This window comes from Macadamia integrifolia, chromosome 3 (genome assembly GCF_013358625.1).
Source record: "Macadamia integrifolia cultivar HAES 741 chromosome 3, SCU_Mint_v3, whole genome shotgun sequence".
Classification (NCBI taxonomy): domain Eukaryota; kingdom Viridiplantae; phylum Streptophyta; class Magnoliopsida; order Proteales; family Proteaceae; genus Macadamia; species Macadamia integrifolia.
The window spans coordinates 31,307,798-31,436,972 of record NC_056559.1 but is presented as its reverse complement, the minus strand read 5'-3'; the positions used below and the strand labels follow the sequence as shown (position 1 = coordinate 31,436,972).

Below are 129,175 nucleotides of genomic sequence, written 5' to 3'. Positions count from 1 at the left end.
ATATATATATATATATATATAATTTAAAAATTTTGGTGAATAAGAAATTAAAATTCATTACCAAAGAAGAGAACGAAAATAAAACATGAAACAAGCTCAGCCTTTACAGTTAATTGGGAAAAGGTATAGTTAAGTTTAGTTGAATACTTAGTGGTGGTTACTGTTTTTTAGTAGGAAAAGACATCCAACTCTAAATCAGTTGAAAAGTGAGTGGTGGGATAGCTTAGGGAAGTGATGCGGTTACAAAAAATTAGTGCATTTATATCTGAATCCAATGAATTAGGTTTAGGCATGAAAAGAGATGCAAAACAGGGAAATCAATTGGAGGGTTTTCGTAGGGTTAGATAGTTTTGATTGGCCGGCACTGGATGGTGGGTAGTAAAGGTGCCAAGGTTTTTGGTGGCTGAAATTGATGAGTTAACTGGTGAAGGTCATAGAGCTCAATGAGAATAGAATGAGCGTAGATGGATAAAGAAGGAATGGAAAGGTGGATACCTCTTACTCTTAGCAGCAACCAAGGACTCTAGAAATCAGCAACTGAATTCTAGTAATTAGCAGCAAAAACTAATTGAAGAAGAAGAAATGGGGAGATGCAGCTCTGGCTTTAATTCAATAACTCCATTAAGAAAAACCATTGGCATATCTTTGATATCACGCCCCTTTTATACCTCTCGTTATTTAAAAGAGTAGCGTTAGACTTGAGAAAGCAACTAAAACCAATTCTTAGAGTTTAACTCCGAAACTTCTTCAATCCTTATTTAGAGTCGAATATAAAAATCAGAGAAAGAGAGGTGTAAAGAAACCCTTGAAGATGCGACACCCCATTTTTTAAGGATGTTGGTTACAAACAAAAGTACTGCCTCTGCAATGAAGTAACCAAAATAAGCTCAATAAATTTAAAATGAGTTTCAATCTCCTAAGACTAGAAACTCTAGTTATCTTATTTCATTTTTTTTGAATGCAAAGTCGGTCTCCATTAACTTAACGTGATCATCACAAACAGATCCTTCTTTTCAAATTCTTTTAAATGGGAAAATATCAGAATCTCAGCCTGAAAAGAGCAGAGCATACTGTTTGACATTAAAGTCATTGATTGGGAAATATATTTTTGGGTGGTTGAATAATATGACTTAATAGAGGGTGTACCTTGGTGCAACGGTAAGGTTGCTCTATTGTGACCAAGTGGTCAAGGGTTCAAGTCAGTAAACAGCCTCTTCCCGAAGCGGAGGTAAGGCTGCGTACATTATGACCCTCCCTAGACCCTGTAGTGGCGGGAGCCTTGTGCATTGAGTATGCTTTTTTCTTTATAAAAACTTTTGGAGAAGATGTGACCAGATAGATGATTATGTATTCAACAAATTAATTTTGCTTATGTTATATCTTAAAGGAAGCATATTAACAATGTTTACGAGGAGTTTACACTATTTATTGCTGTAAATATCTTAATAAGATATGTCCAAATGTATGACGGGATTTAAGGTAAATGTTGGGTTTAGAATCCATCAACCCCATTGGGATAAGGCTGAGTTTTTTGTTTTTGTTAATGATGATGATGGGGTTAGATCCACCTAACAATTAGGTTTCAAAACCAGAATCGCAGGCAAGATATAAGAGTTCAGATTTCAAGAGAACTCAACAGAAATAAATCAGATACTCAGATGTGAAATCGAACTGTGAACAGAAAACCAAAAGTAGGAGACATACTAAAATATCCAGTCCATATGATGACCAGAATTGAAGAACTGGCAAAAATTTCAGTTCAGCAAGGAACCTCAAACAGACCACAGAACCAGCATAGGAGAGAAAAATAATAACAACTGATCAGAGCTCTCTGACCTGATTCAAAATCTGATAGTGGGGTAGTTTAAAGAAGGGGAATTACTTCTAAAAATCTCAGCCAAATCTGGAGGACAGATTGGGAGATATGGAGGAGTTTCAATCTGATAAGGAAATTCAAAATAAGATTGGTCTAATATCACTGGGAGATAAAGAAGAAATCAATATTGATAATCAACAACTAGACCAGAAGGCTATAAGTATTCAAAAAGACAAATCCGAAACTGAAATTGAAAGAAGAATATATTCAGGTTAGAAGATGCTCTGACCTGTATTTCAGCAACTAGAAAATAAAGAAGAAATGCAGGAGAATAGAATAGGACAATGGCATCACCACCAGGGATCTTTGTTATAATCATCACTAACCCTGTCTCAAAATCACCACAGCAACTTGAATTTGTACCTGAATCACCACAGAATTCGATGGAGGCAGCATGCTATTCTTTTCATTTAACCTAAAAACATGGCCTCTCTTGGAGCCTTACAGTGTCTTAAACAGAATCTTATAACTTGATTCATATTGGCTCTAGGAATGCCCATCATCTAATAGGAAATAACCCTACTAGAGATCATGTAATAAAAGAAACAAAACATACAGGGATAAGACTCCTAATTGTGGGTAGTAAGAGGAGTACCATTACACTAAAACTCTCATAAAAGAAGGATAGGATATAGTCCTAGGTAGGTGGACCTCTTAAGTTGGTTACTAACCAAACAAATAACTAATTAAAGTCAACATAAAAAATCATAAACACTAAAAAGTTGTCCCATAATAGGAAGTTGGGTCCCCTTAATGTAGAAGTATATATCTGAAATGGGATTGAATACCAAATGTTTTGCTAATATTGGGTGCTTTTTGGAGTATGAGTTTTGCTCATTTTCCTTCTCTGTGCACATGTTTGATGCCTTTCAGTTGTTCTTTTATTTTTCTTAATAAGTAAAATTTTCTTTTGAAGCTCTAAGCTGGCTCGTAAATTTTCATATTTCTTTCTCCCTATTTGCCTCTAGGATGTCCGATGGGGAACAGCAACATTGACAGACGGAGAGAGGCGTCTTCTTGCCAATGCCCTTCTTGACTTCTCAAATGAGCGGTTCATTTTGCTTTCTGAGAGTTGCATTCCGATATTTGATTTCACCACTGTTTATGAATACCTTATTGGCTCAACCAAGAGCTTTGTTGACTCTTATGATGATCCATCCCGCTATGGACGTGGTCGTTACAGCCGCCATATGTATCCTGATATTAAGCTTGCTCAGTGGAGGAAAGGATCCCAGTGGTTTGAAATGAATCGTTCTCTAGCTGTAAGCATAATCTCAGACAGTGACTATTATCCTCTCTTCATCAAATATTGTAAGCCTTCTTGCTACCCTGACGAGCATTATCTGCCGACTTACATAAACATGTTCCATGGAGAATTGAATGCAAACCGGAGTTTGACTTGGGTGGATTGGTCGAGAGGGGGCCCTCATCCTGCTAGCTTTGGAAGGTATGATATTACAGAAGGGTTTATAGAATCTATAAGGAATAACGGAACTTGTTTATACAATTCTAAACACATATCTGTTTGTTACCTCTTCGCGAGGAAGTTTGCTCCTAGTGCATTGATGCCCTTACTTAACATCAGCTCAACAGTAATGAAATTTTGAATTTTGATGTTAAATATCTTATTCTTTTCCAGTTTTATCTTCACCTATTTTCAGTTATCATTCTTCCTACAATGGGTAGAATTCGGGTTCTTCACAGTAAAGAAGATTGTTACCAGGTTGAATTTTGATTTGAAAAGAAACCACCCAAACCTAGAATAACAGAAAAGTAGTTACTTCGGTTATTGATGCAATATTCCCGGATTTGTGTTTTAGATGTGAATTAGCCCAAGGGACTGTACTCTCTACCTGCTCTCACCAGCTGGAGTTTCCCAAACCCTAACTACCCTCTCTAACCGTTACTTAATACTTTTGACACTTGACTTGAAAAGCCAACAGCCAAGCTCAATAAACTAAGCCAACAAAAATTAGGACATTTTCCTATTAACTACCAATAAATATTAAATTATTCCATATCAATTTCATTATTGAGCTCAACTTGCGAATAAAATTAGAATCAAGGGTGCAATGTTTCTATTATTTGGAAGTATTTCTAATTTTGATTTTTTTTTTTTTTTCTCCTTTGTTGAGTCAGAAGTTTTTCTGAATAAAAAAAGAAATTGAAAATCATTTGCAAGACACAGTAACACAAGAATATCAACTTTTACCGAGCCTTAGCTTCATCTAATTTAGAAACCCTATTTTACAAGTCAGCCAGACAAGGTCAAGCTAGGCTCAAATTCCATTGTAAAAAAAAAAAAAAAAATGTCTTTGTTTTTGTTTTTTTTCCTTTTCCTTTGAACAAAGACCATACATCTCAGAATTGGAGAAAAAACAATTTCGTTTACTCTTATCCTTTCTCCCTCTTTTTGTTTTTCATTTGTTAAAGAAACAATGTTGAGTGTAAATTGATCACCATAACTCAAGGGTCTATCACTTACAAGTCCAGAATGGAGGGCAGCTGTTTGTTGATTAACATTTATAAAATTCAGAAGAGGGTTCTTCAAAACCGACTTGATAATATTGAAAATTGATTTCCAAATGATTTTCACAAACTAGGGCAACGTAAGAAAATGAAGGAGAGGAGGTGGGTTTTCAAGTTGAAGATCTATGAAAGAATTAATGGCGCTGTTCAATTGTGGACACCCCAAAAGGGGTTACAAGCTCACAGCGAAAATAGAGTATGATGCCTTCTCCAAGGTATGCCCATCTCTCTGAACCCGGTTAGCTAAGATTCGGCAGCTCTTGGGGAAGTCCAGCATGGGTGATCAAGATGGGTTTATGAGAGACATGAAAGAATTCTTAGAGGCTGCGGAAGCAGAGATTGAGAAGAAGAGGTTGAGACTCTGGAAGAAGAGCAGGCAAGAGTGATGTTTTTTTTTTTTTTTTTTTTTTTTTTTTGATAAGTAGGGAGGGAAGTAGGTAACAGCTAGGAGACTCGAACTCGAGACCTCCTAGTGAGCATGGGTTTTATACACACCACAGCTCACCAACTGCACTAAGCAGTTGTTGTTAGGCAAGAGTGATGTTAGTTGTGAAGAGAACAACACTGTTATACCAATCAAGGGATTTGATTGAATGTTGGGTCAATTTGGGGGTTTTCACATGGTTGGGTAAAACAGTAAATTTACCTTGCCTTTTAAAATATAGTAACTACGTACGCCTTGTCATCACTTAACGATATTCTTCTAATGGAATAGATTTAAGTGTAATTTCATTTACAAAATAAGGGGCCTACTCGATATTATAAGCAAACTAGGGTGATATAAAGCAAAAGGTTTCAAATGAGGGGTGGTACAAGATATTTTTTAATAACTTTTATGATATACTCAATTAGATGTTTGTATTAGTGAAAACCCTAGAAATGCCCATTGTATAACCCCCTCATATGCATACATTTTTTGCAGAAGGCATGCATTTGTTATGAGCAATGTGTATACAAAACCATTGTTGGTATGATACATGAATATAACAACTCATAGTCCAAATTACTCACCATACACCATTTTTTTTTCTCAGTTTAATTGTATGTTAGAATATGAGAAAGAAATATGATGATGGAACTTCAAATGATAAGTGTGAGATATTGGAGGAAATCATAGAATGTATCTGGTAAGTGCATATCCATCATAGACCTTTAAATATAAGGATTAATTTATACTTGAAAAAAAAAAATAATTAGAGGGTAGACAGAAAATGAGAATTCAATTCTCAATATTCAACAATAGTCCAATTTTAGAGCCATGGTTTTAATCATAGCGTTAGCCTGTCCTCAATGTTGCATCGTACATAATTAGGTCTCTAAATGAAGATCGACTAATAATTGATTAAACAGTAACAAAATATAGAAACATAGTTCCATACCAGAACCAGAAATATTAAAATTGCATGAACTCTAATTGCAGTAGGATTTGAGGTTTCAATTAGAAAGTTCAGGTTTTGAGACCCTCACAAGATTCGGAACTAATAGCAGAATAAGGAATTGAAATCAGAATCCATAAATCAATTTTAAACAAGAGATTTGAAGAAATCCAAGCTGAAGTACAAAACTAGAATTAGATGGGATATATGATTTATTTTGTGTTTATGGAGTAGACACTGAAAATAAATAAAAGAAACAATAAAAGGATGACAAAAATCTCAAAAGAAAATGTGAAGAATATCTTCAGATTCGATTTTTTTTTTCCTTTTCCTTTTCCTTTTCCTTCTGGATAGTGAATTTTCTGTAGACGGCTGCTATGTAGGGTGTCTTGTTTTGGGAAGCAATGTATAGAATAAGAAGTATATGTATGAAATGGGGATTGAATACCAAACGTTGTACTAATATTGGGTACTTTTTGGAGTATAAATCCTGTGCGCACATTTGATTCCTTTTAGTTGTTCTTTCATTTTTTTTCTGTTAAGGTAACAATTTTCGTTTTGAAGCTATAAGCTGACTGGTATTTTTCATGATTCTCCTCGACTGTCTCTAGGATATCCAATGGAGAACAGAAATTGAAGATAATGCCAATCTTGATTTCTCAAATTAGCGGTTCATTCTACCTTCTAAGAGTAAATATAATTTCACCAATGTTTATAAATGCCTTTACTGGTTAACCCATAGCTTTGTTGACTCTTAAGATCCATCTCACTATGGATGTGGTCTTTAAAGCTACCATATGTATACTGACATTAATCTCTCTCCAAGTAAATGATCCCAATGGTTTGAAATTAACTGCAATTGCTGTAAGCATAATCTCAGATATCGAGTATTATTCTTTCTTCAGCAAATATTGCAAGCCTTCTTACTACCTTGACGAGCTATTATCTGTCGACTTACATAAGAAAGTTCAATGACAAATGAATGTAAACCAGAGTCTGACTTGGGTGGATTGGTCGAATGAATGCAAGCTGGATTGGTTGAATGAAAATCGGAGTTTGACTTGGGTGAATTGGTCAAGAGTCCCTTGTCCTGTTAGCTGTGAAAGGTATAAGGAGTGTTTATAGAATCCATAAGTAATAAAAGAACAACTTGTTTATAAAATTCCAAGCAAATATTTGTTTTTACCTCTTCACGAAGAAGTTAACTCCCATTGTGTTGGTGCCCCTACTTAGCATCAATATCAGCTCAGCAGTTATGATATTTTGAATTTTCTATGTTATAAAATATTTTTTTTCAGTTTTATTTTGTCCTGTATTCATTTCTGGTTATCACTTCTGGTTATAATTCTTGCCATGATGCCTAGAATTCGGGTTCTTCGTAGTAAAGAAGATCATATCGGATTAACTTTTGATTAGGAAAGAAACCAAACCAAGAAAAATGGAAAAGTTTAGTTTTCCATCAAACCCAGTTGGCCAATTTATAAACTAGTTACTAAGCTGGATACAGTACTTAATGATGTAACATTTCCATCATTAAAATTATGTCATCTTATATGCTGGAGAATACACCATGTTTGATAAGTGAAAAATATAGACATGTGAGACTCTTATTTTTCTGAGTTGGTTATCACCTTGTCTGACCATGCTAACTCAACCTAGACAAAATTAAGTCTGCCATTTTACTCCATATTTTGAATCCTAAGATCATTTCTTACTTTCAATGTGTGATAATTTGGAGAATCCCAGTTGGAGTTTTGGTGGAATAAATAAGGTCAATGTATTGTTGATAGTTATGCTCACTGCAGATTATGAAGATTATCATTCGTACTGTATAGCTCTGCACACAAAGTTTTATTGCATAGCGGGTCAGATGGGACAGAAATTTTACGCACAAGTAGATACCAAAGTTCCCTTTTTCACACGTTAAGTTTCAATTCCACATTAAGTTTCAATCCACAGAGAGTTGGAAGTGGTCAAATAAAACATAAAAATCCAATGCCACCAAGATGGTGCACGAATATTTTGGTTTCCACAGAGTATGAATGCAGAGACATGGAAAAATATAAGACAGAATTTTAGAACTTTAATTAGGCCAAAGGTAACTAATAGGTTTACCTAAACAAGCTTAACTGGTGAGCCAAAAGTACATTCCATGTGCACGTTAGATAGGCCCAAAATTTGTGGAAAGATCTACCCCAAGTTCCTCACAAATCATAATTAGAATTGACCAAGTGCCATGGATTATATGGAGAGATCCATGACAATACATAGGGTATATGAAAAATGTTGAAATGGTCCAATCTCTTTCCCAAACATTCTATCAACCTTTATAAGACATCTGACATTGATTTTGTCAAAATATACAAGAAAAGAAAATTAAATTTTCACAATTTTTTTAATTTAATACATTTTTAATAAAAAAATTAATAATAATTTAAATGTCCAAAAATTCTAATTTTTATCTTAAAATAATCTTTGAAATTTCTCTACGGCCAATCTAGACCATAGCACACATTATGGTTTGGGGCTCATTTTTTTTTTTTTACATGCCACATGTCAAATTTGACAACTCGGTTTTACTTCATCTTCCTGAAGAAATTTTTTCTTTTTTACTTTGCGTTTTGGGGATTAAACTAAGAGCAGAAACAGAATAACAAACTTTGTTATATAAAGCCTTTTGCTGTAAATGTTGAGCTGAAACTTACAAGTCTTCTGTAACTTTTAGAGTTGGAGCTGACCCCTCAATACAGTGTGTTATGTAATGCCTTATGCTGTAAAGCTTACAGTTGAAGCTCAACCCTCAGAAAAGATCTAGTTATTGCAAACTTGGTCATAGGACCCTGGGTTTTGACGATTCCCTAAACCTTGCGAATCTAACATATTTGCAATACTATAACCAAGGCAAGTGATTTTAGAAGGTAGGTTTAGTAAGATGTTACTAGAGACATGCTAATGTAGAAAACCTTTCGCCTTACCATAGTGTCTTCAGTGAATGATATAATTCACACGAGAATCAATGAAAAATTACTGGAAAAGAGTAAAGAGGATGCAACTACAATATGAGATGATGATGGTATATACAATATGCAAAGAATACAAATTTCTATCCTCAACCCCCTCCTGCATTTTCAATGAACTGGAATTATATCGCCTGACCGAACAGTTGAAAGCCGCTTTTTCCTATTCAGCTAGCTTCCAACAAATACAATGAACATTTACAAGCATTTAAAAAAAAAAAAAAAAGAATTAGGGCAACAGCGTCAAAATTGAGAGCCAACAGACAACTAATACACACTGTACATTGGCTGTGATTAGATTCAGCTGTTAAGCTCCGTTAAGCTTTGCTAGAAACTGGTTGAGATTGTATTCCTCTGTGTATTGTGATTGATCCCAAAGCTCCTCTAGTCCACCAAGTATAGCTTTCAACCCCTTCCCACCAACAACTGATTTTGGGTCTCCGTTGAAGTTACCATCTGAGCTCTTTGAAACAGCAGTACCCTGTTGATCCAATGTCCAAAATTTAGGCAAGGCGACAGAGAGAGAATTAGCAGAATGTCTACTGCAGCTGAAGAATTCAATAATAGTCTTCCCCGCACCAAACGGGAGAGATATGCACTTGTGCTTCAAATCCATAAGCATGTTCGGAGACTATATAACGAACTAAAGTGCTTACCAATCATAAAAGAATCGTATACTCACGTTTTAATTATGCCTCTCATCCAAAAGAAACAAAGTAAATTTTTTTTTTTGGCCGGTGTAGATACGTAATTATTTTTTCTTCATTTATTAAAATAGACATAAAATGCCTGTATAAAGTGGTCAATATTACCTTTCTGCTGGTCTGTGCTGATGTGAATAGATCAAGCAACTGATCTGTATTCATTGTTTTCATGCTGGTGTTCTCTGCATTAATAACTGCATTAGCAACTGAAACTTTGAACTTTTGGAGGCCCATAACTTTCTCTTCCAGAGTTCCTCGCATGATAAGACGATGGACATTCACAACTTTGCGCTGACCCAACCTATGTGCTCTGTCCATAGCCTGAATTATACAAAAGAAACAATAAGAATTAAGAAGCGATGTAATGACATCAGATATGACACGTCATTGCCCTGTTGTCATAAATGTCCAATGGTGCATTTACGTAGCCTCGAGTGAATCCCAAATTTGGTAGTTTGCAGAAGATAGAGTGCCTCAACCTTCTTTTCAGCTGAATGAGCATAACTCACATCTTATGTAATTTGGATACTTCTGGTCCAGGTAATTGGTTCTATTTCTAGTTGTTGGGTTTATTTAACAAGTCATCTTACACAGAACTTAATTCATCTTTACTAGCAATAAATTTGCAGTAGGAACAAGTGATGGATAGCCTGGAAGGTGAAGTCAGTCAGAATTGTAAATGAGAACTTCAAATCATAATGTATTTCCAGAAATACCAGTATGTTGAGAGAGTGAAGTGCATTGTCAAATTCTTTGACCTAATCCAATCTAAATTTCTAGATCCCAACATACCCCACAACCTCATTGTGGAGATCTAAATCTTTATATACAAAAGGGTGAAGTGCATGGAAGGTACCTAACATTTGCCAAAACAGTGCCCCCTGCCCACCGTTGCACACTTTTACCCAAATAAGTGCCCACGATCATCCAAACGAGCCTGTGTTAGAAACATTTTACATGAAATGCATTTTTATAAAGTTGCCCCTCACATAGACAGGCCATGGAGTACATTTCCATGTTCCTCAGCATCAAAAGAAGAGCCTGACCACAAGGTTGTGAACCGTATATTCACTCTAGGACCCTTTATTGTTTCAATCTTTCCAATAAATTTGCTCAATTTCAGGGCTAGTGAGTTGAGCTCTTCTAGAGAGGAATTGGGTTTGTCTCATCGATAGACACCTGTTCCTACAACAGCATTCACTCTGGTTGAGACTTGAGACAGCTACTGTGATCTGCTTCTCCAACCTAATGGACAGCCAAAAATCAGAAGAGATGGTTGAATTATGAATGCTTCAATTTCCTCTTTTTGCTGCTGCTGCAAACCCATCTTATAAGTCCCCTGCTTTATTTCTTTTCTAATAACCTCTAATCCAAATTCTATGAAATGTTAAATGGCCCAAATCTTTGCCATTTGCAAAACCATTTCCGTCTGCTCAGCCCCTCCATCAGAACATCACCAACAGCAACACCAACAAACCAAACCTCCACATCAATGAACCATCACCAGTCCCCAATTTCAACTCTCTCTCTCTCTCTCTCTCTCTCTCCACATGATTTTCTCTACATACAGCAGCAGTTTTCCCTCCAACATGCTTTTACTACCATATTTAGTAATGATGCTTCTTAGAAGTAATTTTTATTTTACTTTTCAAATCCAAAGTGAATTTTTATAACAAAATAAGGAATGATATGGAGTTAGTAATATTATCATGTTGGATAATGATTACCAAAGTTTCCATTTTAGGTTTGAAAATTTCACTTCCCTTTCCTTTAATTTACCTTGCAACCAAAAGAAGCGTTTGGGAATCTGAATAAGATTGCAAGAGAGTTAGATATTCATAGGAATAGGGACGAGAACAAGTAAGCAATGTCAAAGGGAACTCAACTGTTCCCCCTCCCATTTTTAACTTTAAATCTTCCCAGATATAGATGCCATCATCGATTTTGAATTCATTGTTATGGTTGACCTCATTGCTGGGAGCCCTTCTGAGTGCTGCCACTTGATTAACAAAGGGAGAAAAGGATGAGGGCAAGAACACAATCAATGACTTGAGATGGTTGAGATCAGTGTCGGCAACTGTCTGGCTCAGCAGATGATCGCAGTTACAGAGGAGATAGTTGATGCCTGAAGATTCATGGAGTGATTGAGGGGAAAAACTGTCATGGACAAAATATTGGAGACTCTGTGTTTCATAATCCATTATTTTCTTTGATGACGAGTTAACAAAGGTGCCAATCTGGGAAATGTTGGATGGCAGGTGCTAATTTGGCAAATGTTAGGGACCTGCTCTGCCAATTTGTCCTACATAAATTCACTATCCCATAACAAGCATTACATCTGCAATTTTAAAATCTGAACGGATTTCAGACTATTTAGGCAGGGAAGTTTGCAGTCTGACAGTCAGCACATCCAATCCAACTGTGATGGTGAATTTTATAAAACATCTTGGCTAAATACATTTGACGGGATTGGTACATTTAAAATACATGTCATGGAGCACAAATATGGACGGATGCCTGCAGGTATGGGTGTAGATAATCAATATTTGAGGCACCATGTTCTAATCATACCTTCTGCGGTTCAATCTAAATTCTTAAGAAACACATTCTACATAAAGCATGCCTACATCCTTCTGCGGTTCAATCCAAATTCCTAAGAAACACATTCTATGTAAAGCATGCTTACATCCTAGAAATCAGTTTTTTGGTTGATCCAAGATTTATCCCAAAATTGTAGGTGCATTTGGATAACATAGATTCCCAGAATTATCCCAAAAGTCAGACCCTCCTTTCTTACTCCAAAATAACACGCCATGAACCTTTTCAGCCAACAAGTATAAGGCAAAGAGAGCCACCTTGTCGAACCCAAACAATTAAAAAAACTTGCTAAACATTGGTAAAAGATTGTTCATAGGTCTCCCACAACCTCAAAGAAAAGAAATAACAAGGGCCAAGTGCCTAAGCCTTCCTGATCCAGATTAGAAACACTATTTCCAATGATTTGGTACTAGAATCAGATATTGCCATAAGAAAAATAACAAACTAGCACAAGTAGGTGCCCCCCTCCCCACCCAAAAAAAAAAAAGATAAAAACTACAAATAATAAAAGGATTGTTGGATGTTTTAATACCTGGAGATCTCTCATTGGATTCCAATCATGCTCCATAAAAACGAGCGTGTCAGCTGATGTCAAGTTTAATCCAAGTCCACCAACTGCAGGCAATGTTGTGTAAGTCACTTTCTAAGTTGAAAGTACTATACAAAAATTCATAGCTTACCATGTGTTGTGAGCAGTAGTACATCAATGGTGGGGTCTGAATTGAAGGCTTTCACGATATCAAAACGTTTTTCTGGTTCAACAGAGCCATCGAGCCTCAAGTATGTGACACTGCGCCCAGAGGGGGGCGGGTTGGGGAGGGGCAGAAGAAGTTAGTACTATTTGATACAAAAGATATATATTCGAAAGTTGCTTATTCTATGATTGCAGAATCAATTAGAGAAACAGAACCCAGCACGAGAGATGAGAATTCTCTACAATCACCAATTAATGTCTACTCCTAAGTTCAAGATAGTCCTATTAAAACATTAACTAAAACCAGGTTGTGATGAGACAAGTTAAAACTTCTTTCATGCCAACAGAAATACTAATGAAATTAAAAATACCCCATGCCTGAGAATGGGTTTCTCTTGAACCAAATTTATGTAGCCAAGTTTGAGAAGACATACAAGATCAGGATTCATATTGATACAGGATTTAGATTGCCATCATCCATGATCCATCACATGTAACCATAATGATGTTTCTCCAATTTTACTAATCATTTCTCAACAATCAATTGTGCATGTGGTATCACTGCATGGATGCTTCAGCAGTTGGAAGTTAGCATCTGAATGTCGTTTGGATGGTTTCCTGGATAAGTGAAACTTTAATGCATTTCTTCTGGCAGATGAATGGTGCATAAAAGAACCTCCATGCTGTTAGAGAAGGAGTGATTGGTGAAGCGTCGGAAGAAAACCAAATGATTCCAGTTTTCTTATGTCAAAATACTTCAAGAAACCTACTTAGTTCAGTTATGAAGGCCAGAAAAATCATGCAATCAAAAGGTACTATGCAAGCCGTCGTGTTTGCAAAGCCTGACTCCAATCTTATCCTCCCCCTAGGGTTATCATATCTGAATCCACCTCAGCCCCAAATCAGTCCAAGTACCCATACCCATTTTTGACACATATCCTCACATAGTTGTCAAGGCATCTTGCCTAGGCATCCAGGCTCTTTCTTTGGGTCAATGTGACGAGTTTACACTAAAAATGTGTATTGTTTGGTTCTTTTATGAGTATGTATATTAGATCCTATAATTTGTTTATTATATATTGATTTTCTAATATTAGGTCATTACTATCATAATTATATCATATTGCATTGATATGATTCTATGTTGCATATAAGCATAATTATATAAAATTATCATTGCTATATTCAGACCTTGGCACAATGCTAAGGCTGTTCCATTGCGACCTAGCGGTCAGGTTCGAGTCGTGAAACAGCCACTCTGTGAAGCAAAGGCAAGGCTGTGAACATTATGACCCTCCCCAGACCCCACAGTGGCCAGAACCTTGTGCATTGGGTACGCCTTTTATATTACATATAGTCGTATGCATGCCTACAGCACCTTGTCGCCTAAGCACCCCTCCAATGACTTGGGTTGCCTAGTTGCAGTGACAACTATGTATTCTCATATCCTAAGCCTTGGTGGAAAGGTGCATCCGACTCCTTGGCAGATATTGGTATCTCATCCCCATACAGGGGTCTAAGTCACATAGATTTTAGGCCAGTACTATTCACAACTAAAAATCAAAAGGTTTCTCTGTTATCCAGGCTAAAGAAAATTCTAGCTCATCCTTAAGCAGTTCATGCCCAATCCATCAACAGTAGATAGAAACAATTACACATACTCTTGCTGGATTAGACCCCAAAATCAAACTGAAATCTGCTTCCCCTCTCTAGAGAATGAATTTGTATTGACATGACCTTTGCAGGTAAGACCATTTGCGACACTGCTAGAAAACTCGCTTTCAAGGCGGTTGTGGTGGAGCAAAATCTCCGTAGATGGACTTCCAACTCCAAGTCTTTCGACAAGATTTGGAATGCCATCTACTCTGAAGTCCCCTCCAAACTCTCTCTTATGCCTGCCCTCTGGTTGTGAGTCTCCCCAGGAATAATCTCATTGTTTCCTCTTGGGGCCTTCCCTCTTCCATCTTGGCTACCCCTCCCCCCACCCCCCCTTCAGGGTTGTAGCATCTCTTTTTGATATTTTGTGATTCTTGCCCTTAGGGGTTGTATATCTCCCCCCCCCCCTTTTTTCCTCATTGGTAATAAATTTCTTATTCAAAAAAAAAAAAAAAAAAAAAAAAAAAAAAAAAAAAAAAAAAAAACTCAAATCCGCTATGTTCCTACAAATGTGTTTTGGTTTGGTGACAGCTTCATTTATAATCCCTTTACTAAGAGAAACAATGCCAACATCTTCAAATTTGATGTGGCCTCAAGTGGCTTATGAAAAACCCCACTTTTTCCCCCTCCATGCCACATGGAATACACGAATGGACATTAACAGATTCATCTGATAGAGGAACTCATGTACCTTACTAGTTCAACTTCAAACAAGAAAGGGAACTGATCAAAAGGAGACTTTAAAATTAAAATAACACCATTTCATTTCCGGAATCTAATGTCACTTCCTATAATTTTCTCACTTTGAAATTGCTATTGAGGCACTTCCCCAGCTTGTTTGGGGCAGAAGCTTCATCGTTGAGTCCTATTACATGGACCAACCCACATCCAATTCCAAGGTGTAAAGTATCAGCATCGGTCAAAATATCAGGAGGGTGATTATATGAGAAGTCTCGAAGGGATGCAAAAAACACTAAATACATGAAAATACGTGAAATCACCATTAATAAGCGATATATAAAGATATATCATGTATAAAAGGAGAACAAAATACTACAAGTCAAGTGCATTCAGATTATTATGTATAAAGGTGGAGGTTCCATACACATTTACACTCATTTTACATATTTTTCCACATATTTTATAATTTGTTCATATTTTTCTTTACCAAAAATAATAAAAAAACTACAATTAAAGAGGATCATGTTATTCATCCTCCAAATATAGATTTCAAACAAATTAACGCCCATTAGCATCATTGTTTCCCCCAAAATACAAAAAAATACAAATACTGCAATTAAGGAGGATGGTAGATCTCAACCCCTTCAATAATATAATTTTTCCAAATCATACATGCATTTTTTCAGAAGAAAATCAAAACTTCAGCAAAATAGATGTTATTTTTTATTTTGGGGAAAGGTAAGGGTTTAGAAACACAAATCATTGCAAAAAAAAACCCAGTTTGATGCAATCATTAATATCTGTGCTCAATTGCCAAAAAAAAAAAAGTTATGAAACCAGGGTTGTTATCCATGTAACGATGGAAGGTGGTGTTTCTGAGAATCACAAGACAAATCTGAAGCCATTCATCTTTACATTTTTTATTCTAAACTGCAAGTTCACTTAGAGTTGGCAGAGTGCACAATAATGTCTAAAGTACTAGTATATATGGATGGACTTACACGGGATGTGTGCCAACACAAAAGGGGGTATTTGATTTTGAATTAGACACTGAAATTTGACATGTGGCTGACTAGACCATGTCTTCTCTATCCAATGGTCGGAATGGACATATCATCAGTCCACAAGTCAGAATAGGGTGAAAGTGGTTGATTTACATAAAAGATCAAATTCTTTATTGACGCCATGAGTATTTAAGGAATCGGTCATTCTATAGTTACTTGCTCCACCCGAAACTCGGAACCTCTTCAAAAACCTTTCCCTTCACTCACATGTTACCTAGTGATATTTGGAAAAATAATAAACCCTTTTACAATCATAATTCTCCTAAAAAACAAGATTTGTGCAAAAAAATTAGCGTTGCAAGAGTAACCTTCAATTGCACAGATCTGATTCCGAATCATAGTTGCCACAGTGTCTAGGTGACCCAAGGTGGTGGAGACACAAGACAACAACAACAAAGAGCCAAGGCGCCCACCTAGGCGACCTAGGAGCATGTACGTTGATGCCTTAACTACGGTTTTGATCCGAGATTGCAGTGAGCTAAACCCCAAAAGTTGTTGAAATCACCAGTATTAAGGTCACTTTTTATGCTTGAACCATTTCCCCAGCTCAGATTTTACGAAAAACCAAGATCGAATGAGTTTTGTAACTATCCGTTTGCTGAAATGAGTTAATGTCTCTCTATTTGCAGGTTATATCATGCATCTTGACCATCTAGAACCGTATCAAGCCAATATCGAACATCGATATTAGTTCAATACTAGTTTTTTTCCTCTACCGTTTCATCTCTGCACTGTGCCATCTTGGTACCTATACGTATCAAATCAGCCCAATATGTATCGCTTCTTAATTCCTAGTCCATATCTGCCACATGGCAGAGTGGTGGCATGCAGGCACGCCATAGATAAACATATAGAACAGAATGATACCATGAGATCTTTTTGCTTTAAAAGAGAACTCCTAAGAACTCTCACATTGTCTTCAGACATCATCATCATTGTCCTCCTCGTCATTATTATTATAATTATAGAAAACTGCCACTTCATAGTCCCATCAAGAGAAACCGCCTTGAAGGTCCACAAAATTCTCCCACGTGGCTGTATGATGTGGTGAATCCAACCACTGGATAGAAAGGGCAACTTCCAGATTGTCCAGCTATCACAATCCAGACTCAAATTCAACCAAATACCTTTCATATATGTCTACGCACTTATGTATTTTCATCCGTCTATATATTGGCATGCACCATCCCATAATCCTCTGGTAGACCTTGATTTTAAAATTTTTTATTTCCGCACTAGGCAAACTCCAAATGGGATGAAACTCGGGCGATGGGTGGGACCCTAGGATGTACCTGTCCACAAAATTTGGCCAAGTATCAACGTGGTAGTTTTTTGGGCTGAGCAGATTTTGATTTATTATTATAATTATATTATTATTATGGCTATTGTTATTAATACTACTACTACTAGTAGAAGGGATATAATTAGCAAATTCTCCACTTCGTTATATGATGTTCCAATTGCAAAAGTTAGAATTTCAATTTACATATCCAATTTCAGTATCAGTTCCTTTAAACAAGCTGACCCCTAATTGAACCCAATGTAAAACTGATGACAGATCCCATCTTGGGCACTACTTTCACCCACCTGCATTATTGTTAAAAATTGAAGAGAAGGATTTCTCTTCTATAGTTTTATATTTTTAAAACAATTTCCATTTTTTACCAACACAATACATGGATGGGTCATCTAGATAGAAAATGCATCGGATAAAGTAACAGTAAATAGATTCACTGGTGTATGCAAAATTTCCACATTCAACAAAAAAATCCCAGCTGCAAATTTATATAATTAATCAAACCATGAATAGAAAGATTTGGTAACAAATAATATTTTGACAGCAATGAGATAAACAAGTGCAACAAATGTATTATACAAGTACCAGAGGATGAATCAGATGTTTTGAGACTAACCTCTTCATATGTGCTTGAAACAAATCTTTTTCAATTATGTCCAGAAGGGCCTGCACAGCATACAATCATCGACCAAGGATATTAATTAAGCCATAAACCTAAACACATTATAACTCCAACCAAGCATATAAGAGAATATTACTTTGTGCTGAGCAAATATCAAAACCCTGTGCTGCCCAACACCAATGGCACCTTCAGAACTTGAAGCATCCACGCCTATTCCACATTCTTCCAGAATTTCTTGGAGAGCAACCAATTTTGGAGAGTGATGCAGTTCATGAAGGTTTGAAATGATGTCATCAATGCCAGGCATGATACTGGATAAAAGGCACATGAGATATTCTGGAATCTTTTCACCAAGAACAAGCAACGGATGACTACAGAGCTTCAGCAGGTATTGAAGTGCCTAGGACATAAACACATCACAAATAACGATGAGAACATTGGGTGGTACATAATTTACGGAACTGATGTTTAATTTGACACAGTACCTGGAAGACATGTGAAGATGCTTTTGGTGAGGGGTTATTTCCTTCTCTAGTATCCTCTGAGTCATTCACGTGAACTAAGGTGGAAATTTCTTTTCTCGCATCTGAACCAGAAAACTGTTCATAAAGTCTTAACTGGACAGGGCTCAGATCACAGTATCTGTCCTGAATGATTTTCTCAGGCAAATCAGACAAAACCTCATCCTTTGTTCGACGGAGGAGGAAGGGCATGACCTAGTTCATAGAAGTTTTAAGTGAGTTCATAATGGACCAGGAGATCCTTTACGTATCAACAAAAGCATGACGTAGTTCATAAAATCAAAATTGGGGTTGAAATAGACCAGGAGTATTTTCATGTACCAACTAGCAAATATGTCAGTAAAGGTTGAACCTGCTTATGTAATGCTTCCATTGCAAGTGCCCCTGCTTCAGCATCCTTGGCAGAACATTTGGGATCCCTAGCTGCTACCAGTGGCTTCCCATAAGTGGCTTGGAACTGAAGGCAATTTGAATCAGCAGTGGCACACGCACATTCCAACGAGGCAAAAAGGAATTAAAGTGAACAGTGCACCCAAAATCCCAAAATCAGTGCCAGTTAAACTGATTAAGCACATAAATTGGATTCACCATCACAAATCATTGATTAAAGATAACCAAAAAAAGGAAAATGAACAATGGACATTCCAAAAGCTTAATTTCTTCACTCATTACGGAGGTAACCATGCCTGATTCTTTTCTTCCCACGGTGTATGTAGGCAATTTCTTTCTTTTTCCCTTTCTTTTGGGTGTTTGGGAAAGACACCAAGCTAGTGCCCATTTTCTCAGTAAGACCACCACCCCGTTTGACTACTTACTTTAGCTTTTTAATGTGAGAAATATCAATGAAGAGATCCTGAATCATGCCGAGGCAGAAGGGGGTGGGACTGGGAGAATGGATCAAAGCAACAGTTAGATGATAACTCTTATATGATGTGAAAAGTCTCCTCCAGTTGCTACTAACTTCAGATATATCGGACTTCAATAACCATCAATTTTGCTGGAAAAATACAGAATTTACAATTACACACTTTTTACTAATCCTAACAAAATGTTTACACCATGCGATTTACTCCAGGATAGAAGACCATCAGGGATCTGAACATAAGAATCCATGGCATTGTTCAGTATATCACCAGTGACCCGTGTGAACTTCTAACCTATCAGAACTCATATTCCTCATGTTTATTTAAATATTATTTATTATGCTCACATTTCCAGGAAGGATGCCAATGACATGTAGATGAATCCACGAGTAAATCAAATACAATTCATAATTGAAAAGAAAACTAGATAAAATATCAAAGTTGTTAAACTCACTTGTCTCTCTGTTCCCAGAAACCCAGGCATTAGAAAGTCAAAAAGTGACCATAACTCCAAGACATTATTCTGAAATACAAGGCAAACCAGTAGTTAGAGTAATTTAAATTTCACACCATCATGACTAAATAATGTCTAATTACAAGGTTAACAACCAACCTGAATTGGTGTTCCACTCAATAAAAGACGGTGCTCAGCTTTAAGCTGCTTCACAGCAGTTGTAATTTTAGACTTGGCATTCTTGATAATATGCCCCTCATCTAAAATACAGTAATTCCAGAGTTGCTGTCTGAGGTAGTCAATATCCTTGCGGACTACGTCATAGGATGTTATGATGACATTATGCTTTTCAAAATGACATCTAAGTGAAATACGCTCTTGAGCAGAACCAACATACTGAAGAGGAGTCATTACAGAAGGATCAATAAATTTCTCTATTTCATATGCCCAATGTCCAACTAGTGTTGATGGGCAAATAATTAGAGACAAAGGGTCCTTCCCATTCTTGGAAGCACGGTGCTCTGCTATATCAGATGCGATGATTGCTGATGCCTGCAGTGTTTTCCCGAGTCCCATATCATCACATAAAATCCCATGGAGCTTGAACCGCCTCAAGAAAGCCAACCAGTTAATACCCTCCTGTTGATACCTATGAACACCAAACACATTTTTTAAGAACCAATGAGCAGACAATAATGAGCCGCTACGATAAAGAAGGGGAGAAATTCAATCAACCAAAAAGAAAATCACTGAAATATTACATTCAAGCTACCGATTTGCGCGACAAATTTCATTTTGGAACCAAACCAAAACAGCCACGGAAACAAACTTTATAACTAAGGCCAAAACATAGTTCTCAGCAATAACATTTTAACCCTTAAAATGAACTTTACTCACATCTTGTATATTGTCCCAGATAATTCAGAATCTGCCTATCAATATCTAGAATTTTGAAGTCTACATAGACCGAAATCACATTATGCAAATACAAGAATAAACGGCAATGCCATTGCAATTCAGTCCTCACACCAAAAATTCCCTGGCGCAACAGTAAATAAAAGAAGGCGCTAAAACCAGCATAAGAATGAATGACAGAAAAATATTGAGATACAAATTTATCACATGGGGAGCTTGCAATTACCTTCTCAATGTCACTTTCAGTTCAGTGGAAAGCTTGTAATCATCAATATTGGAGTTGTCAAGTAGTTGCTCAAGGAACTGTGCATCTTCAGCATTTTTAGATAAATTTTCACTTAACCCAACTGGCGGTGGAATGCCCCTTGCTAATGGAAGAAGAGGTACAAGGGCAGCAAAACTATGCGTGACACTCTGCCTAACAGCATGATTACAATCACTCATACATCTGAGAAGAGGCACTACCAACAAAGGAGCATATGGAACTAGTTCTACTCCCAGGGCTTGAACAAGCAAACTAACAAGTACGCCAGCCCCTTGCCTGGCATGAACAGATGTTGTATCCCCCAACATAGGGATTGTTTTCTCAACCACAACTCCCATCACGCTTAATGTCATCGACTTTGCCATTGAGGTAATACACCTTGCAGCAGCTAATCTTACAGCAACATGGTAATGGCGCACACATGTAAAGATACATTGTAGAAGAGTGAGCAATTTTGGTTTTAATGAATCATCCAGCATAGATGCAATTGAACGTACCACCTGGAGTAAAAGGCAACATAGAGTGTCAGAAATCAGAATATGAAAATAGAAAAATAAAGCTGCAGATAGGAGGAAGTCACATATTGGCAACTAAGTACAACGACACAAATTATGGTGCATTAGGTAAAACTTCGCTTTTTATTTTAAATTTTTGGAATAGGTTTTTTCTTATCTTTCAAAGTTCCAATGATGAACGGTTTTAAAATCCGGACCTATTAGCTGTAACTTGCAGATCATATCTAAACAACTTCCATTGAATTTCATTGTTTGTTTTACAGCATTTGACCAAAATTGCAGGTTTTCCATCAGAAGAAGCACAAGAGAGGGCTATCCATTCATGATTCAAGCACTCAAGAGAACTTAGAGCAATGTAGGAGTTCTAAAACACCAACAATAGAGTATTAAAACTTGGGTCCGCGTAATAAGAAAAGCAGTAACAATTAAAAAAAGGCAGGGCAATAGTGGGAGATCATATGAGGATGGGGGAAATGAAAATCCCAGGGCCCTGGGCATGTCCTATGTAATTGCAAGGTAAAAATATTTCTAGTTTGGGATACCAACCCTACAACCAAGCTGCTTTACAGAAACTATATGAATCAACAACAACAATATCCAAAACCTCATCCCAATTTAATGGGGTCGGCTACATGGAGGTTCCAAGCAAGGAGAAGAGCAAGGATCCATCCAAAAAGATTGACGGGGAGTTATGGCTAGTTATAATAAGTGCCGGCTGTACGGAAAAAGTAAATTCCAAGGAGACTGACACTGAATGCAATAGAATAACATACTTCATATTTTCAATGCCTGGAACAAAGCAACAATGATTTGCAATAAGTTATTCTTTTTCCTACAGCTAGAAGAAAATAATGACCTATCACACCTGTAGTGCCACAACTCAACTATCGCAAGGATAAATAGGTCTTAAAGAGATACCAAAAAAAAATAGTAACTATAACCTGGATATTGTTTATCAAGATCTGTGGATCCTTCACAGAATTGATTGTTTGCATCATATGCTGATCATCTGTAGGAACTAGCCCTTGAGGATTCCCAGGCTTGAGGACTTCAGTAAGGCAATCCCATAATTTAGGAAGCTTATCAAATAGAAAACCACCAAACCTTGAACACAAGTACTTCAATGAAAGTTCCGAGCCGCGCCGGCTTATGAAGCCTTCAACCTTTGACCGGTCTTCCCCTCCAGATAGCAAATGTACCTTTGTCTTCTGCTGACCTGTACCTCTTCCAAAAGATAGCAGATCTTGATCATCAATAATCTCCATGGAATTTATGATTGCAGCTTGGGGTGTCTCGCAAGGATCCATGCACGTCAAGCTGCAAAGGTTCTTAATTAACTTATCATTTGGACCAGGTTTGCGTGCAGTACAATGATAAATAAGCTCAGCAAGTGCTTCAGCTGCCTTCTCTTGCAGTACTTCCTCCTAATGTAAACAGTTTATGATGAACTCAGCATGCCAGAAAACACACACATACTACATATATATATATAAGCAGATAAAAAGAAAGACAAGATAAATATTCGTAAAATTTGGTGCCACAATTTTCTAAATTATTACCTGCTCTTTTTTTATAGAAGCCATCAAAGGCAAAATAATAGGATTAAGTCTGACAGGCAGCTCAGACATCCAGACGACTGCAGCAGCAACTAAGGCTGATACAGTGACATGCAAGTTATTCTGCAGACAATTCCAATTTGCAAAATAAGAGAGTAAATAGAGGCATAAATGAAGAAAGATAACTTCTCATTTAACAAAAATACTACAGAGCACAAAGGCTACAGCAGTTGAAACTTGAAACAGCTGTACAAATATTTCCACATCATTACTATATGCATGTAGAATGCCACTACGACGCACTTTCTTTTTTTTACATCAATAAAAATCATATCCAGAACTCCAAAAAATACAATCAAAATATACCAATTGAAAAAATCAAATGCTCAAAGAGGGGAAAAACGGAGAAGAAACAGAGCCAACAATAAACACCCAAAGAACATCTTCAAACTACAACTAAATATTGTCCGACTATACTGAGCTAGTGAGCTCCTTTCATGCAAGTATACCACACTGAACCCACACAAATGAAGAGACACCCAAGTCACCTGCTCAAGATACAGAAAACAATTGCCAACTAACTATTAAGCGTCCCTGTCATTCAAGCATTACCCTACCAACTAAGGAATGAAAGTAAGCATCGGTTTCTAAACTAAAGGAGAACAAGCAGAACCAAAAGAATGTAGGCAATATCATAGTTCAAAGACCTACCTGAACACATCTTAAATAGCCAGAAGTTGTCAAAAGCCGTTGCTTTGATGCTTCCAAATCATCAAGGATGTGTCTCTCTATAGTTTCCTCCCCAGCTGCTTGGTTACTGGGCACCAAAAGTTTAGATGCAAAATTAATTGCATCATCAACACTTAATGTATCAGGGTTAATTATAGTAGACATCAACATATTCTTGAGCAGTGCAGATGATTCAATAACACGAAGTAACAGACTGGCCTCATTGCGCATCTTGGTGTAAGTTCTTGAAAGCTCAGCATAAGGAAGTGGTGAATCTTTTGTAGGTGATGAAGGATCAGTACATGATAACAAATCCAACAACCATTGCCTAATTTGATCAATGAACCCAGACATAACCCCGTGAATTCCAACTAAACCCCTAGTCTTAATCTCTTTGAACCAAGCAACGAGAAGCATGGAAGCCACCTACAAAATTAGAAAGTTAACCCAACTGTAAGCAAGAAAGAAAATTCTTAGGAACAACAAACAAATATAAAAGGTTTTACCTGTCTCTGGACCCCAGACAAGGAGGTAAGATTGCTCCATAATGGATCAATGACAAACTGTAAAGACTCCTCAGGCAACTTAGAAGCTAGAATACCCAAAGCTGAAGCAGTAACTACGCGTGTATGAGTGACAGACTTCTGACCATCTGCACCAACAATTATCTTAACAAAGTTTGTAGACACATCTCCATTTTTTTCCTGTGAAGAAGCTCCTTTTGCAGAATCAAAGCCAAAGTTTATACTGTGATCATTGTCTAGCTTTGCCGCTCTCATCTTAGCGGCAGCTTTAAAATGACTTTTCCGAGGAAGGGTTACTGGCCAAAACATTTTTGTAGCATCCAATGGTGAACCATACGGAGTTGTTGCAAGTTCTATCCAGGAAGAGAAATATGATCTTGCAGCAGTTTCCAAATCCTGCTCTGGACACTAGAATGAACCAAGATCTTAAGAATAAGAAATAATAAGAAATTATTGTAATGCTTGTGAAAAAGCATGCATGTTTGACAAACAAAAACCTGTAGTAGGAGACTCCAAACCCTCTGAGAACATTGAAGAATTTGTTCATTTGATTCAAGGAGAAGATTCTGAAACACAATCCTAAGTGTATCACCCAAAATAAAAGAAGGCCAAAAGCAACTAGGTTTTGACTCGGAAGAGCTCCTTCTACATCCCGCTTCAAGCAGCCGCTCCTACAAAACAACTTTGTCAGAGATTCAACAATTAAATATGTTTAAATCAACATAGACACGCGCTGTCTTGTGCAAGGTAAATTGCAGCAGAAAGTGCAATTTACAGGTAGATAGGAATATATATATATATATATAGCGAGAGAGACAGATAGATGGATAGATGGACAGACAAAAGGACAATAGAGGAGGAGAAATGACAGAAAAGCATTAACATGTGCATAAAAAACAGAGAAGAAGATAGTAATTATATATTACAAGGAGAGAACCAAAGAATGATGAATTACATGGTAGTTTTAGTTGAAACCAAGTAAATGCATGTTTAGAAACAAGAAGCTGATGACATTTATTAAAAAGAAATTTGTTTACCAAAGTACGTATGGCTGAATGACGAACTGATGTAATGCTATGCCTCATAAACGGCCACAATCTTGGTGCCAGAGTAGATAAAATAAAAGGGTTCTCCTCAGACTTGATTCCTGCCCCATGTTCATCAATCTGAACTAATTCATTAAGATCAAACTCTTCTTTCTCTTCAAGCACACCAAACATCTTAGGAATCATTTCTTCCTGGGAATAGATTTCTGCCAATAAGTTCATGACACTGCAATACAAAAGACAAACATTAAAAGGCCAATTTCTACCTTGGGCATAAATTTAGTGACGAAAGAAACAAGGATTAAAAAAAAAAATCAACTTGTATAATCTTATATGAATTTATCTAAAAATAAATCGGAGAAAGCCCAATTTAAAAAATCCATTATTACAAATGCCAGCAGGTCAAAATCCACATGTTAATCACCCGGTAATTTTCAGAGGGAGAAAACATATAGCAAGAACCTCTCATTGTTGGTATGTTATTAGGATAGATCGCATAACAACCTGGAAGGTAATAAACGAAGCAATAGGAAAAAAACAAGGGAATAGGAAACCAATCAGAGTAAGATGGGAAAATTTTGCTCCTATAACAGAAGTTAGTTGGAGCCAGCTAATGAGCATGTCTAGCATGGGAAAATTGGGATACGTAGTAATTATATTAAGGGAACACAAAGCCTAAAAGGCAGCATGGCCCCTGCGCCCAGGCACAGTGGGAAGAGAAATGACTGCCCAAATCTCATGAAAGGCGGAAACCCACTCTTGTTGATGCTTCTAATGGTGCTCGCATTGGTCCCCGTGCTGGTGCGGGACCATGCTGCCTTTTAGGGATTCATCTCCCTCATATTAAATAATTTAGCACCCAGTTTTTGCCACATGGCAAGCCAGCAAGGAAAATCAAACACACAATGGGAAGAGAAGATCCTGTAATAGTAACATGTAAATTTTTCGGGGCCTAATTCAATCATAGGATCCCATTTTATTGAACCCTTCCCTCAAATTTTTTCAATGGTCCAGAACTGCTCAAAGTTGTGTTTCTCCAGCATCCTTCACAACACGTCAAGGAGTCGGATTGGACTCAAAACTGCAACATACTTAGAGGTGGGGCAACCAGTAACTAAAAATTGGGCCCCACCTGGACTGCCAAGTGGCAGATAACCCCGCTGGTGCTGCACTGCAAGGCAGGCCTGGTTCAGTTCATTTGAATTTTTATTTTTTATAATTATAATGTTATTTTCACTAACATATACTATTGATTAGTTGAAACTTTTTAAAGTGCAATAGAACGCTACCCTGCGGGTGCAAGTACACAACAGTGCAAAGGCCAACGGAAGGGTGCCATAGCATCTTCAACGTGGGGGCAGCATGGTCTTTCCGCACCTTCCGTGTCTTGGTGTAGACACATCCAAGCAGTTGACATTCTTTCTTCCTTTAATAAAATATTTAAAAATTTCAAAGTTAAACAGTAATCTAGTAGGTTAAATTTTTTTATCAATATTATTGTCATTAATTTACACAAAGTATTTAATAGTACATTAACAAATTTTAATTCTTTTACAATTTTTTTTTAAAATTCAAATGTTGCCAAAACTGTTTTTCTATAACCTACATTATCTATTTTTAAGGTAAGAGAACGCTGCCTCTTGGTGCAGATACACACCAGTGGGTGCGCAGGAGCATCTTCAATGCGGGGCAGCAGGGTCTTTTCACAACCGCTGTGCCTAGGTGCAGGTACACTCTAGAGGGTAGCATTCTTTCTTCCTTATTTTTATTACAATATTAGAATATTGCAATATTAAGTGGTAGTTTCTCTTGAAAGTCTTTGTAAAATGAGAGAGAGAGAGAGAGAGAAACAACGGAAATAAGAACATGGTCCATAGTGCTTCCTAATATATACATATATATGGGAAAAAAGATGCCTAAAAGGCAGCATGGCTCCTACACCCAGACACAACGTAGGGCGAAATGACCACCCGTCCCTCCTGCAAGACAGAAATCCCATCCCTCTTGATGCTTTTATGTGCACTCCCATTGGCCTCCATGGTGGCGCATGGGCCACACTGCTTTTTAGGGAACCCTCTGCCTACACACGCACACACAGAGAGGAGAATGTAGGGGAAAGGGGACATTTGGAGAAGTAGACAAGAGACAAAAACATAGGAATGCGGGAGATATGGAGATTAAAATTATATACAAAAGAAAAAATTGGAAAATGTAGGGACTGAAGAGATACTAACATCTAGATGAGGAGGATATATTTAAAGAAGATTTAGGAGAGGAAGGTAACTGTCAGCAGGATTCGGTAGGGATGGATACTGTGCCACATGGAGGAGAGAGAGAGTATAAGACGAAAGAATGCAGTTGTTTTATTTCATAGACTTCAGATGAGTTAAGTAACCACCCAAATTACTTTCAAGGTGTATATCTCTACAAGAAATTTAGCAATTAATATTTCTTGAAGTCATACATGTAACACATCATGCCTCCCTTATCCAAGAAGGATCTTTTGTGGGCGGATATTGTTAGATACTCCTTTCCAATACAGTTGCCTCCCTCTCTCTCTCTCTCTCTCTCTCTCTCTCTCTCTCTCTATATATATATATATATATATATACATAAATCCATTAAAAATTTCATATGTTACTCAATAAAAATCTCAGAAAAATCCCTGCATCACTAATGCCAGAATACATAAATGATCCATCTGATAACATGAAAATTTTGAAAACAAGTTAAGGCATATTCAACTACCTCAGTAAAACACAACATTCATTAGAAATTCAAGGGTGGTAAGCATGAGGACCAATTGGCAATAATATGATAAGGTCTTTATTGAGGTGTATCAAATGATTCTTCAATCCATTCATTGCACTTTTTAACAAAATAAAACAGGCCACCCTCCTATAGTTTACGGCACTTAGGAGAAAATCCTAAATCTAAGTGTCTAGCATTTTATCCCTTTTCAGTTTATCCAAGTCACTTCTCTTAAAAAAAGAAAAGGAAAACAAACTAATTTTCAGTCTTATTTCCATAGCTCCGCAGATATATCACTTGATACACAAAAAATGTGTCAGTTTCACATGGGGAAGAAACAAATCTCAAAGGAATTCATAATGCAATGTTTTGGTCAGAGTTCTATTACCTTCATCAAAGCACCCTAATGTTTGAATTGACCCCGCAAAACAATGTCAATTTAATAATTAAAAGAAAAAAAAAAAAGCAGGAATGGTTGCAGTTGAAAAACAATGACCGCATTCCATCTTCCACGGAAATAGTGGAAAAATAAAAATTTATCCTAGAGGCATGGAGCTACCTCGTTCTTGTTCATCCCCTGGACGAGACCCACTGACTGCCTTGGTGTTCTCACCGAAACCACTAAGTTATAAAACCTCAATGGGATGAGAAGTAACCATAATTACTCACTACTACTAAATTAATAATAACTCATTGTACTATTAATACTTTTGGATTTTAAAGGTTTTATAGATAGGGGTGTCCCCAAGGGCATCTGTAGATGGACCTTGATGCAGTTGCACGATGGACTTAGGAAAAAAAAATCTTTTGATTTGATTTTCTTTTGTTTTAGAAACAATTTCTTTTGTTTTAGAAACAATTTCTTTTTAAATTAGCTAGCTTATAATTTTAGAATAGTTTCCATTTTCTAGTAGTTTCCATTAATTGTTTGATTTTTCCTTTACATTAGTCATGTAATAGAGAAGAACTCAGTTTTGAGATTTTGAAATTACATTGAAGAATTGAATGAGTTTGAGAATTATGTTTTGGTTGGAAACGATGGCTGCCATGGGTGGTTTCCATCTCTCTTTTCTGATCTGTCTCTTTATTTCATCTTCTTCTTTTCCCCTCTGTTCTTCTTTTCCTTCTTTTCCTTCTTTTCCTTCTTCTCGCTAGTTTCCTCTCCCAGCCCCTGTTCTGGGCGATACTCCCAGCCCTAGTGTTGGGGCTCGATCTCTACAAAAACACACCAGACCACCAGTTCACAATTTTTGGGACTCATTCCTATAATAGAAACGACTCACCATACACAGATCCAAGACCAAGTTTGGTCTCTACCGGAAGCTCTGACCAGAAGTTCAAATCTGGTTCTGTACCTGTGATAGACTGAGTTGCAGAACAAATTAGTTCCTGCTGGTGGAGTCTATCACTGCTCTTTGTCACGTGCATCCGATAGGCTTGGGGTTTCGATCCTTGTCCTAAACTTGCAGATCCAGCAACTCTGTGGTGAGGGAGTTCTCTCCTTTGAAGGTTGGTTACCGTTTTGTGTTCTATCGTGAAGAAGAAGAAGAGGATTGGGTTTCTGAAATTACAAGTAAGGACATTTACTTAACTTTACAAATAAACCCCTTATACTGAAAAGTGTGTTCTATTAGTTTCTCCCTACTTTATCAATTACAGAACACCCCCCTCTTTTAATTTTCCTATTTCTGTCATCCTTGTCACTTGTTATAATATCAGTAATGCACATGGTTGTTTCTGAAATTACAAGAATACCCCTCAGCCATTACATTGAGCTTCTTAGTCATTCTTGTGGGCCCTAAGTGATCCAATCCCTGATTTTGGGAACCCGGATCCGCATCAAACCTCCTAGTCGGTCACATTGGAAGGGTGATGGTGGCAATTTCAACCATTGGACATCTAGTTGACATTCTTGACCGACCACATGTTAAATTTCAGGCTCTATATTCAATCACATACCCTCCCAGTCTTGGCTACTTCCCTCGTATTTTCAAGCCATCCATGTATTAGCATGCACCTTCGCAATACTCAATTTTTTGGTAGCAGTCAATTTTTCAAATCTTTATTTTTCCACAAGGCCAACTTTGTTTAAGCAAAAACTTTACATGAGCAGGGGGACCTATAAATCAACCAGTCCACAAGATTTTAGCCCCATCAAAACTGCCATGTCGCCCAACTAGGTGGACAATTCATAGATACCCTACACACAGACTCATCCATTAAGCCTGTTCCCATTTTACCATATCATGAAGTTTCACAGATCATCCATCAAGTGTATGGCAATTATTATCTGATAATTCAAATTTCTAATTAAACAGTACGATCATAAACAGGGATTTATTTCATGGTATCGGCACCGTTATCTCTCACCGCCAAACTGATACCGATACAGATCTGCATCGGATAATTTTGCACCCCAAGATTATGATACCTTTTTTCTACTATTTCGCTCCAAAAAAAAATTTGTACCTCCGATATATCAATTCTTAAATCCATGATCACAAAGGGGTTTTTTAACCAGCAATTAAGGGAAAAAAAAAATGAATTTATAAATACATGCTGCATACTCAGCAACAAAGTGCATCAACAACTATTCCTAAAATAGAAACTAATATGTTATGCTGCTAACTCTACATTGTAGTTTTTTAAAATGGATAAACAAAATACAGTTGCTGCTTGTTCACTCCCCAACACGTTTAGGCCAAGATACCATGGTCCTTGTATACGGAGTCAAACAATTGACTTCCCTGCTCTGATACCATGTTCAATACCATTCCACCTAAATGCTCAAAACTGTTAGGGAAAGGCAGCATCAACGTATACATCAACACAGCTTCCTGCACAACCCAATGAGAAAGACCTTTCTGTACAGCCCAATTCTCGGCCACATGGCAGGTCAAACCGCCCAAATTTTGTGGACAGTAATCCCCAAAGTCCCCTATTCACAAGTCAAGTTTCAGCCTAAAAACTTTGGCCAAATGGTAGAACACTTTGAAAATCCAGGACAACACATGGGAGGGTATATGATTGAATTTGGCTCTGAAACGTGACACTATAGGCCAATCCCAACCAAGCCTTATCCATCCAAGGCCTAGAATCCCCATCATCCTTCCAAGTGGCAAAAAAGTAGGTGTGCCATAGCCCATATGAAAAGGACTTCATATGTTGGCTGTGCAAAAAATCTTTCGCCATTCAAAAAAAAATTGAGATATATATATATATATATATAAAGTTCCAGGTAATTGAGGGCAATAATAAAACCTGAGTGAAAATATGTACCTGCTAGTGGATGGACTTAAGTCATCAAGATCAAGCAAGATATCCCAAAGTAAAATAACAATGGAATGCAGAGTTTCGCCATTTAGAGAAACTATGGCAGCTGCAGCAGGTAGCAGAGCTTCAGCGGCAACTGCCCTAACATCATCATCTGGATCCTCCAGCCCTGCTTTACATGCAGGAAGAACATACCCAAGCAAATCGTGAAGCATTTCCTGTTCAGGAGGGAGAAGGTGGGAGAACAATTTAGCATAAGGCACAGAGCCAGAATTCCATAACGACAAGGGGTGCACATAATGAAGATCAATTAAATTATACATGAACTCATCAATTGAATTATCAGTCGGAGTCAAGGAAGTCAGATCACAAGGGCCACAATTGTAATTACATCCCAATCATCAGAGTAAAATATTTATTAACACAATGCCATCTCCTTCCACACTTTTCTCAAACAAACACATGCATTCCAAGATGCAAAATAAGGTCAAACTGAGTGCACAAAGTCACAAACAGTTGTGAAATTAACCCCCCCCCCAAAAAAAAGGTGAAACATATGAGTAGAAGACAAATCTTACCCGTCGCACAGCAACCAGATACTTGATACCCAAAAGGCTGCCATGGCGTATTTCCCATTCTGGTCTACACTGAAAGAATCAGCAGAACTTTTAAAACATTAAGGCACTGCAATTAAATAACAGTAGTACCACAGGAAAATGGATGAACATATCCACAAAACAGTTACCTGCATTTGCAGCAAGATGTTCAGCGTCTCATGGACTAATGAAGAATGCATGTACTTGAGCACAGCACCGAGTGCTTGTGCACATGTTTCACGCACTGGTGCAACAACCTGGTCAGAAACATAATCACCAAAACTGAAACAAACAAAACAGAACCAGAGTCAATCGAAAGCAAAAAAATATATATATATATATATATTAAAAAATTGGAAGCACAAAAATAGTAAAAAAAAAAAAAAGAATAATATAGATAACTGATTAACATAAGTGGAACGACATTAAATTCTTACGAATTATCAAGCGCCCTCTTTCTATCTAGTCACTGGACTGATAAACAATGATCATCTAAGTATGAAAAGAAGGGGAAAGGCATACCGATCTAATGACAATACACACAAGAAACGAATGGCACAATCTTGAAGGAATCCCAGATTTTTAATCCATGAATGCCTCGTCAGTTTGACCAGTTTCATCAATTTGCAACTTTCAGGGAGATCTTTAAGTATGTTCAATGTTTTCATGGAACTATTATCCTCAACAGAACTATTCTCTGCCATACCACCACCTTCATTCTGCTGAATCTGCTGATATTGAAGCTCGTCAACAAAAGACTCTTGCTCCATCTTAACAAGACCAATGTCAAATCCACCATTTATATGCCCAGGGATGGATCTACATACACCATCTTCAACCTTTACACGAGCATCGAGGTCAATATCCTTGTTCACAGAAGGCATTATGCTGAACTCCTCACAAAATACATCTTCAGACTTTTGTCTTTTTAAGCTCGACTCAGACTCCTCCAATCCCACTTGTATATTCAAATCAATTTCCCGTCCTCTCTTTGTTTTGCTCAAATCAATTTTATCTTCAAAATCAACTGACCACACATTTTTTGAGCACAAGTCGGGCACAGATACCCCAGCAGACGAACCTTGATGTGTTAAAATTTCTCTTAGACCCATGATACTTCCATGGCGCACCTCCCAACCTGAGTATTAGAAAAATAAGTAAATTTTATCAGTAAAAAATACCCTTATTTGATAACAAAACAGAGGAACTACAAAACCAAGATAAATGTAGAAGACACTTACTGGGATCAAACATATCAAGAATAAGTTGTTCAACAAAATTATGGAAAGGCCAGCGCCCATCTCCATCACTCTCAAACCCATCTTCCTCTAGAGGAGCATCCATAAATGCCTGTAGAGGGTGATTCTTTAGACAAAGTTACATTTGATTCAAATGCCATTCAATCAGCCATGTACATAAGATAACAACCTGCCCCCACCACCAAATTAAGGAATAAAAACTGCACAGATATGCAGAGAGACAAACTCCATATGAACAAAAAGAAGGCGAGGAATACATCTATTACCACATATAAGTGCAATACATACCAACTGGCATTACATTACCTCAGTTCAAAATTTCAGTGTTCGAAATCGAAATGGTCAAAATTTTGTGAAATATTTTGATTTCCCTAGACCTCTAAAGGAATCACATGGGGAATTCAAAAGATGCAATATTTCATTTAAATAAGCGAAACAAAGCTATCGACATTCCTTCATATATATATAAAATAATAATAATAACTGAGTCTAAATAGTTGAAATTGGGGAAATGATTTGAAATGGTTGAAATTGAAAATTCATAGAACTCTTCGAATTTATTCAAGAACTTACAATTTTTTGGAGATTGAAACCTCTCCCAAACTAATTCTAAGTTCCCACAACAAAATAGGAAAGAGATTCAAGGATCTTTGCACACATTTGGATTGAAACTTCAAGAAAGAAGCAAGTCCCTAAAACTTGTCACCTTGGTTCAATGTTTTTGCTAGATTGGAGCAATATTTGAATGCTTTTACATGAGCCACATCATACTATAGAAGTATGCCGGAATTTTGCAAGATGGAAACATTTTCACTTCAGTCTTAACCCCAACTTTCTTAAAAACCATTCTCCCAAAACAAAACAAAAAAAAAAAAAATTTAGCCCGAATTGTCTTCTTAACACCCATTTAATTAAAAGTTGACCACATTAGGCTTTGTTTGTTCATGAAAATGCATGGATATTGGTATGAACAACTTATTTGACATCAATATTTCAATTATGTACACAGAAACTAATATAGGTTAAAGGACACAACTCAGTGGCATATGGAACCACACTCCAAAAATCCAGCCTCTTTACCAAATCAAAGCCAAGGCCAGAAATCAAACTATCTATCTCAAGTATTGCTGGATCAACCCCAAGTAAGCAAAAGAAACAGGCCAGTTACATGCTACCTGGCATGAGAAGCATGGAAAGAATCCAGAAGTTCAATTTGATGCACAGGGTCCACCCCACGTCTGTTCAACTTCCTTCTTACCATTATCAGTGTCTACACAATAATATTCTATAGTAATATGCCCCTTGATTGAGATGGAAGGATTGGTAAGGTCACGAGTGTCTTTCTGGAGTTATTCCCAGGGTCATGGCCTGGTAGAGTGGATTCCTACTGGATAATTTGGATCTAGTTTCTAGTTTTTTTTTTCCCTTGTCATTCTCCTTTATTACTACTGTTTCTGTTCTTTTCCTCTTTAATCACATCTGCAAAGGGTCTTCTTTTGGTCATTATTCATTCTGTTTCCCTTGGGCCATAATTTAGGATCTTTTGACGTCCTCAATAAAAGACTATAATAGAATTGTTCCCACAAATGTCTCAAGCAAGGCATCACTGCAGACCCCAAATGTTGTTGGAGTAACAATGAGACTTAAATTCACTATACATCCCCAGTACAGCTACCTGCCCTATCGCATTTTAGAAATTCCCATAGTCTCACAGTTGTTAGTTTTGTCGAAGGGCCAGAACCAGTAACAATCGGATCACCTCAACTTGGCACCTTAGAACTTGGCCCAAGCTCAGATCCAATTAAAACAAATCCCTTCCTTATTCATTATTCCCACCAGTTCTCAGCCCCAATAAAATTGAAGTTCAATTCAAATTTGAATTTTGATCTGGAGCAGAGAGAAGGGCACCACACGTTGCTGGTATCAGGTGAAGGATAAATCCTCCAAAAGATTGATTTAAACCTGGATTATGACCCTCATCATTCCCTACGTAACAATTGGCATCTCAGCAGTGGGAATCATCATGATTCTCATCCTACAATACGTATATTTCCGCTCCAGGCTTAGTATCATCAGGATCGAGGGGCTTCCCTTCTACATATCATTTCCTTCCATGCCATGAAGGACCACCTAGCATCAATACCTTCTAAAACCACCTGTCCTCCCATCTAGAATTAAAAAACTATACTTCTTCAATGTTTAAAATTGAAACTACGAGAGAGTTTCTAAGAACAAATAGCTGGAGTGAAAAGTTTGCAGTACCTTACTAGAACTCAGTGGATCTGCAGATGAGCCCTTTGGTGTCCCTGAATTTTGAGAATATGACACCTCAAAATCCCCATCCTCTGTCCATCCTTTTATTTGATCCTTTGCATTTATTTTTGCTTTTCGTTTCAAGAGATTTAATTCCCTTGCACTTGGCATTTTAGAAATGACACTTGGAACCATATTTGCAACTAGTTGCTGAATACGATTTCCAGATTGTGATGTATAGTATCTCCGGTCCATCCCATTTACATGGAAGTTGTACTTTTCCACAAAAAGATCTTCATCTTTGATCATATCATTGACATCCATGAACTGCTCACACATGTCCAAACCTGCAGATATGAAAAATCATTGTTTAAGAAGCAGTTACATCTGCTAATAGAAGCAGAAAACAGCAGTTGCCACAGTAAATTAAAAAATTAAGCTAGAAAAGAATGCATGATATCATAAATTTATGACAGTTATAGCCAACCAAACTGGTCCTGCTAACCAGCTGGCAGAACCTTCAGATACGGTAGACCACATCAACCACTACACCATCAGATAAAATCAAATTTTTTTTCACTCATCCTCACCCTCATGTAAGCTAATGTCACCAGGGTAGCAGGGTCAGCTGACTGATCTAATAATATATACCAGCATGACACCGCTAACCAACTTCCACTAAACAGAGAAACAAGAAGAAAAATGTAATAGAAACGTATATGAATTTGAAATATTTAATTTAAATTTAAATAAATATAATTTTGCCAATAATTTTTTTCTATGATTTTATCAATTATTGTTTCCTACACTTTCTTTATGAGGATATTTAGTTCAATTAATCCATTCATTTTACTGAAATATTTATTACATTTTTGGTTTGTTCTTTTCAATGTTGTCACAGTATCTAGGCGACCCAAAGCGTTGGAGAGGGCCTGGACGCAAGGCATCACCAACAAGGCTCCTCCACCAAGTTGATCAAGGCAACACCTAAGGCGAACATCTTTTTCGATGGATATTCCACAGATTTTTTTCCCTTTTAACATCCAATTTTGCAAAAGATCGCGAAAGTAATATTAGCGCCAGGATTTGTTAGGGGAGAAATTGTAGGCACACTTTTTTTTCTTAAACACATGTACGTTATGTTTTATATTTAAATCTCTGTAATAACAAGAATAAACATATCTAAATTTCCTCTTGTTACTGCACTATGTAGATGCCCACTACAAGATTTGGTATTAATAATCATCATACCAATAGTTAAGGAATGGGTCCATAATCAGGAACAGGGTCAGGTATAAGTCCTGCTTTCGCAAGTTCCCAGGATGGATCAACTGTAGATGATCCATACCTTCCGCAATTTTTATGCAAAAAGGCACCACCCACTAACTCAAATTTGCAGGAAATAATACATTTTTTTTTCAATTCTCAATTTATATGTTTACTTTATATTTTAATATCATAACAGTTCTTATTCATTTTCATTTTCCAAATAATATAACTCGTATTTATTTCTAGTTCTAAGTTTTATTTTTTATAAGTTCTCTCTGCGTTAGATGGGGGTTCCACTAGTATGAACTATTTAGTAAAATTGAAGCTAAATATTTGTAAAGAGAACAACATAAATAACATGGCATCAGACTTAGGGAGCATCAAAGCATGGCATGGGCTCACCCAAACGACGCCGGAGATTCTGTTTTTGACGGGCTATACGCTCCCCAGGATTCTTGTTACTGTCACCCACAATATCATATTCCTAAACCGAGAGAGATGTAAGTATTTGAAACGCATTGCAATGCACGAACAATCAAAAAGAAAGAGATCAATGCTATCTACTTTGCATAACACTGAATAGCATACAAGCAATCGCAAGATACCATGCAAATAACAAAACTGTGAACTATATCAGCATAAGTTCAAAAGTGTTGATATGCATAATTAAAAGCCTGCTTAAAATGTGAAAACATGTACAGTTACTACAACTCAAATTACAAAGCTATGTGTCACAGTCCAGCCCAACCACCCCAAAAGATGAACCTATTAGAGAGAGGAGACCTTCCTGCTTATAAGCCCAAGACCCTCACAAAGCTGGTCAAACTGGGATTGGGGAGGGAGGAGTTTTGAGTCTCTGACAATCTCCCCCACTCAATCCCTGGCACCCTCGCCAAGGGGGACCCATACCCCTGCATGAGACCCACACTGCAATGCTGTGACATAGTTGTCAAGGCGTTGCTAGGGGCCCACGCTTGCCTTGTCAGTTTTCCCTTTCCTCCAGGCCACACCAACGCCTTGGGTTGCCTAGATGCCGTGACAACTATGATCCCTAAGGCCCTTGCAAGGAGCACCCACAACCCTACTTAGACCGACACTATAGTACCACCAATTCACATGATCACATCCCAATGTCACTAGTTCTGGCTCTAACAGCCCAACCACCCGAAAAGATGCACCTAGTAGGGCGAGAAACCTTCCGCTTATAAGCCCAAGACCTCCCAAAAGTTGGCCAATGTGAGATTGGGGAGGGAGGAATTGTGACATACGGCATCCTTAAACAAAAAATGCAAGAACATAAAACTAATGACTCGCTGATGGAGTATGTGTTCTGCAAAATATTGTGACAAACTGGAGTTACCAAATCAACATTTAAGATAAAGAATACAACCACAGAAAGGGTTTGAAAATATCATTTGGGGCATGGTCTGGCAAAGAGTCAAGACTGTAATGTGATTTGGTACCGACACAATAAAACCCAAGGTCTGCCATTAATAGCAACACTAGACTCATGAAGGGCGCTTGAATATTTCCTCTTTCTTAAATCAGTTGAACCATTTTTTAAGTATGCATTTTAGTTTTTTCTTGCAAAAAGGGAGTCTCTAGCAGCCAGTGGGGAAAGTTAAAAGTACAAAACTTAGTCAAAGAGGAAACAGCATACAAGTATTGAGCAACTCTTCAAAAAACAAGGACCTTATCCATTGAACAGGTCAGATCCACTAAAAGATTACTAGCACCCAAACATAGATTGGGAGATCTATCTTTCAAACATCCACTGATTCCTTCCTTTGCATAAAACCAAACGGATGGCCTAATTGTTCACCAACACGTCAATCAATCTAGACCTCCATCTGAATTAGGGGTTCACTAGAGAAGTCAAATGTGTAATATATCTAATAATACGTGCATATCGCCATGGCCCCTTCTCCATATCCCTCATCCATGCTATGACACAACAAATGTCTCATTCCACGATGCAAAACCCAAAGTTTGAACCCAGAGGCTCAATAAGAAACAAGGTGATATGATACATTAGCATAGTTGTCAAAGCATCACCTAGCAGACAAGGCATTTCTGCTTCCCCTAGGCGTGTTCATGCTATTGTTTTGGTACAAAGACACCTGCCTTGTCCAGGATTGTGACCTAGGTAGAAGCCTGTGTATTCTACAATTTCTTTTTATTTTATTTTATTTTATGTAATAAAATTTTATGCAATTCTAGCTGTTTGAACACAAGTACTTCTTTGTCAGCAATGCTTTCTTCTCTCCTGAACATTGAATTTATCCTTACTTTTTTGGGTGAATAATTCTTCACTTTAGACGCAAAGATTGGAGTCAAATTAAGTTACAGGATTTATCCGTCCATCAAAGAGATTTAAATTCGATTTTGATGTTTTACTAAAGGACACTCCTACGCCCGGCTATGATGTACGGGGGCAGAATGTTGGGCAATTAAGAAGTAGCATATTGATATGCTATCTGTAGCGGAGATGAAAATGTTAACATGGATGTGCAGAAAAACTAGGAAGGATTAGGTAAGGGATGAACATATTCGAGCGGATTTGGGAGTTGCACCAATTCATGATAAGCTTTAGGAAAGTCGTTTGAAATGGTACAGCCATGTTCAACGAAGGCCATTGGATGCACCAATAAGGAGTGATACAATCCATATAGAAGGGTCTAAAAGAGCTAAGGGTAGGCCAAAAATGACCATAGGAGAAATAGTGAGAAAAGACATGCACAACTTAGGCATTGTCCCGGATATGGCCTTGAATAGGGCAGATTGGAGGCTTAAGATCCAGGTAATGGACCCCATCCCTCTACTTCATTATTGGTTTTGATCATATGTTTCCTTTCTCTTTTACTTTTCTTTTTCTTTGTTGGGGCTTGGATCCATGTAACCGACACCATTAAGTTGGGACAAGGCTTTGTTGTTGTTGTTTTTCTTTGACCAATCCTTTGGGTTATGAGTCTTCCATCCATTCCCTTTCTTCTCTTGTCGGTGTCGGCTTTCCTCTATTACTGTCTTGCTTGAGTAATCCACTCTATGCGAATGTCAGTCTAGTCGGTAAGGCATGGTTCGTTCCAAGCTACAGGCAATATTGGCTTAGGCATAACTTTCGCTTGACATCTATGCCAGAGCAAGTCTTCCTTGATTAGTCGCAGAAAAGCACATAGAGCAGTGAAAGGGCTAAGTTGCCCAAGTTGGTTATGATACACTATAATGCATGGAATCATGCATGTGTTCAGAAAAAAAAAAACAAAAAAACAAAACAAAAGAAAGGAAAAAAGGGCAGAAGAGCTGAACTTCTGAAAGTGAAAAGCATTGAGTATGAGGATTGAGGAAATCCTATGGCAACTTCCATCTTTGTTTTGAAACAAATGGAGCCTGCGCTGTATTTTCCATCATTCCATCTTATCAGACCCTAAAACAGTAAAACAATAAAACCTACATAATACACACTATGCACACCTAGGCGACCTAGATGCCTGGTCTTTGGGTTGCCTTATCACCATGACAACTACGTACATAAGAAAAAAATATAATGACTCAACCCGTAACAATCAATACAACCAGAGACGGGCTGATATGGCTAGACACTGTGACACACACAATATGAGCAGCAGCAGACACTGGCACCACCATTGCCTTGCAGCAGTTGCAATTTTTTTTTGTAATTTCCCCCTCCCCTCTCTCCATCTTCTCCTTCTCCTCCCCCCTCGTCTTCTCCCCTTCCTTGTTGACTATGGCTCCGCTTCAGCTCTTCCTCCTCTCCCGACCTCCCTCTCCCGCTTCCTCTCCCCTCTCTGCTTCCCCAACCCTACCCACCGAATCTTCTCTTTTGTTTTGTTTCTCTCTTCACTTCATTCAATTGACCTCTCAACGACGAGAGCGGGAAAGGGGATCATGTAGAAACGCAACCCTAAAACGATGCAGAAAATAATGGAAAAACAAAACAAACAATGCACACAGATTTTACGAGGTTCGGCAAGGTTGCCTACGTCCCCGGTGAGATGAGATCCTGCTTCACTATCAATGAAGAATAGGGTTACAGCGTTCTTCCTCACATCTCTCCGTATTGCTTGCATTACAGAGAAAGAAACCCTCGCTACAAATATATAGCGAAAAAATCCTAATCCGAAAAGTACACAATTGCCCTCAAATAAAAAATTCAAGCGGGGGGCTGCACCCCCCTACACCCCCTGCTATGCAGGGGGCCTCCTGCCCCCCTTGCAATCCCCACGGCCCGCTAACCAGCTAGCGGGACCGCCGTCCTGCCTGTCTAGGTGCTGCACCAGTACTCCATGGATTAAACTGCGACGGAATACAAGACATCATACACCAACAGATCAGAACTCCATCTTCTTTACCAAGTAAAACCCAATTCCCTCACAACCAATCTTTTTGCTTCTGCAAAATTTTTAATATAGCTTTCGGGTTTCTTTGTGTTTGATTCCTGCTTCTTTCTTTGTTTTTTCCCCCCATCGTTTTTCTCTTTGAATTAAAAGGTGGTGGAATTGTTGTTCTTGAAAGATGTTTCTGTCGAAGGATCACCATGCAATGAATTGTGAAGCCCGTCATCGTTCTAGCACCCAAATTCTATTAGCATTCAATATCTCCCTTCTATTATTAATCTTTTGATATTTATTCTTCGTTTCCATAACATGTGTGGTCTCCAAAGACAAAGTGAGTATAACCGGTGAAGTAATAGTTCTAAGTTTACAGGAATCAGTAATGGTGGAGAGACAAAGGAAAATATGGGATTTCAGAGGTAGCATGCTGTGGGGCCTCGTGCAGCTTCAAGGCATCGGATACGGTAGTGTAGGAGAGTGAGAGAGACGACAACGACACTGACAACGGAGGAGGAGGAAAGGGAAGACCGAGAACGAGGGAAGGAGATGGTAATGGTGTAGGAAGCGGAGGCAGAGCAAATAGGGGTGGAGGGAATACCGGATATGGGTTGCATGGATCAGAATTTGCGGGCATCTTGGCTCTCTAAGTTCACACTGTTAAGACAACAGCAATTTGCAAATACTGGCAATGAACCAAATAAAGAATTGTGGATGTTGGGTATACCTGCTCTTTAACACTGATAGAGAGACAGAGAAAGAATCAGTAATAGAGGAGATTCGGAGACAACACAACACAGATTTAGAGAGAGGGATCACATTGTGAGATTACATCATTAGGTCTTCTATCATTGTGCCAAGTCATTATGGGCAAAAAAGTAAGGTTACAAATTCTGTTTGTAACCTTCTTGATAACAAACATATGAACCCATAACTAAAACCCCTTTAAGTGGTAGAATTAATTATAGAGTAATTATCACTCCCCTCCCCTGAACTTTGGGGAAATATCAAGTTCCCCCACGACTTTTTAATTAATTCACTCCCCTCCCCCGAAATCAAAAGATTCTGCCACTCGTTAGTAGCTGTTAGATTTTGCTGTCAAGTGACTAGTAGAATTTTTAAAATTCCCAAAATGCCCTCTAGTGAATCGATTAAAAGGACTTCTCTTCTTCAACAACTCCTTTGTTCCCTAACGCCGCTCATTCTCTTCTTCAAAGACTCCTTTGTTCCCTAATGCCGCTCACCGTCGCCTCTCACCGTCGCCGCTCACAGTTGCGACTCTTCTATTTTACTATCGATGCTCACCGAGAAGCCAGCAACCGAAGCCCATAACTCATCGGAATTTTTAATTTCTGCTTTCTACCAACTTGGTTTTCATGATTGATGATGATTCACTATGTTTCTTGCTGTTGCAGGATCAGTCAAAACCATTTTTTGGTTGGATCCTTCACTTTTTCCCATAACTCATTAATTCTAAAATTAAGAACAGTGAATCAGTGACTGATGTGTGTTGGATACGGTTGTTCAAGTTCTGTAATTAGGGTGAAAAGCAGGGTTCATTACCTTTTTGGAATTCTCCTCAACAAAGAAAGACGCTCTCTAAAACACCAAAAAGGGGAAGAAGAATTAAGTTCAGAAGAATCCAGATATTCGCCCTTCCACTGCTGTCCCTCATGTTCTTCTGTCTCACACTCTCACTCCCCCCACTTAAATACTAGCATCACTGTGGAGTGTGGGCGATAATCTGTTAGAGGAGGAGGATCTCGAGTCTCAAAAGACTCCGATTGACCACTTCAATTGCCATGAGAAAGGAAGAACTACCGGCGTCCGTCGCCGGCAAATTCTCCGTATGCTTCGAGACAAAACCCTTGGTAGCTACATTGGTGGCTGTAACGATGGTCATGGTGATTTGGAATTTCCAGCTCTACTACGACAACTTCCTCCCCACTGCCAGCCGTTTCTCCTCCTCCGCCGTTCCCACCACCACCACCGTATTTCCACCCAATTTCTCCATTAACTCACCGGATGGAAAGAAGAAGCTGTTGTCCGCCGCCCTCAGCACAAAACCCTCCCCACCAAAGGCTGACCCAAACAAGCGTCTCTTTTACTCTTATGGAAACGAGGAAGGAGGCAGCGACAATGAGCAGCGACGGGGAAGGAGGCAGCAATGGTGAAGAAGACTCGTTCAAGAAGACTTCGCTTGGAGCGGTTTTCTTTTCTTATTGGAGGGCAGTTTGGGTATTTACTAGTCACTTAACAGCAAAATCTAACAAGTACTGACGAGTGGTAGAATCTTTTGATTTCGGGGGAGGGGGTGAATTAATTAAAAAGTCGTGGGGGAACTTGAAATTTCACCAAAGTTCAGGGGAGGGGAGTGATAATTCCTCTTAATTATATTTAAGTCCCTCCACTAAATAATACCATACACGAATATATGAGCATAGAAAGAATAACCATCAAAAACCCTAAATTGTTGGAACAACTTATTCAAAGAATCTCAACCATAGATAGGAACACAAACTTTAACAAAAGTTTTGTGCACAACCAAACACAATGCCATTGGATGGAGACAAGCCCCAATCAAAATACTCAAAACTCCCTGTATCTTACAAATTGTCGATGGTAGAGAATCTTTCGTGCAATTATCCCATCCCCTAAAACTTAAGTAAACCATTTTTCAAATTCAATATTAAAAATGATGATTTTAAATGTATTTGGAAACAATTTATAAGACTACCACCAAGTTTGAATTTAGATCCAATAACAGTCTGATAATTCTGTACACCATATTCGGGAAGTGGATTCTTTGTTGAGAATCTCTTCCATTCAAAGATAAACATTATGAATCTAGCACACCAATACATAGTTGGTGTAGGCATCAAACTTTGGTACATCAAATGCACAAGATGCAACTGCAACGGTAAGGACCTCTCACGCATGGGATCAACAACTATCACAAAGAATCTTATTACTTAAACAACAAACTAGGGGTGTCAAAAACGGTCGGTTCCGCTTGGTTTCGGTCTAGGAATGAGGGCAACCAAAACCAATCCACTAAGGAACTTCGGTTTTTGGTTGGTTTCAATTTCGGTCTGGTTTGGTTTCGTTTATTTCGGTTTTTCAATATCTAGTTAATATCGGTTTAGATCGGTCTATTATTGGGCCTGAACCATATTGAAATCTTGCATTCATAACCTATAGTGACGAAAGATTTGGCGTAAACACTCTGAATTTATGATAAAATCATCGTTTATCATTGTAAGGGAAAGATAACTAATATTGAAACCAACGGATAACTAATTACTAAGAAGATAACTAAAATTGAAATCACAAATGAACCTTATCATCCAATCATTCATTTAAAACTAATTTTGTATAGTGACCATAGAGATCAATAGAAGCATTGTTACAATTTCCAATCAATTTCCCTATACCTAACCTTATATTCATTGATTTGTAACAATTCCCTAACAACAAAAAATATTCTCCCTAATATTGTAAAAAATGGATTATCAATTCACCTATTTATAATCTCATAATCACTTATTTTTGTATCGATTTCATTCGGTTTGGTAATTGGTCCACTTTTCAGCTGGTCGCAATATACCTCAGTCCAAAACCAATCCAATAAGGATCGGTTTGGTTCAGTCCAAGTTTTTCCGGTTTTAATCGGTTCGGACTAGGTTTTGACACCCCTACAACTAACAGGAGACTATGCAACATTCTCAAATGATCCTGTTCAAGACACATGAAATATAAACACTCACATTTATATTTTGGAATCACATTCCGCGAATACACAATGTGACAAGCCTATGAACAGAATGCCCCAATTATCTCCCCAGTAATAAAAGGATAGCACAAATATAATTCAAACTCTTTCAATTATGTTTGATGGACACATATATCCAACACAGCCAACCAGGCAAATTCTGTCACCTCACAACATTGTCACAAGTAATGAACTTGGTGCATTTGTTTTTCTAAAAATGACAGCCTTCAAAATAATACAAAGCCAATTTAGAACTCTAATTTATTATATAGCATACAAAGAGTAAATACCCAACAGCAAAGGAACAAAATTAACAATTGGTTGGTCCCGATGCTTATACATTCACAGTTCAAACATGTTGTATTTCATGCCAGCCAATTATACTTCTCAAGCCCCATCTTAAGCCCAATAGTTTCTCAGATAAGCTTACTATTAGCGCCTCAAATTTTTCCAAGTTTCTTTTTTTCCTTTTAAACCTTGCTGTGCCACTTTAAGAACCAATATCTTAATAAGATCAAACAGTACGAGTTCTTGTGAGTGTAACAATTTTCATGCAATTCTCTCCACATGTAAGCCTTAGAAAAAGTGAAAGTGGCCACAGCAACAACTTTTAATTAGAGACATTACAAAACAAATTAGGAAATCAAATAGAACTCATTTCACATATAATTTTTCATTGGGTAACATAACTAATTCTTAGTAAACACGCTAACATAAGCTGGCAGATTTTATTAACAATTTTGTTGACTACAAAATGTTGAGAATATTTTCAACACTACATACCCTTCAATATCATAGCAGGAAAAAATAAAATATTACTTAGAATCCAGAATCCTAGTAAGAATTCTCAGGGAAAGGAACTCCAGAAACTAGTGTTGTGAGCCACGTGAAAATCAGTGTACTGACATAAAACTGAAGTAACAAACAATTTTCCACAAAGGAAAAGTATAGCTTAAGTGGGAAACATGCTTGAGTACAATGACAAGATAAAATATGCACCTACTCTACTGGAGATTCTATACAATAAGTTGAAAACATTAGTACAGATAAATGATCAACTATAGACACCCATAGAACACTTAATAATACAGATGAAGCAGTATAAGACCACCGATAATTCTTGTCCTGCCTGCCCTTCATTTCATTTGGCACTAAGTTTTACCTATCGGGGGGGGGGGGGGGGGGAGGTGAAATGGCACAGGCAAAATAAAGTTCAAAAATCTCAGAAGGTATCAAGTACCCCAGTACCTGGCCTCCAGATGCTAACAAAGCACCAAATTCCAACACCTTGCTGATGTCATAACTGTAAAAAAACAAAGAAAACAAAGTGATTAAAAAACAACGGATGGCACTTAAATTATATAGCAAAAAAAGTCAGCAATCAAAAAACCCCTACAGAAGCAAATAAACATAAAGTAGGAAGGAAAACACAGATAATCAGTACAACCAAATTTGAAAACTACAGGCACCTTCTAAAAGAGGTCCCTGCCACAAATTTGGGGTGAAAGTTTGGCCATGCCATAATTAGATCATCAACAACAGCGGAAATTCCAACGTCTGACATCTCCGTTTCAACACATGCAAATAGATCTGTCATAGTTGCATGTTTCACATTCTCTGCTATAGCCCCAATAGCATGAGCTGCTGCAACCCTTGTATCCCAATTCTTGCTACGAAGACACTGAGACACCTAACATCCACAAAACGAAGTGGATTAAAAATAAGTTGCAAGATGGCAAAACTTCAACTGAATGTGTAACAAAAGACGAGAATAGCAAATATGAGAATTAACTTGTGTACAAACTTTATAGGGTAATTCAGTAAAAGCTGGTTAATAAAAGTTAGCAGCTCCATTTAATGAAGTTAATGATCCTTAGGAACCTTTCAACCTAATAATTGTAACAACTTATTCTCCTAATCAGTAACACAATAAAAATCAAAAGAGAAGAAAAAATCAACAGAATTGCTAGATGTGAAACATCACAAGGAGAACATACAATGGGCTTTATGACATATTGTAATTTCTTTGATAACCAATCTAGGTATGATATTTAAAATCCTGTGCATAATACTCATAGTGCCAGTTACATGCATAGTTCAAAAACTCGGCGAGATCCGAAAAGGCAAGTTGTTCACACAGACGAGGTAGAAAAACTGCAATATCTCGAGCGAGATTTCGAGAACTCGGTCCAATAACTCGTCTCGAACCATTTCGGTTCATCTCAGTCCATTTTTGGACCAAATATGGCTTTAATAGGCCATGTTTCGACTGGACCTGGCGAGATTTTTTGCCTAGTTTCGCCTCTTTTTTCCTCTAGCTCCCATTTTTCAAAGAAAATCAACAAAAAAACTGTGGGACATCTATTCTTTGGTTGGGATCTTCACTCTATGTTCACTTGATATGTTGTTACTTGTTATGTTACATTGTTACTTGTTAGTTGTTACTTGAATGTATGCGATTCATCAATCAGCAATAGGAATTAGAAATTATGGATTTTATATATTCTAATGATTAAGTTGTGTCAAAATGGTGATTGTGGAAGGTGGATTGATGAATATATCATACTAGATGAAGTGTTCGAAGACTCGCCGCATACTTACATAGGATACATTATCAAAGTACCATTTTGAGTTTGTTTTTTGTAAATCTGATGTTTCCATTGTGTTTAGAATGGCTAAAATAGGGTAAATACATTGTTTCAAGGCCTACAAAGGCCATATGCCCACAGAGATCTACCAGCGAGTTGACCGCCCGAAAAATACAAGGTTTCGGCGAGATGTCGCCAGATCTTGTTTTTCTGGGATAGTGAGATGGCTGGCGAGATCGAGTTTTAAAACATTGGTTACATGCTCATGCTAAAGCTCAAGGTTCACAGATATCCTCTTTGCCCATCTCTATTTCCTTTTTTTTCTATGAAATTCTATCCAACAACAAAACAGAAGAGGCAAAACCTTAAATTGTTAAATCCTTAAAATTTCATATAATTTAAAGATTGCCTAAAGTATTAAAACCATTTTCTGCTATGCTAATATACACAAAATACATTAATACAATCATGCATCAATAGTATGGGTGCTACTCTGGTTATGCATAACAGCAACAAGTTCAACAAAAAATCAAATTTGCAAGTGCCAAAAACCAAACAATTAGAAAAATCATTGAGCTAATCATGATTAAACATGATATAAAGAGGAAGACAGAAAAAATAAAAAACACACAAAATTGAAAACTGGATCAGCTAGTTACCTTCCTTAGCAGAGAGTTCAAATCTTGGGGATGTGCCCTTGCAATATCCCCGATCTGACGCGCAGCTGCAAATCTTGTTGCTTGGGTTGAACCAGCTTAATTTTGGTTAAGAAACACTCAGCAAGACATAATTAACAGGAAAATATATGCTGACACCATATTCAGCCATGCTTTCCTGAATGTCAAATCATTTTAGTCAAAAAATCCAATGCCAATTTATATGAGGTTAGGCATACAATGATATTGGGGCACCAAAGAAGGATACTGTCCAATAGAGTGAGCAAACGATGAAGACGAGACGACTGTTGAGCCATAACGCCTCTGAATATGCGTCCTCTCTCATTCGAACACGTTGCAAAAGTGAGTTTATCTTTCCAGAATCGAAGTCAAATCAGAGTCCTTGAAAAACTAAACCATGGCCTAATTGTTTAGATATATACCACATCTGTCCTTGGATTGCTTTTAAACACATGTCATATGGGTCACACACTTAGAAATCATCTGCAGCACAACAAACACAAAGTAAGTATGTCTTTATGGTCAAGTACTCAACAAGCCTACATGATTTGTTCAAAACTGACTAAGGGTGCCATATGAACTGGCTAATAATTTTAACATGTAGAGATTGGAGAACACATACAAATAAGAATATATCAAAATAGTGGATTAAAATACGCATAGTGAGATAATAAAACTTTAAGCAAAGATAGTGAAGATTAATGTGAAAGCTTGCAGCCCATGCATGCCCATCAACAAATTAGGTAACAGACCTTCAGAGATTCAAAACTTGATTGAGCAAAAACACATGAAATTCAATCAAGCCAGTAAATTTGATTCAAGTAAAAATCAATTATACTGGTCAAGGGATCAGCTCAGTCCAGATCTATCTTGTTGCAGGTCAGTCTTAAAGATATACAAATATCATCAATGTTCTAAGGACTTCATACTCCACAATTCTCAAAGGGAGATCATCCCTTACCACTAAAGTCAAACCATCTCACGCACAATATTGGGGTGAACCTTCAAATCCCTCAAACTCACCTTCCCACCAAATGATTGCATAAACATCTGGCTTATGCTCTTGTTGTGACATTTAGGACACCTCTTCATGTGATTGTTTAAGCTGGTGGTCCGATTTTTTATGGGGCCAACCATGAAGAACTGATCACACTCAGTGTATTCAGCCTTAGGCTTTCATCTGGAAATTTTTTTCGATCCACCATTTTGAACCAATTTTTTGACAAACACGGTAACATGACATAAGAATTAGCCCTTTTATTACTCTGGGCAACAAGGTCAACATAATTCTGACTCTCTATCTGTAAGTTAACAGAAGGATGAGAAGATTCATGCAGTACAGAAGTATCAACAGAGGGTTGTGGTACCAAAGTTCCATGATTTGACTCACCCATCTCAGTTACAGCCCATCTTATTTTAGCAGTGTAACAAATAATATAATATTTGAAACATCTACAAATCCAAATTGATGAAACAAATTTAAGCAAGGCCAACATCGTATTGATGCATCATAACATAACTTCTTAATACATCAAAATCAAGTCCTAAGAAAAAGTGTAAACAAAAGCATTATTTATCATTTGTTACAGCATTTGGATCATTCCACATATAATAAATGCAAGAGGTATTAATTTCAATTTTGATTGGATCAAAATATGAAGATGTGATGACAAAATGGCAATTAAAAATAAAGAAGTTAATTTAAATTTCTCTTTCAAAGTGCCACCTTGGCTGTGATGATACACAATGCATATAAGAATTTTTTCCATTTCTCACTAGCACTATTGTATGATGAGTTCTCAAAATTGTTTTATGCTTGACTGGGTCTTCACCATTTGTCACCATCTTATCCGTTAGAGTCTTATCCTAATACAAGCTTGCCTCCTTGAAATTCTAGGATCAATGTCAATGTAATGGAATGAGGAGATGTTCCCATTGTTAGTTATTATTGAAGCTTTTTGGATGTATGATAACATATACATGCGCTCAACTAGGATACTTTGAAGTAAACAGAAAAAAAAAAAAAAAGATCGTGATACTTCACTATGTACTAATTGGATAACCCTAGGTTGTTCCTATGGCTTAAACTAGGTTTATGCAGGCACCACTAACTTTTTTTTAGGTTGGCTTACTGTTAACAAAGAATTAAGTCAGATCTACCTACTTAAACCTTGCCACTAAACTGTTCTTTGGTTTCTCAGTTTCAGATTCTGCTACTGTCAGTAAGTTCTGCTATTGATTACTTGTTTAGGTATTTCCATAGTACTCTTTTGGATTCACATTCCTCTAATCAACATCAGATATGTTTTGCTTTTAGTTGCGGTTCTGCTGCTACCTAGATAAGTTTATCGCAGAAGCCCACCAATAAAATTCACTCAAAATCAATTTCAATAGAAGTTCTCTCCCATAAATTTATAATATAACTGAGCATAATAAGAAAAGGTTTCAAATTTTTATAGGTTTGCAAAGATACCTCTCAATTGCTTGTTTAAATCCTCTCCAATTTATCTCGCTTAAAACCAATCACAAATGAATGCCTAGGAAATTAATCACAAGCGAATGCTTTTACCCGAATTCTAGAAAAAGGAACTCAAATTCTTTTTGGGTTGTTTTGCCGTTGTTGAGTTTTTTTTCCATGGTCTTGTTGACCTGGTTAAACTGGATTTTTATAGCCCAGTCTAGTCTTTGATTTGACATCACAATAGCAATAGCTTTAATCAGTTTAGAGGGCAATTGACTGAAGAAACAGCCAGGGGATATAATATGAATGATTGTAAAGTTTTGCTGAAAGCAATTCCAGCTTCCCTGTATTGAATACAGAATTTCTCAAAGCTGCTTTCTGCAAATGAAATTAACAGATATTCAGTCTACAAATTTTAAAAAATAAATAATAAATAAACCTAAAAAAAAAAACAACAACAACACGAGGATAAAAATGGCCCAATGAAGGTACATGCTCGATCAGAGATCTGATACACCTAGATGGGGGGGGAGACACGAACCGAGTCTTGCAAGGTTCGCTACTCTGGACTATGGTACCCTCTTCCCACATCACAAGAAGGTGAACATGTAAAAGGGGAATGATAGGAAGTTGCGACCTAGATCAAGGTGTAGGACCCACAAACAATGTCCCTCCTTTGCAAGAGAGAGACTAAACTAACTCCAAACTGATGGCAGGTTTTCTTAAATCACTCGGCAATGTCAAGTTATGCTTCAGGAAGGTGCTAGGCACCCCCAAAATACCCGGCCAAAATTGATGTATACTTGTTTGTTTATACGTATTATGCACTTAATTAATCTAATTTGAAAGGTTAACTTATTATTGTTAAGGTTTACGAACCTAATTGAACTAGTTAGAATTATTGTCTTAATCCTAATTACTAACCCTATATTAGGTACTTAACGTGGATTATGACTCCTAGTTAACCTAGTTAATGCATTTCACCCAATTTAAAACCCCTAATTCTTACTTTCTAAGCCCAAGGTCCTAAGGACAACTTGCAAATTAATCAAAGCACCTAATCTAAGTTTGATACAATGAAAATAAACAGTCTTCAGATAAAGGACAATAAGTGCAAGAGTTTAATTCAACAACTAAGAACAAATGCATACATAATGAACACCATGCTCCTGTTCTAAAATTATCTGACCAGCATACAGCTGTAAAATCACAAAATCAGAAGGGACACCACCAGTGATACCAAAAAGGAAAAAAGGAAACAAGTCCTCAAAGAACTAAGAAATATGAAGACTTTAACCATCGTCAAAGTGGACTCAAGGGAAATGAGGAATTTAAACATCATCAAAGCGAAAAAAGAACAGCATCACAATAGAAGGCCACAGCAGCTCCAAATTATGGAAATGCCTGAATGAAGAGTTACCAGCAAATAGATGAATCATCTTGAATCGTAAAATGCAGATCACTTACTGCGGTAAGCTTTCCGCCAAAGGCTCCGAATCCTCGATAGTGCAACTGAAAAATAATGACACAGCGATCAAAAGAGAAGTTGAAAAAAATATAGACATCCAATAAATTAAAAAATATATATATATACAGAGAGGGGGGGGGGATGTCTCACTGCTCTATTTCTCTATGCCTCCATGATAGGCAACCACGGAGAAAAAGAACGATTGGAGCCTGCGATCGCTGAGGTCAAGGAAGAAAGACAATCACAGCGGCACTCCCTTTGGGCTTTAGAGATCTCCGATTGCGAAGGCTCAGAGAAGACTGAAGAGGGAGGAGAAGCACAAACTTTTAGAACTCTGATCGCTGAGGGTCAGAACTCGGGGAAGAGAGACGAGAAGGGTAGCCACAGCCTTTAGGTTTTCGCTTCGGAGAGGAAATCAGGAAAAATAAAAAAAATTAAAACTTGATTACATGTACATGGGTTAACCGACATTGAATCGAACCGGGGGGAAATCTTTCTTTTAAAACCGAAATCGAATTGATTCTTCTCTGGTTCGGTTCGGCCTGGTTTCGATTTCGATTTTATTATTTCAATATCAATCAAAAAATTAACGAGGTTCAAGTACAAAATAAGCCTTAAAAAAAAAATGAAAATAAATACGGTGGTGGGTCCAGCTATATCCCAATAGAGGTTTGGAAGAATGTAGGAATCTATGAACTATCATGGTTAACTGGGTTATCTAATAAGATTTTGAGCATGGTGAAAATATCGAATGAATGGAGGATAAGAATTGTGGTACTAATTTTTATAAATAGACATGATATTAAAAGTTGTAATAACTAAACTCATAAGTCATCTCATGAACTTGTTGGAACAAGTAATTGAAACTCACCTCAGACAAGAACTAATATTTTGGATGATCAACTTAGTTTTATAGTAGGGATATAAACCACAAAAGGTATTTGTTTTTTATGAGACTAATGGAAATAATTAAAGCATATAATTAAGAAAAATCTTTGTATGGTATTTATTGATTTAGAAAAAGCTTACTATATAGTTCTTAGAGAGTTAGTTTAACAAATTTTAGAGAAGAAATTTAAAATAACCAAATAAATATACAAACATTACTAAAGATATATATATATATATATAATAATATAGTGACTGCCATAAGAACTGTGAGGGATCAAGGTATGGAATTTCAAATAACAGTTGGATTACGTCAAGGTTTAGATCTAAGTGTATTTGTTTGAACTAATCATGGATTAGTTGATTGGAGACATCTGGGATTGCATATTTTTTTATATGTTTTTGGCAGATGATATTATTTGGTGGATAAAACAAATGCTAAGATAAAATTCAAAGTTGGGTTTTATGGAGAATAACATTGGAATCATGAGATATTAAGATAAGTATAATAAAAAAAAAACAAATAATATGATATGTAACTTTAGTAGCAATATGATTGATTGTGTGGTGGTGAAAATTAGTGGCGGAGAGTTATCATAAAGTAATAAGTTTATATACCTAAGTTCAATCATAAATAAAAAAGGATAAATAAAGGATGATATTTTGCAACTAATTAGAGTAGGATACGTAAATCAAATGGAATGGTGCCTTCGGAGTGTTATGTGATCGATGTATATCTTTAAATTTCAAAGGGAAATTTTATAGAACAGTTATATAATCAGCAATGACGTATGGGGCTTAATGTGTTTGAAATAAGGATGTTACGATAAATGAGTGGTAATACTAAAAAAAAAAAAAGGGTAAATGGATAGTTATGTCTTCGATGTACGGTAAGTTAGTGGACATCACCAAATGGAGACATATGAGGGGTATCATACATGAAGGATATGATGATCATTTCATTAGGAAGAGAGAGATAGACATGGTGAGTGCTAGCTTACAATAAACCAGAGGCATACCCAACCTTTTTCCAATAATTAGAGCAAACATGAAAGTTGCTCCTACTTATGATAAGTTGTAAGAAATTCATCTAAGGGGGCATAGACATGTGTAGCGGATGCCTTTGAATGACCTGGTATAGAGAAGCAGTTTAATTTAAATCGAAGATCCTAAAAGAGATATAGATAGGCATAAAATAACTATAAGATAAGTGGTGAAGAAAAACATGTATAACTTAGAACCCGAATCTTGATTCTTATATGGCTTCGAATATAATTGCTTGGAAAAATAAGATCCATGCAATCAAATGTATCGAATGAAAGAATGGCAACAGGACATCATCAAAAAGTGTTCTACATCTGGACATCATCAAAAAGTGTTCTACGTCGGTGCAGAAGAAAAAATTTCAACTTGTAATCTTTTATCATTCCTAAATGTAATCGGTTCTTATAGCTATTAGATCCTAAAGACCCATCAAGTCACCCAACGTTGACTAAAAAATTGACCTTTAGAAATTGAGGGCTTGACTTATGACTATAGGGAAAAAATTATATGAAATTGGTGTATTAGAGGTGGCTTTGTGGCCAAACATCGTGGTGGTCAAGAAGATTGCCTGGCCAAAGCAGACATTAACCACCGGTCGATCGGATTGGTGAGGCGGTTAACCACCAACTAGTAGCTAGATGAAGTTTCCCACATAAATTGTTGGCTGGCTCAAGAAAATGGTCAACCACATGGAATCAACCACTTCCCAAATACTCCAACAGTTGTACTTCAATGACTAGTTCCTTCAAGGGTTCAACCGGTCATCTCATGTGGTCGACCAACTTTGTTCCAAAAAGATTGGGAGCTCCAACAACTATATTTTTTAAATATCGGATATTTTATAACCGGATACGGATACATCTAAACAAATATGGATGTCGATCGAATTCAAATTTTCAACTATCCGTTAGTAATTTGAATTTTTCTACCCCCAATGAACATAATTGACTCTTAATCCATATTTTTAAGTTGTTTCAACTCTTTTCCTCATTTTCTAGAACCTATTTAAATTTCAAGAACCCTCAAAATCATTAATTGATTATTTAATCGGATTGGATAAATATTTTTCTAATAATTTGAATTTTAATGCGGATACCCTCTAACTGGATACAGATACCCCTAAACAAATACGAATACGAATACGAATTCGAATTTCGACTATCCATTTACATCCCTGTCCACAACGGTTTTAATACTTATATAAGGGTTTATAGCTTATTGAGTATCAAACTACCAATGTTCTTTAACTTGCACAGTTTGGCCATTGAGCCTTATTGTAAACTCTTCATTAGAAGAGTTCGTGGGAGATAGGATGCCTCCAAAGGGTAGTCATGAGAGTGATTGTAAATGTGTGATTCCTAGTAAGGAAATTCAATAAAGAAGTTTAATTGGTTCGGTAGATACCTCATTTTGTCACCTCAAATGCTACTCTGAAAACAATGAATATCCCGGGTTGAAATCGTCTGCAATTCCGATCTCGTACAATTCCATGCAATACCACCTTCAGGCGGTGACACGTGTATTGATACCAATACAATGGTTTAGATTTGGTACAACTAATAAAACATTAAATCAGTGAAAAGATATTTAAATAAGATCTGGACCATTGCATTGGTATCAATACACGTGTCACCCCCTGAAGGTGGTATTTCACGGAATTGCAGACAATTTTTTTCCGAATATCCCTGGAGGCTAAGTGACCTCATAACTATGGATTTTGGGGTTTTTCCACATTCATTGACATGTTTACAAATCTACAATTCGCTCATGCAAAATGACCAAAATGCCCATGAAAAAAATATATAATAAGAATTAAATATAAATCCCCAAATATTTCCAATGTTAAAAGAATAAATTATTGTCATCCCTGAATTTGGTATGAAATTGAGCTCAACTACCCCTTCATTGAGATGAGATTTCGTTTTTGTCAAGTGGGACACATAAGGGATGCAATTCCAGTTGTTTAGTTGTCTAGTACTATTTTTCATAACAAATTAAAGGACGCAAAACAAGGAGTAAGATGACTATATTTTCAGTTTCAGCAGGTAATAAACGCAACAGAATTCCAGCAGAGGATCTTCTCTTCTGAGTGGCTATTTTGCTTACTTGTGCTTGAACTGCAGTTTACCAGATCTGAAAGATATAATCTATTTGTATATTCTGGTATCAGGTTAGAGTTTCAGATTTGTGATCTGTTAATTTCTCTCTAATATCAGATTCTTTTACAAGATGGTATCAAAGGAATTAAAAAAAACAATGATATTGTGGATGGAGGGAGAAAGAGCCAACACAAGTTTCAAGTCGAGAGCCTTCTTTTAGCCATCATCTACCACATGCAAGTCAACATCTCACACTCCAACTCATGAAGCATTGCAATCTCTATCTTCAGTTAAGTATGGTAGTACCAATGTTCTAGGCTTGTGGCTCATGGTGTTGCCACCAAGATAGGCTTTATAGGCTATGCATGCTTAAACTCTATAGTACCTGCTGAATCATGGGTGAGTTTTTTCTTTGTTCACAACAACTAACAGGGCTATAAACAAGGATCTTATCATCAGTCCCTGTATAACTTCAAGATGGAAATCAAATGGTTCATCAATGTCATCTCTTCAGAATAAAAACAACAAAGCTATAACTAATATCCTGCACCAAGCAGGTCACGTAAAGCAACTCACCTTTAAACATAGAATGTATCGTTTTCTTATGATTTTGCAATGGCTAAAGGAAGAAAACAAATGTATCATCAAGCTACATGCACTTCCTCAAAGTATCTTCCAAGTTCCAGGACCATGACCAATATTTATCATGCATTTCAACTATATTGAGCTCAAAATGCAGAAGGCAGTGGAAAAAAGTTCATTATCTTCACAACAACCTCAAAATGCACAAATTTGAACAGAAAACATTAAGCGAACCAGGAAAAATGAGAAGGCGAGAAAACAGAAAATAAACCCAAAGAAATGCTACCATCAATCACAAGTAGCCTGTACGAATAATTGGAAGGTTGTTTTGGATAACTATAGTGTCTAGAGAAGGTTATGCAAGTTCCTACTTGGAACGAGGAAACTTAGCAGGGGAAAAAGATTTCTAAATTTATTGATATAAATATATAATTCTGTGTTATGTTGCATATCCCTTCCAACAAGGACAGGAAGGGGGTGGGGGATCAACTCAATCCATTGGACAGGAAAAGAGATCGATACATGGGATGTGTCTAGTTGGATATAACATTCTGAACTTTCTAATACCAATAGCGAGAGTGCAGCTAACACAAAAACTTGCTAATAAAGTAACTGATATTTTTGCAGAAAACTATGGAAAAGGAAAATCTAAGCTCACATTTCAATATCTAGAAATGCTACCATTTTCTGTTATGCTATTGGTCCTTTCTTTTACCTTAAAATTTCTTACTTTACAGCCTTTTACATCCAATGGGATTGAACTTTCACATTCCTAGGATGACAAAAATCAATGGTGGTACTCAACAATAATCTATCCAAGTTTTTTCCCCCATTTGATCATACTAGCCCTACATTATTTGGTATCAAAGCCAAGGAGGGATGTTAGACAAGATCAATGGTTGCTGAAACTTCCCCTTGAATGATGACCTGCAAGTTTGATTCGAGTTCTCTACCCAAACTTGTGGCCTTTTATTTTCAAGGTGGGGAGAATGGATATAGAACAATGGTGGTATTGAAGAATAATCTATCCAAGTTATTTCCCCCATTGATCATCCTTAATCGAGGAACATACCTTCCAGAATATATTCCAGATTTGGTGGGTCTCCATCAGCTCTATTTAGGGAAAGTATTTCATCGAGTTTACTGATTTGAAGGAAGATGTTTCTAGACTTGTCCCAGCTGTGTAGAGATCTGGTGGACTCTAGAAGATCCCCAAGTCAGCTCACATTAAGGAGATAATTCAGGACGGAAGTTAAGGGGTTAATTTAGGAATATTTTCTTCATTGCCATAAAGACTAAGGCTGTGTTTGATAGCTTAGAAAAGAAAAGAAACCCGTACAAGAAAAAAACAGTACAAATTCTTGTATGGCTATCTCTTCTGAAAAGTTCTCTACGTTTGGCGTGCACATTCACGATGGAAGATTCCGTGATTTAAATTTAAATTCATCTTAAAGTTTGCAAATTTTCTGTCACTGGCAAAATAATAATCTCCCCCGAACCATGAGAAAACTTCAATCCGGACAAGAAAACTCCACGGTTCATCCCACGCTCAGGGCGAAGATGCTGTTGTCTCCACTTCTCTTCCGTCAACCACAGCCTAGCAAGTGACAGGTTCGTCCCATGAGCAAGTATTTCAATTCTCTATCTCTCTCGCCCACTCTGATTTTTCTCCCTCCTCTGATGCTTCGGCATAAGTGAAGTACCGCTTCTCTCCCGATTTGTGATCATACCTGAAAGGCTAAAACCACTTTGAATAAAGTATCCAAAGATTTCTGGTCGTGGGAAAGGTGGTTAGGGGGAGAGAGGGGATCGGGGCACACGAATGGTGGAGATCTGATGGTGTCAGAGAGCAGAAATCAAACCAGGTTCGTGAAGAGGTAGTGGAAGAATAAGGAAGCTGGTGGGTCTGGGCAATATCTGCAGTTCTGTGGGAGCCTTGCGCTAGACAGAAGCATAGGCAGTGGGACTGAAGTATCCCCTCTCTCCCTCTCTCTGGTGGAGAGTCTAGACACTGCATCTGAAAATTCTACCTTTTTCATCCTATCTGCTGTTTCTACCAAAACAAAAAATCCTATCTTCTGGCAATAACACAGTGGGCAGCGATGCCACATGCTGTTCAACTCGGTGGAAGGAAACCTCAAATGCCACATGGTATTCAAATCCTGTTATGAATGGCAGGTTCTCTCTCTCTCTCTCCCCCCCCCCTCCCTCGAAGGAACACTCAAATATGTTCTCTTTTTTTATAAATTTTATATACTTTTTTTGTTCGAAATTTATTTTATATTATCATCAGTTTTAAAAGATGTTGGCAGCAAACGGTTCCTGCAACTGAACCTATAGAAGGTTCGTATTGGGATTGCGGGCGTTCCAGAGTCGTCCAGACTCAAGAGAATGTTTCTAACTTCTAATCAGGAGACGTGAGCACTCATCTTGCTTAGATCGCTCCAAGGACTTTAGTGATGCAGGGATTGAAAAAAAGATAAAGACAAAAGATGGTAACTCATAGACAAGGGGAAATGTATTATGTTGTCGTAATCCGTTGTCTCTGTTGTTCAACATACTAGAAACATGATCTATTGTCTCTGTTGATGTTCAACATACCAGAAACATGATCTATTGTCTCCGTTGATGTTCAATATACTAGAAACGTGATCTGTTATCTCTGTTGATGTTAAACATACCAAAGATGTGATCACTACACTATGAAATGAAGTACAGAACTTGAAGGAAGTACATTACTTCAAAAGAAAATACTAATCTAAAAGAAGGAAAAGAAAAAAAAAAAAAAAAAAAAAAAAAAAAACAAAAAAAAACAAAATGAAAGATAGACTTGATGTCTGAATTTGTTTGATCTGTTGATGATGATCTTTCTTCTTCCACCATAGTCCATTTTATAGTTTTTGTTTTGAAAGATCCTACTCTTTTGGCAGTTTCGTAACTGTAGGAACCCATTTGTCATGTCCTTAGTGGAATAGTTATTGGAATTACACTCCCTTAATTGATTGTAACTACTTTTAACCATTTAAGCTATGTGTTTATAACTTCCTTGGAACATACGAATTATGTTGATTGACAATCGGTCAAGCAAACCGAAAAGACAAAATCAGTTACCTAACCGAAAAAAGTCGCAATCGGTAAGCTAACTGTAAAATGTTACAATCAGTCAGCTGACCGTAGTTAGAAATGGTCAATTCATAATACAAACTCCTCATTGTCGGTCAAGCTGACCGAAATTTTACTTAGAACTAACTCATGTTTGTATGAATTCTATTTCCAGGACCTTTTCGTAAACCGATCAGTCCTTTAATATAGGTTCTTTATCATCTGATTGGTTAATTGCCTTGTGTATTGACTGTGAACCATACGGTTCATAGAATTTCCAGATTATGGTGCCAACAAAAGAAAATTTTGTTTCCATTTTAATGACAACCAAACATTATGATTTTTTTTTTTTGTTTTCTCTTCATTTCTTTTCTATTCTAGTTCTTTCTTCTTCTTCTCTTTTCTCTTCTTTTCTAGGCTACCAAACACAGCCTAAAGAGGAAGTACCTACCTATATTCGGTGGGCCCATGACAGCTTGCGTGGAATTCTTTGAGTCCAAGACAGTTGCTGCCTTGCGTGGAGTTTTAGAAGTTTACGATTTGAACTTTCATTTAATTAGTTAATCAGTTGTCTCTAATTTCAGATTACGATTAGGAATTCTACTTTAATCGGGAATTTTGTTTTGAGATATTTCTAGAAGAACCTAGGAGTAATCGATCGGATTTATAAATAATGAAATAGGTTGATAACCAGCCAAGTCGGATTTGAAAGAAAAGAAACACAGTTTTGTGCTTTGCTCTGTGAGATGCCATTGGTGAGAGACCAAACAAATGGTGAAAGGCCGTGGGTGAGAGACCCAAGTCTGACAGAGACTACCCTACCTTCTTCTATATTCTTTTCTTTTCAGTTTCTATTATTGTTCAGTGAGTTTATTTGCAACTGAGAGAGAATCAAGGGCTTGGTATTACTGCTGGAAGTTGCTGTTGGGCCTTAGAAAACTCCCCTATCGCTGCTCCATCGAGGTGTTGCCTGAAGTCTTCAAGTTCAGATCCTGTGGCTCCCTAATATTGGAGGTTTCTGCAGAGAACTTTGGGGATCTGTAACTCCTGGCCAAGCCATCCATCCCAGTCCAGTTGGGTGTCACTGTTAAGTTCCCATTGCTGGAAACTGGTTTGTAATGCACTCTTGATATTTTGGAAAAATCTGTTGTGGAAGTAGTGTTCTAATTGGCTAATTGGGGACTGGTTCTACATTATAGGGGAAGCATATAAATAGAAGTACTATTGACAGCTAGGTTATACACTCTATGAGGCAAATATTCTCTGGTACTAGTAGTAAAAATGAAACCATGACAGCCCAAGAGGCAGCCTACAGGCCAATACAACAGGAGAATGAGGAATTAACTACAACCTAAAACAAGAAAACAGATCAAAACAACTCCTCCACCATTTGAATATTAAGGACTTTCACAAAGAGTAGACAAATTATTACATTTAGAATCTAAATTAACAGCCAACCAGAAAAAAATAACAGAAAATCAATTCCGTAATAAATGGTGAATAAAACTTGAAGCTCCAACAGAACATTCTGTACACTTCTGTACTTGCAAATCAAATCATAAAGCAATATCGAGCCAGATAGAAGCACTTCAAACAACATAAGTGATGTCACAAAAGAAAAAAATAAAAAACAAAAACAAGAACAAAAAAACTTCAGACAAAATAGGCATAAGTTGTGAAAAATGATAAACCATTCAATAAGAGAACATCAGGAGAACAAATATGGTATTCTAAAAGATCATGTTAAGCAGGATCAATGAATTAACATCTATAACTAAGCATCTTTGAAAATATGGATGTGTCCAAATCATGCACCCGACTCAAAGAATGACCATATCCACCAGACCAGACAGATGTGGCAACACTCATTACCTACCGCCAGACTCTTACAATTAATCACTCCTAGGAGAAAACTCCTCAAATAATTATACCATCTTAAATTGACACTGAACCTCAAGACTTTCTTTTTTATCGTCCAACTGGACACAGTATCAAATATTAAGATGCATCTGTTTTGCTCAACTAAAAATTAAGGGGGACACAAGGGCATCCACTCGATTTGTCAGACTCTAAAGCCAGTTGCTACCTGTCCTGCCATAGTAGGCACTGGCGAAGATGGCGGCATATCTGCAACATTTTGGGGCACTGGGGATGATGGCGGCAAACCTGCTACAGTTCTAGTAGGTGATGATATTCGCGGCATACCAAACTGGTCAGTACCAGTTCTAGGAGCTGATGAATATGGCATATTACCACCAACAGGTCCTAACCTCATTTCAAATATTTTATCAATCTCATCTTTTCTCCCTTCTTTACTGAAAGTTTCAGATATAAAATCACTGAGGGTAGGAGGACCAACAATTCCATTTCTCATCATCTGACTCAGCAAATCTCTACTCTTGTCTAGTTTACCCTCCTTGCATAGAGCTGTAATCACACTCTCGTAATGTGTTGGGGCTGGCTTCACTTCTCTCCTCTCCCCCATTTTGCCCAGAATCTCTGCAGCCTCTTCAACCTTACCCTTTTTAACCAACTCATCAAATACCTTGTTGCAATATACTCCATTGTATCTCAAACCTGATTCAACCACCATTTTATTGAAAAAATAGACAACATCATCCATCCTCTCTTCTTTCAAATATGTATCAATGAAAATCCTGTAAGTATTGTTATCCAGCATAACAGACTTCGTGGACATTTCTGCAAACAGCTTCTCTGCCTCCGAAACCAATCCATGTTCACAGAACCTGCTCATGATGTTATTGTAACCAGCCGCATCCATGGCATAAGGCTTTGACTTTGGCTGCGTTCCCACCTTCTTAAAAACCTCAATAGCCTCCGAGAAATTCCCCAATCGGAAACACTCGTTCACCATAATATTAAACGTATCAGAGTTGACAGCTTGGAGAGTCGGTGGGGTGTGGTTGTCCAACATTTGGCGGAAAAGCGCCGAGGCCTCCACCCCCTTCTCATACTTGAGAAGTACCTCCAAAAGGGTATTGCAAGTGGCAGGACTCATCTTGAATTGACGATCAAGAAGGTTGCGGTAAGACTCCATGGCTTCAGCATCCTTCCCCTGATTCCAGTACCAGTCCATGAACGTCGCATGGATAACACCATCATAGACAAGGCAACGTTCTCGGAGTTCGTCCAAGAGCTCGTTTGCCCTCTCTAGGTTGCCCAGATTGAGGAACCCAGAAATAAGAACGTTGTAAACCAAAGAGTCTGCACCATGGCCCTTGTTAAGCATCTCACGTAGGAGATCCATGGCATCAGAAATGCGACCAGCATCAACCAAACCCTTTGTGAGATGCCGGTAAGTCACAGGAGAAGGGCTAAACGGGGCGTTAGCGAGGATGTGGTGGTAAATTTCGATTCCAGTATCGACACGGCCAGCATCACAGTGTGTATTGATGAGGACGTTGTAAGAGACGACGTTGGGAACAATGTTCGACTGCTTGAAGAAAAAAGTGAAGAGAGCAATAGCATCGTCGTAGCGGCCAGCACGGTACATAGAAGCCATGATAGCATTGCAGGTGAAGACTGTGGGACGGGTGTTGGAGAAGACGGCATGGCGAGCGGTGGCAGAAGCGCCGTCGAGATCGCCAGCCCGGATGAGACCTTGGACTGTGTTATGAAGGTTAAGGCGAGGGCCGACGAGGGCCGATGTGGAGTCAGGGAGGCGAGGGGCGTTGGGGTCAGGGCGAGGGCGTGGGGCGCTAGGATCGCGACGGAGGGCGTGAAGTGGGGGTTCGATGCGCAGGCGGCGCTTGCGGCGGCGCCGCTCGGCTGCGGCCTCTTCGGCCGATGAGAAAGCGAAGGCGCGTGCGGAGATGAGATTGTGATTCAGCTGCTGGTGGTTGCGGTGGAGAATAGAATCGTTGGAAGCGGTGATAGTGGGAATAGAGTTGGTCGTCGGAGAAAGAGGAGATGATCGTCGGAGGGATCTGAGGATGACACGGTACAGAGTCATGATTTAACTGATAACTGATATTGATTCACAAGCTGTTCTACAGAGAGAGAGAGAAGCTCGGAGAGAGACCCCCCTACCCTGTAAGAACCAGGAACCCTGAAGCCTGTGAGAGTCTAAAACCCTCAGCGAGAGAGAGAAACACTTGTTTGGCTTTTGATGGGTATAGCGAGGACTGTGGAGTAGGGTGCGAGCCGTGGACCCAAGATGTCCCAGTAAATGTAAATGTGTGAAAATTGTCCGCGGCCGCTAGTGAGCATATGGTGACCGAGAGTCCTTAGGATACGTGCCTAAATGCTCTCAGTCATCTGATACTCACAAATGCTCTCAGTCATCTGATACTCACCGCATCTCATTGTTTGTTGCAGAAGATATGTATAAATACCGTAAATCTTAGCGTTACATTTCCTTCTGATAGGAATTTAAATTAATAGTGTGTGGTTATTAGGGTTGTCAAAAATTGACCTGCACTGCTTGGTCATAAAAGAGTACGACAATAACAATTTCATCCTTAACCCCAATTTAATGGGGTCGACTATATGTATCCAATCAAAACATAATAGAAAAAAAAAATCCAAACAACAAAGATGTAAGGACGAGAGATGAGAGTACGAAGGGAAGCGGCACAACTCAACAAGTCCAAAGAATCAAAGCTACATGGAGTTGCTTACATGAATCCTAGAGTACCAAAAAAAAAAAAAAAATGGGAAAAGGCAACAGCATGCCCAACCTGTGTCTCTCTCTTCTTCCACTTTAGAAATGACCTCCATGCCCCTCCCCATATTTTTCTCTAATTGGTTGAGCCACTAGCTCCAGGACAGCTAGCAGTGTGCCCAACCTCCTCCCAAAAAACGGTTAATTGTCCCCATAAGAAAAGGTTTACCATGTTTACGAACAGACCTATGTTGTGTTTGGTATGTATCAATGGGATAGATTTTGTGTTTACAACACATTCTAAAGTGATAAAATAGAGAAGAAACAGGATTTAGAATACGTTCTAAACCCAGAATCTATTCCAATAATGCATACCAAACACAGCCTAAGTTTACTTAACAGAGTTATTTACATTATTAGTTCACTGCTCATTACTCATTACAAGGATATGCATGAGTATTGCAAGGCATTGATGACAAAAAATACAACTATCATATATACAACAGGATGAAAATATCAAGAGACTCAGAGAAAAGCATACATATTGATAACCCGTAAAAACAATAGTCCAAATCCTAGGTTCTCAGTAAAACAGAAGATGAGTGAAAGTTGAAAAGAGCTTATAAATATACACTAAAATCTTCTACGATTAGTCAGTTGTTGGTATGGATCAATCCAACATTTGTCGTCCTCAACCGCTTTTCTCCATCTACTCTTGAAGGTCTGCAATTCAATGTTAGATCGCCACCTCACCTGCATAAAGTTATTAGTAAGGCCTCGTAACGATAGAGTAGCATGCAGAACAGATATGATGAAGCCCTAAAATATCATGGATGAAAAATGTCTGATCATGAATTCATGATCAGCTGGTTATGAGTAGGCATCAGCACCCACTCAACCTTGCAAACCTGCTTGGATGTCAAAAAACTGAACATAACAACAGCAGCTTTCACAATTTAACAGTTGTCTGACATATGCATAACAGTTATGCAATATGCAAACTTTCAGATTATTACTACTCAATAAAAGAAAATGAAAATGAAAAACAGTAGGTGAAGTGCAGAGTTCCACATCATCAGCCTACATAATACTTCACCAAGGTAATATTTTTCTGATATAAGAGATCTGTTACTTACTGCAGATCTATTATTCTTCATTACGTGGGACTCCTCCGATGGTGCCTGCATGTCCAAAAATAGTAAATCTCAGTAAATTAACATAAAACATGGAGCCAAATGGCAATTTCAGAAACAATACTAGCATCCTAATTCAAAACCTGCCTATCCTGAAGGGCAAACCCAGGGTTCCCATTATAGCAATATGTAACTGAACCAAGTTTGAGAAGCAGCAAATTTATAAGTCAAAAGATACTAATTAATCTGACTAGCTAATTTGTCACTCTCCTACATGTCTGCCTTTCTGACCTTTCTGCTCTTCTTACTCGAGCCCAGCTTTAAAATTTCAATCCCAATGGATATAACAAGACATGAAGTTCAATGAAGAAATGTCAAGTAAAAGTTCACTGGTCAAAAGACCGTCTATTAATTTGTAACATTCTCGAAGTTCTACCTCAATGCTTCTTACAAGTCTAATCAGGCTGCTAAAGTTCAATCTCAATAAAAAAGAAAATCAAAATGAAAGCCTAAATGAAACATGGCTAGGACTTCAGAAAGAAAAAAACCAGTAAATAACAACTATGTGTGAAACATCGCTAGGACTTCAGAAAGAAAAAAAGAACTTAAAAAGTCAAGTTAGTACAAAATGAGGGAAAAAACCAAAAAATAACAACAATGTATGACGTTAAGTAAAGATTTAAGATCCTAAGATTAAAATAAGTGATGCCTTTGCAAGAATATATATAATCGAGGAGCTATTTCCTATAAGACCCACTTCATTTAGACAACATATATTTTTGCCTGAAACAAATAATACAATTTTACCGCTATACTTTTCTTTTAAGACAAATAAAACCATTTATTGCAACATCAAAGTTTGGAAAGATGAGCATTTAGCTTAGGCCTCGGATCTTGTATGGCTTCGAATAGAGCTGCTGATTGGAGAGCAAGAATCCATGTGGCCAACCCTATTTACTTGGGATAAGGATATGTTGTTGTTATTGTTTTAAAACTTCAAAGACTGTTATCCTATATCTTCCATAATTTCCAAACAAATCCCCATTATCATTTCATCTTTCTGCTTCCATGGCTATTTTATTTAATATCTTTTGCTGATAACTATCTCAAAACTACCAAATAGGTTCACCACTCTACTTTAATCAAGGTGTTTTCTGATGAGGCATTACATGGATGGTGTATTGGTGTTAAAAGTACGGCCTGGATTTTTAATTCAGCTCCAAGGACTTTGTAAGGCCAGTCCCTGAGGCCAAGGTGTGACACAAAACAGATGGAAAAACAAGCGGGACCCCATAGTAAATTGTTCTAACTAAGAAATTGCCATGACAAAGATATGCATGGTTAGATGACATCTAAAATGTCTGATCCTCAACCTTTCATCTGGTGCCATTTCAATTGCTTTTTTTTTTTTTCACCATCCATACAAACCATTAGGAAATGAATAGTTAAATCATCCTAACATGCTGTTTTTGGCATAAGCACATGCTCAGATTGGAACCATCAACTTATATGTACTTTGTAGTTGATATGTAGTACCTCTTTTTTTCTTTTCTTTTTTCATGAAAAGTTACCGTGATCTAACCTTACAAGCAGGTCTTCGGGGCTGGCATGACACTATTCTAATCCCGACTATAAACTAGAGAGTGAACGTTGTAAAGTTGGTGCTCTATCCCTTGTTCGACAAGATACCTCAAGCGCATGTTTTTCGGACTTTGATATTGACCTGACAGCCAAGATAGAAGCTCAGAAGCATTCAGGTAAGAGGGAAGCAGGCTATAAGTGGATGAATTTACACCTGGAACTGTTCCGGCAGCTCATGTTGGGAAGATGAGAAATGTGTTTTTTCTCGGAGGGGGGTGAGTAAGGGTGGATACTAGAACCATTTGAAGCGAAATAAAGTTTCCAAAGCTTTCCAAGACGAGTGATTCCATCCAATAAAAGAGGTGGTCTGTTTACCCATGTTTTGGTAAACCTGGTCATGGATGTTTTCGACATAGGGATTGAAAGAGCTTTCCGCCATACAGATAATAGGTCGAGGAAAAAGCTAAATTAGAGCAGAATGATGCTCTCTTTCCTAAAAATTCTACACACCATTATTTCCACTTCCAAACAGACAAAAAGTTAAACAGACTCAGAAATTTAAGAACTCAAATCAAACTACATTAGTCACCTTGGGGCACTGCAAGAAGCAGTTCAGGGCTGATCTTTCCAATCAAAGTTCCAAAAAATTGCAAATAAATTCCTAACTGTCAGCATATCCATTTAAATCTGTCTGAGATATCATCTTATGAGGCAAGATAATGCATGAAAAATGTTACCCTCTCTTCATACATTACACCAAGTGTAAATTTGTGTAAGATATCATCAAATGTTACCTTGTCTTCATATGTTACCCCAAGTGTAGGTAGTCCCAAGTGAACGATGAATTCTGAGTCAACCACCCCAACATTTTTGGTTCTATCACCCTGCCAAACATTGTGTCAGATATCATCTAACGAGGCAAACGGATGTTAAAACAAAGAATTTCCAGGGATTGAGAAGTTGCCTGAGCACAATAACCAAGCTGCATATCGAGGCCCCATGCATGTATCAAGTCATTCTGAATAGAATTTAAAGAAAAAATCACCAAAGAGTCAAATAAAAGAACACAAGGTATCATATAATTTTGGAAGCAAAATTAAAGATAGGTAGTGATGCAGATTGATTAGAGATGGATCTGTTGTTACAGAGAAAACCAGCAACAAAATAGCCATATTTCAGAGCCTACAGTAGCAGCAAAGAAAGGGAGCAAATAGGCTACCGGTTGGAAGAGAAAGGAAGGACAATGGGGAGAAAGAAGAGAAGTATAAGAAAGATCATAGGAGAGAGAGAGAGAAAAGAGAGGCACCAACCCCCACAAAATTAAATTAAACCCTAATTCATTTCCATAATCAAATACAATCATTTTATAATGCTGAAAATAGAAATAAAAACTGAACTCTAAAACTGCCATTGTGGGTTGAGTTGGCACAACTTGGCAGTCCTTTACTGACTCAAAAACTGACCCTTAATTCCTCCCATCAACCAGCTGCTTTGGGAGGTTTCTATGTTCTCTTAAACACCAAGTAACAACCTATTCAGATAAGGTGATTTCCTCTCTAGTGCAAGCTAACAAAAGGAGACTCCTTTATTAACTCAAATACTAAATAACAAAAGGAATAGAAGTCCTAAAATGAAAGGAAACTACAACCAATCGACCCACCAATGTGGGTGACCTAATTTCACCACGAAACTGAATTAAGACAAAATATGAAGCTTCAATGTTGCATATGCATACTGTATTGAAACTTGTGGGGAAGAATGAACTCATGATGTGGAATAGCTTTCACTTCAGTAGCGTTTGTCACTACCTGATCCACAAGCTCACTTTTGGCTTAAAGGACAGACCTTTAACTGTAAGCAGTGAAGTTTCAATAGAACCAGAAATATTCTCTATAATTTCTGGCTTTTCTACCTCCCTAGGCTTAGGAATTTCTGCAATTCTTCCTCCTTCAACTCCTCCTGTAGCTGCACTGTGGGCGTCACTTCAATCAGCTTCAAAGAGTTATCTTGTTGTAATCCTTTCAAGACAATAGTTTGTTAAAGATGAGAGAGATTTAGTGTACATGAGTTTCCTTCACAACCAATGGAAGTCTTCCATTCTTCCATCCATGATCGACTATGATGAATTGTTTGAAAAATGGAAATACATCACATTAAGCACCATAAAAGTATGAAGAAACTTGAAAACTCGACGAAAACATCACCATTGGATTCAATAATAATCTCATCTGTTTTGGACAACATCTCCACCACAGACTACAAAACGAAATTCTCACTTCGTTTGTCATCCATGAACAGAGAAGAAATCATTCCATTGGGCAGGCGAACTCTGGTCTTGAAAACATATCCATGGTCAGGTTTGGCTTTGATACCAATTTATGCAACCCTGGGTTCCAAAACCCTAATTTGAGTCGCTATGAGCCCACAAGAATGATAAATAACTCAAGTTAAGGTTATAATGGCAATCTTGTAAATAGTATGAAACCCAGGACCTTAAAAGATTAATAACCTATTCAGACAAGGTGACCTCCTCTCTTGTGCAGATCTAAAAAATGAGTGTCCTTGATTGACTCAAATACTAAATAACAAGAGGAATAAAAGTCCTAAAATGAAAAGGAATTACACCCAATCAACCTGCCCATGTGGGTGTCCAAATCTGACCATGAACTAAATTAAGACAACAAAAATAAAATATGGATGGATTTATAAAATCCCTAATCCATACCACAACTTACAATGAAAGTACAATAAATAAGCTGAAAATAAACTCCTAAATACTACTCCACAACCTAAACTGCTGACTGGACAGATCAGAGAAGATTCTTCACTGAACCTAGATGGTGCAGGACAGGCTTGGGATATACAATACAAATCCAAGGGTTGAGAGAAATTTGGGTTTGGGAAGGTCCACTAATACAAAATTCACAATATACATGCAGAAAATCAATTCTAACAGCATCAATAAATGATAAAAATTTCCAAATACACGTGCAGAAAATTCATTCCAAGGATTCATGGAAATGTAATAAAGGATACATGATAGGTCAGTACCTTCCTTCGCTGTCCCGTGAGTTGGAGTGTTTGTGATCAACTGCTAAGTTTCTACCAAACACCAAAAAATATGCCCTCAGTACCTCCTCGCTGTTGATTGACGAATCCTTATATTGTTTGGGGTTGCAATTTAAGACAAAAGTGGGAAAAAACTGGGACTGGCTTGAAAATTGGTGTGAATCAAGTTTAGGCTAGTGGGGAAAGATTTCCTGAAGTTCTAAGTCAAAAGATGGTAAAATAGGTTTGGGAATCCGCATGAAACCACAAACTAGTGCTATTCTAGCCCAAAGAGAAAAGGAATAGGGGAGAAGAATTAGGGATGAGAAAGGGGGTTGGCTTCACACCAACTAGGTCTCCACTCCAAGGTCTGCAGGGAATCACTTATGTTGCAGAGACTAGGAGAAAATCCCACAAGTTCCAACCTATTTTCCTTGCCTTCAATCCTAGTATATGTTGGGTCCCGATTGACACTGAGAGGGGGGGGGGTGAATCAGTGTGCCAAATATTTTTTCATTTTTCAGCTGTACCCCTGATGTAGCAATCACTATTTGCACTTCAATAGCACAGTCTACTGATGCTGCCCAGAGCTGCTATCTATACTACTGACCATTCTTATTGTTGCACGGAATTTACTCACATAACATGTATTGCTGCCCAGAGCTGTCTCATAAACCTCATACGGTAATCACTGTCACATACATACACAGTCGTATGCACATCCACACTGCACCACCAAGTGGTCAGGTCTACCAGATGTACACACCCATTCTGTAGCCAAGCACTCCAATCCACAATACAAATACGAGCATACACATCCACAACACAAGAAATACGTGCTTCGGCCAATTGCCTACATGCACGGAGTAATGCTCACTGTCGGGCTCAATATTTACTCAATACCAATTATGACTGCACCCACAGCCAAGGGAACAGATTCCCAGTTTCCACCAATGACATACAATGGCTAGGTCTTCACCCTAGTTTTCTCATAATGATATGAGAGGCCGCACCCACGGCAAATAGGTTTAGGTAATTGTAACTACCAAGGAACACACAACCCTTGTGTCCAGCACCCACTAAACACCAAAAAAAATAAAGTTGGGCTTATAACAATGCCCTATAGTGAAGCACTCGTACATGCAAATTTCCCCCCAAATAGACTACAACTATCACTTAGGCATTTTATCAAACATCTTGCCTACAATGATTTATAATAATGGAAATTTGGCAAAAGTGAGGTTACCTTGGCAAGGAGTAACCGTCAGAGATGCAATAATATCGATCTCTACTTGATGAGGACCATAATCACGTTGTCTCGGTGCTGCCAATGCTTCAACCCCGGTTGGCACTTGGGTTTCTTGAAGCAACTCGCAAGAACCAAATTCTAGGTTCTTCTTCTTCTTCTTTATTTTCTCCTTGTCTTTACTTTCATGGAGCAACAATGGCATTCACATTCACATTCACACACACACTCCTCTCTCTCTCTCTCTCTCTACTTCTCCTCTTCTAGTCTTCCTTAAGCTTTAATGGGGAAATAGTATTCTCAACAAGAACCATCAAACTCCATTAATTGGATTTGAGAAAATCTCTCTTGAGAGGCATTCAAGACACACACAAAGAGAGGAAAAAACTTATTCTCTATTTCCCTCTTCTTCTCTTCTCTTCCATTTTCTTTTTCTTTCTCTTGACAACAACCAATAGAGCTTACTACCTTGGTTTCCAGCAGCTTCCTAAGCCTCTAATGGGGGCTATGGATGAAGTGCAAGAGGATGGAAGTCTTTTATTCAAACCCTTAGCCTTCCATGAGCTTCAAGTCATTTTTCCGACCACCTCAGCAACCCCTCTGCCTGATTTCTTTCCTCTGGTGTGTAGAGCTCGGAGAGATGAAGAATCTCCAACTTGAATCACCCAAATCCGAGTTAAAATGAGGGAGATATGACCATTTGAATTTGAAGCAATGAGATAGCCTGAAATAGAATCTTCGTAGGGGTGGCATAGGCTACATTGGCGGCGCGCGCAACAGGGGCGAAATCTGACTGTAGATCTCATATAAAAGATCTTATAATCTAAGCCTTCCGATTAAACCAACGGACAATAGATCCAAACCATTAGATTTGAATCTCGATGACGTCATCATGACGTAGGCGCTGCCATCGTCAGAAGTGTTGTCGACCACAGATTGGCTACATCAGCGTATATTCCGGATCTATGTCGGCTTAACCCATAAAGGAGAATCATTTATAGACCATTAGATCTGGATCTATAAGATCTACTTGATCCAGATCTAAGGGATTGGAATCTAAGCTTCGGTGATGATGCACATGCGACATACACTAGTCAATGCAATATGATGTAGTGCTAGACCATCATATCTAAAACACTCCACCAATGAGAAGCCTCGGATAAGCATCTTCAACGCAAGCTCTTGTACGAACCGTCAGATCGGAATCTGACCAACGTGGCTCAATCTGAGCCGTGTATTAAGGATCCCTCTGATTCTCTCATGTACACATAAGCCCCTGCTTTTATAAACTTTAATGCCAAAAAACCCTTATCAACTCAGACCTTTAAAACTTGAAATTACACAAAAGCCCCTGGAATTTCAAAATTAAAATTCAGAAAATCCACCCAACACCGAGAGCACCTATAGATTTTCTAGTTCGGATTTTCGAACCGGCTTCATGGAAACACTTATTAACTTTTTCATACGATATCCGATCGAGATGAAACGAAGTGCGTTGGAACCGTAACTGGACGCTCTACAACTTTTCAGAAGACTTAATCATCTGACTCAACCATGTAAAAAAGACCAAAATGCCCCTATACCTTTCCAATGACGCAACTTTCTCATACGGAATCGGAACTGATGAAATCAGAGCCGTTGGAAAGATTGGATTTTTGTTGTATTGTTACATGGAGAACACTTCCTTTAAAAAAGTCATCTTCAATACCGTAACTGCCCTCGACTGCCACAAATGCCGTAACTTCTTCATACGGTATTAGAATGAGACGAAATCAAATGCACTGGACTAGGTAAATTACAATCTATCTTTTTCATGAAGAACCAATCTTCCAAAAATGTCATTTTTAATACCGAAAATGCCCCCGAGCACAAATAGGCCAATTTTTCTAGTTTTGACCCAGAAACCCGCACCACCTATTAATGATGTATTAAACCACTCCATGCATACCAAGCAGCTCTGTTATCTCATCGGTGACACTAGACACTGCCATGTCATCATTTTCATCCACGTCACCCAAACTGGCCACGTCATCACCGCCACGTGGCCGGGTTGCCAACAAGGACAACCATAAAACAACAGTATACAGTATTGTAAAACCCAAATAAAAAATAAAAAAAAGAGAAATAGCTCCCTAATGATTACTCTTCGAGCAATAACTACTCTCTAATAGCTACCCCTCCAGCAACAACTCCTTAATAACTACTACACTTAGCATTACAACATCAGTACATAACAGTTTGACACCAAATAAAATAAAATATGACAAAACAAAACAAACTACACAAAGTAAACAAAAATATGCATCCACACAAATTATTAAGGGACATCTAGCCACAATGAAATGATGTGTGGATGTGTATGTCTACGTCTCCTCTGATATGTTCTAAATCCCTGATCGATGTCCTCATCACTAGACAATTTAAGTGACCAATTTATACCCTATTGAACCAGGGTTGAACTAGAAAACTGGTTCACAAGTGATTCGAACCAACTGAAACCAAACCAGTCCTGCATTAGGAACACAAGATGAGAATTTATTATATGTAGAGACAAATGCAAAGAAATCGCTACCTCTAGTAAAATTTCATTATGCTACAATTGTCTAACAAATAAAACAAAAAAAAGTACAAAATTAAATCAAACTCTCTAGATTTTACAGGGATGAAGTTCGAAGCTTCCTACTTCCTCTTATCCTAGTCCGGTCTATTATTATATAACCAATCCATTCCATAACATTATTATCGAATACCTGGATCATATACCATGCGCAACGCCAAGCTGCTCTTGAGAAGACAGGTGCCATCATTTCTACCCACCTGCATCATAGCTTATGTTTTTTTTATATGGATATAATAACAAGGTTTTCGGGGGTCAGAAAAATGAAAGAACCCAAAAGAAGAAAATAATTGATAGAAACAAAAAATCAAGGGCATGTGGCTCGTGATCTACACCCTGTGCATGGAGGAGCTGTACTGTTATCGCCACACCTCTTCCCTCTACCTTTTGACTTGTAAATCCTTCTGTTGATGCAAGACCGGATGATCAAAATCAATAATAGTCTATAACTAAAAATAGAAACCACCTTATACAAGCATTTCTCCAACTAAATCCAAATTATAGATTATTACAAAGTGTAATTTATAGTTTGCTCATCATATATTGTGCTAAATTTTCCAGACAGAGCATCAACAGTTATGGAATACATGCAGGAGGGCATGCCAACAAATATGCATCACCAAGGAAATCTCTCAATCCAAGAACCAACCTCACAATATAATTTTAGTCAATAAAATTCCACAGTTTCTTTTCATGGGATTTCGCAAGATGCTGTTGATTATCTGAAGGAATGCTTAGATCAGATGGTAACAACCATCTAGTCAGATTGATTTTTGGCTCACAATGTGCCCTGCTTTGAACCCACAGAGTAAGGACTTTATCTGCAGCATTCACTCCATACGTTGTAGTTTCTACTTAAAAAGACTAGATCATAGCTTTACTAATCAATTTCATTTGCCTTGGAAAGAAAGTATGATAACCTGTGCACTTTCGATCTCCTCCCACGCACAGTAATTTGATGATGCACCTCTGACTTGGTGGGATCTAGTGCTGGCTGTGAAATTTCCAGTCCTTCATGTTTGATGATTGATAGATAGCTGCCAGAGATTCAATATGTCACACAGTATCAGGTGAAAGAAATGACCATCTCATGAGCTTTATTAAACTAAAATAGGCATGCCTTCTAAGGATAAGGCTGAAATTGAGAGAGAAAGAGTTCATGAGTCAGTCTTGAGCCTAGCCTTTGTTGACTATTGAAGAGGCTTAGGCCTGAAGCCTTCCCTGATGAAAGTATTTCAGACCTGGATTACTTCATGGGACAGCTCATGTACATCCCGCAGACCTAAATCTAAACTGAAATACATTAAAATAATATATTTTCCAACCATATTAGATCAATTGAGATAAACCTGTCATTTTCAAAGCAAAGAAAAACCAGGATCAGATAAACCTAGTTTATAAGGAACTTCCACCAACAGCTGGGTCTGATCCGTGTTGGAAGTTATTTCAGGGAAAGAACAGAGATTTTGTGGCAATTCCCAGTCAAAGAAACAGATTGTATTCAATGATTCTTATTTTCACGTGCCAAAATAATGTTTCCAGAAGGGCTAAGTAGGCTTCTCCTAGTTTCTTTGGGAAGATTTGTTATGAAGATAAGCTTAAATGGCACCAAGGCAGTAATTTCTATGGAATTACAAAATTGATCCTTAAGATATATTACAGATCATACAGACCGTCCAGGGTGAAAATTTTCTAGTCCAAGGTCCTCATCCCAGACAAAAATATAATCGTATTCAGCAACTATATCTGGATGCAAGAACCGCTTCGCAAACCACCTGCAAAATCATAAAATGCAACTATAACCCAGAGATTACCAAGCTGCAAACATATATATCTAAAAAACTGTAGTTTCAATATTAAATAAACGGCTTTCAATGGATCATACAGTACCATTTAGTTTGATTAATTGCAGAAACATGTATAGCTTGATCACCCCATTCAAATTCTCGCCATTCATCCACCACACCATCATAATGAAACAGCATCAAAACAAAATTACTTGAGAGAAACTGCAACATGAGAAAGGAAAATTAATGAATAGATGAGCAGAGAAGTATTATAAACAAATGAGCACAGAGGTTTGAGTGTCACCTTCTTAACCATTTGATTTACATTATCTTTTTGATTTATTCCAACTGCTATGGCCAACAAGTTCATTGACCGTTTTGCACTCTTCTGATTTAAAAGTTTGTCAACAAATAAACATCATTAGATATGGGCAAAAACCATAGCATAAAGCAAGACAGCATACATATCTCAGTGGCCAATTATAAAAAGTTTACGAAGGGATAATCTAAATGTATGAAGGTTGATAAAGTTTTTAAAGTTCATGAATTGCCACATGGCAGGTAATGGTAGACATAAGTGGGTCCATGTTACAGAAGATCCATCACCCATCTCAGCAGCCAGCTTTCAGAGAAATATGAGTCTGCCCAAGGGGTCCAAACATGATTCAAATTTGCAAAAATTTTCAAAATGACAACGAATCTCCATTATGTAATATTAGAGGTCAGTGGCACTTTTGTAATTCTCTACAAATTTGGACACATTTTTTACCCATCTGCATGCCCATTTCAAGCTGAAATCTGACCAGTAAGATGGATGGAGACCTTATAATGTGGACTCATCCAATATCTTTCCAATTGCCACCTCGTGACCTGTGAACTCCAAAAGTTTACCAATCTCCATTTACATTAGCAAGATCCATTCTGGAAATGTTGATTTTTGCTTTGAAAGGGAAGCTGGGGCACTATTATCTGATTATCTCACATTAGCAGCATTCTTGTAACAATCCCCCCTCCCAAAAAAAAAAATCCTGGAATTCAAAATAAAAACACTTCGATGGCAAAGAGAATTTGGTGCATGAAAATTCTCCATGTGGTAAAGATGATACGGAGCTGCAATAACTATAGAGGCATAAAACTAATGAATCATAATATAAAATTATGGGAGAGGGTTATTGAAACCCACCTAAGACAAGAAACTACTATACAGAGAACCAATTTGGTTTTATGCCAGGAAGATCCATGACAAAAGCTATTTACTTAAGAGACTCATGGAAATATTTAGAAATTGCAAGAAGGACCTCCATATGGTTTTTATTGACTTAAAAAAAATCTTATGATAGAGCCCCTAGGTAACTAATCTGGCAAGTATTAGAGAAGAGAAGTGTTTCAAGTAAATATGTGGACATAATTAAAGATATGTACGAAGGTGTGATGACTAGTGCAAGAATTGTGGGGTGTTAAGGTAGTTAATTCTCAATTTTTATTGGGTTACATCAAGGATCAACTTTAAGCCTTTATTTTTTTGTGCTTATCATGGATGATTTAACCAAAGACATTCAAGAGTAGATTCCTTGATGTATGCTTTTATTGATGATATTGTTTTAGTGGATGAGACAAAAACAGGGATTAATGCCAAGTTGGAGTTATAAAGATCAAACTTGGAATTGTTTCAAGACAACTAGAACAATGACAGAGTATATGTCATGTAATTTTAGTTACGCCAGGATGGATAATGTGGTGGTGAAATAGATGAGAGGGAGATTTTGCAAAGTGACTATTTTAGGTATCTGGGATCAATCATAAATAAAGAAGGTGATATAGAGGATGGTGTTTCATAGAGAATTAAAATAGGATGGACGAAGTGCAAAGGTGCATCAGCAATGTTGTGTGATCAATGTATTCCTTTAAAACTTAAAGGAATATTTTATAGGATAATCATATGACCAGTTATGATGTATGGTGCGGAATGCTAGGGAATTAAGAAACATCATGTGGATAAACACAATGTAGTGGAGATGAGGATGTTGAGATGGATGTGTGGCAAAACTAGGAAGGATAAAGTAAGGAATGATCATATTAGAATTGATTGGGGAGTAGCTCCAATAGATGATAAGCTACAAGAACATCGTTTGAGAGGGCATAACCATTTCAACGGAGGCCTTTGGATGCTTCAATATGGAGGAGTGATTTGATTCGGATTAAACGAACTAAAAGAGCTAGGGCATACCAAAAATGACCCTAGAAGAAGTGGTGTGGAAAGACATGAATAGCTTAGGCCTTGTATCAAGTATAACCTCGAATAGAGTTGTGGATCCATGTAGTCGACCCTATTTAGTTGGAATAAGACTGAATTGTTGTTGTTGTTATTTTTGTATTGTATGAATGAGCTTTACTACTTCCTGTTAATATTCTTTATGATTCTCATGGTCCATCGTGAATTTGTTGGTATATATGTGTTATAATCACACAGATAGTTATTGAGATATCAGGTTCATCATGGCCACCGGTGAGTGTAACCCTGGCAAACAGCCTTGCAGCAAGCCTCATCCTATGAAAAGTGTATGATCTCTAGGAAACTTTCTCCTCTCTCCTGAGCTCCAAGAATGGTTCAGGTTCTATATACCCACATTTTGTTGGGTGGGAATCCTATTTTGTACATTGGTTCTAGGGTTAGGTCTAATCCACCCTCTTCCTCAATGTTCTTGGTCATGTTCTTCTGATCATGTCATCAAAAGCATTCTTGAGGGCAGTGAAAGGTCCTGAAGTTCCAAGGAATTTCCGAGAAGGGGGGAGGGGGGGGGGGGGAGGATGAATTACTTGGGACTCTCTACTCCTGGTCCATGTAGTATGTTTAGTGCCAAATGAATGTTCTCCTCCTTTTTACAGGTAATGAAATCATGTGGTGGACACTGTTCTTCAGAAGCGTCTCATTCCTAGTTACAGGTTTTACAGCAGAGATTGAAAGAGGAAAAAGAGTTTCTCCTTTTGATCCTGCATTTCTATGGGATTTTATTTTACGAAGTATTTAGGAGTTGTTGCAGTTGGGCTTTTGCCCTATCCCTAAGGTTTTACCCATTTCTTCAAGTAAAAAAAATTTAGGGCATGCTGAGGATCTTGAACTCAGGGTTCAGGAATACCAACTATTAAAAACTCCACTTGATTGATTTTCATATATTGGTTCATTACTTTAATTTTTAAACCCTTACAAATTTTTCCAGTGTATGTTTAGGAAGTTTTTTAAATTTGAGGACATTACATCCAAGACACCTTAGGAAATTTAATGTCAAGCATTTCAGGCACATCCCAACCCACCAAAAGGGAAATCCCTATGCACCCATCTCACATCTTGTGAAGAACAGTACTCAAGCTGATTAAAGGAGATGGGAGGAAATACGGTACTTCAGCAATTGTAAAATTTACCCGGACTTGACAATAAGTGATGAGCAAGGATATTGAAAATTTCTATGTCAAGAAAATGAAAATCATATGCTTTATGGATACCTTTTTCATTGATGAGCCCCATAATGGCTGAATTTCCAAGTTAGACAGCTTAGAAATAATACCCATAGGTAATACTTCACTTCCAAAGGGCTTGCATTGATACTAAAACAGATGAGAAACATAGGTATTAACAAAATATTCCATGTAAGTTCATAGACCAGAACAGGAAGAATAAACAACATCTCTAAGAAGGATGAACCTTGCATGCATTTGACTTTGTATTCTTCTGCATGTTATCAACCATTACCCATCTTGCAAAACTCTGCAAAGTGGCCTAACAGTTAATCACTACATGGTATATGCATTCCATTGAATTACAGAGCGTTTAAAAAAAAAAAAAGTATATGATTGTACGAACACTACCACATACACAAGATCTAAATTCATACAAGTTTAATGAAGTCCAGAAGAAAATAAGTAATATTCTGAAAAACCTTGATTGCCAACCAATGCTATAAAACCTATAGGCCAATTTCCAGTTATGGATCAGGTCATGATTCAAGCTGGGTTCAACCTAACCTAAACATACCAAATCTCAGCCCACTTAATGCATATTGTTTGGAGTAGATCATAGGAAACTCACATTTATAAGATCAATATAAGCAAAACAAACTCAGAAAGGTGCCAAAACTGTTAAATAATTGCAACTTCTGATGAAATCAGTCAAATTTGTATTGAGCCGTATCAGTAATTATCAACTGATACCATATGATACTAACAATTACTGTATGTGACATGTACCATATGATAACGTACTGGTAAATATCGGCTTGACGGATTATATAGTATGATACTTAAATCCTTGCCAGGGTTACAACCAGGAAATGTTTAGAAAATCATTCAAATAATTCCACAGACATGAATCATATGAAGATTTATAGCATGCAACAAGTCAACTCAGATTCAACCCTAGACGGAAGTTAAAAATTCCATGCAATCATAATATGTTGATCTTAGACTTTCCTTTGATGGAGCTCTTTTTCGGAAATCTAAGGCTATCAACAAGGGTGTAGGTCTTTGCATAGGCATTATGATCTTTGCATGGGCATCATCTCCAAATAAGGTTCTCATTTTGGGGTTAGAAAAGTAAAGGGAACAAAAATTTCCTTTGATTTTTAAACACAAGATCCAGCATCGACTACATGTTCTCTAATGGGATAAGAAACTTTGCAACCAGAGAACCAAACACATGAACATACAGATAAAAAGAGAAATCAAGTAGTCTCAACTGCATAGAGATATGAAGAAATAATGAGATACAAACACACAGATATCTCTGGGTAGGTAGAAATAATGAGTACTTCTTTGTAAGCTGTGGTTATAAATGCACCGCCAGTGAAAAAAGCTACACATATCAATGCTGCACCAAGGAGGAGACTGCAAAGGAGGCATGATCTGCTCTTGGGATCTGCTGGTAGTGAAACTGAAACCTGAGAGGGAAACATAGTAAAAGAAAATAAATGAAAATGTGCAAAATATAAAAGTGACAGATCATTTTAAATTTCAGTTGAAAGTGTAGCCTATTTTCATGGTTTTTATCTCAATACTACATATATGAATGAAAACATGCAAACTATCAGGCTCCATTTGGTTGAAAGGGAAATTGAAGGGAAGGTAAGTGAAGTTTTCGTACTTAAAAAAGAAACATTTGTAATCTTTACCCAATGTGACTATATCATTAATTTCAAATTATGCCATACTTGGTTATTAAATTTCACTTTACTTTGCATCCAAAACCCTTTGTTATAATATATAAAATGTGTCATTAACTCATTACTAAATATGGTAAAAAAAGGGAAGTAGTTTATACAATCACATGGATCACATGGAGTAATGATTATACAAGTTTAGTTTTCAAGTACGTAAATTTCAATTCCCTTCCCCTTAAATATCTTTTGCAACCAAACATAGCCTAAAAAAAAGATGACATAAATGACACAAAATTGAATAATAGAATAATGCTCCATTTGTTTCAACAGAAATTTTTGAAAATCAATATTTAGTTATGAAAAGTCATCATGTGTTTCTTTTCCACTCATCTTTGTTTACAGTCGTACATGACAAGAGAGCATATTTTGACTTCGTTGACCAGCTAAATGGTCCCAATCATATGATGAGGTGGTGTCCTCCATGGGTGTCAAATTAATAATTGAACAAGACACCACCAAATTTTTTTTTTTGTAAACAACATCCAAAAAATTAAATTGGAGTTCTTTCTCCAAATTTTGGTATTGTTTACAGTAAAATATTTTCTAATCTTATTTTACCAATATAATTTTCTTCTGCTTTTTGAAAAATGCCTTAAAAACTTTTTAAATGCAACAGGAGCCTGAGTAATATTTTGCAATATGCCTTTGTCCCATGAAAAGTCAAAAGCCTATAATATAAATATTACGTGACTTCTGAATTTCTGTGAAATTCAACCAGTCAATGTAGCGATAAATTTAGTTTTAGTGAACCATAAAAAAGCAAAATTTTGTCAAAATTGGTGAAATTCTACAAAAATTTAAATATCCAATGAATAGGATTGCCAGTTAGTTCCCTTTTTTTTTTTTACCTAGTATTATATTTAACAAAAACTGTTTTTTTTCTACTCTATGCTTGATGAAAGCAGATATCATTGCAACCAATATTTTACTAAAACCTGTCGGCCAAAGAGTTTTTTTTTTTTTTTTTTTTTTTTTTTTTTTTTTTTGAGATATATATGATTAGAAGCTTACCCATTAGAGCCGGGTTATCTGTAAGTTGATATTTACAAACGAATCAACCAAGTAAACCATCGAATTAGGTAACTCCGTCTACAAAGTACTGCCTTTAAATCTCACACTTAGGGACTTTCTTTCTACATGATAAATGGAAGCAACAACTACACCCACAGTGCTTTGACGGGCACCTGCCCTGTGCTGCTTACATGCAGCCCTATACATTCGTTCAGATAAATTGGAAACCAGTTGTCTCACCGAACACCCTTCTACTGTGCTACTTGTTAGCACCACATGGAGACTTACATGCACTGATATTATTAGTAATCGTTCTTTTATATACATTGAGAAGAACTCTGTTATACCAAACGGTCTCCCTTCGACAAAATAAAATCCGAAATTGCTGTAATCAGAACAGCCCAAGTTGAATTCCTTTACTTTCCATTCCAAATGTATACTTTAAAAATATGCGTGAAATGAATGCACAAATAAACCAATTTAAGTATAGAAAGACATGAACCAAAACTACTTCATTGCAAACACCTCCACACAAATAAACAAAGAGACTGACTCTCACAGAAAGGGAAAGAGAGATAAAGGGCTTACCCAGTTCAATATTTTCATCTTCCCACGAAACACAGAAACGTAAACAGACAAGTATAACGGTTGCTCTGCAACAAAACCAGAGAAGACGAAAATGAGGAGACGATATAAAAAAAAGGGCCAACAGGTAAACCAATGGTTAGAAAGAGAAATGGGGGAAGATCATCATCATCATCTGACAGTGGAAGAACTTTGAAGTTTCAAATTCAAGACATTACATTAAAGTAACAATGGTCGGCCAGTAACGATCAATGAGACAAACAAAACAAACATAAAAAGAAGGAAATTAAAAACCCAGATAGAATAAATTAAGAGAGAAAATCTTGTAAAGAAACCAGATACCACCTCGTTGCTTCAATCACGCGTTTCGGATAATTCCAAGTTGTCTTCAGAAGTTACAACCTACTATTTGTACTTCGAGAGTTCGAACTTGAAGTTGAACACCACCCTCCCGAGTTGTGTTTGATTGTCTGGGGTTAGAGAGAGAAAGAGAATGATTTGTCTGTCGGATCGTTTCTTTCCATTTTAATATGGCGGACTACACGGGACTTAAGAGTATCGTCCCAACGTGGACTCGACGTAATGATAAATGGCTAAATGCAGTGCCTACGGAGAGTCGCTTTTGCCATGGCCAGGTTGTTATCCACACTAAAGTGGGGCCCGTTTATATATCTGTGTGGGCCCACTTAGAAGGTCGAATGATGACCGGGACCTATCAACCAAGTTGGACCCAATTAAAAAAACAAAAACAAAAAATAGACCGGATCTCGTCCATTGGATCCATTAGCCTTACGCTTCTATGGACTTTTAGTCTAAATTTTCCTATGGGGTTAACATATGAATTAAATTATCACTTTCTATTGGGTTTTGATTAATCGGGTTTTTCACGCTTGTAATCAATGACCAACCCAAATTATAAACCTATTAGAATTCGGGTTTTGGTCCTAAATTGCATTAATCAATTTTGTAACCAATCTGGTCCGACCATAAATCAAATTGAAACATATATGAACCGAGTCATTGACACCCCTACACCAACTAATCTATGTCTCATGAAAGGATAAAAATCTAAACTTCCATGCCTGAAAGTTATGCACCCAAAAGGATAGCAACTTTATAACATTTCCAAGCTTTTTCTTTCTTTGATTGAGGACCTTAAAGTTGATGATGCACTTTGGAATGAATTCCCATAGGTGGAGCACCACAACTTTTTTCGTGCTCATTTGTATCTTATGTAGATATAAGTGGGTAGTTTTTTTCTCCGTCATATCATCTTTGTATGTTTCAATTTTGAAGAGTAAGAAGATATCACCTTGTTTGGACTTTGGATTGTCACTTGTCTTATTTTCTCCTTGTATTAATTAGATAACCTACACCTGCATTCTTTAAAGTTAAAGTGGTAAGTCTCCTACGCACTCACTTTTTCAATTCATATGGCCTACTCATAAATTCATCTTTATCAAAAAATAAACAAATAATGAGAGAGTTACCCATTAATTCATAATACATAAAACAATATGAGCTCGAGTGAAATCTTCACCTTTGTTTTTTTATGTTTTATATTTGGAGAAACAAATCCTTCTCTCTTTACTTGTACGTGACTTTCCGTCATGGGAGTATAGAGTAGATAAAAAAGAGACAATGCCCTCTTTATTGTGTGTTCTCATATTAGATCGTGGCGTGATGACGTTTTATCCATCAAGAGAAGAAGGGAATATATTACAATATTTCCCATATTTTATCATGACAATTTTTTTTTATATGAAAATATTGTATCTTTATGAATCTTCATGACTTTATTTCTTAATGTTTGTTTGGCTATGCACATACACACACCAAAAGAAAAGAAAAAAAAAAAAAAAAAAACTATATCATTGGCTAGATAAAATATTTTGTGATCCCGTTATTGGTAATAATTGGATTTTTTACATGAATTCTGTCTCATTGTTTTTCCTTTTCGCGTTTAGAGGTTTTTTCTATATTACATTTTATATGTGTGTTTTTTTTTTTTTTTTTCAGTTGGATTGATTTGTTTCAATGTATTATTATTGGGAGGAATAGGCATACTATTCATGTGGGAATTTCAAAGAGGAGAAGAGAGAGATAGACATAACAAGTGCTTAATTACAGTATACAGGTGGTGTGTCTAGCCTTTTCCCATTATTACTTTATATATATATTTAGTTATTGTTATGTATCTCCGTGTGGAAAAATGTTTTTTTCTTTAAAATATAATATGTTGAGGTATTTTCATTTTTATTAAAATGCATATATTTATTAAATGAAATCAGCTGTATAGAAACTCGGTCCACTAAAAAAAAAAAAAAATTGTACAAGGAAAGTGGGTTGTTGATGCTACCAAGCATGAGACATAACAAATTGTACATTTATAAATTCCATCTAAAAATTTGTCTCACACCCAAATATGGTACATAGGAAGCTTCATTAAAGATGCACATCATTTGTTAAGTAGTAGAATTTCCCTTGTTTGGAAATATTTGTTGCATGGTCTTTAGGGAGAGGTTTTCTCCTGAATGTCAGTGTTGGAAAGAATCTGCACATCACACCGATGATGGTCCATAACTGCATATAATAGTATCATTTACATGGGATTTATAAGGTCTAAGATAAGAAAGAAAATAACAAAGATCTTCATGTGAGAGAAAATATTACTTTAGTGTTGTGAGAAAAAAAAATTTCCATGACTTTTTATGAAGGAGAGAATGTTGGCCAGTTACATGGCCCCTGTGCATTGATTTGCAGTATGGTATAATGGTCATTTGCTAACACTATAAGGCCAAGTAAAAGTCCAAGATTAGATCGCAAGTTTGACCTTCTCAACACTCCATCTTATATAATATGCTAAGAGAAATTATAATAGTATGTATTAAGCGTGGTCCATGTTTTGTCCCTTCTCTTAGCATCTCAATGGGCCCTTATGTGCATTACCAGAGGAAGAAAATGCCTTGTTTGGCCCTCATATTTATTGCAAGAATTTTTTGGCTGATTTCTAACTGGTTTTGACCATACCCGGTTCAAAGTATGGACCAAACCTGTGACAGAATTTATCCAACCCGGTTCAGTATGGTTTAAAAGTTTAAACCCCATAGTTTGGTGCTTAGACTGCCACGCCTAACCTAAGTAGTAAGGACTAAAGATACCATTTTACTGGTAAAGGAGGGTTATCAAGTCTTTTCAGCTGCAACATCGTTATGAAACCGAAAGTCGAGGGCGCCAGATAAGAAGGTGCGCATATAATAAAAGACCATCATCGCATCCCTGCGCAAGTTAGGGTTTGTCAGCTGATTAGTCACTAGCCTGCGCTTTTCACCTTTTTTTTGCTGCTTCCGCCATTAATCTATCTTCAGAGGTAATATCTCTCTCTCTCTCTCTCTCTCTCTCTCTCTCTCTCTCCAATCCACCTTTTTTTTTTCGTCAATAAGTAAGATGAATTTTTTGTTTGAGTTTATTATTTTACATTGTTACAGATTCCACAAATGGGAAAATGGATCGGTTCTTGTAATTCTGGTAAGTACTTTTCGACCATTTCACAGACCCATTTGGATTTTGTAATTGTCTGTAATGGAAACTTAAAGCTTTTTGAATGATTCGAAAATGTGGTATTTTTCAGTGATCGTTTTTGTCCCATTCAGACGGTGAACATGACCATTTCTTTGGTTGGGCATCACTATAAGCACTAATAAGTAATGAGAGACATGTTCAGGCCAACTTAGAAAATTGTGATCTTTGTGCATACCTTGAGATTCTGGGTTCAATTCAAACTATTTACACCAATAATTTTCGAACTACGAATTTCTTATTTAGCTATTGGTTATTGCAAATTGTTATACAATAGATATTTTATAAGCAGAGAGAAAGTAGGGAGTTTAGTGAAATGGAAGGGTTGTAATTTTGACAGAAGAAGGAAAAGAAATTATCATATTGCTGCATTCACGTTGTGTGTTGTTGAGTTTTCAAAACCATGCTATCTTGCATTTCATGTTTGTCAGTTTATGGAAAGACCATTAATATCCTTTAGGACCTGAAGGGTTCATAATTGGCTGGCCTATTTGCTTCTGAAATTACAGCATTGTTACTGGAATTAAATATTCAGTTATAAGAGTATGCAAGTAAACTGGTTACGTATTCTTTGCTCCGAAGGTGTTGCAGTTGAATTATTTTATCCCCAGATGCTCCATTAAGCTTGCTTGGTTTCTTATAGTTGATGTGAGATGATAGAAATCAGGAGAGGGGTTACCAGGATGAAAGTTTTTTGAAAACTTAAACTAATTTAAGAAGAAATACAAAATATGAGATGCCTGATACTAGTAATGCAGTACATGGATGCTCCATCTCCCAATCCATGCCATGGCAAAGGTGTCTTTGACAAGTCATTTACTTTCTGAATGTGGTTCATCGTAGGGAGTTGATTCCTCCTTGCGCACTGTTACTGTATCTTATGTCAGCGGAAAATGTTTTAGCTAGGCTATATGGGTTGTGAGATAAAGTGTTGTCAGTAAGGAACTATTATCACCTTTTTTATAACAACACAACAACCCAGCTTTATCCCAACTTAATTGGGTTGGCTACATGGATCATTTTTCTCTAATTAGCTCTATTTAGAGCCATACTTGTTACTTTTAAGCTATGCATGTTTTTTTCTCACCATTTTTCCTAGTGTCATTTTAGGCCTATCCCAGGCTCTTTTAGATCCTTTGACCTGAATCAAATTCTCAGTTCATACTGGTGCACTCAAGGGCATCTGTTACACATGCCAATGCCACCTCAAACGGTTTTCGCAACTTAGCTATCAGGGCTATTCCTATACAACAACATTTTTACTCAGCCTTATCCCAACTTAATGGAGTCGGCTACATGGACCCGTGCAAAAACAAAATAGAAAAAATGAAAGTAAAAGGAAAGAAGCACAACACCAGCAAGTCAGGAGAAACTTAGCTATATGGGGTCGGCTACATGGATCCTTGCCCTCCGAACGGATCTATCTGAGGTTATACTTGGGACAAGACCTAGGCTTTTAGGCCTACCCGTAGCTTTTTTGGCTCCTTCAATCGAAACTAGATCACTTCTCCTTAATGGAACATCCCCAGGCCTTTGTTGAACGAGGTCATACCACCTCAAACTACTTTCTCGGAGCTTGTCATTGATCGGGGCAACTCCCAAATCATCTCTAATTCGTTTATTCCTTCTATCCTTCATTGTTTTTCCTCACATCCATCTTAACATCTTCATATTTGCCACACATAGCTTATCTATATCACTATATGACACTTCTTAATTGCCCAACATTTTTCCCTCTATATCATAGACGATCGTACAACAGTCCTATAAAATTTTCCTTTAAACTATGAAGGAATACTTTGGTCACACAACACTCCTGTCGCACCTTTCCACTTCGTCCATCCCCTTCAATTCTATGTGAAACATCGTCCTTTGTCATCTTCTTTATATAGTTGACCCTAGATATCAAAAGTAGTCACTTTGCGGTATCCCTATCTCTTGAATTTTCACCATATTGTTATCCATCATATTGTGACTAAAGTTACACATCATATACTCTGTCTTCGATCTATAATCTTAAAACATCTTGTTTCAAGGTTGATCTCTATAGCTCCAACTTAGCGTTAATCCCTGCTTTTGTCTCATCTACTAAAACGATATCATCGGAAAAGTGCATACACCACGGGACGGAGTCTTGAATGCTCTTGATTAAATCATCCATGATAAGCTCAAATAAATGTGGACTTAAGGCTGATCTCTGATGTAACCCACTCGTAATTGGGAATACATTGTCTTGATCTCTCATAGATCTCACACTAGTCACCATGCCCTCATACATATCTTTAATTATATCCACATATTTACTTGACAACCTTCTCTTCACAAGAACATGCCAGATTAATTCTCTTGGGACTCTGTCGTAGGCTTTTTCTTGGTCAATAAATACCATATTGAGATCCTTCTTACAGGCTCTATATCTTGTCATGAGCCTCCTCAATAGGTAAATAGCTTCTGTCCTGGATCTATCTAGCATAAAACCAAATTGGTTCTCCGAGATATGAGTATCTCTTCTTAGACGGGCTTTAATAACCTTATCCCATACATAGTATGACTTATTAGTTTTATGCATCTGTAGTTATTGCAATTCCTCTCATTTTAGATAAGATAGCTTTTTCCCTTATTTTGTGTTTAGATTAATATAGAGGTCCTCAAATCCTTATATTTCTTCGCCCTAGCTATTCCCACAATCTTCTTAGCTTCGTTCTGGTAGCAATGTACTACTTCTTATCTGGCAGCATTATACCTTATATCGGGGCTATTCCTATATTTGCTTCAATTTGTTCATTCTTTATTTTACCTTTTCTAGTTTTACCACTCATCCATCTCAACTTCCTCATTTCAACTTCACTAAGTCTTTATTTTTTTTTGGGTAAAACTTCACGAAGTTTTTTTTTTATATGTTGTTTCTTCACTGCCCTACATTCAGCTCCATCCATCATTGGGGGCTGTGTAACTGTCCTAGAAAATTTTACTTTGAGTTTTAAATGAATACGTAAGCCACACAACACTCCCGATGGACCCTCTACTTCACCCACCTTACTCAAATTCTTTGTGCAACGTCATCATTTATTTATACTTCTTTATTTATTATTAAACCTAAGTAACTAAACTTTTCACTTTCTTGTGTCTCTATCATGAATTCTCACCACCCTGCTTTCAATCCTATTGTTACTAAAGTTGCACGTCATATACTTTGGCTTTGTTTTACTCATCTTAAAACCTTTTAATTCCATGGTTGATCTCCATAAATTCCAATTTTCATTTATCCCTGCTTATGGGTTAGAGTTTCTTGCAGATATATCCGTAAGAAACATATTCAAATAGATACAAATCACACTTTGAGTTGCCCAAATTTGCACTACCCATTGATGATGAGATCAAGGATGTTGTAGAGGACAAATAAACTATCACTTGCAAGGGAGGTGGTTACCATTCCTTTCTTGTCAAGTGGAAAGGCAATCTGACCACAAGTGGATACATGCCAATGATTTCCAGAGGTTCAACCTGTATTTGTACGAGCGTTACATGTCCATTATGTATTTTTCAGGGACAAATGGTTTCAAGCCAGGGAAAGTTGATGCAGATCAAAGATACTCCTGGAAGTACCAACGCAGGAGGAACCAGGCCAAGTCTAAAAACAGGTCTTCAGTTCCACTTTGAACCTGTCCTGGTTCAACTGAACCAAGTTCTGGTTCAGGCCAAGCCTTGCGGCTTGGTTGTTAACTAGTTCACTCAAAACCAGATCTTGGGGCATTGAACTAGGACTTTATTTCAGTATTTTATTTTTAGTAAGTGTCCTGTAAAGGCTGGAATGTTCCTTATAAATTCCAGGCTTGTTATAAGTCTGTTTAGATAGAGTTGTACTCTGTCGTGGACACTCCTATTCCAGCTTGCACAAGAGGGGTGTTTCCTATTGGCTGCTGGATATCCTGAGGGCAGTATGATAGAACCTATTCAGTTTCTCTATAATCCTCTGCCACAATTTATGAGTTGAATGAAATTGGCTTTGCCTCCATTGTTTTGTGCAATTCAGAATAGCTTGCTGTGAGATGCAGTGACACCTGTCGTCAGATGCTAAGATAAGGCCAGTGGGATTCCAGTCTAAGACCAAGTGAGAAGGTTGATTCATACTTTCTATTTTCCAGCTTCTTCTTCTTATTATCATCCATCCAACCAGGTCAGTATCTATGGATTTCTATTCCTTCCTGTGCATATCTTATTTGGTTAATCTGGTTGTTTGATTTGAACTTCTGATTAGTTCTGCATTCTCTTGAAACATATCTGAAATTCTGCTACTGTTTTGATCTTAAAAATATTCGATCTTTTGCTGTTTTCTGAGAACCCTTCTTCAACTAGGATTTTCTGATATCTTGAGTTCTGAAAATGATTTTCACAATGTGTCTTCAAATCAGTCCATCAGTTTCTGGTCTTAAACTATAGCTGTTTTCAAGTTCTGATTTCAGTAATCTGCTCTGCTGCTTTAACTGAGTTTCTACAACAACAACAACGACTACAACTCAACCCTATCCCAACTAAAGGGGGTCAGCTACATGGATCCTTTTTCTCCAATCAGCTCTATTCAGAGCCATTCTTGTTACTAGTCTTAAGCTGTGCATATCTTGTTCAGAGCCATTCTTGTTAGTATTCTTGTTACTAGTCTTAAGGTATATGCAGCATACTAAATAATATTAGAAAAGAGGGGAAATAAAAAGTAACACTTGAGAGCCTTGGTCGCGCTTAGGCACCCCTCACTGCCTTGGGTCACCTTGGTGCCTTGACAACTTTGGTCTGTACTCTTTTTGACCTAGTTTTATTATATCTTGGACATAATTTTCTGATGCTGCTATTTTTTCATTTTTTTATCCCAGTGGAAGCAAGTGCTATATTATATGCTTTGTATTCTTGTTGATATTTTTGTTTTATTTATTTTCTCCAGCAGCAGTTCACTTTTTTCTTCAAACACAACTATGCCGCTTAGTATAATTAAAGAATGGAATCTGTAGAAGTAAAAACCTTAGTTATGAATTTAATTTAATATGGCAAAATAACTCAGTGTAAAATCATGAAGCAGCTCAGTGAAATGGTACTGCAGAACTTACATGGAGTGCTTCTTAGAAATACATGAAGTACAAACGAAACTGGACAAGTATGCTTCTGGTATTTTAAGGAACTGTAGATTCTGCAAAACTTAATGTACGCAGAGGGCGGACCTCCACTCAATGATAAGGTTGCTCCATTGTGACCTTGTGGTTGCGGGTTCGAATCAGGAAAGAGCCTCTTTATGAAGCGGGGGTAAGGCTGTGTCCACTATGGCCCTCTCCAGACCTCATAGTGGCATGAGGCTTGTGTACTTGGTACGCCCTTTTTTTTTAACAGATTCTGTTCACAACACAAATTTTGGTTTAATTATCCTCTAGGGGTTTGGTCTTGCTCTGATTTACAGCAGTAGACTATTTACTATTTACCATTAATGTAGTTACCAGTTTTCATCAGCTGTCTGTTGTAAAAATGATTTGATTTGCTTTCAGAATGGTTCATCCAGAGAAGAGATAATGAAGGAACAATTTGACCATTTTCCTTAAGATGACACTTGAGAGCAGTTGTGCATTTAATAAACTTCCTGATCCCTGAAGCTAAGTGCTATATTTTTACTGCTGTTAGCTGACAGTTAGACTTCTCATCCTGTTATGAAGTTAATTAACCATATTTGAAATCCATCATGTACCTGGTGGTAGGCGATCACCGTTAATTGTACATGTAATATGGTCATGATGTTCAATCATGCTTCTTTAGTCACCTTTCTTTTTCTCTTCAAATGAATAATGATTTTGTTGGAGGAGATATTTATGCACTTAACATTGGCCTTCTTTGGTTAAAAGGATGAACCCAACAACACCCCCCCCCCAAAAAAAGGAAAAAAGAAAAAGAAAAAGAAAAAAGGGTCCACAAAAAGTGTGCAACAGTTGTCATCAGTAATTTAGATTGGGAGCCTCGTGCACTAGGTTGCTCTTTTATTGATGTCCATACAAAATGTTTCAGTAAGAAACTAACCATGAATTGCTGCTTTCTTTCCTAGCTTGGCTGGCAATTGGGTTCATGTCTTGCCAACATGGCCCTTTAATTGGAATGAAAATGACTTCTGTTTCTCTTGGTTATTTGATATTTTTCTTTTTCCTGTTATACAGGATTGAGTTTTTTAGTTGATCTAATTATTGAAATATGGGACACAGGGTCTTATATCTTACCCCAAATTTGATATAAGGAAAAGAAGCAATGTCTGAAGAGGAAAGGCAACTGATAGAGGCTTATGATGATCATTCAGAACAGAGATCCTTGTCATTGGATGATACAAGCAGCACTGAGGAATCACCAGGAGAAACCAGGCTGTTACTAGAAAATCCCAATGATGCAATTCCATACATTGGCCAACGATTTGGAAGTCATGATGCTGCATATGAGTTCTATACCGAGTTTGCAAAGCGTTGTGGTTTCTCAATCCGTCGCCATCGAACAGAGGGAAAAGATGGGGTTGGCAAGGGACTTGCAAGACGATATTTTGTCTGCCATCGGGCTGGCAACACGCCAGTGAAGGCTTCAAATGAGAGTAAACCCCAAAGAAACCGTAAGTCATCAAGATGTGGGTGCCAAGCTTATTTGCGGATCAGCAAGAGCATGGACTTGGGGGTCCCTGAATGGCGTGTCACAGGATTCTCAAATCACCACAATCATGAGCTCTTGGAGCCCAACCAAGTCCGTTTCTTGCCTGCATACCGTACCATATCAGAGGCTGACAAGGACCGCATATTTATGTTTGCCAAAACTGGCATCTCTGTGCAGCAAATGATGAGGCTTATGGAGCTTGAGAAGTGTGTGGAGCCTGGGTACTTGCCATTCACTGAGAAGGATGTTAGGAATCTACTTCAGTCATTCAGAAAAGTCAATCAGGAAGATGGAAGCATTGACCTCTTAAGAATGTGCAAAAACATCAAGGACAAGGACCCCAACTTCAGATATGAATATACCATTGATGCAAACAACAGGTTAGAGAACATTGCTTGGTCCTATGCTTCATCCATCCAGTCATATGATATCTTTGGTGATGCGGTGGTGTTCGATACAACGCATCGCTTGACTGCCTTTGACATGCCACTTGGGATCTGGGTTGGCATGAATAACTATGGCATGCCTTGCTTCTTCGGCTGTGGGCTCCTGCGAGAGGAAAATATGCGATCCTTCTCATGGGCATTGAAGGTAAAAGACTCAAGAATATATACCCTGGCTGAGGTTCATCATCCTCAATAGAAGCAAACAAGCCACATTGAAGGTTGGTTCACTGACTCAATGATCTAGACTGTACCAGTTGGTCAACCTTGATGGGGCATGGCTTAATCTAGAGTTAGAAATTCTAGAGGATTATACAATTGGATTGCTGCCTCTGATTTACAAACTTCTTGATCTGGACCATTCAATTGGTTGGTTACCTTATTATTGGGGCTTCACCAAATCACAATAATTATTTCATTTTTTAGGGTTAGACTCAACTGGATGATGATTCAATTTATGTATTTTAGTGTCAAATAGATCCATAAAATCATCAAATCGACTATGATTTGAGTCCTTTCTTTATTCTTCCTTCAAAAAAAAAAAAAAAAAAAAAAACCTTTTTTACTCAATACTCAAGTTGGATAATTCTGCTGGGAAGCATAATGTAGGCAGTGTGGGGGATGCCAAGTTTGATGGCCTAGAATTAAGTAGCAAGTCTAATTTTGGGCCATGCACCTATTAAGGGAGGGGCCAACTGATCGGTGTGGTTTATTGATATGGCTTGTTGAACTTATCTATTATATATGTGTTAAAAGAAGCTCATTAACTCTCTCCCCCCCCCCCCCCCCTTTTAGTTTCCTTTTTTTTTTGGCCTGACTCTATAATAGTAATGTATGTTGGCTTTATGAATATGATAGGCATTTTTAGGGTTCATGAATGGGAAGGCTCCACAAACGATCCTGACCGACCAAAATATGTGTCTCAAAGAAGTGATAGCGATTGAAATGCCAAGTACTAAACATGCACTTTGCATTTGGCTTATTGTGGCAAAGTTTCCATCTTGGTTCAATGCTGTTCTCGGAGAAAGATATAATGAATGGAAGAATGAGTTCTATCGGCTTTATAATCTGGAGACGATAGAGGAATTTGAATTGGGGTGGAGAGACATGGTCAATTCATTCGGGTTACACACCAATAGGCACATTTCTAATTTATTTGCTTTACGAACACTTTGGGCACTACCCTACTTGAGAAGCCATTTCTTTGCAGGAATGACTGCAGCCAACCAGTCGAAATCTATCAATGCCTTTATCCAACGGTTCTTAAGCGCACAAACTCGGCTAGCACACTTTGTGGAACAAGTATGTGATCTCTCTCTCTCTCTCTCTCTCTCTCTCTGTGTATCTGCTTGTCTGTCTTGTCTGTGTGTGTGTGTATCTCAAAGCACTACAAGATAAACCACTCTCCCTTCCCCTCCGTTCGGCCAAAACCTCCCACCACTCAAAGAGGGGTGGGGGGGGGGGGGGGGGAAACGTTGTGACAGATTCCTTTGATTTAGTCGACCAAACTAACCAGAGATACCTTGGGATCATTCCAAACTTAGATTGTAGTTTTTGAGGCATATGTGAATTGGCCCCCGAATCCTACTCCCAAGACAAGAACTGTGTTTTCCTAGACCTTTTTTGGTTCATGACCTGATCACAGGTTTAGAAGTTAACATGAGGTCACAGGTTTAGAAGTTAACATGAGGTCAACTGATGTAACCATAGAATACCCCAAGTAAAAAAAATCTGTACTTCCAACTACACGAGGGGTTGATGTTTTAGTCAAATTCTATGTTGGTTGTTCCCTCTTGACAGTACACAACAAAACAAGTATATAAAGCCACATTCCCTCCCCTCTTTAGTAGTGGCTACATCCACACTTTCCTCCTTGATAGTACAAAAATTGTTCCCCACCCCCAAAGAGAAGAATGAGAAAAGCCCTCATTCTTAGAGTTCGACTCAAATTTTAAAACTTGGAATTGGGTACAGGATTGGTCTCCATCTCTTTTGATTTGATTCTGACTTGAACCATCCTGGGATTGGCCATACTAGGTCAGAATTGACTGGAGAGCTCGTCTCTCCCCCTCCCCAAAGCCCACTCCTTTTTCCTGCTTGGGTACAAGCCTTCCAAGTAAATGTAAAAAATCTGGTTACAAAACCTACATAAAATGGGGAAACCAAGCTTTGCTCTTCGACTGACTTTTTTCTGTTGCCTTTTTCGGGTTAAAAAAGGTGGCCGTCGCCGTTGACTTCAAAGATCAAGCAGGTGAACAACAAACAATGCAGCAGAATCTTCAGAACATTTGCCTGAAAACAGGAGCCCCCATGGAATCACATGCAGCTGCAGTACTTACACCATATGCTTTCTGTAAGCTCCAGGAACAACTTGTCTTGGCTGCACACTATGCTTCCTTTCAAATGGATGATGGTTGTTTCCTTGTGAGACACCACACAAAGTTGGAGGGAGGACGCAAAATAATTTGGGTTCCACGGGAAGGCATTATTACTTGTAGCTGCCATCAGTTTGAGTTCTCAGGGATTCTATGCCGGCATGCCCTTCGGGTCCTCTCAACTGGAAACTGTTTCCAGATCCCAGAGCAGTATTTACGACTTCGGTGGCGTCGGATTAACACATCACCTACAAAACTTCTCCAGATTACTCCAAGTGATCATGCAGAACGCGTTCAGGCCTTGCAGTCTATGGTATCAACTCTTGTTACAGAATCTACCAAGACAAAGGAACGGTTGGATCTTGCAACTGAGGAAGTTTCCATCCTTCTGTCTCGCATAAAGGAGCAGCCGGTTTTGACACAAGGGTTAAGAGCCAGTTTATTGTAAATGGTGGTAGCTAGGGAGGGAGCTGATCAAGGATCTAGTCATTGTTGGATAACATTTTATTCATTTTATATGCAATCATAATTACACATTTAACTTAATCCATGTGTCTATCTATATGTACATAAACATTTATGTGAAAGGTTTAGTACTTGAGTATCAAAAGTGACAGGGATTCTACCCCACCAAAAAAAAAATGTGACAGGGATTTTCTTACCAAAAAAAAAAAAGGGGGGGGGATTTTGGATTGCATTATCATAGGCATTTTACATGCAATGTGGTGCTTTTGTTTAAACAATTAGCTCGCCTAGTTATGCAGAAAGGGTAAAACTAACACACCTGTTCAGCTATATTTCTCTCACATATTGCCCTTCTTTATGCATGGATGTATTTAACATAATGGATCTGATGGGTCTAAGACATAGTTCAAAAACTCACCGCAAAATTCAAGATTAAAGTAAAAATCAGTTCCATCCTGTAGTTCATTCTAACCAAATCAACATTAGTACTCCACTGAAAAGCTAAATCAAGTTTTGATAACTACGGATTACAAATTTGCAAACAGTTGGACATTCATGGTTAAGTTTACAATCCACATTAAATATGCAACTGTCTCTCAAACCCATCAATAGTAGTTGTTCCATATGTAACTTCACCCCAAGTTCTTATTTTGATAACAAAGATATAACTCAATATCAAGTTCTTAATTTGAGAACAAAGACATGTTTAGAAATCCTAAAAGGTACACACTCAAATGCATTCTAACCCTTTTTAGATGTTCACTTGTCAAGGTTTTAAACAGGATTTTGTGTTGTGTTTTGCTAAGATGTGAACAAGATTGCGTCTCAACAGAAAAGTGCACTCTAGGATTAACCAGATTCAGCTAAACATTCTCAGAAGATTCAGTAAAGAAGATTGATAATCTCAAAAATCCTAGGAGCTCATCAATGACTTTTAGAAGAAAAAAAAGGAAATAAAAAGAACAGAAACGAAAAGGAAAGAAAGGGAAGTCCTGGAGGCAGGGAAGTTTGATCAGATTTATAGCTGGAAAGCGACCAGGTTACTCAACATAACCCTCATAAGCTGTCAGCTTTGTATCAGTTGCAGGGGCCCATAAATGTATTCAATTTGCTGCTTATCAAAAGATCTGACTTTCATAAGCTGCACTTGCTTATAAACAAGCTCCTTTGATCTAATAATAAAAGGATAAATTTCACTGAAACTGATAGAAGGACCAGGGGAAAAAAACTGTCTTTTGAACAGAACCATTAAATTGTAGTTTGATCTATTTTCATGAACCAGTCAATAATAAAAAGGGCAATCTTTTCTCCTCAAAGAAGAAGATACATAAACAAGAGGAAGATGAAAATTATGATATTGCTTTATGATATTGCTTTCTTTTCTCCTGCTTTATCATACAGCTGCTGAAGCAAATCTACAAATGAAACCAAAATTTATCAGGCTTGATTCTTGGAACAACCATTAATCATATCTTTAAAACCTAGAGAACATGTAAGATCAAGATCCATGTTCATTCAATTCAAACCATAACTCATTTTTTGCAATAAGAACAACTATGAACCATCATCATCAAAGGAGAAGAAAAGATTACAAAAGAAGAGAGAAATTCTTGTTCATCTTTCCTCAAGAATCCGACACAAGTTTAGGGCAATCCACCCCGTTACCGCACTGAGGGCACTCTTCAAAATTGTACAGGGGGAAGGAAGCCGATATGGGTCCAACATAGAAATACAAATTTCCATCTCCTACGGTCACCTCATTGATGCCCAACCATAAGAACAAGATCTTCACGCTCACACCTTTCAATTCACTCAAATAACCAAACCCAACTCGCCCTGAGATCTTCCTGCTGTAATGCAGAGTATACCCTCCTTGAACATTAAACCTGCAGTCTCGACCCAGATAAACTTCGAATCTGTTATCTTCATGAAGCACATATCCAGTAGCTCCTTCTGGGAGAATCCCTTTTGGGAAATTGAATTTCTCAAGCATTTCATATACCGTTGATTCTGTCTTATACTTCAACTCTGAAACTTGGGTTTCATTGTGTTGGGTTTGTGCAGAGATCACAGATAACCAAGCTATGAGGCAAAACCCTATAAGAGATTCAAGGAAAGACATGGTTTGGAGATGGGTTTTTTGTTTTGAGCAGATTGAGATGGTGGGTTTAATCGAAAAACAAGCGTGGAATCTAGTTTGAATCAGGACTTTAGGGGCTTATCGTCTTCAAAGGTTGACTAATAGTTGGTTAATGTTTGTCCACAGTTTCCACTCTATAAACAAATTCTGCAGAAGATTCTCTGATTCTGTCTCTCAAAACTTTACTGGAAAAGAAAAAAAATTAAAAACAAAATTAAATAACAAAAATTCCATACATAAATTGGTTAGGTTGAATGGTTGTTAACTTGTTATCATCATTTTGAGTGAGTTATGATTCAGGGCAACTAGCATATGGGGTAATCTGAAGTGACTACTGATATAAACCCACCTACATCACTCTCATAGAGATGCAATGGTTGGATGGGAATCCTACTCTTATGATAGATTTTGTAGTAAAAAGAGATACCAAATCAGTGACAAAAGTAAAAATATGTGATCATTAGAATTCAACATTTCCTTTTCAATGTTTCAGTGGAGGACACAGGTTTAGTTACTTTCCCAAGGAAGGAACTATATCTATATTGCCCTGATCAGTTGTATCTGTTTGTTTTTCTAGTCTTTTTTTTTTTTTCTAGTTGTACTAATGGGCATCTGTCTGTTCATGTCTGTTGGCTTCTCTTTTCTGTAGGTTGATGTACAATTTGTCATGTATATGTTCATATCTTGTTATTTTCCTTCATTACCCTCTATTTCAATTTTGTTTGTGGGGACATGATTAATGAATCTATTTTAAGTTAGGGATAATATTGTCTGTGTGGACTCTCTCACAATCTGTCTCTTATTCCATGTGAAATGAATTATATATTAGTAGTTGAAAAAGACAGACTGTGTGGAATGCTGGTGGAGACTGTACTCCCCAACAAAGGACAATCTCCCAATAAGTTATTAGAAGTCACCGTGTGATGGCAATGTGCTATGTCCATTGTTGTCATAAAAGGGATGATTAAACTATTAGGTATTTTAAATATTTTGATAATTGAGGAATCTTTTGAATAGATCACATGTCAAATTAATTTGGTATCTATTTTAATCATATGGTTCATCATGTATATATAGCTTTTCTCAGATCCTTCATTTTTAAGTATCTATTGTCAAACTCTCTTTGCAAAAAACGATTTTTTTTAATAAATATTTTGGAAGTATTTTCTTGATAGTTGATAATGTTAAATCAATTATATCAACCAATAATAGATAATGATAAATTTGAAGGTCAACACTATCATGCAGAATAAAGAGCTAGAAATTGGGCACCTCACCTCTATGAGTAGTTTTTTTCTGTTGGTAAACTCCTCTATAAATAGTAATGAGTATGATATAATATATTCATAGTTTTTATCAATGGGTTTAGCAGGTTTACCTTGAAAACCCTAAACCGAGCCCGTTACAAGTCAGCTGTCTTCTTAACAAAAAGAAAAGTCAACTGTCTATTTTTTTTTAAAATGAAATCTACATTCATTGTTTAAAAAAGCGGAATAGAATTGGTCAAATTAGCTGATTCGGATTAAAATTGATCATGATTGATCTTGATTTTGAAAATTCTAATCCAACGAATTATAGGGTTTTCTCACCCAATCATTGAGTTTCTAAATCAAAAGGACTGACTCTAGGGTTTTTGAGATCAACATTGGCTGATTCCAATCCAATGGCATTGGCCAATCTGATTCCTGGTTCCGATTTCATAATCTATCATTTTTCTGGGGGGGTAAAACCCTATCTGTAGCATGTCTTGTTTGCCTAAACTTAATCTGATTAAATTCATATCCACTTATTGAGTCATGTTGAATATTGCCATCTCAGTTACATGAATCTTCCACATTTATCAATTTATCTGTGATTGATAAGAACTAGAAGAAAATATCTCCCACCCAAAATGCAAGAGTGAAACATTGTGGCACTTTGATACAACAAACTTAGGAAAAAACTACCCTGGTGTCCCCACTTAATAAGACAATTCACAAAACCTCCAATTTTGAAAACAATTGACTAAAAATTTAAAGAGAATAATAAAACAGTCCATCTCCAATTTCCTTTCCTAATTTTTGTTCTTTCCATTTGAGGTTCTTCCTTTGCTCATTAGAATTCAGACTTTGTAACCAGCATCTGCACATATGAATATCAGTTTAATGATTTGTGAAGGTTTTGAAATTGAAAAGTTGATAATTAAGAACAGTAAAAATAATAATTAAAAAGGGATATGTAGGTGATAATTTTGGCTCTCTTGAGAGTCATAATTAAGGTTTTCTGAAAAAGGGAAACCAGTCAATTATTTGTTACAATTAGGGAGACTGCTGTAAGTTTACCTTAAAATTAATATAAATTTTCGTAATTTTTTTTTAACATAAATCACTCTTGAACATATGCTCTCTCATATCATATCCGAAATGTAAATAAATAATAGGGTAAATTAAAATTGGGGTGCCTAAAGTTTAGACAAACTTTGTTTGAGGTACCTCATATTTGATTTATTGTATCTGAAGTACCTTTTGTCTTATAAATGTTATGTTTTAGATACTTCATGGACCTCTTAATAGCCTTAAAGAGTTTAAAAATTTTCTAACCCCAATTCCTTCTTAAAATTTTGCATTACTACGCTGTCTTAAGCCATATAATAAGTTTTTTTTCAAGAGTGGATTGGTGGACACCTTGGGTCACAGTTCAAAGAATTGATGACATGAAGTGGCATGGACCAACCTCAATCTCAGTTAACCCCGATTTTAAAATCCATTTGGGATTGGTCATGAATGTAGTTAGATATTTCTCTGTAATCATTTTCCACTTAATTCAATCAGTAAAATATGAAAAAAAAATAAAAAAAATCAATGATATCCACGAAGTAGTGCAGCTAGTTCTAGAAGACTTTGAAAGTAATTCCTTTTTAAATATTTGCTTCTTCTTAATTTTAATTTCTAGGGTTTTAGCTCATTCCGATCAATTTCAATTTTTGATGGAGGCCAATGCCATGCCTGAATCTATGTTTTTAGACATTTTTCTTAGGGCCTCGACAATTGACAGTTGAATTCCCATTAAAAAAAATCTGTTGACTATCAAATTGTTAATAAGGGAAGATGTCTACTGAGTGTCAGGATAGGATGAAACCTCCCATCCAGACCAATGGAAGCAGGAGAGAAAATGTCTCACAATACGTATTATCAAGAGGCGTTACATGTCAAAGAGGAGAGAAAGTTTCATGTAAAACAAAAAAGGTGTGAGAAGATGCATGATACTAGGAGCATGATCATCATTTTCCCTAATAAGAGTTTACTCTACACCCTCGTAGCCACAGCTTGACAGTTCTTGAGTTAGAAAAAAAGGCAAAAGTTTTTCTTCACCACTAGTAATGTGACATTCGATAACACAAAAATCCTCTATGGGGAAGTAGTGAATGGTGGTAAAAATCTAACGGTTGAGGTGCATGTAAAGGTCCTCTCAACCGTTAGATTCTTAGTCACTCATCGTTCACCACAGAGGATTTAAATCCCATATGATAAAAGATTCTTAGTTCAAACTAACACTCTTTATTGACTAAGTCAAAACTACGCTCTTATATGACAATCTGATGGTATTAATGCCCATGATGAAGTCAGTCCACTTTACCATCCGCCAAAAAGAAATCACTCCCTATAAGAGCTTTCATCGAATCAGACGCCGACATCTTGAAAGTTACACACTGCATGTGAGTCATGCCAAGGCCCCCTTCACCACCAAAAATGGCTAAATTTTTTGAAAAGAAAGCAATACCGCCAACGGCTATAATTCTGATACAGCTTCGAAGCTGCTAACTAATAGCGGTGGCAGTTTTCGGTCTTTCGATACAGTCGATTAATCTAAATTATTAAATTGATATACTCATAGCCTCCCACAATCCCATCCAGAACATACTAATTAGCAAATACAAACCCAACCAACCCCCCCTAGTAGCGGCTACTTACCAAGTCCATTTTGCTATTTTGATTGTAAAATTGATGGGCCTATGTCAAGATTCTCAACTAATCACATATTATAAGGGAAAAAAAAAAAAAAAAAAGAAAAGAAAAGAAAAGAAAGAAAGAAAGAAAGAAAGAAAGAAAGAAAGAAAGAAAGAAAGACTAATTTGATTAAATCAGACTCTAAAATTAGATACCTGATTAATGTAGACAATGCCTTTTTTATCCAACGATTGAAATAGACTTATCACCTATTCATGTGACAGAATAGTTGCGTTATGGCATTTGAAAAAATAAACAGATCTTTGTGAATAATAATTTGGTCACTATATTAATCGTTTCAAAATTTTTTAACATGAATTCCTCTGTGGCGCAATAAGACATTCTGGCACGTACCCAATAGCCAAAAACTCTCAGACACAGAGCCCAAAGTGATTACAAGCAGCCCAAGGCATTTCTAGGCTTTAGATGCGCGTTAGACGTCCTATTGTGCCACTTAGGATCCAAGTCCATATTCATAGTGCCTAGATACCGACGTTGACTAAGCGCTCTATTGATTTGGCTTGGGTTCAAATCCTCCCGTCATCTTTCCACTATGTGTCAAACAATTTCATACCTCACCCCGACACCACCACCCCCCACCCCCCCACCCCCACCCCCAACCCAACCCACCAACCCCACCCAAAAAAAAAAAAAAAAAAAGGACGTTTATGCACCCTCACACACCTCACACACTTTATGATAATCTCTCTTCCTTGGTATATGAGTCCTCTTGCAAATTAAGCACCTCTTGTGCTGTTGCGCACCCATCAGCTTGACTGGGGAGATTCCATGCTTTCTACATTAACATCAATACATGTCGATCATTAGAGATTTGGATTGAATTGGAATTTGACAAAAATTGCTTCATTTGGGATCAGTTTGGGATCAACCACTAAATCGGATTTTATTTAAAAAAAGAAAATCAAAAGTAAACCTAAGTTGTCTAGAGCCAGCCCCTTTATCTCCCTCTTCATGTTGATCTTTCACAGTAAAAAAGGACGTGTCCCCAGTGTCTTCAAATAAGAAAATAAAGAAGGAAATATACTAAAGTAAATCGAACACCATATTTAACTTGGAAAACCTTTCAAAGTGAAGGAAAAAACACACGGGGTAATTCCGAGAGCAATCTACTAAAGTAAAGTAAGGATTTACAATGTTACACAATAAGATTGAGAAAGAACAATAAACACGTAAAGATTTTACCAGATTACCTCACACATCAAGATAATACTAAACCACCTCTAAAAGCCCCTAATAATCTCTACGAAATCTTGGAAAAGCCAACCAAATTAGGCAAACTACACTTTGGTTACCTGACTGAACAAGACTTGGGATGATAAACAACTTCAAGAACAACTCAAATGAGAGAGCAAACCTTTTTGCAGACAATTCTACATTTCTTCTTCAACAATTTCAAAAACTACTCTTTTTAACTTCACAAGCAAAGCTAAAATTATTTCAATGCTCAAACCTTGTTACTTTCTCTCTTCTCAGATAAAACCCACCCACTAAGACACTTCTTAGGTGCCGTTTGATAACACTTCTATTCCTGGAGAGTGGTTCTTTTACAGAAGTGTTCTTTTTCGATTCCATGCTGTGAAGACACTCTGGCGGAACAGAAACAGCGTTTGGTAAAACTATTTCAGAAATGGCTTTAGAACAGGAAAAGAACAGAAACAGCGTTTGACAAACACTTCTATTCCTGGAGAGTACAATAATGAAAATTCACTTTTGAACAAAGAAATCAAAAATTACAAACATGCTATTATGGTCAAATTTAACTTAAATAAGGAAATAATTTGTTTATGAAATTATCTTTTAAAATACTATTACTTAAAGGAAATAATAAAATTCAAAAGAAAAGACAAAAAGAGAGAGACCATGAGTCTTTTAGAAGGTGTATCACATGGCACACTTGCCTACTCTACCCAGAAAAGATCTGATTTCCTTCTACTAAATTATAATGATCTTATTGTAGAAGCACTAGCGATCAAACTTCAGAATCAATCTCATAGCTCAATGTTCACTCCCTTCCTGAAATGTTTGAGGTGGGGGTCCTCATAATCAGCAATCAAATAACTCTTTTCCCCCCTATCAATTATTGTGAAGAGATGGTATTAATAACAATGCCTCGACATAAAATTCTGGGATCTTCTTCAAAGTCGATGCATCATTAACCTGTCATTTATGCTCCAAAATAGCTTGAAATGTTATTCCAAATATTTTATGGCTTGATTTCTGGGGGAGAAAAGTAGTTCAAAGTGGAGACCTTAATTTACATAAAGGTGTGGACACCACAAAATGATTTCTGTATAACAAGAAGTTTCTTAGTAAAAAAGATTACCATGTAAACATGGTAGGGCACAAGGATAAGTGAGGGGATCTTAAGAAATGTACTTTTGCTTTTATGATCTTTTTAAAAGTATTAACAACTCTGTGCCTATCGTTTTCCTATTCCTGTGTTCCCATTTATGCTCTAAATACATCAATCACATGTTTGAACACACAAGCTTTTCTAACAATCTAAAGTCATCTATTAACTCATATGTCTCTAGAGCAAAGAGAGAGGGCAGCGGCGAAGGAGAGAGAGGGCAGCGGCGACCGAGAGAGACGGCAGCGGCGAAGGAGAGAGAGGGCAGCGGCGACCGAGAGAGAGGGCAGCGGCGAAGGAGAGAGAGGGCAGCGGCGACCGAGAGAGAGGGCAGCGGCGAAGGAGAGAGAGGGCAGCGGCGAAAGAGAGAGAGGGCAGCGGCAAAGGAGATAGAGGGCAGCGGCGACCGAGAGAGAGGGCAGCGGTGACCGAGAGAGTGAAAACCTGCAATAGGTTTTCCTTAGGACTTGGGGATTTTTAATCGTGAGATGGAGAAAAGGGATTGGGGGTTTTGAATAGTTGTGTTCTTTTAAGTTTCTAAAAGAATAGAGAAGCAACTTTTTGGTACTCTTGCAATGTGTTCTTTATTCATTCTTTTTCATTGGTTCATTCCGGGGGAATACAAAAATGAACCGGACGTGCCAAACATATTTCTGTTCTATTTGCATTCCCGCAGAATAGAAGAACACCAGAAACATTCTCCCAGACTGTTATCAAACGGCACCTTAAAATAACTCTTTAAAATCTACAACCCGATAAGAGATAATGGATGCCAACATGTTTGTACTTTGAGCTCACATGAGTTTGGATCCAATTTAGTCCACCACCCAATAAAATTCCACATGGAACTGGACCAACATGGCTCAAAACCCGACACTATGGTTTTAAGTATTGGTATCGTATTGGCCATATCATATAGGTATCGGATGAGTCCGATCCAGATTGGTCACCCATATCGTTTTAAGGGTAAGAAAGTAAAAAAAATGTTGTTTTTCTAAAAACCCTGGCAAAAGTGATCGATATTGACCGATCTTCTCTGATACCGATACCTATCTAGATCAGTGTCAACGGAGACCGATACCAATACCAATACCAAGAACTAAATCCTTGCCCGACACCAAGAACCCATGGAAAATCACTCACTGATGGACACCCAAAAAAGCCATTGAGCGGCCTCCTATCATTCTGTGTGGACAAGGATTGAACTCACTTGCCTCCGCTTCAGATAGGTGGGAATCGGATCAGCCTCGGCCAATTCCGATCTGACCCTGATATTTAAAACCCTTGGCCTGCCCGTGCCCATTTGATGATTGGAACCCTAGCCCTACTCTAGCTCAAACCGCTCTGAATCGGATGAACCAACCCGATTGCCAACCCTACCGATTATGGAAAAGAGAGAGCCATTTAATAGGAGTCTTCTAGGCCGTTGGATTATAGGAGATCAAACGGTCAAAAGTTTACCAAAATAAGACCGTTGGGAGAGAAACGTTTTTCAAAAAGGTTAAAGAGGCCGCTCTCTCAACTTCGATTTCGACTCAACAGCATATCTATATCCTCAAGTAGAAAAACAGAGAAAGGAGAAGAAAGAAGACAAGAAAATAGTGGAAGAGAGAAAGTGAGAAGGAGAAGATCAGAGAGGAGAGATCGATCGCTTTTCTCTTTCGAGGTGGCGACGATTAGCCCAGAAGAGGAGACTCTGAGCGGAAGGATCCATTTGTTATTTTCGTCTTTGTTTTCGACCCTTGGAGGAGTTTTTGCGCAGATTCCAGACTCACAGATGGCAACAAGGCCTATCGTTCAACAGAAACCGAGAGGTATTACTACTTCTTTCTTAGATCTTGTTCGTTTTCCACATTTTATTTGGTGGGTTTTCTTACTATTAATCTATATGTGGATTTTTTTGGATGAGATCTTCTTGAACCCTTTCTTAGTTTTTTGGATCTTGAATTGGGTTTTTTATAGTTTTTACTCTTGTTGTTGCTTTGGATGCTTTTTTCCTCCATTCTTTAGTTATATCCATTTCTTTTTCTCTGAAAGTTCTCCGTATGAGGTGTTGATGGTTTGAAATTTCTGATTATCATCGATTGACACGGATCGGTCTTTAAGGAAGTTTCTTCTTCTTCAAACGAATCAATTTCCTTTCGGTTTGTTCTGATCTTCGGGGTTTATTTTACTCTTGGAAGTTTTGGTTTGTGTGTTTTCTTGGATGATCTAACTTGGTGTTATTTCTTATCTTGGGATTTTTTCTTCTCTTTCCCTTCTTTAGCATGAATTTCTTATGGAAATTTGCAGGCGCAGCAGTTGCTGGGTTAGGGAAGCAGAAGAACGCCGCTGCAGATGGAAAGAACCGGCGAGCACTTGAAGATGTTAGCAACTTGGGGGTTACAAATAAGGGTCTGGAAGGGAAGCCTCTTCAACAGATAACTCGCCCTGTGACAAGGGGTTTCTGTGCACAATTACTTGCTAATGCACAAGCAGCCGCACAGAATGATAAGGTATGATTAGAAATAATTGTTCATTAGCAGTTAAATCATGACACAAATATGTGAGATTCATCTATATAATTTGGGGGTTTTTTGATTTTACAGAAGCCAACTACAGAAATTGTTGATGGGGTTGTGATTATTGATGCCGACGTTGCAAAGCGAGGTGGTGCAGCAAAGGCAGCTCAAAAGAAAGTAACTGTGAAGCCAGTACCTGATACAGTAATCGAGATTAGCCCTGATACAGAGGAGGAGAGCAAACCGAAAAAGCTTGCAAACAGGAGAAAGTCAAGGGAAGGGTCATCAGGGAAGAAAGTGAAGACTCTTACAGCAACCCTCACTGCTAGGAGCAAGGTTTGTTTCATTTGAAAAACCTTAACACTGTTCATTGACTAACAGTTTTCCATTAGAACACATTGAGAGAGAAATTATTTGTCTGATTTCGTTTGATCCACAACAGGCTGCTTGTGGGCTAACTGGTAAACCCAAGGAGCCAATTGTTGACATTGATGCAGCAGATGTCAATGATCAGTTAGCAATTGTTGAGTATGTTGAAGACATTTACCAGTTTTACAAGCTCACTGAGGTATGTTACTTGCTTCTCTGTCTCTCATCTCCACCCCCACCCTCACCCTCAAATTTTTTTGTTATCTATGATCATCACATACATCTGTGGGTGTTTTATAGCATGAAAGTCGAGTTCAGGACTACATGGTGTCACAGCCTGACATAGATGAAAGGATGAGGGAGATTCTTGCAGATTGGTTAATAGAAGTTCATCACAAGTTTGAATTGATGCCTGAAACACTCTTTCTTACCCTCTATATTGTGGACCGATTCCTATCCTTGAAGACTGTCCCAAGGAAGGAGTTGCAGCTGCTTGGCATAGGAGCCATGCTCATATCGAGCAAATATGAAGAGATTTGGGCTCCAGAGGTATATTTTAGTTTTTGAATCAATCTCTTTGTTTAGCATATGTTCCTGGTGACTTACCTGTAATCTGAGATGGTGGGTACTTGTGATTTTGCAGGTCAGTGATTTTATTCTCATTTCAGATAAGGCTTACACTCGAGAACAGGTATTGGGGATGGAGAAGGCAATCTTGGGCAGGCTTGAATGGAGCTTGACAGTTCCTACACCTTATGTCTTCCTAGTCCGTTTCATCAAGGCTGCTGGGTCTGATCAGGAGGTAATAAATCTTCACATTTCCCTCTGCTTACAGGTGTTTCTACACCAATTTTCTATAGGAGAGGATGTTCATTAACTGTTATTTTTTGAAAATAGATGGAAAACATGGCCTTCTTTCTGGCTGAGCTTGGTCTGATGCGCTATGCAACCATCATGTATTGTCCATCCATGGTAGCAGCTTCAGCTGTCTATGCTGCTAGATGCACAATGAACAAGACCCCCCTGTGGAATGAAACACTTAAATTGCATACTGGTTATACAGAATCACAGCTTATGTAAAAATTCTTCTTCTTGACTCTTTCTCCTTTTTCTAAAACTGTTTATTTATGTGTCTTCACAGAATATTAATGTATTTGAATTCTTCTCTGTGGCAGGGATTGTGCAAAACTATTGGTTAGCTTCCATTCATCGGCGGCAGAGAGCAAGCTGAAAGGGGTTTACAAGAAGTATTCAAGTCCAGAACGCAGAGCTGTAGCTCTGCTTCCTCCAGCCAAGAATCTAACAATATGTACCTCCCTCTCCAAAATGTCCCTTCTGTAAAAAATCAGTGTCCATTTTGTAACTGCTATCACAACCATCTCTAGTTGTGATTTGCTCCTGAATTCTTGTGAGACATCATATCTGAAGTAATTCTATTATTGCTCATTCTCAATTGCTCTAGTGATGCATCCATATGTCCAGTGAAATGCAAAGTTCTCTGTTGGTATCTGTAATAGCTAAGTGGAAGGGAATAGAGGCCCCTCATCTGCACCACACAGCATTTGGATAGGCTTGGGCAAAATGGATTGCTTTATCGACTGTTCCCCCACCTGAGAATGATACAGAGAGAGAAAACCAAATTCAAGATGGACTGAATTTGACACTAAAATGCAAATGCAGCATAGCTCTCACCCCTGGCCTGGCAGGAAGCACCAAGAGAGCTTTCCAGTTAAAAGATTAATAGTTTAAATTAATCACCCCTCTCTTTCAAATAAAAAATGGACCTCATCTGTCCTATCTCACATAAAATCCAGTCTTAGTATTTAAAGCATGCATGAATAGGGTTTTTTAATCATCCAAACCCAAAAGATGATCTGTGTTTTGTTCTTTCAGACCCTCTCGCTTCATAATCATTCAGGAACCTGATTGATGGAGGCAATCATAATTATAAAAATGGAGAAGAGACACAATGGGAAAAAAATTTCATATCTCTCAAGACACAATGGGAGAAAATTTCACTGCTGCCTACTGCAACCCCATATTAACAGCCAATGGAATGGAAAATACCCACCTTGATTGAATTTTTCCACGAATTTTTCCACCCTGAGATTCCATTCCCCTGACTGGTACCAGGGGTTGCAGTTACTTGCCTGGCTGCAACCCCCAGGTAGCAGCCAAGTTTCTTTCAACACAATAGGTGCAAAAAGATAGTGTCACACCCTCATGAAAGCTGGAGGTAGAATTCTCTTGCCCTTTTCTTTAATAACACTCTTTAAATATCTAGTCTCCATTTCTATGCAAGTGTAAAAAGCTCTACATAAGTAGAAGCCCAGATCAGTGCTCCACATTGAATGTTTCACGCATGGTTTCATGATGATGATACAAGCTCTTAGAGGGGGGAAAATATTCTCTCCTACTTATTTGGGCACCCAATTAGTGATCCAATAGGTAGGGTGAGACTTGGGGATATACACCCAATTGGGTGCGCAATAAGTTGGAGAGGAGTCGAATCCGAGATATGAATACTCCAACTACGCTAGGACTAGGGCAATGTTTGGTAGCCAAGAGAAGAAAAGAAAAGAAAAGAAAAGAAAAAAAAAGAGAAGAAAAAAAAAAAGAATCTAGAAAAGAAAAAGAAAAGAAAAGAAAAGAAATTGTGAGAATATAAAAAGAGTATGTATGTTTGGTTAACAAGAGAAGAAAAAAAAAATTCAAAAAATTTTGAATTTTACGAGACAGATAGACATATAGGAAATCATTGTGTAATCATTCATTTTTTGTTTTATGTTTTCTTGTGTTTTTGGCAAGATATTTTTTGGGGGAGCAAAAAAAAATATCACAATTCTCAAGAGGAATTTTGAATTTGAAAAGGAGAATCTTTTTTGGGTGAAGACATATAAAGTACAAAGAAAAATTCTTAACCCAAAGAAAAAAGTACAAAATGTGCACTTTATTTCTTTTCTTGGCTACCAAACACAGCCTAGGAGTTTTTTTCGCTTGAAAATTTGGATTGATGACGTATGATTCCGGTTCGGTTTCGAATCTGGGTGAACCCGACCCCTTGCTATCCCTATTAAATAGCATTTTATCATGCTAAGCTATCTTGGTTTCGCAAAATTTTCGTCCTCCTTTCGAACGAAATATCAGAGCTGTGTCTCTTTCCTCTCTCGGAGGAAAAGTAGTTTAAAGAAAGGAGAGATCGAAGGAAGATCTCAGACATGGATGCCCTAGATTCCGTCGTCGATCCATTGAGGGAGTTCGCTAAGGATAGTGTTCGCCTCGTCAAGCGTTGCCACAAGCCCGATCGGAAAGGTAAAATTCCCGTTCCTGATTTCTTCTTCGATTGCCCCTTCCCCATTTTTGTGTCGTTCTTTTGTAGATTTGTTGTTTATATGTTCGTTTTTTGACTGGATCTTGGGATTGGGTTACGATTTTCTGGAAATTTTCATTGTTGGATGTAGAATTCACGAAGGTCGCGTTTCGTACGGCTGTCGGCTTCGTTGTGATGGGATTCGTTGGGTTCTTCGTAAAGCTAATCTTCATCCCCATCAACAACATCATAGTCGGATCTGTTTAGGTATGAATTAAGCTATCTCTTTTCCTTTTCTTAGGGTTTTTATTTGTGTTTTATTTATTTTTATAATTCTATATCTTTTGCACTGAGAAGCAAATGAATTGCAATTTAAATTACCACGTCTGTAGTTGTAGCTATGTAGAAACTAATATTGGTGTTGAAGAACCATTAGGGACAGATCGGAAAGTTGATGACTTTGCAAGTTCTTTTTTTTTCATATTTTTTTTTAATTTATTTATGAAATTGATTCGTGGTTGAAAATAAGGATGTTTTTTTCTACTTGCAAATTAAGAGGTATTAGTGGCTTTCTAGCCACCTAACCACCTGATATCAGAAAACCTTGAGAAAATCCAGTACCGCAGGTAATGAACAGTAACCAGATTTGGAGAAGTATCAATAACTTGATAAAGACTGATCTGATTTGTCCACAACCCTGATCGAGTGGTCTATTAGGAAGGGGAAATAGCTCAGCAAGCTTTGATTAAAATATGATGATCAGATTTTAAGATATGGAGTTGTCCTGTTGTCCTACTTCAACTAGGAAACTTGAAACCCTGATAAATTGAGATATTGATGCACAGGTTTTAGGGCCAAAAAATATTTTAGATGATGATTAAGCAGGATACAACAACCAGAATAATTTAAATAAGATTTGATGTTCAGAAACTCAGATTTTGAAAAGTTGTCTTGAAGTAGGATTCTGAAAATCGACGGAGAAACTGAACAAAGACAGAAGTCGATTTTATCAAGTAGTCAAGACAATCAATGGCAGTTTTCAGCTGGTTAATCAAGGCTTTTCTCAACAACCTGGGCTAGAATTAACAGAAACTTAGAACTGAAACTGAATAACAGAATTTAGAAATCGCACTATTGCAGGGTGATAAAGTTCAGAATTTTGACCTGTTATGCATTGGAGAATAGTGAATGGAGTTAGAGAAGATAAATCAATTCAAGAACTCAGCTTGGAAGGGCCTTTAACATTTAATTTGAACTGTCCTTGTATGCAATTTCAAGGAGTTTGAGTCACCTTCAAGTTCGTGGTGAACCAGAACCAGCACTGAACTGGTTCGACTTCAGGAGAAATTTCTTTCTTGTACAATCACCTTTTTAGATTGAAATTCTATGCATGGGTTCTGAGCACCATATTCTCTTTAGATCAATTAATGGTAATCCTAAAGGTCACACACTGAGACAATAACATGTCCTGCAAACAGAGGTTGGCAGAAAGAAGGAAACCAGATTCAGTTGCAGATTGTGATTTCACAGCAAGGATGATATTAAAGGCCAATGGACTGGAGTTCAAGTCGCCCTGAGCAGACTCCCAAAAAATCAGGTTCAAAGGAATAGAATCCAACGATTTCTATTAGTTCATGCCCAGCCAAAGGATATCGCAGGTAGCAGAAAATAAGAACAGAAACGTTAAAGAAAAAGAAGAAACGGAAGGAACACACCTGAGAAGGAGAATGCAGATCTGTTTTGAGTTTGGAGAATGAGAGGGAAGATAAGGAAAGCACTAAGCCAAAGATTGCCCAATAGCAACACACAACATAGTAATACTATTCCATTCCAGCTGTATATCTCGGTTAATATTTTTCATATACAAGGAAAACAAAGAAAGAAAAAGGTTTCCTAATCAATCACTAAAACTGAAACAAACTCCCAACTATATAACCATTCGACCACTAACACTAAGGGAAATAGAAAAGTAAATGTTAAATTACAAGAATAACTCAAAAAATAAAAAAAAATTCCTATCTAAAACCAACACCGCAGGGCCAGAAAAGAACCAGAAAACTGGCCTAACATGAACTGCGGGCTATTGTTATGGTCTGGTCTTCTTCCTACGATGGTACAGGAGCCTATACTTGGATTCTGCATTTCCTGGTCATGTGCAGTTGAGGAGCATGTGTAGGCTATTGAACTAGAATTTCATAAAATTATGATAAGAATATTTCTGTTAGTTGGATCATGGATGAGTTGTCTGAACTGTAATTCATATACAAGTATGTGAATAATATGTATGAAAAATATATTACATCTAGAACTAGAATGTGAGTATTTCTTCACACCCTTGGGTCCAAAACAAGAGAGATATTTTTACCCCTTCTCCCATAAATTCATTTGTAATTTTTGTTGTATGGAAATTTACTAACTAGGAGTTAGACCCTGTCGGGGCCTTTAAGGATGATATGCATTTTTACTTGCTTTTCTTTCTTTTTTTTTTTGGTTAGAAAATTTTCATGATCAATGTTTATGTGAATGGTTGACATGGTTTAGATTCTGTATTCAGTGATGCATCAGTGCACTCTAAAGCTTTTATATACCTCTCACAAGAGTTTTAGAAGCTTTTCTCTCAGCTATTATTTACCATGGGGATTCATACATCAGCAAAGAATGGCATGCACATTTTACCCGTTTTCTTTTTCTCAATAAGTCGAATTTTGGGGGTCTTTAACCCTTGTTGAGGAAAGTAATTTTAATTTTAAAGCTGGGATTACAAGGAGAAATAATGACTGGTTTCTGCAATTTTACTGGCTGCTGCCATTTTGGAAATCTTGACTTGTGGGTCCAATGAGGTGCTTTATAAGTTTGGAGATTGGAGTATGGGGTCTTTATTCTACACATAATTTGGGGAATGAATTTGGAGTCTCTGTCAGTGTGTCACTATAGATTAGAACAACTTTGAGCATAATGAAGCACCTGAGTGCATCTTGGAAAAGAAATATTCTCTTAAATCTTAAGAAAATTTAATGTCATGGATCATTGAGCGTATAATGGAGTAATCTTTCCAGCGGTATCAAAATCAGGTTTTGGAACACTTTTGACGAATAAAAGTCTCAAAAATTGTATTTGGTATTTTTGCCTTTCTTTTGTGGTGTTCCCCCTTCAATTTGCACAATATTGGATACGAATGTTCCCATGCATTGCTGATCATTGTTACTTCTACTTAAGTGATGTTAACAGCGACATACCCTCAATGAAATGAATTTGTTTTGCTTAAGTTTCAACCGTTTTGAGGTTGATGCCTTGCTTTCTGGACAGGTGGAACACCTAGCATTATGTGTGTAACCATCTTATAAAACACTTATCATGGTTGCTAGCTATGCATCACTATATATCTCTCAACCTGTCTTCATTTGCAGTAAAGTCTGTTGGTCTTGGAATGGAAACTGATTCACTGCGTATGTTTCATTTGAAACTGCAGGTAATATGGAGTTGCAGGGAGTATCCCATCAACATGGATAATTATGGAGGGAAAGGAAGCTGAACACTTTAGGAACTTGTTCTATGTATGCATCTCATTTGCTTAGGTAGATAGAGTTTTTTGAGTTTAGTGGATTAGAGTTTGGTTTCTTTTAAGCTTGATTTTTTTGTTCTTAATGAAGATCTGCAACCTCGCGTAGGTTTGGCCCACTCGTTTTTGCAACTGTTTTAATCGTTTGGGTTTTGCAGCCTGCTTTAAGTTTGCTCAGATGTAACTTTATTCAATTAGCTAGCAGCGGTTACTTGATGCAACTTTGGTTCGCCACTTACTGGGCCAGCGCAGTTTGTCGACTGCGAGTCCAGCTGAGACCTCTTAGCAAATGTGATAAAACCAAACCGAGATCGCTGAGCCTTTTGCAGCCTCGGCATTGAGCACTGAGCAGTTGAAGTCTATAGCTGTTTTTTTTTTTTTTTTTTTAAATCCCTTGGGCGCTAGTCTAAGTAGCCACCGTTAGGCTAAGAAAGAAAAAGAAAACGACATCAATCAAATGATCGTAAGGGGAAAAGTTGTGCAAGCATAAAAAGAAGACTTTTTCCATTAAATAAAGAAAAAATACCAAATGAACACTTATATTCTTTTGTAATGATAGAACAAATATTCCTTAACTAAAAAAAAATTTTAAATATTCACCAAAGTTCTAGTGTTATAAATTTCAGTTTTCTCGTGCGTGATAAGGTAAGTCAATTGTTTGAACAAAAGAACAATTTTGATGGAAAGTTGGAGCCTAAATTTAACCGAAAAAGGACTTTAGATGAAAAAGAAAAAGGGGACGAATTGGTGCTTACATTCACAACCACAACCAGGTTATGCGAAATCTCTGAATCACTCCTAACTTTAGTTACATCACATGCTTCATCTTTTGCTTGCTTGCTTCAGACCATGAAAAAGGTTTCTGGAATCTGTCTCAATATTTTTTCATGTCATTACATAGTGTGCACAAATTAAAACAAAATCCCCCCCACCCCCCAAAAGAGATTACCAGAAACCCAACTTGAGACGTTACAAGCATTGCTTAGAGGTATTGTGCAAGTTAAAATGGGGAAATCAACAAAAGAGAGGGTGAGGGTAACACAGTATAGAGGCATGTTTTCTAATGGGGGATCACTTTTAGTTAAATTTAAATTAACAATGGTGGAAAAGTTGTAGAAACCGAACTATTAGGCTCCGTTTGGTATCGTTTCTGTTCCAGAAACTCCGTTTCGTGTCAAAAACGGAAATTTCAGTTTCTGTGTCAAAACGCCGTTTTTAAACGATTTATGACTGTTTGGTGAATCTGTTTCTAGAACAGTTTCAGAACTAAGAAACGACAGTTATGCCGTTTGGTAATGCTTGTTTCAGAAACGATTTTTTTTTCTCTTTTCTTTTCTTTTAAGTCAATAATTACAGAAATAACATCTACACAGATGTAGTTTTCATTTCTAGAGACATAATTAAATGTTTCATATTCATATAACTAGAGTTACAGAGTGTTTCTTCAGAAGCCACTATTGAGCTTTCAAGACTTGAAATTAGCTCATCATTTAATCTACAATGGCAGAGGAAATGAAGGGAAGCAAAAAAAGAAATTACAAACAAATTAACATTTCCAAATATTAGATGAGAGATGTGAGTTATTCCAGTGGTTATATCTTCTTTTTGCCTGTTACCCTGCTCTTTAAGGTTTGTTTTCTTGGATCTAATAGAATTTTCTAAAAAAAAAAAAAAAAAACAAGAGTACTTATCTCAAAATTGGAAATTTCATTGACCTCATAAAATTAGCAAGAAAAATATCTCCCCCACCGATTAAAACCCCACTTTCAAAAACCTAGGCCACATAACACTTCACTGTACAGAGCATAACAGAGCATCAAAATGGTTTATTACTTATGCTAACAGAGCATCAAAATGGAACCTGCAACGGCGGAAAAGAGAATCAAAAGGGTAGCCGATTACCGAAGGCGGAAAACTGCAACGGCGGATGAATCAAAGAACCTGCAACTGTGGAAAAATCCTTCTCAGTAAAATCTCAGAACCTACAACTGGGGAAAACTCAGAACCTGCAATTGCGGAAAACTCATAACCTCACTGTCGCCGCTATTTTTCTCCAAGGTTTGATTGAATCTTGAAGGGGAATGTGGAGAGACATAGAGTGAGGGTAGGGTTTTGATCGTATCTTGAAGGGGAATGTGGAGAGAAGAGTGAGGGTAGGGATTTTGATCGTGGGAGAGAAACCCGCCTTAGATGAAGATTCGCCGGTAACGATCGTTGGTTGTGGCCGAAGTTAAACGTGATCGGCGACGGAGAAGCTGAAGGAGGCAGCCGTAGGGTTCCAATTCTAAGAAGAGAAGAAGAAGGAGAATGGAGAAGAAGAAATCGCCGTCCTCTAGTAGCAGGCGTTGCGTTGCTTTATCGGGAACGAAAGTTGAGAGAGAAGAAGAGAGAAGTTCAGGAGTTACCTGCAGAAACTCCAACTGCTCCAGCCGTTCTCTGATAGCTACGGGAACGATGGTTTCTAATTTGGGGATTTTGGAACGAAACTGTATTGACGGAACTCCATTTTGGAGTTCCGACTTTTGGGCATTATTTCGTTTTTTTCTCAATTTTCGTTTCAAAAAAACCGAAACATATCATAACATTGCCAAACGGTTTTTTGCGTTTTTTTGTTCCAATAGAACCAAAAAACGATAGAAACGTTTTTTTAGAACGATACCAAACGGGCCCTTAATATCTTGGATTAAATAATAAGCGAATTGGGTTTGACCTTAGAGTGAAGTACTTGATTTCTGAGATTCCAAGTTAAATAAATACAGAATTAGTGGAGGGAATGAACAATTCTATTATTGGGTTGAAAGTAATTTCTCCTATCTGATATCATTTTCCATTACAAAAATGAACGGATAAACATGATTATTCAGTAAGGTCATGGTTGGCACTTGGCATTCTATAAAATATTTAACCTGAACTCTCATTTAAGAACTTAAAATTCCATAAAAGGAAATCCTACTAATAAGGCCAACTCCCACCCCACCCCCCCACCCCAAAAAAAAAAATCCTGATTCAAAGGAGGAAAGATAAGATGACCTACATGCCATCACCAAAGTGCTCATTGAAGTTCTCCATAATGCTCTCACCAAAATGCATAATCGCTCCATTCAATCTATAGATTCCGGAAAGTATAAGAATCGTTAAATATAAAAAATAAATAAATAACTCAAATATGATCAGGAAATGCTTCACACTATATAAAATCTTCATCAGCTTTCAAAAACAACAAATCTCATGAATTATATTAGCAATTCTTTTTTTCTTCTCTTTTGCCCTTCGAAATCAATCACAGGTCCTCACCCTCTGTTGCCCATCGATCCCCTCCTCTATGTCTACTTTTCGGTTTCGGTTGGCTCATATTTTGTTGGTCTCGTTTGTTTTCGATTTATATCGATTCTACAAAACCCAACTCGAAACCAAACCAATAAAAGGTTCGGTTTGATTCATTCCAGATTGATGCAATAACTGTCCCCCGCCTCAAATCTACGTGCTTTCAAAGGTGACAGGCAGAGAGGGCAAAACCTTATATGAAATACTCGCATATAAACTATAGGACTCACTTGTTCCCTGAAACAACGGTCGAGCTTAATTTTCAGGTCTGTACACTCTCCAAAGAATTTTCCAACAGGATGGTCAGCTTAATTTTCAGGTCTGTACACTCTCCAAAGAATTTTCCAACAGGATGGTCAACATGACACTTTTGGAACAGTTCAATAATCTACAAAAAGGAAACACAGAGAAACAACCAATGGTAAATGAATCCCTTCACTTTTAATCATTTCATTTGTGAGAACAATGTCTCAACAATCAGATAGGATCATTAAAACAATTAACAGATTGTTCTGCGTTTAGAAATATAGGAAAAATCATTCAGAAAATTTGAATCCCGAGTCACAAGAAAATCATTAGCAAATACGAACATATTGTAAAACAACAAAATGAATATAGTCTATTGTCATGAGAGAAAGCAAGAAGCTAAACTTACTTCAGCACACATTGGGTGCCTGTGTAATGTCAAAGGAGGATGCATTTTCAGGGAGCAACTGGGACCTTAGTACACCGCAAGACCAAAATAAGCAGCCATGTTTAAGCATTTGCATTTAAAACTCAACAAGTATTCAAGCATGCTAATTAACATAAAGGGGATGGGGGAAGAGATTAAAAGGAGATTATCAGTTAAAATAATCAGCTGAAATAGGCAACCATTGGGGTGGATTGCACAGAGGAAGCGAGGATTTGAGCCTTTTGTTTGTCTACAGCATCCAAGGATACCTCTTAACCCTCAGAATCCATTGCATGAGTACAGAATGTAACAGCATATTGCTGTCGCTCAATGCCTAGTGACTAAACCTACTTGTCCACATAAGGGAGCAATGGTTTGAGCTCTAAATCCTTACAGAATACCATATACCAACTGGACCTGAATATACATGGATATTCAAGAGCTGGATTCCTCATTGAATATTGCTCAAAGTCTAGTCTTGCCAGAATTCAGAATGTAGGGGTTGGTGCAGAAATTGATATTAAAAAATGAGTCGTCAGAAAACTCAACCATGCCATAAGAGTAAGCTGTAATAAATTAATAAGTTGTGCAATTTTGATACTTTATCTCACCTGTTAGGGAGGGGAACCATAGCATTCTTAAGTTCACAGATGCTCCTAAGACCTAACATTGGCAAAATTCCCTCTTCCCGAAAGAGGTAAGATTATATTGGTTCAGAAGATCGACAAATTCATCCAACATGTTTTCAAACCGCACGGTCTCTAAACCCTAAAATTTTAAGGTTATTTGATCCAATAGTCAAGGAGAAAACCAAGCCAACTGACAAGCGACAGAAAGATGGCCCAGGCCATGGACCTTGGCATTTTGCACACACAAAAATTTTGAGTCAAGGTGTATCTTGTTGATCATTAAATAGACAACCTGGGGTTTGTGATTGGATAGTCAATGTATCTCAGGATTCAGAAGTTATTTTAATTAGCTCCCTCTATTTCTGATACTGAATCATTCACTCAGCAGATAAAAAAAAAATAAAAAATTACAGGAACCCTTTATAAAAGTATAAAACATCATTAAGTGTTAATTCTTGACCTGTTATGTGAACCAAGCTCACTTTCTCCAGGTTCAGGTTTGCATATTACCATTCCATAATTAGACCCTCCCTGTTCAGGAGACACTGAGACTAAGCTGAAGCTTACTTGACCCAACCTGGATAATTACAGAATGATCAATCCAATCTGCTGGATTTTCCTGGGTTCAGACTAGCACAACTCAAGGAGATTAAACATAGCACCTGCATTTGGGTTAAAAGAATTTTCTCATTGAGTTGGGAGCCCAGTTGCCCTACTCTGTATACCTAGAAAGAAAGCAAGAATCTATTTGACAAACAGTAAGCATAAGAAGTCCCAATCCACTACCCCATTCATTTTGTTTGACCTTACAGGGGCTATGAATAAGCATAAGAAGTCCCAACCCACTACTCCATTCATTTTGTTTGACCTCACAGGGCCTATGAATCCCTGGATGCTCCCCTCCCCTTCTTTTTGTTTCTTCTTTTACTTCGACCAGCTAAATCAAACATATCTAAGTTGGTCCCCCTGGGCGGGCAATTCCAAACAGACAACAAAAAATTCCCAGCTACGAGTCTTGAAGTTTCTCTGATGCACATAAAATCATAGAAATAACAAACCATTGAAATGGTCATCTAATGATGTGAAGTCTTCTAACATTGAAGAAATGCCATAGTTAGTTTTCCTTTGAATATTTCCTCCAACCAGGGAAGAAAGGGAACAATGCTTGGTTGGAAGAAACACAGAAAGGATAATTTAGCACGAAACCAGATTAGCAACCGCAGGAAAGATCTGACCTGAGATTAGAGATAAAGCAACTGAGACCATTAAATTGTTCACCATAATCAACTAAGGTTGTCTTCAACCACACAAAAAAGCCCCATTCTCTAATAATCGAAACCATAAACTATTCAATTAACTGTTAAATCTGATCAATACATTTATAGGATTTGAGAAACTGTTACGCGTGAATGAAAGAAGAAGAATTTTTTTTTTCTGAACTCTGACTAGGATCAGAGAAAGGAAAAGAAGAGAAATCTAACCTAGACGTAGCCCAGTCCTGCCTGTACAAACTCCCAATTATCTGTTCAACAAATTTTTCGTATCGTCCCTGTGTCCAGGCAATAGGGGAACACAATAGGCGATAGTATGCTGGAAACAATGTAGTAGCACAAGAACACCGGAAGCCAGGAGCAAATTTTGATGGAAAAATGGCATTTGTGTACCCAAGATAATGAAGTATTCCACATGCACTCTCTGCTGGGAGTTCTCACATCTTGAAACATTGTCTAGGCAAAAGGTTTTACAATGAACAAACCGCACAATTCGTATTAGGAGGCAAAAAAACTGATTCAACAGATTACAATCCAATCATTGATTTCTACTCATCTGTTGAATCAGAAAGGCCAGAAGCAAGAACAAATAAACATAAGAGGAGTTTTCTTAACCTTTAAAATAAATAAATTTACATTGCAAACGCTGAGAACCTCACAGTGACGATTAGGGTAGCATTTAATTCAAATTGAACGCAACTGAATTAAGAATTAATCAAGAAGCTACAGGTAGAGGAAGTAAACCTGAAGATGAAGATTGAAGAAAAGCTACAAGCCGAGAAAATCAAGATTTGAAGGTCTTCATCCTCTATAGTTAGTAGAACCTCTGAGAAATGAGAATGGAGTTCTTGTTTTCTTACTCAATGTCATGCTGACAGCCCTGACACATTCCCCTGTGATTACGACAGGCCCTGCTCCCTATTCCTTCCTTCCGTCTCGCCTCCGGACCAATCGCCATCACCATCACCATCACCATCACCATATCTTGCCTCTGCAATCTGCCCTGACTCGCACCCAACCATCGCCTTGCTCCTTGGCAGCTTCCTTCGTCGCGATTCGCGAAGATCCTTCCTCGCCTCCGCCTCCACCAGAGACGATACTTCACCTACAATCATCCCTCCAACTTTACTTTATGGAGTGGGGCCCCAAACCATACACGTCATCATTCGCTTCGACAACCGATCGATGGCTCCCTCAAACTCATTCTCCTATCGGGCCAACCCTCAACCCGGCCCAGACTGAACCAAGTCATTCATTCGGTCCGACCGGCCAAGCTGAACTTTTGAGTTTTGACTGGGTTGAAATCGTCTGCAATGATGATTTTTTTCCGTTTTGACGAGCCATATTAGCTGGATAAACCGGATGGAACTATTTGCAAGAAGTCCATCAGGCAACCCTTTTGAATATTACCAAAAAAAAAAAAAAAAGGCAACCCTTTTGAACCACTTGCTCGCGCGGGAATTTAACCGACTACCATTTCAAAATTACCGTTACAGAGTTACAGCTAGCAATGTGGATTGAAGATCAAATAGATTTTGCCTTCTCTCTCTCTCGCAAGAACTCGTTAGTTTCCTTTCTGGGTTAATTTGCCGCGTGATAATTAACTGAAGCAAGATGACCGTTAGAGGTAGCATAGTAGCATGTGGATTGGAGATCAACTAAAAATCTAAATAAAAATCTGAATGGATCAAAGAAATCCATACGAGCATAGGATTAGTAACTTTACTAACCTGAGTTAGCTTCAATTAGTTTCCTTTTCTGATTACCTTCTCTACTTTTTTTTTCTTTTTCTATAAATACACTCATTGGGTCCATTCCTTCCCAATTGAATCATTCGTTCTCTCTTCTTCAGTGAGAATTTCAGGGTTTTTCTGATAAGCAGTGTTTTGTGTTGTGTTGGAGAGTTCAAGATGGGTGTGAAGAGAAAGAGAGTAGAAAGAGGAAAAGAAGAAGAGGATGATCTATTGAAACTGAAGCTGTGGAGTGATACATGGGATGTGAAGAAGAAGCTGAACAAGAGTGACCTTGATCATCACCTGAGAAGAGTTATACTGCCAGGTGATCAGGTGAGGAAAAATGTTCTCCCATTCCTTTCTCAATCCGAACTACAGGAAGTGGAAGGGAAGAATGAAGGACTGATGGTGCCTGTGGATGACTTAAACACTGGAACTTACTATTGGTTGAGTTTCAAGAAGTGGGAAAGCAACGGTTCCTACAGACTTGGGCAGCGCTGGATTAGCGACTTCGTGGAAAAGAGAAAACTTCACAAGGACGATGTGTTCGGCATGTCTTGGAATCAATTCACCAGGGGTTTCTGTTTTTCAGTCATTAAGAGAAGTCCGGCTTATCCTCCGCCGGATCCTTCTCTCTGCAAATTTGCACGCAAACACCTTCGTCTCAGCCCACCTACACCTGATTTGTTCATGGATGCATTGGAGAGCTGCCCAAGTAAAAACTAAAAAAAGAAGCAGAATTGGGTGCGGTGGTTGCTGTCAGAAATACATAAGAAACTGATGATCATGGATTTCTTTCCATTTTTTGCTTTCTTTTGTAATTCTGTTTTTCATATACAGATTATTCATTGATCGATTTTGGGTAAACATAAAGAAATGGAATATGATTTAGTTTCTTGAAAGATTTCTTGTAATTACATACATGTGTCTGAATTTCTCACTTAACATATTCTGCCATTCAACTAGCAGGTTTTCTTTACCTGCATGTTCACATTAATGTGAAGAGAAAAGGAGGCATCTAAAAGTCCTATCGCAATCTAGTTCTACAAAGGAAAAAAGGTTGAACTTCTGTCAGTACAGTACAAGAAGGTCACTGACCCCACAATGCGAATTTTTAATATGATATTTACAAGTAAAATCCAGGATCTGAATATAGATACATCAACTCCCCTTAAAAAAGAAAGAATATGATCGTAATGGCAACAATAAAATTAAGTGGCAATTTTGTGTTTCTTTTTCTGATTAAACAAATGTTAATTAATGTAGCAGTTTGAGATCCTGATTGTAAGCATTTTGAGCCTCCTGCAGGCCAATTAACATATCAATTAAATAATAAAAGAAATAACAACTAAAATAGATAAACAACCCCTTCCATACGTAGAGTGTTTAGAAAGAGGACCAAAACTAACTCAAAACTAACCTCATCTCCTCCAATCTGAGTCCCACTAACTACTTGATTAAAATGCTAATTTTGTGTATACCCTTTCGACACAAAATTTGGGCCTCATAATCGAGCCCATTACAAATGAAACACTTAAAATAAAAGCCCATAGTATACACTATCAAGCCATTACAAACAAAAACACTTAAAACAAAAGCCCATAGATTTCACTTCTTTCTTTTTCCTTTTTTTGGTTTTATTAGGGTTTCACTTCTTGATCATTAATTTTTAGGTAGCAGATTTAATTTCCTATCTAAGATTGAAGGAATAGCTCACCTTGTCAACACTCTACTAAAAGGGAAAAAAAAAGCTCATCTTGTCCCCATGGCATTGTTTCTTGGAGGCCAAACTTTGTGCACATAAATTTTCATTATCCATGTTCTAATCAATGAATTAATTTGTAGGGCTTTTATCATTTAATAGTGAGGGTGGCACATCGATAAGGTTGCTCATTGCAACCTAGTGGTCACATGCTCGTGTCAAAAAAAAAAAAAATCTCTTCATGAAATGGGGATACATTATGAAATACCACAATCTCCACAATGGCAGAGCCTCGTGCATTGGGTACTACACACTTTTTTATTGAATGATTAATGTGTCAATATAATTACTATAAAATTAACTGAATGTCACTATTTGGTGAGTTAATGAATATATAGGACTATGAGAGGGAATTATTGATTTCGATCCCATGTTTAACAAGGTGGGACAAATGATAGACACCTTTGCCTTCCCCCATTTAGCTTAGAGGGTAAAGAACACCCACCATTCCTTCCTAAGTCAAGGTGGGCATGACGGGTAAGCATTGACAATCTCCTTCAGCCTAGGCTTGGTCCACGTGTTCATGGAGTAGCCATGACTTCTTTAATAAGTACAATTTACCTCCAATGAGGAGAGGGGGGAAAAAGGCACAATTTACCTGTTGTTTAAGCTTGATGGGTTGTACTTCCAATTGCATTTTCCTCTATATTCGTTTATCTTGTATAAGTTAGCTTACTTGAGAGTGAGTGGACCTCGGCGCAATGGTAAGGTTGCTCCATTGCGAACCAATTATCGTCGATTCTAATCGAAACCAACCTCTCCGTGAAACAAGAGTAAGACTGTGTACATTATGACCCTCCCCAGACCTTGCAGTGGTAAGAGTCCCATGCATTGGATACGTCCTTTTTAAGTAGGCTCACTCAAGCTCTATCTGGTTGTCTATAATGGGAAGAAAAATAAAATCAGTTTTGCAGGTGTGAGATTGGCTGAGGGAGATTAAGGGTGAACGGAGAGATATGGGCAAGGAGGGGGAGGAGGATGTATAAAGCAGGGGGGAGGGGGTGGGGGTAATGATGGGGCGGAGGTGAGCTTTCGAATTAGAGCCGCGGAGGAGAAAAGAGGGAACTAGGGGTATTTTAGGAATTCTAAATTATTAGCGAGAAAGAGTAGAGGGAGTTTGATTTTTCGGGGAAAGAGAAAAAGAGGTTGGAGAAGAGAGTTTGAGGGAAAGTTACTGCAATGAGAGTAATTTACCCATTATGTACGATCTTTTGCATTTATATTTTCTTCTTATTAACAATGGTCATTGCATTATGAAGAAAAAGGGAAACAAATGCTCTAGTAGCACAGGGCAGCGAATTGATACCTCCACTGCGGTAATACCCTAAAAACCCAACCCTATTGATGCCCATATGCACCCCTTCATTGGCCCTTGCACTGACGCAAGAACCCCATGACCAAGGGACGGTCTTTTCAGCAAAGAAAAAATTTGTTTTAAACAAATGACTACGAAACCAGGAAGTGTTCTTTCCTTCAAAGAAAAAAATAAAATAAAAGCACACATTACCCGTTGTTTAAGCTTGATGGATTGTCTTTCCAATTGCATTTTCCTTTTACATTCATTTATCTAGTTTAAGCTTGATGGATTTTCCTTCCAATTCTTACTGTACGTGCGCACATAGTGAGAATTGGATTTTCAAAATCCAAGGGTTGTGAAAATCAATAACAATTGGATTTTGAAAATGTACAAGTGACGCACATAGTGAGAATTGGACAAGAGTTGGGCGAAATTGGAGAGGAGCCTTGCTTATCTTGGTTTATCAAAGAGAAATTTGTCTTTCATATTTCATAATATCAAGATCGAGAAAGAATAAGATGGCCAAAACTCGACTTAGATATTCCCCTGTTCTCCTGAATTGATTTCCTTCGACCTTATTAATCAATGTGACTTTTGATGTTTGAATACATGTACATAAAATAATAATCACAGTTTTGAAGTAGTCTCTTATTATAACTACACAAATGTAGTACTTATTCTTGGCTTTACTCGGCAGTTTCCCTCCTGTGAGCTTGTAGCCTCTCCTTCAGCTTCTTACTCTGCTCAAAGTTCTCCTTTCTCTTTAAGGCTTTCTGTGAAAGAAATGAACATCCAACCTTTAAACCCTAAGAAGGAGCTATAAGAAGCAGCAGACAAATACTTCCCTATTCTGCAGTTGGTCTTCCTTTCCATTTTGAGCAATATCCCAAATTCTTACTATTTTGACCCCTTGTTTACCAAAATTCATTAATAGATGTCAAATAAATAGTGAAGGGCAAAAATGGAGAGGAAGACTGTTTAATGCAATAATTGTCCCTCTCCTCAAATCTATGTGCTTTTCAAAAGGTGACAGGCAGAGGGGGCAAAAGCTTATATGAAAGACTCCCATATAAACAGTAGGACTCACTTCTTCCCTGAAACAACGGTCGAGCTTAATTTTCAGGTCTGTACACTCTCCAAAGAGTTTTCCATCAGGATGGTCAACATGACACTTTTGGAACAGTTCAATAATCTACAAAAAGGAAACACAGAGAAACAACCAATGGTAAATGAATCCCTTCACTTTTAATCATTTGATTTGTGAGAACAATGTCTCAACAATCAGATAGGATCATTAAAACAATTAACAGATTGTTCTGCGTTTAGAAATATAGGAAAAATCATTCAGAAAATATGAATCCCGAGTCACAAGAAAATCATTAGCAAATACGAACATATTGTAAAACAACAAAATGAATATAGTCTATTGTCATGAGAGAAAGCAAGAAGCTAAACTTACTTCAGCACACATTGGGTGCCTGTGTAATGTCAAAGGAGGATTCATTTTCAGGGAGCAACTGGGACCTTAGTACACCGCAAGACCAAAATAAGCAGCCATGTTTAAGCCTTTGCATTTAAAACTCAACAAGTATTCAAGCATGCTAATTAACATAGAGGGGATGGGGGAAGAGATTAAAAGGAGATTATCAGTTAAAATAATCAGCTGAAATAGGCAACCATTGGGGTGGATTGCACAGAGGAAGTGAGGATTTGAGCCTTTTGTTTGTCGACAGCATCCAAGGATACCTCTTAACCCTGAGAATCCATTGCATGAGTACAGAATGTAACAGCATATTGCTGTCGCTCAATGCCTAGTGACTAAACCTACTTGTCCACATAAGGGAGCAATGGTTTGAGCTCTAAACCCTTACAGAATACCATAGACCAACTGAACCTGAATATACATGGATATTCAAGAGCTGGATTCCTCATTGAATATTGCTCAAAGTCTAGTCTTGCCAGAATTCAGAATGTAGGGGTTGGTGCAGAAATTGATATTAAAAAATGAGTCGTCAGAAAACTCAACCATGTGTCTAAGAGTAAGCTGTATTAATGTGCAATTTTGATAGTTTATCTCACCTGTTAGGGAGGAACCATAACACTCTTAAGTTCACAGATGCTCCTAAGACCCAACATTGGCAAAATTCCCTCTTCCCGAAAGAGGTAAGATTATTTTGGTTCAGAAGATTGACAAATTCATCCAACATGTTTTAAAACTGCATGGTCTCTAAACCCTAAAATTTTAAGCTTATTTGATCCAAGAATAGTTAAGAAGAAAACCAAGCAACTAACAAGCGACAGCAAGATGGCCCAGGCCATGGACCTTGGCATTTTGGAAACACATAAATTTTGAGTCATGGTGTATCTTGTTGATCATTAAATAGACAACCTGGGGTTTGTGATTGGATTGTCAATTTGTCTCAGGATTCAGAAGTTATTTTAATTAGCTCCCTCTATTTCTGATACTGAATCATTCACTCAGCAAATAAAATAAATAAATAAATAAATAAGTTACAGGAACCCTTTATAAAAGTATAAAGTGTATAAAACATCATTAAGTGTTAATTCTTGACCTGTTATGTCAACCAAGCTCACTTTCTCCAGGTTCAGGTTTGCATATTACCATTCCACAATTAGACCCTCCCTGTTCAGGAGACACTGAGACTAAGCTGAAGCTTACTTGACCCAACCTGGATAATTACAGAATGATCAATCCAATCTGCTGGATTCTCCTGGATCCAGACTTGCACAACTCAAGGAGATTAAACACAGTACCTGCATTTGGGTTAAAAGAATTTTCTCATTGAGTTGGGAGCCCAGTTGCCCCACTCTGTATATCTAGAAAGAAAGCAAGAATCTATTTCACAAACAGTAAGCATAAGAAGTCCCAACCCACTAACCCATTCATTTTGTTTGACCTTACTGGGGCTCTGAATTCCTGGATGCTTCCCTCCCCTTCTTTTTGTTTCTTTTATACTTCGACCAGTTAATTCAAACATATCTAGGTTGGACCCCCCTCCCGGGAGGCAATTCCAAACAGACAAAATAAAAAATTTCAGTGACTCTTTAAATTTCTCTGATGCCGTAAAATCATAGGAACGACAAACCATTGAAATGGTCATCTAATGATGTGAAGTCTTCTAACTTTGAAGACATGGCATAGTTAGTTTTCCTATGAATATTTCCTCCAATCGGTGAAGATCTGCCCTGAGATTAGAGATAAAGCAACTGAGACAATTAAATTATTCACCATAATCAACTATGGTTGTCTTCAACCACACAAAGAACCCCATTCTCTAATAACCAAAACCATAAACCATTCCATTTAACTGATAAATATGATTAATACATATATAGGATTGGAGAAAACTGTTCTATATCTATCTCTTAAATAAATTTTGGACTCCAATCAGGAAACTAAAACTAGATCCAGCCTACTACTGCACTTAATAGCAAACATCCTACGTGTGAATGAAAGAGGGGGAAAAAAAAGGAATTTCTGAACACTGACTTAGATCAGAGAAAGGAAAAGAAGAGAAACCTAACCAAGACGTAGCCCACTCCTGCCTGTGCAAACTCGGAATTATCTGTTCAACAAAATTTTCGTACATTCCTGTGTCCAGGCATTAGGGGAACACAATAGGCAGTAGTATGCTGGATACAATATAGTAGCACAAGAACACCGGAAGCCAGGAGCAAATTTGGATGGAAAAATGGCATTTGTCTACCCAAGATAATGAAGTATTCCACAGGCACTCTCTGCTGGGAGTTCTCTCAACTTGAAACATTGTCCAGGCAAAAGGTTTTATAATATCCAAGCCACACAATTCGTATTATCATCAATAAAGATAGGAGGCATAAAAAACTGATTCAACATATTACAATCCAATCTTTGATTTTTACTCATCTGTTGAATCAGAAAGGCCAGAAGCAAGATTAAATAAACATAAGAG

The 129,175-nt window shown here is 37.6% G+C and overlaps 10 protein-coding genes and 1 long non-coding RNA gene across 26 annotated transcripts in view; 5 read left to right on the top strand and 6 right to left on the bottom strand.

Moving 5' to 3' along the window:
* LOC122072658 (glycosyltransferase BC10-like) overlaps nt 1-3,514 on the top strand; it is a 13,623-nt gene extending 10,109 nt beyond the window's left edge. The window contains exon 2 of the mRNA XM_042637034.1: nt 2,845-3,514. Within this exon, the coding sequence (XP_042492968.1) occupies nt 2,845-3,483 (639 nt within the window). The 3' untranslated portion in view covers nt 3,484-3,514. The remainder of the gene's footprint in view (nt 1-2,844) is intronic.
* Nucleotides 3,515-8,805: 5,291 nt separating this feature from the next.
* On the bottom strand, nt 8,806-52,637 carry LOC122072927 (TATA-binding protein-associated factor BTAF1). 2 transcript variants are annotated; one of them, XM_042637367.1, is made up of 30 exons: nt 52,369-52,637; nt 52,171-52,262; nt 48,537-48,772; nt 48,272-48,366; nt 46,494-46,714; nt 46,273-46,327; nt 37,306-37,387; nt 35,644-35,981; nt 33,364-33,472; nt 32,645-33,260; nt 32,272-32,404; nt 32,105-32,173; nt 31,533-31,744; nt 25,494-25,728; nt 24,954-25,127; nt 24,439-24,864; nt 23,915-24,358; nt 23,207-23,326; nt 22,589-23,071; nt 21,094-21,632; nt 20,112-20,601; nt 19,953-20,021; nt 18,988-19,092; nt 18,600-18,830; nt 18,251-18,514; nt 18,109-18,158; nt 12,781-12,890; nt 12,633-12,715; nt 9,611-9,823; nt 8,806-9,279 (listed from the first exon to the last, which is right to left on the bottom strand). In XM_042637367.1, exons 3-30 carry the CDS (start codon nt 48,583-48,585, stop codon nt 9,106-9,108), a joined length of 6,189 nt encoding a protein of 2,062 aa, XP_042493301.1. In that variant the 5' UTR covers nt 48,586-48,772; nt 52,171-52,262; nt 52,369-52,637; the 3' UTR covers nt 8,806-9,105. The 2 variants fall into 2 exon arrangements, with proteins under 2 accessions (XP_042493301.1, XP_042493300.1); XM_042637366.1 differs by having other exon boundaries at nt 52,218-52,262.
* Nucleotides 52,638-61,656: 9,019 nt separating this feature from the next.
* LOC122074749 (pentatricopeptide repeat-containing protein At1g10270-like) lies at nt 61,657-64,092 on the bottom strand. Its single transcript, XM_042639704.1, has one exon. The coding sequence runs from the start codon at nt 63,904-63,906 to the stop codon at nt 61,996-61,998; it is 1,911 nt and encodes a 636-aa protein (XP_042495638.1). The 5' UTR covers nt 63,907-64,092; the 3' UTR covers nt 61,657-61,995.
* An 896-nt stretch (nt 64,093-64,988) lies between these two features.
* LOC122073006 lies at nt 64,989-83,324 on the bottom strand. 5 transcript variants are annotated; one of them, XM_042637481.1, is made up of 15 exons: nt 83,121-83,322; nt 82,779-82,843; nt 80,772-80,900; nt 79,670-79,732; nt 79,471-79,572; nt 76,274-76,354; nt 76,073-76,191; nt 75,856-75,957; nt 75,103-75,219; nt 74,518-74,586; nt 74,316-74,382; nt 68,236-68,289; nt 68,066-68,155; nt 65,694-65,738; nt 64,989-65,310 (listed from the first exon to the last, which is right to left on the bottom strand). In XM_042637481.1, exons 2-15 carry the CDS (start codon nt 82,794-82,796, stop codon nt 65,191-65,193), a joined length of 1,176 nt encoding a protein of 391 aa, XP_042493415.1. In that variant the 5' UTR covers nt 82,797-82,843; nt 83,121-83,322; the 3' UTR covers nt 64,989-65,190. The 5 variants fall into 5 exon arrangements, with proteins under 5 accessions (XP_042493415.1, XP_042493413.1, XP_042493412.1 ...); XM_042637479.1 differs by having other exon boundaries at nt 76,274-76,357; nt 83,111-83,321; XM_042637478.1 differs by having other exon boundaries at nt 76,274-76,357; nt 83,121-83,320.
* Nucleotides 83,325-86,000: 2,676 nt separating this feature from the next.
* On the top strand, nt 86,001-96,442 carry LOC122073887 (protein FAR1-RELATED SEQUENCE 11-like). 8 transcript variants are annotated; one of them, XM_042638571.1, is made up of 8 exons: nt 86,001-86,145; nt 86,264-86,303; nt 89,902-89,995; nt 90,388-90,531; nt 91,426-91,708; nt 92,585-93,605; nt 94,316-94,759; nt 95,675-96,442. In XM_042638571.1, exons 6-8 carry the CDS (start codon nt 92,628-92,630, stop codon nt 96,278-96,280), a joined length of 2,028 nt encoding a protein of 675 aa, XP_042494505.1. In that variant the 5' UTR covers nt 86,001-86,145; nt 86,264-86,303; nt 89,902-89,995; nt 90,388-90,531; nt 91,426-91,708; nt 92,585-92,627; the 3' UTR covers nt 96,281-96,442. The 8 variants fall into 8 exon arrangements, with proteins under 8 accessions (XP_042494505.1, XP_042494508.1, XP_042494509.1 ...); XM_042638574.1 differs by lacking the exon at nt 91,426-91,708; XM_042638572.1 differs by lacking the exon at nt 86,001-86,145 and having other exon boundaries at nt 86,169-86,303.
* Nucleotides 96,443-97,921: 1,479 nt separating this feature from the next.
* LOC122074358 lies at nt 97,922-98,419 on the bottom strand. The gene has a single exon (XM_042639182.1). It carries the CDS (start codon nt 98,417-98,419, stop codon nt 97,922-97,924), a length of 498 nt encoding a protein of 165 aa, XP_042495116.1.
* Nucleotides 98,420-106,332: 7,913 nt separating this feature from the next.
* On the top strand, nt 106,333-109,117 carry LOC122072965 (G2/mitotic-specific cyclin S13-7-like). 3 transcript variants are annotated; one of them, XM_042637410.1, is made up of 8 exons: nt 106,333-106,608; nt 107,087-107,289; nt 107,383-107,631; nt 107,738-107,863; nt 107,965-108,213; nt 108,308-108,466; nt 108,562-108,740; nt 108,840-109,117. In XM_042637410.1, exons 1-8 carry the CDS (start codon nt 106,572-106,574, stop codon nt 109,003-109,005), a joined length of 1,368 nt encoding a protein of 455 aa, XP_042493344.1. In that variant the 5' UTR covers nt 106,333-106,571; the 3' UTR covers nt 109,006-109,117. The 3 variants fall into 3 exon arrangements, with proteins under 3 accessions (XP_042493344.1, XP_042493345.1, XP_042493346.1); XM_042637411.1 differs by having other exon boundaries at nt 107,061-107,289; XM_042637412.1 differs by lacking the exon at nt 108,562-108,740 and having other exon boundaries at nt 108,840-109,006.
* A 1,637-nt stretch (nt 109,118-110,754) lies between these two features.
* Nucleotides 110,755-114,754, top strand: LOC122073064 (protein transport protein Sec61 subunit gamma). The gene is made up of 3 exons (XM_042637571.1): nt 110,755-110,976; nt 111,126-111,241; nt 114,444-114,754. Exons 1-2 carry the CDS (start codon nt 110,883-110,885, stop codon nt 111,239-111,241), a joined length of 210 nt encoding a protein of 69 aa, XP_042493505.1. The 5' UTR covers nt 110,755-110,882; the 3' UTR covers nt 114,444-114,754.
* A 3,336-nt stretch (nt 114,755-118,090) lies between these two features.
* Nucleotides 118,091-121,530, bottom strand: LOC122073696. Its single transcript, XR_006138863.1, has 3 exons — nt 121,175-121,530; nt 118,513-120,986; nt 118,091-118,245 (listed from the first exon to the last, which is right to left on the bottom strand). It is a non-coding gene; the product is annotated as an uncharacterized LOC122073696 (long non-coding RNA).
* Nucleotides 121,531-122,340: 810 nt separating this feature from the next.
* Nucleotides 122,341-123,029, top strand: LOC122074357 (B3 domain-containing protein At2g33720-like). The gene is made up of 2 exons (XM_042639180.1): nt 122,341-122,878; nt 123,004-123,029. The coding sequence occupies exons 1-2, from the start codon at nt 122,341-122,343 to the stop codon at nt 123,027-123,029; spliced, it is 564 nt and encodes a 187-aa protein (XP_042495114.1).
* Nucleotides 123,030-125,741: 2,712 nt separating this feature from the next.
* The window catches only part of LOC122073695 (COX assembly mitochondrial protein 2 homolog), a 3,977-nt gene continuing 543 nt past the window's right edge, over nt 125,742-129,175 (bottom strand). The window contains exons 2-5 of one of the 2 annotated variants that reach the window (XM_042638321.1): nt 127,796-127,997; nt 126,682-126,746; nt 126,310-126,414; nt 125,742-125,995 (exon numbers count right to left, since the gene is read on the bottom strand). In XM_042638321.1, the coding sequence (XP_042494255.1) occupies nt 125,909-125,995; nt 126,310-126,414; nt 126,682-126,726 (237 nt within the window). In that variant the 5' untranslated portion in view covers nt 126,727-126,746; nt 127,796-127,997 and the 3' untranslated portion in view covers nt 125,742-125,908. Of the gene's footprint in view, nt 126,415-126,681; nt 126,747-127,795; nt 127,998-129,175 lie in introns of both variants that reach the window. The other variant, XR_006138862.1, reaches the window with a different exon arrangement.

What these genes read in the sequence shown, in the direction of transcription:
- LOC122072927 (XM_042637367.1), bottom strand. Translation starts at nt 48,585, where the DNA reads ATGGCTCAACAGTCGTCTCGTCTTCATCGTTTGCTCACTCTATTGGAC. An exon ending in TCTTGATATGTTTGATCCCA is followed by an intron (nt 33,261 to 33,363) that starts GTAAGTGTCTTC and finishes TCTAATACTCAG; the next exon opens with GTTGGGAGGTGCGCCATGGA. An exon ending in ATTCAGCCATACGTACTTTG is followed by an intron (nt 25,128 to 25,493) that starts GTAAACAAATTT and finishes GTTGTTTTGTAG; the next exon opens with GAGCGGCTGCTTGAAGCGGG.
- LOC122074749 (XM_042639704.1), bottom strand. Translation starts at nt 63,906, where the DNA reads ATGACTCTGTACCGTGTCATCCTCAGATCCCTCCGACGATCATCTCCT.
- LOC122073006 (XM_042637479.1), bottom strand. An exon ending in TAACCACAGCTTACAAAGAA is followed by an intron (nt 79,733 to 80,771) that starts GTACTCATTATT and finishes GCCACTTTGCAG; the next exon opens with AGTTTTGCAAGATGGGTAAT. An exon ending in GCAATTAATCAAACTAAATG is followed by an intron (nt 75,958 to 76,072) that starts GTACTGTATGAT and finishes ATGATTTTGCAG; the next exon opens with GTGGTTTGCGAAGCGGTTCT.
- LOC122073887 (XM_042638569.1), top strand. Translation starts at nt 92,628, where the DNA reads ATGTCTGAAGAGGAAAGGCAACTGATAGAGGCTTATGATGATCATTCA. An exon ending in CCTTCTCATGGGCATTGAAG is followed by an intron (nt 93,606 to 94,315) that starts GTAAAAGACTCA and finishes TGAATATGATAG; the next exon opens with GCATTTTTAGGGTTCATGAA. An exon ending in TAGCACACTTTGTGGAACAA is followed by an intron (nt 94,760 to 95,674) that starts GTATGTGATCTC and finishes GGGTTAAAAAAG; the next exon opens with GTGGCCGTCGCCGTTGACTT.
- LOC122074358 (XM_042639182.1), bottom strand. Translation starts at nt 98,419, where the DNA reads ATGTCTTTCCTTGAATCTCTTATAGGGTTTTGCCTCATAGCTTGGTTA.
- LOC122072965 (XM_042637410.1), top strand. Translation starts at nt 106,572, where the DNA reads ATGGCAACAAGGCCTATCGTTCAACAGAAACCGAGAG. An exon ending in CCCTCACTGCTAGGAGCAAG is followed by an intron (nt 107,632 to 107,737) that starts GTTTGTTTCATT and finishes GATCCACAACAG; the next exon opens with GCTGCTTGTGGGCTAACTGG. An exon ending in CTGCTGGGTCTGATCAGGAG is followed by an intron (nt 108,467 to 108,561) that starts GTAATAAATCTT and finishes TTTTGAAAATAG; the next exon opens with ATGGAAAACATGGCCTTCTT.
- LOC122073064 (XM_042637571.1), top strand. Translation starts at nt 110,883, where the DNA reads ATGGATGCCCTAGATTCCGTCGTCGATCCATTGAGGGAGTTCGCTAAG. An exon ending in CCACAAGCCCGATCGGAAAG is followed by an intron (nt 110,977 to 111,125) that starts GTAAAATTCCCG and finishes TGTTGGATGTAG; the next exon opens with AATTCACGAAGGTCGCGTTT.
- LOC122074357 (XM_042639180.1), top strand. Translation starts at nt 122,341, where the DNA reads ATGGGTGTGAAGAGAAAGAGAGTAGAAAGAGGAAAAGAAGAAGAGGAT. An exon ending in TGCATTGGAGAGCTGCCCAA is followed by an intron (nt 122,879 to 123,003) that starts GTAAAAACTAAA and finishes TTTCATATACAG; the next exon opens with ATTATTCATTGATCGATTTT.